At 45.5% G+C, this 103,294-nt stretch overlaps 1 protein-coding gene across 5 annotated transcripts; it reads left to right on the top strand.

Annotated features, from left to right (window-relative positions):
* The first annotated feature begins 7,202 nt into the window (after positions 1-7,202).
* Positions 7,203-77,613, top strand: CUL1 (cullin 1). Of its 5 annotated transcripts, XM_044293289.1 has the most exons (23): positions 7,275-7,296; positions 11,320-11,422; positions 34,216-34,519; positions 38,737-38,911; positions 39,599-39,766; positions 39,885-39,935; positions 48,877-48,967; positions 52,118-52,281; positions 55,531-55,693; positions 58,175-58,305; positions 65,581-65,688; positions 65,782-65,888; positions 65,975-66,023; positions 66,549-66,680; positions 67,700-67,817; positions 69,588-69,664; positions 70,270-70,401; positions 70,473-70,565; positions 72,560-72,607; positions 73,563-73,645; positions 74,235-74,340; positions 74,938-75,051; positions 77,046-77,613. In XM_044293289.1, exons 3-23 carry the CDS (start codon positions 34,380-34,382, stop codon positions 77,124-77,126), a joined length of 2,331 nt encoding a protein of 776 aa, XP_044149224.1. In that variant the 5' UTR covers positions 7,275-7,296; positions 11,320-11,422; positions 34,216-34,379; the 3' UTR covers positions 77,127-77,613. The 5 variants fall into 5 exon arrangements, with proteins under 5 accessions (XP_044149225.1, XP_044149224.1, XP_044149226.1 ...); XM_044293290.1 differs by lacking the exon at positions 11,320-11,422 and having other exon boundaries at positions 7,203-7,296; XM_044293291.1 differs by lacking the exons at positions 7,275-7,296; positions 11,320-11,422 and adding an exon at positions 19,596-19,682.
* Positions 77,614-103,294: the final 25,681 nt, after the last annotated feature.

Consider the following 103,294-nt stretch of genomic DNA (forward strand, 5'->3'; position numbering starts at 1 on the left):
ACTTTTATAGTATCTGTAAGTGATCAAAACTGATCACAGTCAGATCTATAATAGTATTAGTGTCACCTTAGCTCGCCCTCCTCCCAAAACGCAGTGTTTGCCCTATCAGGCCTGATCGGTCGCCCACACGTGCGTTCTCCCACGCCTGCCCCGCCTCAGTGACAAATTTTTATTTATTTTTTGATCACTGCACAATCACTTTCCAAGCGCTGCGGCGATAAAAAAAATCAGTTTTGATATTTTTATCAATCGCAGTGGCCTCCGGTACTTCGCTAGCCTCCCATTTGTAAGACAGGCTTGCTTTTTTTCTTGGGTAGTCTCAGGGAATACCCCCTAAATTTAGTAGTCCAAATGTCAAACAAGGGGTATTCTTCTGAAGAGGCCTACAGGATTCTGACCCAGTCGGATGAGGAATGGGAACCCTCATCTGACGAATCTAGCGGGTCAGAATATGAACCTGTAGAAAGCAGTGGCAGTCTGACCCAAAGTTAGGACGAGGAGGTTGAGGTCCCTGATAGCACCAGGCGTACCTGGACCCGTGTTGCTAGACCACAGGTTGCGCAGGATCCGCTTCAAGGGCAGCAGAATGGGGTTGGCGCTGTCGGATTACGTGGTGATGCATACACCAGCAGCGCAGCCCTCCCTGGACCTAGTACCAGCACTGCCGTACAACATGGTGAAGTGGCGAGCACCAGAAGGGCAGTTGAAGCTGGTACGGTGGCACGTGCAATAGTTACCCCGTCGCAGCCACCGCACAGACAGGCCCGTAGACCCCCTAGAGTCCCTGAGTTGCTGGCAAACCCTGATTGGCAGTCCCCAACTTCAGCCGCACCATTAGTTCCCCCTTTCACCGCCCAGTCTGGAGTTCGGGTTGAGACGGCTCAGATCGGTTCGGCCCTGGGATATTTTGAGCTGTTCTTGACTGCGGAGCTCTTGGACATAGTGGTGGCAGAAACAAATCGGTATGCCACTCAATTTATATCCGCCAACCTGGGGAGCTTTTATGCCCAGCCTTTCCGGGGGAAACGAGTCCAAGTTTCCGAATTAAAACATTTTCTGGGCCTTCTCCTCAACATGGGTCTAACCAAAAAGCATGAATTGCGGTCATATTGGTCCACGAACCCAATTCATCACATGCCCATGTTCTCTACTGCCATGTCCAGGGCACGATTTGAGGCCATCCTGCGTTTCCTGCACTTTAGTGACAATAGCCCCTCTCGTCCCAGAGGCCACCCAGCTTTTGACCGGCTCCACAAAATTCGGCCCCTCATAGACCACTTCAACCAGAAATTTGCAGATTTGTATACCCCTGAGCAAAACATCTGCGTAGACGAGTCCCTTATAATTTTACCGGGCGCCTTGGCTTCAAACAATACATCCCAAGCAAGCGCGCCCGGTATGGGGTCAAATTGTATAAGCTCTGTGAAAGGGCCACAGGCTATACCCACAAATTTCGGATCTATGAGGGCAAAGATCAGACCCTGGAGCCGGTCGGTTGCCCTGACTACCTGGGGAGCAGTGGGAAGACAGTCTGGGACTTGGTGTCACCCTTGTTTGGCAAGGGGTACCATCTTTATGTGGACAATTTCTACACAAGTGTGCCCCTCTTCAGGCATTTGTTCCTAGAACAGATTGGCTGCTGTGGCAACGCGCAAACTAGTCGCGCGGGCTTCCCCCAACGGCTCGTTACCACCCGTCTTGCAAGGGGGGAGAGGGCTGCCTTGTGTAATGAAGAACTGCTCGCGGTGAAATGGAGAGACAAGCGTGACGTTTACATGCTCTCCTCCATTCACGCAGACACGACAATACAAATTGAACGAGCAACCAGTGTCATTGAAAAGCCCCTCTGTGTCCACGACTATAATTTGCTCATGGGAGGGGTGGACTTCAATGACCAGATGTTGGCTCCGTATTTAGTTTCCCGACGCACCAGATGCTGGTATAAGAAGGTGTCTGTATATTTAATTCAATTGGCTGCATATAATAGTTTTGTTCTCTACAGTAAGGCTGGGAGAACAGGATCCTTCCTGAAATTTCAGGAAGAGGTCATCGAGAACCTCCTGTATCCAGGAGGTTCCGTGGCCCCATCCACCAGTGTAGTTAGCCGTCTACACAAGCGACATTTCCCCAGTGTCGTTGCCGATACCTCAACCCAACCGTCACCCCGAAAAAGATGTCGTGTCTGTAGCAGGAGTGGAATAAGGCATGACACCCGCTATTTCTGTCCTGACTGCCCTAACCACCCTGCCCTATGCTTAGGGGAGTGTTTCCGGAAGTACCACACACAGGTACACTTAGCATAGGGATTGCGTCACACAGGACAGGCACACAGGGCTCTTAGGGCCATTTCACTTACAGCTGCTGCAAACCTCTCCTTTCACCTGGGACAAAGTGCATAATGTACTTCGCCATATCTTTGGGCGATTTGCGCTTTGCACATTGTCCCATGGGGAAGGAGAGGTTTGTCCTATAAAGGTAAAAAAATAAATAAAAATCACCAGTAAGCAAAAAAGTTAACGTTATGTTCAAAAAGTTAAAGTTTATATGTTCTGTTAAAAAGTTATTATAAAGTTAATAAATTTATTGCGTTGCGGACTTTTTTTTTTTCTTTTTTGTTTAGTTTTTTTTACCTTCCAGGTGGACGGTTGGATCGACTAGCTGCAGCACTGATGTGCATTCTGACAGAAGCATTGCGCTGCTGTCAGATTACACAAAAGTCGGTGTATGCGGCGCTGCAAGATGAGATTTCTCCTCTGCAGTAAAAGATACGTTTGCCAAGGCATATGAGCTGAGGAGGCGGCGGTGTTCATATGCTTTGGCAAACACTTTGTATATATAAAAAAAATAAAAAATCCCGGCAATGATTTATTCATCCACATCAATTGATGTAAATAGAGAAATCGGGTTTGCCAGGGCATACGAGCTAAGTGGGTATGGATGTAGGGCAGACTCCTATGTCCTGGCAGACGCCTTTCCCCTCCTTTTTTTTTTTTGGGCAGAGATTTTTTCATCCACATTGATCGATGCGAATGAAGAAATCTGTGCCGTTCATTTTTTCTTTCAGCCCAGAGGCTGAACGGAAAAAAAAATATCTCATTACCTGTATGCTCAATATAAGGAGAATAGCAGAAACTCCTAATGCTGGCCATACATGTAATTATTGCGGAGACCCTCAAATGCCAGGGCAGTACAAACACCCCACAAATGAGCCCACTTTGGAAAGAAGACACCCCAAGGTATTCGCTGAGGGGCATACTGAGTCCATGAAAGATAGAAATTTTTGTCTCAAGTTAGCGGAAAAGGATACTTTGTGAGAAAAAACTAAAAAAGATCAATTTCCGTTAACTTGTGCCAAATATTTTTTTTTTCTATGAACTCGGCATGCCTCTCATTGAATACCTTGGGGTGTCTTCTTTCCAAAATGGGGTCACATGTGGGGTATTTATACTGCCCTGGCTTTTTAGGGGCCCTAAAGCGTGAGAAGAAGTCTGGGATCCAAATGTGCAAAAAGGTGTCACAAATGTGGTATCGCCGTACTCAGGAGAAGTTGCGGAATGTGTTTTGGGGTGTCATTTTACATATACCCATGCTGGGTGAGAGAAATATCTCGGCAAAAGACAACTTTTCCCATTTTTTTATACAAAGTTGGCATTTGACCAAGATATTTATCTCACCCAGCATGGGTATATGTAAAATGACACCCCAAAACACATTCCCCAACTTCTCCTGAGTACGGCGATACCACATGTGTGACACTTGTTTTGCAGCCTAGATGGGCAAAGGGGCCCACATTCGAAAGAGCACCTTTTGGATTTCACAGGGCATTTTTTACAGATTTTGATTTCAAACTACTTCTCACGCATCTGGGCCCCTAAAATACCAGGGCAGTATAACTATCCCACAAGTGACCCCATTTTGGAAAGAAGACACCCCAAGGTATTCCGTGAGGGGCATGGCGAGTTCCTAGAATTTTTAATTTTTTGTCACAAGTTAGCGGAAAATGATGATTTATTATTATTTTTTCTTACAAAGTCTCATATTCCACTAACTTGTGACAAAAAATAAAAACTTCCATGAACTCACTATGCCCATCACGAAATACCTTGGGGTGTCTTCTTTCCAAAATGGGGTCACTTGTGGGGTAGTTATACTGCCCCGGCATTTTAGGGGCCCAAATGCGTGCGAAGTAGTTTGAAATCAAAATCTGTAAAAAATGGCCTGTGAAATCAGAAAGGTGCTCTTTGGAATGTGGGCCCCTTTGCCCACCTAGGCTGCAAAAAAGTGTCACACATGTGGTATCGTCGTACTCAGGAGAAGTTGGGGAATGTGTTTTGGGGTGTCATTTTACATATACCCATGCTGGGTGAGAGAAATATCTCGGCAAAAGACAACTTTTCCCATTTTTTTATACAAAGTTGGCATTTGACCAAGATATTTATCTCACCCAGCATGGGTATATGTAAAATGACACCCCAAAACACATTCCCCAACTTTTATTTTTTGTCACAAGTTAGTGGAATATGAGACTTTGTAAGGAAAAAAATAAATTAAAAAAATCATAATTTTTCGCTAACTTGTGACAAAAAATAAATAGTTCTATGAACTCACTATGCCCATCAGCGAATACCTTAGGGTGTCTACTTTCCGAAATGGGGTCATTTGTGGGGTTTTTCTACTGTCTGGGCATTGTAGAACCTCAGGAAACATGACAGGTGCTCAGAAAGTCAAAGCTGCTTCAAAAAGCGGAAATTCAAATTTTTGTACCATAGTTTGTAAACGCTATAACTTTTACCCAAACCATTTTTTTTTACCCCCAATTTTTTTATCAAAGACATGTAGAACAATAAATTTAGTGAAAAATGTATATATGGATGTCGTTTTTTTGAAAAATTTTACAACTGATAGTGAAAAATGTCATTTTTTTGCAAAAATGTCGTTACATTTCGATTAATAACAAAAAAAGTAAAAATGTCAGCAGCAATGAAATACCACCAGATGAAAGCTCTATTAGTGAGAAGAAAAGGAGGTAAAATTCATTTGGGTGGTAAGTTGCATGACCGAGCAATAAACGGTGAAAGTAGTGTAGTGCAGAAGTGTAAAAAGTGGCCTGGTCATTAAGGGTGTTTCAGCTAGGGGGGGGTTGAAGTGGTTAAATTGAATGCTCGAAAAATGTCTCACTCCCATTTCTTGTTGTTGCATGTTGAAGCTCTACTTGGAACCTTGTTAAGATCCAGCCATGCTAAATATGATTTTTTTGCCATTTTTCAAGTGGTCTTATACTTTTGATCAGGACTGTACTTAGCTCCATCAGCAGTGATGCGATGCAGGCCTCTTCCGGCCTGTGTCCCTGCTGTGTGCTGCCCGGCTCAGGCGGCGCCTTGATAATGACGTCATCGCGCTGCCTGCAGCCTATGAGAAGAACAGGGAATGAAAACGCCTCTCCCTCCCCTGCCACAGCACTTCCATCTGTATCGCTGTCCTGAGGACGGCGATACAGATGAATATGGAGATGAGCGCTTCCACAATGGAAGCACTCATCTGCTACTGCCGCCCCACCGCCGCCGGCAACTAGAACCAGGGCGCCGCCTGTGGTGATCGGCGGTGAGGCCCTGAGGAATTTAAATATATATATATATATATATTCGTTAAAGGGAATCTGTCACCTGGTTTGACCATATTAAAGGGAACCTGTCACCAGGATTTTGTGTATAGAGCTGAGGACATGGGTTGCTAGATGGCCGCTAGCACATCCGCAATATCCAGTCCCCATAGCTCTGTGTGCTTTTATTGTGTAAAAAAAACGATTTGATACATATGCAAATTAACCTGAGATGAGTCCTGTATGTGAGAGGAGTCAGGGACAGGACTCATCTCAGGTTCATTTGCATATGTATCAAATCTGGGTTTTTACACAATAAAAGCACACAGAGCTATGGGGCGCACCCAAGCGCGCCTCCTCGCTATGTAGTAACGTCCCACAGTCTACTACATAGCGAGGAGGTGCGCTTGGGCTATAAACTAAGGTGGGCTAGGCACTGCAGGGGGGCGTTACTGGGCTCAGAGGGTGAAGCATAACGCCTCTCTGGGCACCTTCAGGGGTCATTTGCATATCACAAAGATCACTTTTTTAGCAAAATGAAAGCATGAAAATAAGAAAGAAAACCACTGAAGGAGAGAAGGTTATTTTTTTACACATGGCAATGGTGGGAGAGCTTAATATGGTCAAACCAGGTGACAGATTCCCTTTAAAGACGGGCCAGTGGCCGTTTTTAACATGCTTTAGGGCAGCCTGGGGGGCAATTACCTTCCTGCCCCCCGTCCCAGCCCGCCCCTGATGTGGATCACTTGTCATCATTTAAAATGCGGTTGTTGCTTTCAGGGATACTTCCCTTTCCGAGGTGCCATTTAAGAGATTGTTGTATTGCCCTTTTTTTTTTTTACATGTAATAATTAAAGGGGTTAGCCAAACCCTATAATGCCCCCTAAAATGCACGGGCACCTCATACAGGTTGTACTTATCTCGCTCTCCGGCACCCACGTAATTCCTAATGCCCGCACAGCATCTTGTGGGTGATGCTAGAGGCTTGTTCCCATCGTGGCCTGCTATTGGCTGACACCCGCCGCCCTATCGCCAGATGTTTTGATCCGGGGAAATGCAGTGGTGGCCATCAGGAGCAACGTGGGTGCCGGGGAGCAGGATATGCCCCCATTGTGGGACCCGCACCTCTATCGAGAACAGAGCCCCGCAAGTGAAGGAGGGCGCACTGCGCATGCGCAGCCTCCCTCCATTAATTTTCTATGGGGCCGGCGAAAATCTGCCCCATAGAAATGAATAGGAGCAGGGGCCGCGCATGCGCGATACTCTCCCATTCACTTCTATGGGGAGCCTGATTGGTGGTGGCCGGACCGGAGTCCTCCAGCCACCACCTTGCGGGGCTCAGTTCTCGATATAGGTGCGGGTCCCAGCGGTGGGACCTCCACCTATAAGACAATGGGGGCATTTCCTAGTGATATGCCCTCATTGTCCATGATGAGACAACCCCTTTAAGAGAGCATCTCTGTGGCTTACTCAGGAGTCACTGCGCCACCCACATGCCCCTGTACTGCTCAGCCATCTTGCTACACCCACACTGTACACCCGACCTCACTTCCTGAACCTAGCCATGTGCTGGGAAAGTCCCGCCTAGTCCCCTCCCGTCTCACACAGGCCTGTCACATGACAGTGACGTCACACATCGCGTAACAACTCAATCTTAGCGGCGTCATAAAGGCGAATAGAGCGGAGGCAGAATGCTGGTAAGAAGCGGGTGACGTATGTGTCTGTATGTACGCGGGGCAGGCGGTGGCCGTGGTTGGTACATGTCTGACCCTCTGTACTGTGATACGTGACGGCGCGTTCACATGTTGCGGTTTTTTAGATGACTTCATTATTATGTAGAATACTCTATAGTAGTATCAGTGTAAACATACAGTCATGTATACGTCACAATACACAGGTTGATGGGGTTCTGACAGCTGGGACTCCTATTTATCAGGAGGATGGGGGTGGTTGTCCTCATTCCTAGGGTAAATGTGGTTTTGACTGTGGAGAGATAGGAAGCAGACAGTTGTGGCCGCTTCCATGTGAATTGTGTAGTCAGACACCTCTGGCGGGGGTCCCGGCAGTCTGACCCGCTGGCCCCCCACTAATCTCTAGTTGAGAAGTCATGAAAGTGGATTAATAGAGAAATATCATCTGCTGTACAGCACGTTACGGGAAGCGTTACAGTGTAATATATACTGCTGCCATATTGCAATCCCTAACCCGTCACTGTTCAGCTACTACAACTCCCAACTGGCACTTGTAGTTTCACAATAGCTGGAGAGACACCGGTTAGAGATCCCTGTTATACGGACTGTCTGCTGCCCGACGTAAGGGTCCTTTGACTGACTTGGTGCCTTCACATGACTGTATGTTCAGTCCACGTCTGATCAGTTTTTTTTGTTTGTTTTTTGCGGATCGTTCATGGAATCTTTCTTTTTTATTGGGCCACAAAAAAGTGTAGACAGAAAACGGATGTCATCGTGCTGTCCGCGTATGTGCAGCCAGGCCAGAGGGGATAGAACATGTGCTATTCTTGTCCGTTTTATGGACAAGAATAGGTATTTTTTTCATTGGGGCACACTGACCACATCTGTAATTTGCAGACTGCGGACACGGTCGTGTGAATGCCCCCTGCTTGTAACAGTTGCGGATATGTAGGATATAGAAAGCCTATCGTCACATGGAGCAGTCGTTGTGACTGGATGAGAGCAAATGGTCATTAGCGCTGTCCTTTCACACCCGGCCGTGCCCGTATTTGTGGTCCGCAGCACGGGGCTGTATGTATGAGCCCTTATGATGATTTTAATATTCGCGTAAAAGATGCGGTCAGCGATTCTGATAGGGGATAACTAGCTGATAGGTGGGAGTCTGACTGCTGGGACCCCCTCTGATCCTGATGGAGCGGCAGGCCTAGCATGCGCTCTGCCTCTCCATTGATTCACTATGGGACTGATGGATATAGCCAAGTACAGTGCTTGACTATTTCTGGCGGTCCCATAGAGAGGGATTGGAGCTGCAGAGCTCCTGGTTTTAGCTCACGCATACTGAAAATGATGAGCACTACTGCCTGGAGTGGTCCATCTGACTTCTGAACATTACAGGATTTTATCTACCTCTTTTCTAAGGAACCCATGGAAAGAATTCCAAATGGCAAGTAGATAATCTCTGTTAGAGTTAAAGGCTATGGACACCTTCGGGGCATTTGTTTTCCATGGCTTTCTACTCATTTTGGGCTAAAAATAACTTTTTCTTTCTTTCTGCTTTGCAGTGAATCCATCAGCCTGCTGCTCTGAAAGCTCGATGTGTAGCCCTTACCTCTGAACTCCTGACAGGTCATAAACACTTATAAATAGCTGTATTCTCATCAAAATGCTAAGAGTATGTCTTAAAGGGAACCTGTCGTCAACTTTATGCTGTCCATACTAACGGCAGTATAAAGTAGAGACAGGTGAGTTGATTTCACCGGTCTGTCATTTATAAGTTAAAACTTAAAAGTAAGTGGTTGCCGAGAACCAACATCACAATCATTGCAGACTGGGCCTGGAAAAGAGTCCCGGCCACCTGAGAAGAGTCCTGGTTACTCATGAAGTCCTGACCACCTGCTGATGACTGACAGTCTTCTATCTAGTTTTCTGCCAGTCATCAGCAGATGGGTGAGAGAGCAGGAGATTATGTATAACCGTGACTCTTCTCAGGTAGATTTGACTCTTTTCCAGGCCTGGGCTGCAATGATTATGATGCTGGTTCTCGGCAACCACTTATGTTTAGCTCATGAGTGACACAGCGCTGAAATCAGCATTTCTGTCACTATTTTATGCTGCCCTCAGTGAGGTCAGCATGAAGTTGATGACAGATTCCCTTTAAGTGAGTGTTTATGAGCTGTCCAGAGTTCAGAGGTAAGGGCTACACATCTTGCTGTCAGAGCAGCAGGCTGACGGATTCACTGCAAAACGGATAAAGAAGATACACTGAAAGTGAAGGCTGTAAAACGAAAACTGTTGAAAATTTTTAATAAAGACCAATTGAAAAAGTTATTTTTATTTCAGCTGCCTGACTCCTTCAGTGTAGAACTGAAAGCAATTTTTAGCCCAAAATGAGTAAAATTCAATAAAAAAAAATTCCCTCCAAAGGTGTTCATAGCCTTTAAGGTACACTTTAATTGAGGGCTATAGGGGTTGTCCAAGTTATTTTTATTGATGACCTATCCTCTGAATCAGATCGGTGGAGGTCCAATACCCAGGACCCCTGCCGATCAGCTGGTTGAAGAGAAGGCTTGCGCGGTGCCAGCGCAGCCTTCCCGTCACAGTTTACCTGCTCGCCATCGCAACAGCAGCGGTATGCAGTGTAATTACACGGATCCATCCCATTTACTTCTATGGGATGGGATGGCTTCTTCTCTACAACCAGCTGATCGACGAGGGTGCCGGGTGTTGGACACCCATCGATCTGTTATTGGGTGTCCGACACTCATCAATAAAAATTAACTTTGACAACCGCTTTAATTGGACATATATAATGTGACATTGTCCTTAGGGATCTATAAGATCCTGTGACCAGTTAGGACAGTGCGCGCCACTAGGTGGTGCCCCGAGCTGTGGCGCTGTTTTCATCTTCTACAAAGTCTGTAAAATAAAAGATTGGGGGAGGGGGTACTATCCTTTGGGAGAGACTTATAGGCCACTCGTGCTCCTCTGGTATACTGGGAAGAGGGTATGCAAATTAACTCTTAAGCTCTGCCCCTAATGCCAGCAGATGTGAGGCAACTATCCTATAAGTCAATGTTCAGCCCTTTAGGACTTGAGACATGACTTGGATATTAAATAACCCAGATCCTCATCTGCAGACAGCTGTTTCGAGGCGATTGCCCCTCATCAGTGCAGAGAATACTGGCTTAACTGGGTGAGAGGCCTAAGTCACGATTTCGGGGGTAGTATCTCTCCTTGGGGAGAGGGTGGCCTATAAGTCTCCTCACGCCGATTAAGGCACTGTCCCCAAGGAGAGATAATACCCCCCCCCCAAATGCCGACTTAGGCCTCTCACCCAGTTAAGCCAGTACTCTCTGCTCTGCACTGATGAGGGGCAATCACCCCGAAACAGCTCTCTGCAGATGAGGTGCTGGCTTATTTAATATCCGAGTCATGTCTAAAGGCCTATTTAAACTTTGACTTATAGGACCCCGTTAGTCAGCAGGTGAATCACTTTCTATGGAGAGGCTGAGAGCTTTTAATGTATCCTGTACTGCTCTCCAAAGGTAGGAGGCGCTAGAAGATCACCACATGTACTTCACTGACGTGAAGAGGCCCCTGTAAGTTAAAAGTATAGTAACTTGTGGCCGCCGGAACATGAGATTAGATGGACTGATTGATAGAGCCTCCATGTTTTTATGCCACATAGAAGCTGCTACGGCTCAGTTGCTGTATGCTTTCATCTCCCAGCTTGCTATCCTGTTGCATCTTGTTATACTAGGTTGTAATTGCTTTCTTTTATACTACGCACATTCACCAATCCTGGAAGTGTAACGTTCAGTATTTCATATGCTGTGATAATTAGGAGTGACACTAAAAAGCTCTAAAGAATAGTGTGAAATGCTCTTTTATTGGAAAGCACAAGCTGTTTATTTACTTGTAAAATAATGAGAAAAGACTAAAGTAAAATTTATTTCTAAAGTAAAAATAAAATAACTGTAATGTGCCATAGATTTCCTAGCGAGTAAAGCATTGTAATATTCTTTATAGATATCTTGGTATGAAACGACTGGTGACAGCTATGAGTGGTAGGCCTTGTGGTGCCCATAACCCATTCCTCCAGCATCTCCATCTACGACTATCGGGGTGAACGGTACAGTAGGTTTCAACAAGAGGGGATGGGGGTCCTGTTGTGACTGCTTGGGGAAAAGGAGGACATGCAGTGACTGTTGAGGAAAATGAGACTACTAGAAGAAACGTGGACCCTGTTGTGACTACTGATGGGAAATAGAGGAGGTGTTATTGTGACTGAAAGGGGGCAGGAGAGGTCCTGCAAGTAGGGTTGAGCGAACCGGTGGAAGTTTGGGTTCGGCCGAACTTCAGGTCAAAGTTTGGGTTCGGGAACTGGACCCCATTTAAGTCAATGGGGACCCGAACTTCACTTTATTAACGGTAAATAATAGCATTCTTAAAACAGAATGCTAAATAAAATGTCTATCGCACAGCCGGTATCCTCTTTTCTTCAGGACCTGCAAAAGGACCTGCAGTGATGTCATCCCAGGTCCTGCTAAAAGAAGATAGAAGGTCCTTCTATATTTATTTAGCAGGACCTGCAGTGACATCACCGCGTTCACCATGTGGTGAATGCGGTGACATCACTGCAGGTCCTTTTGCGGGTCCTGAAGAAAAGAAGATCAAGTGGATGGGATGAGTTTTTTGTTTTTTTAACCCCTCAATAGACATTTTATTTAGCGTTATGTTATTTCAGAAAATAATAAAATCATCCAAACACCGAACCCGAACTTCAGTGAAAAAGTTCGGGTCTGGGTACCCAAATTCGCAAAGTTCGGTACGAACCTGAACTTTGCAGTTCGGGTTCGCTCAGCTCTACCTGCAAGCAGTTCTGGGGAACAGAAGGCAATGCTTTGTTCACTTGTGAGACATGGATGGCAACACTATGACTGCTGGAAGAAAGGTGATGGTGGAGGGAATGGGGTAGATGGAGGCACTGTTCTAACTATGCAGGGAGGAAAGGTGGGTCACTTCTGTGGATGCTGAAGGAAGATAGGGACACAACTTTAACCGATGGTGTAAGAAGAGTGCTGGAAGAAAGACTACTGGGGTAAAGGGAGGTTACTGCTATGACTGCAAGGGGCAGGGTTGTGCTACCTGAGCGATCATGTCTGTGGGAGAAAGGCCCGTTTCAGACGAGCGAGTTCCACACATCGGACTCAAAGCGTGAGCATGAGACTGCTCCCATCCTGACCACCCAGCACTGACAGGGGTTGCATAGCATTATATCGATTTATGATGCTATGTAACCCTTGGAGGTCTGGAATATATTGGATAAACTGATATAATGCTGTCAGTGTTATCCAATACATTCCAGAACTGTAAGGGTTACTTAGCATCTTAAATTAATATATTGCTGTGCAACCCCCATCAGTGCTGGGAGGTCAGGACGGGAGCTGCTGCGAGTCTGATGCGTGGAACTCGCTCGTCTGAAAGGGGTCAAAGGAGCACTACAAGTTATATAGGCAAGTCACTGCCCCTGAATTCTTGTGTAGTTTGTGCCAAAATTTGGCACATCTAATTTTAGACATATTTATGAGATTTAAAAATAACAGTACATAAGGTTGCTGAAAATGATTCTCTATGACATGAATGTGCAGAAATCTTAATCGGGGTGAAAAACTTTCTTGCTCAAAAACTAAGGCAAGAGGAAACCCACTTATTGCATAAGTAAACGCAAAACTCATCCAGTGTGATTAGGGTTGCACCTAGTATCGAATTATCATTGCCCAATCGATACTTTTGTACCGGTATCGATTCGATACCGGGATTTGCCTTTTACTGATACTAGGCTGCGCTACTGCACAGCCTAGTATTAGAGAAAATGGAGCGTGTTGCTCTCAGCGCATGTCATGTTCTCCTCAGCAGCACAGTGGAGGAGGGAGTCTCTCCCTCCCCACTGTGCCGCTGCTGCCACCAATGACAATTGAGAGGGGAAGAGGAGGAGAGGGGATGTGGCAACTGCACCACCAATGAACATAACTAAACCATTAATACAAATACAGGTGGCAGTGGCGGTGGCAGAATCGTATAGCTGGCACCCGCCTCCTGTATTAAAAACATCGGTGGCGCACTGCACCCCCCCCCAGTATTAAATCATTGGTGGCAGCGGCCACAGGGTCTACTCCTTCTCATTGGTGGCAGTTCCGATCGGAGCCCCAGCAGTGTAATCCTGGGGCTCCGATCGGTTACCATGGCAGCCAGGACGCTACTGAAACCCTGGCTGCCATGGTAAGCCCCCTGCTGCTGTGTGCACAAAGTCCAGGGCAGCAGGGAGAGTGTGAGGTCCTATATTATTTTAATAGTTTGGACGTGGCGATATGTAATATGTTTATTTATTGTTTATATATTTTAAATGTAAAATTGAGAAAGGGGTGATTTTTACATTATATTTTTGGTGTTTTTAGAGCTCTATTAGGGTGAATAGGACAAGGGATTAAAAAAAAACACCAAAATATTACGTAAAAATCACCCCTTTCCCAATTTTACATTTAAAATATATAAACAATAAATAAACATATTACATATCGCCACGTCCAAACTATTAAAATATAAAATAATATCTCATTCAAAGGTAAAACAAAATTAGAGCAGCTCTCACCTGCCTGGAGACTCCAACCATAAGGACACGGACTGCTCTCTCACCCGGACTGGGAGCAATATGTAGACAAGTAAAGAGAGGTTGTCCAGCCTTTTCTTGTGACGCTCCAAAAACACTTTATTTGATATCCAATGATAAAAACATCCAGGTACAGGTTACATCAGTCTACGCGTTTCGGGCTGAGAACAATTACTTGTTCTGATGTAACCTGTACCTGGATGTTTTTATCATTGGATATCAAATAAAGTGTTTTTGGAGCTTCACAAGAAAAGGCTGGACAATCTCTCTTTACTTGTCAATATAATATCTTCTATGCGGTGAATGCCGTAACAGGAAAAAAAAAAAACTGTGCGATTCGCCAGTTATTTTTTTTGTCATCTTGTCCCCCCCAAAAAATAGGATAGGACTGTTCGATTATCGGCCGGACCTGCCATAAAATGCGGAATGCACACGGCTTTTTTTTTTTTCTGTGGTATCGAATATCGCAATATATTTTTATTATATCGAAATCGAATCAAAATTTTGGTATCGTGACAGCCCTAAAGCCTCTTGCACACGACCGTATGGCTGTTTCAGTATTTTGCGGTCCGCAAAAAATACGGATGACTTCCGTGTGCATTTGATTTTTTTTTTTGCGGAAAGGAACAGCTGGCCCCTGATAGAAGAGTACTATCTTTGTCCGTTATGCGGACAATAATAGGACATGTTTGATCTTTGAATGGAAATATGGAGTACCTTCCGTTTTTGTTTTTTTTTTGGCGGATCCATTGAAATGAATGGTTCCATATACAGTCTGTATACGGAATGCAAAAAATCGAACGGAAACTGAAAAAAAAGAAGTTTGTCTGCAAGAGGCTTAAGTGTGATAATGACATGGCGGTATTATAGTGCCGGCTTGTCCCACTATATTACACTGTAAAACATGAAAGTATCACTGTGTAATGGGAAATGTGCTTGACAGAATTATAATAATGTTAAGAACGTAATGCAAGTTCAGCTGTGAGTCTTGACCAGTGGACTTCCCCCACCTTATCTCTGCTGATTGGCAACTCTCTGCCTATGCAAAGTATAGGAGGAAAGCTGTCCGTGCTCTACGGGGAGGCTGCCGACCATGAAGATCTGGTCTCGGCTATGAATATGTGCTGCCACTGATAGAGTGTGACTTGATAAAAACTGCTGAACAAAAATAAAAGTATTCCCCCAGTGCTGTAATCAGGATTTCAGATAGGGCAATGTAAACTTGGGGGCAGATTCCCTTTCCAGCACTGCGTGATCATACTGGAGGTTCTCCACCTCTATTTATCTGCAATGCATTCGGAAAGTCTTCAGAACTCTTAACTTTTTCTGCACTTAACACCCCATTAAAAAATAAAATAAAATTTTGCCTGGACATAAGTATTCAGAACCTTTGCTATGACACTTCAAATTTAGCTCTTGAGGCCTCCCATTTCTCTGGATCATCTTTGAGATGTTTCTACACCTTGATTAGAGTCCACCTATGGTAAATTCAGTTGATTGGACGTGATTTGGAAAGACATAACCCTGTCTATAGTAGGTCTCAGAGCATATCAGAGGAAAACCCAAGCCGTAATGAGAAACTAACTGCCTGTAGAGATCAGAGACAGGACTGGGTGGAGACACAGATCTGGAGAAGGGTACAAAAAAAAATAAAAAATTCTGCACTGAAAGTTCCCAAGAGCACAGTGGCCTCCATAATTCTTAAAGAGGACCTGACCTGCTCCTGCTAGATTGCGCTGATCAGCACTGGGATTAAAGCGATCCCTGACTGTTTATATATGTGCTATCTGCACGGGGTATGTGCAGATAGGATGTATATATCCAGTGGGCAGTCTGGAAGGGGTTAAAGAAAACGTTTCCAAGGTCAGCTGCATTCTGGAACATTTATCCCATCAAAAACTGCACTGTATGAACCCGGCCAAAAATATATATTTAGGACTACCTAAGGCAGCAGTAGTGACGGGTATATTGATATTCTGCAGACACCGTGCCACTTTGCGGCTGATTAATTCAGGCAATCACAGTGGTTTACATAAGCCTGTGCATCTGTTACATACGTCACCCAGTTGTGTCTGATTGTCGTGGGTTCTGATGGGAACTATATTTGGCTTTTATGAGGGGACCTTGTTTCCCTTATACAAAGTGGATTCTTTGACAATTTTCTTTTTATTGAAAATCACAGCAAAAATGCATACCACAACGGTTTACAATGGTGCAGATAGTGGAATACAGCAAATACAGTACAAAAAGTATATCACAGTAATCCAACCGCTTGGAGACATACATCACACAAAGTGGATTCTGTCCATTGAATATTAGACATACATTATGTCATGTGACAATATAAAAGGAACAGTAGAAATCTAGTCCCTTTAAATGCCTGTCATTTGTCACTTTTCAGAGTTTATCAGCAGTTCCCCGTATGACTGTGGTAGCGGTATCCTGGTTGGATGCTATAACTGTCACTCAAAGCAGAGGGGAGGGCTGTGAAGCAGCTCAATGAATAGAGCACTTACCAGTGAAACCTCATCCCCAGAATAAACCTTCATATTCACACTACTCCTGAATGAAAAAGCTTCACAAAAAGTATGTTTATAATGCTTTCCCTGGCGCCTTACCTAGTGCTGTCAGCAGTTTAGCAAGTCAAAACTGCTGACAGACTCCCTTTAGAAAGGTATATTCTATTGTAAAGGTAACCTAATCTGACATGTATTCTGATTACTGTGGAGCAGTGTGTGCATGTAAGATTACTTTATGGTACTTACTAAAATAGCCTTTTGTTCAAAATCTGGGCCATTTGCTATATTTGTCCCCTTGTTGGGCCAATCTTCTGTGCTGTCCACACAGAGGTCCTGTCCATAAGATGGCCGCTGATGGAGCGTCATGTGACCAGGCACATCAGTCTCCTCCATTCACACTGCACCTACACTAAACTCCAGGTAGCAGGTGCAGTGAATTTGAATGGAGGAGGCCGAGTGATTTGCCTGGTCACATGACCCTGCTTCAGCAGCCATTTTATGGACAGAACCTCTGTGTGGACAGCACAAAAGACTTAGCAAACATGGGGGGGGGGGGGGAATACCTTATTGAATATAGAAAATAGTGCAGAATATCAACAAAGGTTATATTATTAAATGTCATATAGTCATCCTATGTATACACTGGTCAATAGTACCACAAAGTGGACAACCCCTTTAAGGCCTCTTTCACACGAGTGATACAGATTGCGTCAGGATTTGCTCAGGGAAAAATTATGGTTTTGCAAGTTCAATCATTTTTTCTGCGTTTGCATTTAGTGTGTGACACCCCCCCCCCCCCCCCCCCCCACCCTCCTCTTGCAGATCGCCTGCTTTTTTCACACTCATTAAAGGGAACCTGTCACCTCCAACAAACATCCCAAGCCGGCAGCAGTACCTGAGAGTAGCCAGCAGCATGTTTGTAACGATCATTTTCTTCCTGAAGGCAGATGAAGCAAAAGCTGTAAAAACGTTCTTTTAGCCGCTGCCGGCGCGCTTCTCTAGTCAGGCTGGAAGTCACAGAGGCAGCGGCCTCCTTGCTTCAAGTCACGGTAACCACGCCCCCTTCCCTGTGACTGACAGCAGGCAGTTCGGCAAAGGCAGCTGAACTGTGGGCATAAGTGCTGTCAGTCACAGGGAAGGGGGCGTGGTTACCGTGACTTGAAGCAAAGAGGCCGCTGCCTCCGTGACTTCCAGCCTGACTAGAGAAGCGCGCCGGCAGCGGCTAAAAGAACGTTTTTACAGCTTTTGCTTCATCTGCCTTCAGGAAGAAAATGATCGTTACAAACACTGCTGCTGGCTACTCTCAGGTACTGCTGCCGATGTTTGTTGGAGGTGACAGGTTCCCTTTAAGAAAAACTGAATAACAACAAGCTACATCTCTTGGCAACTATCGGCAAAAAACACATTGCATCTGGGTGCCTTCCGTTTTCATGCAAGCCCTATTCACTTCTATAGAGTCAGAGCTGCATGAAAAACACTCAGTACAGAAGATGCTGCAATTTTTCCTAAATGCAAACATTATGCGTGAACAAACGACACTCATGTACACCGGCCCATTGAAATGAATGGGTCAGGATTCAGTCCAGATGCTAGGTGTTCTCTACACGCATCACATCGGAAAAAAAAGAAAAATAAGCTTTCGGTATTGCCGAAATGTCAATAGGGATGTTGAAGTCACCCATGATGATAGTGGGGATGTCGGGCAGCACGGTAGCGCTGTGGTCCTAGGTTCGAATCTGACCAAGGGCAACATTTGCATGGAGTTTGTATGTTTCCCCCCCTTGTTTGTGTGGGTTTCCTCTCAAGACATACTGCTAGGGATGCCATACCTGACTGCCTTACGTGACCACTGAAGCCGATGCGTGGTGACCTCATCACTGTAGCGTAGAAAACAAATATTGCTGGGACCACTAGAGGGGTGATCAGGTGGGTAAAGCTTAGGGCTCATTCACACAAAAATGTGAAGCCCGTGCTGTGGACTGCAAAATAGCGGTCCGCAATGCACAGGCACCGTCTGTGAGGCAGCCGCATGGGGATCGTGGAGGCATGGAACCCCAAGTAGCACTCCGTAGTGTTCTGTTCCACGTGTCCAGATTTGCGGACCAATTGAAGTGAATGGGTCTGCATCTGTGCCCGTGTATTGCGGATCCACAAATGCGGTCCGTAATACGGCAACGGGCAGCACATGTTCGTGTGAACAAACCCTTAGTTGTTATTTTAAATCATTGTTCCGTTTAAAGGGAACCTGTCACCATGAAAATGTAGTGCCTGGTCTAGGGCAGAGGGACTAATGTAATCTCTGCTCATTCTGGGTGGTGGTATCAATGATTGATAGCTACAGGGAAGGCTGTCACTGATAGGACCGCCCACATGACTCCTAAATCCAGAATGAGCAGAGATTTCCCATAAAACTAAAGATCAGTTTGCTCCGCTCCTCCTGCTCTATATTTCTACAGATTGCTGGGTTCCCTTTCAATGGACCTGATGGGTCCAAGTTCTGAATGCAGAGAACCTAGAGAAACGTAATAGAAAGTACGGCTCTCTCTTTTTGGCTCCGTTCCTGTAAATGGTTTATAACGGCTCACATCCCGTCTAATCAGTGAGAAGTCTGTCCCATAGGTTCTAGGACTGGGATTCTGCAGCAATGTGGTGCTCGTCTGCGCAGACACCCAGGTTTCATCTTCAGCCCTGCATTGTGTGGCGCATGGTTGTGAATGCGCGTGCAGCCTCATTCTAGCCCTCCCTGCTTTTACAGAGTGGCATGCCCCAGCAGTGGTTGGTCCGAGTGGGTGACGGCTGGGAGTTGTCGCAAAAGCACGCAGTTGGGCACACCGGAATTGCCTCACGCATTGTTCTGGGCGGCAGCTAGTCGCGCATGCTCCGTACACAACAACTGCGTGCTGTTTCCATGGTGTCTAGTTGTCTGGCGCGTCTGATTGGCTTTCGTGTGACTGTTCAGCCACGCCCATGAGCGAACGCAGGCGCCTGCTTTACATAGCCCCACCCCCTGTATTCCGGGTCGTTTACGTCACGGCTCGTCTCTGTTCTCATTGGTTTGCAGCAGAGGAAAGGCGGGCGGTTAGAGCGGAAGTGTAGGATTCTGTCTTGTGGTTCGCGATTGGCTGCTTGTAGAATAGGGAGGGACTTCCGGCTGACAGTCCGGGCTCTCCCCGGGGTTTTCTGCGCCTGCCGCCTGGAGACAGGTGAGGGATGTGGGAACATGGCGACGTCCGGGGGTGAAGGGTCGGGGGCGGGATTTGGTGTCTTGGTGACGGATGTGTGGGGAGGTGGCGGGTGCCGGATTCCTGTTACTGGCCCTGCTGCGCGGTCTGACCGGTGTGTCGCTGTATTGGTAGGACGGTGATGTCACCGGACCATTCATTATAAGGGCTGCTCGTACCGTTCTCCTGATGCCTGCCAGCACTACGTATACGTACGTACATTCCTGACTGTCACTGTGTGCCTGCTGTGCCCATCAGCACTTGTGTGGTGTTCACACAGGGCATGTGCTGACCTCATAGTCACCGGCCACTTATCCACTGAACAGCCCCCCGAAATCCCATTTTGGGGCCTTTGGTCGTGCCTCTCTTAGGTCCCTTGTGTAATCTCAGCAGGCGGTTATTCAGCGGGTCCAGCAGCACCCATCTAATATTGTCTTTAGGGCATCTATTCGATTTTCTTGGTCCGACTGTTTTTACAATTCTCATGAGAGGAGACAGTCTTGTGACAGGTAGAAACAACCCTTGGCTCGTCCTCTAATGCTCCGGCGCCCTGGGTCGGATCCACAGCAGACCAGAAGTGATGACATCAGGTCCATCCTTCACGTGAGTGCTCAACCAGTCACTGGACTGCTGAGCGGTCATGGGAACAATGGACCTGATGTCACTTCTGGTCCGGCGGGTATCAGACCGTCTGCACTGGGGTGGAGGCACCTTTTAGAAGTTGTTAAAAAGAGTTTACAGGGACTTCAATACTGATGACCTGTCCTCAGGATAGAGCATCAGTATCTGGTGGGGGGTCCAACTCCAGGGACCCCTGCCTGATCAGCTGTGGGAAGGCAGCTTTTCCCTAGGCCAGTGATGATGCGTTCATCGGTCTTGTGGCCTAGGAGCAGCTCAGCCCCACTGTAGTGAACGGGTCTGCGCGCGATATCCTGCAATGTACAACGCTGTGCTTGGTGAGCAGTCACAGGAGCACCGCTGCTGATCGACGGGGGTCCTAGGTGTCGGACCCCCACCGATCAGATACTGATCACCTATCCAGAGCATAGGTCATCAGCTAAAAATCTTGGAAAACCCTTTTAAAGAGTATCTAAACTTTTTTTAATTTTAGATGTGTCATAGGGACATAGCAAAAGTGTTGATCGATGGGGGTCCCAGCGCTGAGACCCCTGCCGAGACTCAGAAGTGCTCAGTCCAGCGCTGCTTCACCTTGATGCTGACTGCAAGCCTGTAGACTGTTTCTATAGATAGTCTATAGGCTCCCGCTCAGCTGTGAGGAGAAGCAGCGCTTGGCTGAGTGCTTCTGGGTCTTCGTTCTAGCGCTTGGATTCCCTCCGATCAACACTTTTGCTATGTCCCTATGACACATCTAACATTTCTGTCTACGCCCCTGAGAATTTTACATTCTGTTGGGAAACCCCTAGAAAAAAAAAAGTGTAACTGTAATGTACATGGGAATAAGGGGGTATTGAGACCTTTTCCTTCAATATTTGTGCCACAATGCCCTGCTGTAGGCTGATACCTCAATGCTGTTCGGGCATGCTGGGAGTTGTAGTTTTGCAACAGCTGGAGGGCTGCAATTTGAGGATGCCTGCCCTAAGGCATGATGGGACAACAGTCACATGACAAGTCAGGAAGTATGATTCCAATATGGGGGATAAAGGAAAACTGTAAATTTGGGAGGGGGGAATCAAACAGCAATAGGCGCTAGAGTAGTTGAACAAAATATACTTTTGAGAGAGAAGTAGTTTATGGCACAACCGCTTTATTGAATCTGACACCAGACAGTAAGCGGCTGTACTAGAACACTAGTTGTATGCCCATTTATCGGATCTGACACCAGACAGTAAGCGGCTGTACTAGAACACTAGTTGTATGCCCATTTATCGGATCTGACACCAGACGGTAAGCAGCTATACTGGAGCACTAGTTGACACCAGACAGTAAGCGGCTATACTGGAGCACTAGTTGACACCAGACGGTAAGCAGCTATACTGGAGCACTAGTTGACACCAGACAGTAAGCGGCTGTACTGGAGCACTAGTTGACACCAGACAGTAAGCGGCTGTACTAGAACGCTAGTTGACACCAGACAGTAAGCAGCTGTACTAGAACGCTAGTTGACACCAGACAGTAAGCAGCTGTACTAGAACGCTAGTTGACACCAGACAGTAAGCGGCTGTGGTAGAGCACTAGTTGACACCAGACAGTAAGCGGCTGTGGTAGAGCACTAGTTGACACCAGACAGTAAGCGGCTGTACTAGAGCACTAGTTGACACCAGACAGTAAGCGGCTGTACTGGAGCACTAGTTGACACCAGACAGTAAGCGGCTGTACTGGAGCACTAGTTGACACCAGACAGTAAGCGGCTGTACTGGAGCACTAGTTGACACCAGACAGTAAGCGGCTGTACTGGAGCACTAGTTGACACCAGACAGTAAGCGGCTGTACTGGAGCACTAGTTGACACCAGACAGTAAGCGGCTGTACTGGAGCACTAGTTGACACCAGACAGTAAGCGGCTGTACTGGAGCACTAGTTGACACCAGACAGTAAGCGGCTGTACTGGAGCACTAGTTGACACCAGACAGTAAGCGGCTGTACTGGAGCACTAGTTGACACCAGACAGTAAGCGGCTGTACTGGAGCACTAGTTGACACCAGACAGTAAGCGGCTGTACTGGAGCACTAGTTGACACCAGACAGTAAGCGGCTGTACTGGAGCACTAGTTGACACCAGACAGTAAGCGGCTGTACTGGAGCACTAGTTGACACCAGACAGTAAGCGGCTGTACTGGAGCACTAGTTGACACCAGACAGTAAGCGGCTGTACTGGAGCACTAGTTGACACCAGACAGTAAGCGGCTGTACTGGAGCACTAGTTGACACCAGACAGTAAGCGGCTGTACTGGAGCACTAGTTGACACCAGACAGTAAGCGGCTGTACTGGAGCACTAGTTGACACCAGACAGTAAGCGGCTGTACTGGAGCACTAGTTGACACCAGACAGTAAGCGGCTGTACTGGAGCACTAGTTGACACCAGACAGTAAGCGGCTGTACTGGAGCACTAGTTGACACCAGACAGTAAGCGGCTGTACTGGAGCACTAGTTGACACCAGACAGTAAGCGGCTGTACTGGAGCACTAGTTGACACCAGACAGTAAGCGGCTGTACTGGAGCACTAGTTGACACCAGACAGTAAGCGGCTGTACTGGAGCACTAGTTGACACCAGACAGTAAGCGGCTGTACTGGAGCACTAGTTGACACCAGACAGTAAGCGGCTGTACTGGAGCACTAGTTGACACCAGACAGTAAGCGGCTGTACTGGAGCACTAGTTGACACCAGACAGTAAGCGGCTGTACTGGAGCACTAGTTGACACCAGACAGTAAGCGGCTGTACTGGAGCACTAGTTGACACCAGACAGTAAGCGGCTGTACTGGAGCACTAGTTGACACCAGACAGTAAGCGGCTGTACTGGAGCACTAGTTGACACCAGACAGTAAGCGGCTGTACTGGAGCACTAGTTGACACCAGACAGTAAGCGGCTGTACTGGAGCACTAGTTGACACCAGACAGTAAGCGGCTGTACTGGAGCACTAGTTGACACCAGACAGTAAGCGGCTGTACTGGAGCACTAGTTGACACCAGACAGTAAGCGGCTGTACTGGAGCACTAGTTGACACCAGACAGTAAGCGGCTGTACTGGAGCACTAGTTGACACCAGACAGTAAGCGGCTGTACTGGAGCACTAGTTGACACCAGACAGTAAGCGGCTGTACTAGAGAAGTAGTTGACACCAGACAGTAAGCGGCTGTACTAGAACGCTAGTTGTGGGCCTGTTTATTGGATCTTGGTCTGATGGGTGGCAGAATGACTCAGGTTTGTTCTGGTTTCTACAGACACAGCTTATTAATAGTTTAAGAAAGCTTCATGTAATTTCCAAACGTGATTTGTTTGTCACTTTCTCACAGTAGACAAGATCTTGAATTCATTGAATGCTACTGTGTATGGAGGATGAGATTCTGACCTGGTTGTGTGATGAGACGGTGACATCATCAGAACATACAATATACAGGGTGAGCCAAAAACAGGCCTTGGTTTCCAGCAAATATAGAACAGGAAATATACACATTCTAACATTTCATGTGGTCTCTGCTGGAGATATATATATATATATTAGGGATCGACCGATTATCGGATTTACCGATATTATCGGCCGATATTCAGGATTTTGAACGTTATCGGTATCGGCATTTATTTTGCCGATATTCCGATAACGTCCTGGGAACACAGATCGCGCTGCTGACAGCGCTCTCCGTGTTCCCTCAGCAGCAGCACAGGGAAGAAGGAGCAGTGTCTCCTCCCCCTGGGGACAGGGGACAAGAGGAGGGGAGGAGCTATGGCCATTGCGCCACCAATGAAGCTTAATCTCACATTAATTCATATACAGGAGGCGGGAGCTACAGAATCACATAGCCGGCTCCCGGCCTCTGAGCTGTAGCTGCGATCTGCGGTAGTTAACTCCTCAGGTGCCGCGGATCGCAGCTACAGCTCATAGAGGTCGGGAGCCGGCTATGTGATCCTGCAGCCAGCTCCCGCCTCCTGTATATGAATAAATGTGGGATTAAGCTTCATTGGTGGCGCAGTGCACCCCCCCAAGCCCCCCAGTATCAGACATTGGTGGCGCAGTGCGCCCCCCCCTCCCCCCCCCCAATATTAGGCATTGGTGGCGCAGTGCGCCCCCCCTCCCCCCCAGTATTAAGCAGTGGTGCGCCCCCCCCCCCCCCCCCCCCTCCTACCCCAGTCGCAGTGCGCCCCCCACAGGATTCCCTCTCCCCTGCTCCTCCGATCGGAGCCCCAGCAGTGTAATGCTGGGGCTCCGATCGGTTACCATGGCAGCCAGGACGCTATTGAAGCCCTGGCTGTCATGGTAAGCTCCATGCTGCTGTGTGCACAAAGCACACAGCAGCAGGGACAGTGTGAGCTCCTATTCACCCTGATAGATCTCTATCAGGGTGAATAGGACAAGGGTTCTAGTCCCTAAGGGGGCTAAAAGTTAGTTTAAAAAAAAAAAAAGTAATAAAAATAAAAACACCAAAATATTAAATATAAATGAAAAAGAAAGATTTACAAAAAATAAAAATACCCATTAACAATAAACATTAATTTTCAGCAGATTTGTGGGAATTTTTTATTTTTTTTTTCAAAAATGAAAATTCCCAGAATATCGGTATAAATTATCGGCTATCGGCCTGAATGTTCACAAATTATCGGTATCGGCCCTAAAAAATCAATATCGGTCGATCCCTAATATATATATATATATATATATATATATATATATATATATATATATATATATATATATATATATATATATATATATCTCTCTCTATCACAAACCTTTGACTTTATAACTACACAATATAGAGCAGTACAAAGACACTTCAGTGACATCATACCAGAACCACAGCCTTACACCGCTGAGGAATATATATTCTGTTGTGACATCATCACAACAGAACACAGTATGAATAAAACCATATTATATAAAAAAAAACTAACACATGTAAAATGTCATAAATAATTTATATTTAATAAAGCTAAAATAGAATGGTGTAGCCTTTCAGCCCTGTATCATGGCATTAGTCACTGGCAGAGCTGATTTGGGTCTAAGACCCAGTAGCAGTCAGCCCCCCCCGCGAATCTGATATTCATAACCTGTCCTCAGGATAGGTGATGAATATAAAAAAGTAGACAACCCCTTTAAGTTGGATCTACACTGCCTAAGTTGTGCACCCCTGGCCTAAGGCCTCTTTCACATGACCGTATGGCTTTTTCACGGATCCGTTGTTCTGTTTTTTGTTTCCGTTTTTCCTTATGGCATATACAATATACACTAATTTCATAGAAAAAAAATTGGGCTGGGCATAACCTTTTCAATGGATTGTTCTGCAAAAACGGAACGGATACAGAAGACATGTGGAGTACATTCCGTTTGTGTTCTTCTTCTTTTTTTTTTTTTTTTTTTGCGGACCCATTGACTTGAATGGAGCCATGGAACGTGATTTGCGGGCAATAATAGGACATGTTCTATCTTTCAACGGAAATACAGAAACGGAATGCATAAGGAGTACATTCCATTATTTATATATTTTTTTTTTATTTTTTTTCTCAGAACCATTGAAATGAATGGTTCCGTATATATAGAAAACACAAAAAACGGCCCGCAAACGAAAGAAAAAAAAAGTGAAAGAGGCCTAATTGTCGGGCAGATTATCGGGAATGAATGTTCGTATGAAGTCTTGTTCCCCATAATCTAAGCGTGTGAAGGTGGAGAAGATCACCCCATGAACAAACAAAACACCTGTTCATTGGGTGAACCAGTCTTTCATGCGGACAGCTCAGTCATGGTGTCTGGCAGCAGATCCTACTGTACGATCTGCTGCCCAGGAACCATGAATCTGTATGAGGAAGAGCGGTAGCACTCGTCCCCATACAGTGGAGGTGATTACTTTCCTCCACAGACGAGCAGACCGTTACCAGGAGGGCATGCTTCCTTCCCGACAGTCGCCTACTCCATCATGCATTGGATTTTCTGACCGGATTTCGGACAGCAGAGACAACATAATCCAGTGTTTACAAGAGTAATAGGCAAACTTATAAAAGAAACTGAAGCAAAAATAATTTCCAGAGGGGGTGATAAGCCATGATGCATGAGAGATAAGCATCTGTTGCAACATCTATCATCTGACTGGAGACTGACACTTGTGGGCACTGTACGGTACTGAGACGTCTACGTTGTTCTCCTCATCTCACTTCTCATGGAACATCTACAACTGTTCATTTTTACGTTTTGTGGTGATTTCCTTCTATTTTAATATCCAAAACTGCGAAGTAATATAGCTGATTTATTACATTGTACGGAGAGGTTTACTATATCTTTCACATTGGTCCTTGTCCCACTGGAGCTCACAATCTAGTTTCCTTTACACCCAGAAACTTGGACTAACATTAAGCAGCATGGTGACCGGACGGTAGCTGGGTCTACTGGTGAAGATCAAGCTGTAGTAAATCGGGGACAGATGAAAAGTCTGTGAGTGTAATTTTATTGATCTATCTCCCACAACATACACTGCCCAAAAGAATTAAGGGAACCCATAAAGGGGTACTCGGGGCAACAACTAGACAGCCTCCAAAAAGGGACTGTTTTTTGCAGGTGGTGACCACAGAGAGTTACTTTCTCCATATCCTTCCTGACTGATTCTTCTGTAGTTTCACTTTTGGTTGAAGGCAGTACCAGCAGCCAATCGGGTTGCACAGTCAATCCTATGTCTCTATGTCACAAGGTTTGCTGTTTGCATAGTTTCATGGGTATGGAGGTGATACAGGGCACAGAGCTGGACAGGGCCGTAGAAGGACATGGACACAGTGTCTGCTCCTTTGCATAATGAGGAATCCGCGGGGCACTGCCAGAGCGCTATAAAATGACATTAAGTAGGTTGCATGCTTCTGACCATACTGGTCAGTGGCAGACTCTATGAGGGTGGCACGAAGGCCTGACTTCCTACAATGGGGCCTGTGATCACACAGCCCAGCGCCATGCAGCTTGATTGACATTTGCCATAGAACACCAGAACTGGCACGTTCCCCATTGGCACCTGTACAATAGAGTCAGGAGACACCGTGATGAACATTATTCTGCCTGCAACATCATCCAGCATGACCGTTTTTTTTTTTTTTTTTGTGCGAGTCTGTGATGGTCTGGGGAGGCGCATTCTTGCACAGTTGCCCAAACCTTTACATGATGACTATCGGTACACTTCTTATATGTACTGGATAAAATCCTCAGAGCCATTGGTAGACCTTACGCTGCAGTGGTCCTGGAGTTCTTCCTGATGGAGGACAATGCCTGGCCACATTTGGACAGAGTGCCTATATAAGTGTTCCTCAACTACAGTCCTCAAGGCCCACCTGACGGTCATGTTTTCAGGATTTCCTTAGTATTAAGCTGGTGACCTAATTAGTGTCAGTGCATCCATTATATGGGATATTCTCAAATCATGACCAGTAGATGGGCCCTGAGGACTAGAATTGAGGAACACTGGTCTAGGCAGTTCCTTGACTATCCTATTGACAGGCCCCTACATTCTCCACACCTGAATCCAATTAAGAACCTCTTGTACATTCTGTGTCCGTGCACTGTCCAGGAACGAACTGATCCCCTGATCCAGCTCTGGGAGGAGATCACCCAGGACACTATCTGCCTTCTCGTCGGGAGTACCTACAGGCATGTGTGTACCATAGCCACTACTGATTGATATTGAGTTGCCGATATGATATTGTCTTATAGGTGTGAGTCCCAACGCACCTATATCAAGAACCGGATCCTGCATGTGAAGGAGAGCGCACTGTGCATGCGCAGCCGCCCTCCATTCCTTTCCTATTGAGGCCGGCGAAAATAGCAGAGCGCTGGTACGGCTATTTCCGTGGCCCCATAGAAATGAATGGGAGCAAGGGCTGCGCATTCGCGGTACGCTCCCATTCACTTCTATAGGGAGATGGCTTTTTGGTGGAAACAACACAGGGGACAGAGCTGGTAGCGGAAAGCCGTGCCGCTGCAGCTCAGCCTCTACTCAAGTGACCCCCATCTGATATTGATTACTTTTTTTTGAGGATAAGTGGTCAATATCTAGAAACCAGAAAATCCTGGTGATTGTGCTTCATGATTTGTATCGGTGGCAGCTTTTACTGCTCTCTGGGTGGCTGTCATTTTCTAATGATGAGTTTGGGGATGTGTAGAAATAGTTGGAGAGGGTTGTTTCTCAGATTCTTTATGCTTTGATGGTGGATGTGTTGCCTTTAGGTTATATAGTGCAAACATTTGTAGAAATCCATGCACATGTTGCAGAAACAGCCCTATTCCGAGACGTGAGACAACTCGGCCACGTGTGAATTCTCACAGTTGTGACGAGCTTCATGACGCTGCTCATTCCTGTTTTCATACATTGAATTCCTCTTCGTAGGTGTGTGGAGGGAACACATCTTTCAGGGGAGAGGTTGTACTTCCTTATTTTAAGCCAGATTTTTATGGGAGACTCTTTTTTTACTTTATTTTGGCTCATTTTTAGTTATTACGTTGTGGGTTTTAATATCATCGGATAGCAAGTGTAAGTGGAGATCTAAACTGCTGTTTGGCAATGCCTTTGCAAGGAAATGCTACTTCCCTGTGTCCACTTGCCTGACCTTCACAGCTACATATATCTCCACTTCCCGGACCCCAGTGATTGTTGTTGTTTTGTTTTTGTTGTTTTTCATGGCATAAGCTGGGTGTCATGGTGGCTCAGTGGTTAGTGCTGTTTACTTACAACTCTCGGGTCTTGGATTCATATCCGACCAGGAACACTATGTTTAGGCCTCCTGCACATGACCGTAGGTGTCCCTTTGGCGTATTGCGGACCGCACGTTCCATGTGCATTCCGCACCACTTCAATGGGTCCGTAAATCTGGAGATGCTGAACAGAACTCTACGGAAGCACTACGGAGTGCTTCCGTGGGGTTTCGTTCTGCAAAAAGATAGAACGTGTTCTATCTTTTTGCAGAATGGCTGGATCGCGGACCCATAAAGTGAATGGGTCCGTGATCCGCGGCGGCTGCCCCGCGGTCGGTGCTAGCCACGGGGCGCACATATTCGTATGCAGGAGGCCTTATGGAGATTGTTTTCCTCATGTTTGCTTGGGTTACCTCCTGGTCCTCTGATTTCCTTCTACACTCTGAAAGCATACTGACATACCTGAGATGGGGAAATTAGTACATAAGGACGAAAAAAGTCATCTGTCCATCCAGTTCGGCCTGTTATCCTGCAAGTTGATCCAGAGGAGGGCAAAAAAACAACAACTGTGAGGTAGAACCCAATTTTCCTCACTTTAGGGGAATAAAAAATTCCTTGCCGACTCCAATCAGGCAATCGGACTAACTCCCTGGATCAACGACCCCTCTCTAGTAGCTATAGCCTGTAATATTATTACAGCTCCTAGAAATACATCCAGGCCCCTCTTGAATTCCTTTATTGTACTCACCATCACCACCTCCTCAGGCAGAGAGTTCCATAGTCTCACTGCTCTTACCGTGAAGAATCCTCTTCTATGTTTGTGTACAAACCTTCTTTCCTCCAGACGCAGAGGATGTCCCCTCGTCACAGTCACAGTCCTGGGGATAAATAGATGATGGGATAGATCTCTGTCCTGACCCCTGATATATTTATACATATTAATTAGATCTCCTCTCAGTTGTCTTTTTTTTAACCCTAAGTTTGATAATCTTTCAGGGTACTGTAGTTGCCCCATTCCAGTTATTACTTTAGTTGCCCTCCTCTGGACCTTCTCCAGCTCTGCTATGTCTGCCTTGTTTACAGGAGCCCAGAACTGTACACAGTACTCCATGTGTGGTCTGACTAATGATTTGTAAGGTGGTAGGACTATGTTCTTATCATGGGCATCTATGCCCCTTTTGATGCAACCCATTATCTTATTGGCCTTGGCAGCAGCTGCCTGACACTGTTTTTTTGCAGCTTAGTTTGCTGTTTATTAAAATTTTTAGCTCCTTTTCCATGTCAGTGTTACTGAGTGTTTTACCATTTAGTATGTACGGGTGACTTGCATTATTCCTTTCCATGTGCATAACTTTACAATTGTCAGTGTTAAACCTCATCTGCCACTTATCTGCCCAAGCATCCAGATCCCTCTGTAGCAGTATACTGTCCTCTTCAGTGTTAATTACTTTATACAGTTTAGTGTCAGCTGCGAAAATTGATATTTACTATGCAAGCCTTCTACAAGATCATTAATAAATATATTGAAGAGAATAGGGCCCATAGTTTTCTAAAACTTTGACACAATCCTAATGCAGACAAATTTGTATGCTTGTAATAAAGGTTCCTGTACAAGGGGGGGAGCCCTATTTCAGCTAACCTGTGGAGGGAAGACACTTTAGAGGAGATTTACCATCTCCATTGCATGGGATGCTGGTCATAATTGTGGTTCATCCTCTGATATCAGGACCAGCGCAGAAAGCACCTGTTTTAATAAATCTCCCCCTTTGATCTGTACTTGCTCTTCATCGCTCCACCAACTCTGTGATTATAACTGGCTACGGGCCCTAAGATGTTGTGATTGGATACGCTCCTCTTTCTTCCTGTTCAGCCACATCCTTGTACATTATGCAGCTGAACAGCAAGGAAGAGGAGAACATCCAGTTGTGTCCTCAGAGGAAGAGCCTGCAGCCAGTCGGGTGGTCACGTGATTCTAGCCGGGGTCAAATCAAAGGTCTAATGACTTGAGAAAACACATACCCACTGTGAAAAGGAATCGGGGATGTAATGACATTTTAAAGGTGTCCGGTTGGTACTTTTTTAGAATGGCATAAAAAAAAAATATAGATCCCCCACATTTTGGGATGCCTCCTGGGTTCCTACTGGTCTCTACATCATGGTGCCTCTTGATACTGGGATTGGCTGGAGTGGTCATCTCCTGTATGTCGAGAGGTAGGGATCGAGACCGATTATCGGATTTACCGATATTATCGTCCGATATTCAGGATTTTAACGCTATCGGCATTTATTTTGCCGATATTCCGATAGCATATGGGGAACACAGATCGCGCTGCTGACAGCGCTCTGTGTTCCCTCAGCAGGAGCACAGGGGAGAAGGAGCAGTGTCTCCTCCCCCTGTGCTGCTGCTGCCGCCAATGAAAGTACAGGGGACAAGAGGAGGGGAGGAGCTATGGCCACTGCGCCACCAATGAAGCTTAATCTCCTATTTATTCATATACAGGAGGCGGGAGCTGCAGTATCACATAGCCGGCTCCCGGCCTCTATGACCTGTAGCTGCGATATGCGGTAGTTAACTCCTCAGGTGCCGAGGATCGCAGCTACTGCTCATAGAGGTCGGGAGCCGGCTATGTGATACTGCAGCTCCCGCCTCCTGTATATGAATAAATAAGAGATTAAGCTTCATTGGTGGCGCAGTGCGCCCCCCCAAGCCCCCCAGTATTAGACATTGGTGGCGCAGTGCGCCCCCCCCCCTAAGCCCCCCAGTATTAAGCATTGGTGGCGCAGTGCGCCCCCCCTCCCACCCAAGCCCCCCCTCAGTATTAAGCAGTGGTGGCGCATAGGGCCCAACCCCAGTATTAAAAACATTGGTGGCGCAGTGCGCCCCTCCACAGGATCCCCTCTTCCCTTCTCCTCCGATCGGAGCCCCAGCAGTGTAATGCTGGGGCTCCGATCAGTTACCATGGCAGCCAGGACGCTATTGAAGCCTTGGATGCCATGGTAAGCTCCATGCTGCTCTGTGCACAAAGCACACAGCAGCAGGGACAGTGTGAGCTCCTATTCACCCCGATAGAGATCTCAGGGTGAATAGGACAAGGGTTCTAGTCCCTAAGGGGGGCTAAAAGTTAGTAAAAAAAATAAAAAAAAAGTTACAAAAAAAAAATAAAATAAAAATATTAAGTATAAATGAAAAAGAAAGATTTACAAAAAAAAAATACACATTAACAATAAACATTAATTTTCAGCAGATTTGTGGGAACTTTTATTTTTTTCAAAAATGAAAATTCCCAGAATATCGGTATAAATTATCGGCTATCGGCCTGAAAGTTCACAAATTATCGGTATCGGCCCTAAAAAATCAATATCGGTCGATCCCTATCGAGAGGGACCAGGAAGTAGAGGGTCAGAACAGGTTTAGAGGTTTATTAGGCCATCAGCTGGGTATTCCTTTTTTTTTATGCCTTTCTCATTGTATGAACTATTTCTGGACGTTTCCTGGTCCTCGCATTTGTTGCACCTGATCTGTTTTTCCACTGTGATGTAGAAGGGTTTTCTAGTCCAGTACAGCATCACTGTTGGTAGTCCTGGGATGTGTATTTTGTTAGCTCTCTGAGTCCAGTGTTTTATATTCTAAAGCTCCTTTTGTTTTTCTGGTGTGAATAGAGTTGCCATAAATGAGATAAAATTGACCTTGTGTATAAAATATCAATGAGAACCTGTTGTCTGAATGCCCATTACACTGAGTAATGGATTGGTATCTAGCTCTATGATGTCTATGATCATGAAAGGTCTTGGGCTAAGCTTGATGCGCCTTTGATGTTTAGCATTTTATTGTGAAGCCGATCACTATTTTCATGACTACTGCCCTGCTTTTATGAACCTCTAAAGCTGTTGTCCGGCTGGTTATGTGTTTGTTTGTTTTTTTGTTTGTTTTTTAAACACGGAATAGCTTAAAAGAAGTAAATCTCACCTCATCAGTCTCCTGCTGCTCCCATTCTGATGCCTCCCGGGTCCCCTGCCGGTTTCTGCATCCTGGTCTGCAGTGAGAGCGCTCGGCCTATAGCAACGCTGGCGAACCTTTTCTTAGGGCTCTGTGTGGTGCCATTCCTCTTTTATTCTTCCTGGAAAAGTACTGGGTATTTCCATTCCCCTTAGCAGTGGGGCGTGTTCTACAGAAATTGGGGGAAATTTATCATGAGGGGGATATTTGAAGTCCGTTTTGCTTGAGTCTGCGTTGGAGCACTTTATGCCGCCTTCATCCAATGTCTCATGTTACTTGATAAATTAGTCTTATCTTTAGACCTAACACTTTGGTCTAGAGAAGCTCCTCCAGTTTTCCTACTCCACCCTTCTCCTGGAGTGAGATTGCAAATCTGGAATCAAATTCATTAACATAGCTAACCACACCCACTTTCCCACCCACATTACAAAACTGTGGAGAGAATTATGCGCGAGTGCAAAAAAGTTGCTAAATTTAGCTCTTTTTTTTTAATATAACACAGCATACTTTTTTTAATGGTGTTTTTTTTATGGTTGGTTTTTAAGTGAATGCGTCACGAGTTTTTGAACTGGAAAGTATAGGTGTTGGGTTGCTGGGTCTCGCCGCCTGCACGTGGGCAGCAGTTATGTAAGGACCCACTCAAGACGGGATGAGTGGACCTGTGCAGTTTGATCAAAATGTATATGAAGTGCCTGCCTCATCCAGTTTATAAACTGATGCTGAGAAGCAATAGTTAAATGGCATGTGGATGTGTGATATATTCGGGAAAGTATGTACCAACCTCTGATGTCACTGGCATTGGCATAAAATCATCATAAAATAAACTTTAAAAAAATGCTGTAGTCATAACATGCTGCAATCTAAAAAATAAATAAATGCAATATTCCCCCATTGTCTGCCATGGGATAACCCCCTTTAAAAATGTGCCTCTTTTCAGGGTAGGTCATCAATATAAGATCGGTGGGGGCGGTGGAACGAAAGACATGATGTCACGGGTGGAGAAAAGACCTCATTGCATGCTTGGAGTCCGACCACCACTAATGACCGGTCCAGAGGCTAGGTCAACAGTGTTTAAGTCCCTGAAAATGCTTAAATCAGAATGTCCGAACATACGAATGACAGTATAATTTTGGCTAATATGACTGCAACCCCAGATATCTAATCTTTCCTTTGTGTCGTTTTCAGGTTTTCTGACAGAGAACATTTATTACTCCAAGGGATCTTCTAATACTTTGGAATGTGCCAGCTTGACGTCTTATGGAGGATTAATTAGTTCACTTTAAGAAGTTTTTGCACTAAAGGACTTTAAGCGGAGACAAAACACGCAAAAAATAAAAAAAAGGGGGAAAATGTCGTCCAACAGAAGTCAAAACCCTCATGGACTTAAACAGATTGGCTTGGACCAGATCTGGGATGACCTGCGGGCCGGCATCCAACAAGTTTACACTCGACAGAGCATGGCAAAATCTAGATACATGGAACTCTACACGTATCCTTAACCCTGATCTTAATATTTAATCTGAATTTATTTCTCTGTATTTGAAGTCATCGACTGCCAAATGTTCCAGCTGTGGTGAGGCTTGTGATTTATGCTGTCTACAGGCTGGGTAAATGCATTTTCAAAGAGGATATGAACGGTTAAATCATACGGTAAGGTTAATAGGGGTTAGTATCCATGTTCCTGGTGGTCTAGGTCAGTGTAGGGGTTGTTACTCGTCTCTCCAGGCTCCAGTGTTGGTTTAGCTCCCTTCCCTGATTGTAGAGATGAATGCAGGGAGGGGTAAAAGATGACTTTGCCGCTGTAACTTTACAGCCGTACACATGAATGCTCTGCCCGTTCACAGGGGGACTGAGCAGGAGCCGTTCCCCTCTGAGCGGGGGCGTTCTCAAGTCTCTCTGCAGTGCATCTTACTGGATTCCAGTGTGGGTGAACAGAACCGGTCCGATCGTTGTGTTGGCCATGGTACAGCTGGAGCAGGATGTGGTTTTCATATTGTTTCCAGATGAGATTGTGTGAGCTAAAAGATTGGAAAAGGTGTGCCATGGTGACCTATGTGCAGCTCTAATCACTTACAGACTAGATTGTTCCTTCCAGCAATGTCGCCATTCAAAGCAACTTTTCCAGGTCGTTATTCTTTCTCTGAGCTTGAAAGTTCAAAAAATGGCTGTCACTTCCTATGTGGCACATTTGTCTCGTTGCTTTATTGACCTCCAATAAAACTCTTTTAAAGGGGTTCTCCGGGGCTACTGTAAAAAAAAAAAAAAAAAAAGTCTACCGGATCCTCTACTTCACCGCCAGATCCCCATTGGCCATAATGAGGTCCAGCGGTGATCTGGCCTCTTTCAGGCATAAATGCCGGGTTTTGGCCGGACAAAAGCTGTTGCATGCAACGTTTTTTTGGCCGGCCAACAGCTGCCATTTGTGCCTGATTTCCTTAAAGGAGAGGTGAATGAGACCTAAGTACTAACTAAAGGATCTTTCTCCTACAGGATAGATTTTATAAATACGCCAGAGAAACCCTTTAAGGGTTATTCCCATCTGGGACATTTTTGGCATATTGATGGGATGTGCCATAAATATCAGATGCATATCCTACCTCTGGGACCTCTCCTACCTCCAAAATGGAGCCTGGAAGTGAACGTAGAGCAAGCAGTGCATGCACGGCCACTCTCCATTCAACATGATGGAACTTCCAAAACTAGTCAAGGGTCCTCGCAAGGCTGTTTTTGGAACTCCTATATCAGTGAAGGGACAGCATACCCTCATGTGCAGTGTCCTTGCCGTTCCCTTCAGGGGGCCCTGTTTTGTGCAAAGTTTTCTATTTTTACACCTCTCATTCTAGTTTTGAAAATTGGGTGGGGAAGTGGGCATGGTTAGCCCGTTGAGCTGATTTAAATCGGTTATGCCATGTTTACTGTAAAGAAAGGGAAAAAAATGAATTCAGACACATAATACAAATACAGCTAGACGCAGCCCTGTACCTCACATGAGTCTAGAGATTTCCCCCCCAATTCATTGCTTGCTTGAATTGTTCTGCTGGATTCTCTTCAGCTGGCAGCTATGGGGATGTGTCCTTTTTGTCATAGCTGTTTTATGAGCACTCCTGCTCTACAACTAACAGCTCTGGTTCTTAGATCAGCCATTACATCTAGGATTGGAGGTAGCTCCAGTTCCAGCCATTGACCATTTGATTGCCGCAGTCTGTGACCGCAGCATGATCAAAGGGTATTTCCCCATCTGATTAGGTCCCAGTGATCGGAGGCTTGGGAAGCCCTCTTCGGTCAGCCCTGGAGACCTAGAAAGGACACCAGGACTGTCAGTTCAGTAATCCTGCAGTCAGGGCACACTAATGTTCTCGGAGCATAATGTATTAGCATACAGGAGTACAAAATCATGTAAGACAATTATTCCTTAATGGGATTTTTTTTTTAAATGTAATAAAAAATTAAAAGTAATAAAGGCCAGCAAAAATAATAAATAAGCAATTATTTTGCATAGAATACATTTTATTGTGCATACATTATGTAAAGGCAAAAAACTACACGTATTAGGTATCCACATCAACTCATTTAACAGGTTATTCGGTGTGACCTATGTACAGTGTAAACAAAGTTTAAAAAAAAAACCACTAATGCCAATGTCCATCACTTTCTATGTCTGTGACACAAAAAATTGATATAAATTACAAAGTAATTTAATATGTACTTTTAAACAGCACCAAAAATGCTATTTCTACTGCATAAAAGTAGGCCTTAGGCTACTTTCACACTAGCGTTCGGGCGCATCCGTTCTGAACGGATCCGCTCATAATAATGCAGACGGAGGCTCCGTTCAGAACGGATCCGTCTGCATTAAAATGGCAAAAAAATAGCTAAGTGTGAAAATAGCCTCGGACGGATCCGTCCAGACTTTCAATGTAAAGTCAATGGGGGACGGATCCGCTTGAAGATTGAGCCACATTGTGGCATCTTCAAACGGATCCGTCCCCATTGACTTACATTGTAAGTCTGGACGGATCCGCACGCCTCCGCACGGCCAGGCGGACACCCGACCGCTGCAAGCAGCGTTCAGCTGTCCGCCTGTCCGTGCGGAGGCGAGCGGAGCGGAGGCTGAACGCCGCCAGACTGATGCAGTCTGAGCGGATCCGCTCCATTCAGACTGCATCAGGGCTGGACGGCTGCGTTCGGGTCCGCTCGTGAGCTCCTTCAAACGGAGCTCACGAGCGGACCGACGAACGCTAGTGTGAAAGTAGCCTTATATAGCCATGTGGATGAAAAAATAAAGTTATAGCTGCTTAAACATGGAGGCAAAAACGAAATGATCAATTGGATTCTGATTGAGGCTTGGTCAGTGGCGCTACATGTGCCACAGCAATTTTACCTATGTTCAGAGGGAAATGAAAAGTTCTGTGACTTCCTAATATTGGGGAGATTTACCAGTAGTGGCCAGTCATAGCTTAACTTTCATTCTGTATTCTGCTCTTGAAAAATGAAAGCTGCCCTGTGGTTGGTTGCTGTGACAGACCTTTTCATAAATCTTCCTCTGTGTTTCGGTGGTTTGCTGGCAGTGAATGAGGGCACTGTTTACGTTACGCCGTGCCCTTTAATAGTGTTTCAGTGCGGACATGTCACTTCAGGTGCAGGCACGGCTTCCCGAGGAATGGGCGCAGATGGGTGTGTGAAGGTTTCTACAGTTGTTTGACTTGACATAGACTTAGTTCCACGTCATACGGTTGTTAAAATGTTTACATGCTTATTCTTGTGTTTGAGCATGTTTCTTCACATGTCCTAGACAGGGACACTTACCTCTGTCTTATAATCATCATTTACAGCTGTATTTTTGGATATTCGATTAGGGTACATGGAAGACCTTTCCAGGTAATAGAAAGTTCAGTGTCCTGACCAGAAATATACAATTGCAATAAATCGCTACAGACTGCCACTTGTCACCCTTTATGGGAATAGATTTTTTTATTTTTTTTATGCGAGGGTGAGTCTTTTAAAAAGACCTCCTCCCACCTTTTGCTGCAGGATCTGGCTTCTCTAATCCCTAGTGATCAGTAATTGGCATGGGAATAGGGCTGTAGTAAATGATTATTTTAGTTAAGAGTATTCTACCAATTATTTTTTTTTTTACGATTTAATCGAGTATTCTAATAAGAAAAAATGAATTAATAGACTGTTTTACTTTATAGAAACTCATCAGACCCCCTGCCATCAGTCCCCAACACCCTTCGTCCCCCCCTGTCCGATCAGTCCAAGTGCATCAGCTCTGTTCCCCCAGTGTCATCACCTGGCTTTAGGTATAAAGAAAAAAGTGCAGAATGTCATTAAATGTATCGTAGTAGTGAGTTGTTTAAGGCCTCGTGACTTTAAATCCATATGCAAATGAGCAGTTACGTGCACCGAAGGCAGGCCCAAGCCACTCTGCACCACCCTTGGTCCGTCTTCCTCTGCTAGTTCCTTCCTCTCCTAGTTCCTTCCTCTCCTTGATTGACCGGGCCATGTAAGATGACTATGCAAGATCTTTTAACCCTTTGAAACACTTAGATTAGTTGTAACATAATCATACAATTCATCAGCCAGACAATTGGATATATTGTTTGTGATGATGGGAGAAGGAAATCAATCTGAAAATGGAAGATTGTCTAGAGATGTGGTCTTTATCTAATTTCACATGATCTGTTCCTTAACCCTTGCTGTCAGTCATGTTTATAACTACTGTACTAGTGTACACCAGTCCAACCAGGCACGAGGTGCTGGAGTACCACCATCAAAATCCAAAAAAGGCCAGACCCCTGGAGGGGCCCAGTTTGTGGGACTTGAACTGTACAAAAGGCTAAAAGAGTTTTTGAAAAGTTATTTGACAAACCTTCTGAAGGTAAATTCTTCATCTAACAGTCAAGTAAGTGAGCGTTCACTTGGCCATATTTTCTCTCTGCATCCGATCTGCTTTTTTTTTTTTGCGGATCGGACGTGGACCCATTTATTTCAATGAGGCCGCAAAAGATATCCATTCTGCGGCCCCACCAAAAAATACTAAATGTTCTGTTTAATAAAAATGTGAAACGCACAGGCTTTCGCATTAACACAGGCTGCCGCAATCTGTTTTGTAGATCCGCAATTTGTGGACTGCAAAACAGATACGGTCATCTCAATGCTGAAATATTCTTGTGCTTGAAGGGGTTGTCCAGCTTTTGAGACTTTAACTGTCCCCAGCAGTGTGTTGTACTTTATTGAAGAAAATAAAATCGCACTCTCCTGCTCCCTCCCCGCTCCGTTTAGCGATCTTTGGGACATGTTACCTCTGAGGCCAGTCTTTGGCTGCAGGGGCGTATGTGACCCCTTCCATCTGGAGGATTATAGGCTGGGACAGGAACTTCACTGAATGGGAGTCTAGGAGCCGGAACAAAGTTGCGGGGAGAAGGTGAATGATTTTTCAGTAGGTAGAACATGCTGCTGGAGAAAATGTAAAAAGTCCCAAAAGCGGGACAACCTCTTAAAAAAGGAATAGTTAAAAATCATGTTGGATGTGTGTTTACCATAATTTTTTTATTTTATTTTTTAGGATGGTGAAGATTTAATGGATGAGAGTGTTCTTAAGTTTTACACACAGCAGTGGGAAGATTATCGGTTTTCTAGCAAAGTTTTGAATGGGATCTGTGCATATCTCAACAGACATTGGGTTCGACGTGAATGTGATGAAGGACGTAAAGGAATATATGAAATTTACTCAGTAAGGGTCTCAGTTGTGTGTTTGTTTGTTTTTTTTTTTGTTTTTTTTTAACAATACTTAGAGAAAAGTTACTATTTATTAGTAGATTGTCCTGAAATCACTGCTCTTTTACTTCCAGCTTGCCTTGGTCACCTGGAGGGATTGCCTCTTCCGTCCTTTGAACAAACAGGTAATAACCACAGCCCGGATGATTTTGTATCATCCAGGTTTACGTCTTGATAATTTAGGCTAAGGCTACATGGCGACATGAGTTGTGCAACAAAAATAGTACCGCTACACAACGACATAGCGCTGAAAAGTTGCATAATATCTTTGTAATGATAGGCAATGGTGTTGCAGTGTGACATGCTGCAACTGCGACAGTTGCTCAAAAGTCCAACTTGGATGGATTTTTGCGACTGTCGCGTCACAGCATGTCGGATTGCGACACCATTGACTATCATTACAGAAAAGATGTGACTTTTCAGAGACAAAAAGTCACACGACACATGTCGCCGTGCAGCCGTAGCCTAATGCACCATTAAGAAACATTATTATTGTCGTTGTGTTTTTTTTGTTTGTTTTTTTAACAAAAGGCTATAGACACCTTTGCACCAAGTAAAGTATTTGATTCATAAATAAAAAATTAATCAACATCCAAAATCTTTTTCATAAAAAAAAAAAAAAGTTTGCTTCTGCAGATTGTGTAAGTCCTTCACCTAGCTGCTGGTGTTGCAGGATTTGAGCTAAATCTGTCAGAGCACTGCTCCTGTTTCTGCCTGCTCTTCCTTCTGTGATAGGTCATTCCTATCAGATTGATGAGGGTCTGATTCACGGAACCACCAACAATCTGCTGTTTTCACTAACTGCGGCACTGAAACTACCCAGCTCTGTACACTGGGGAGTGGCTGGTTACAGAAGACTTTTTCCCATTCACTTCAGCAGGAGGTTGTACCCTGTAGATGTGGAGAGGATGGAAGGAATAAAGGGGGCATCTCATATAGGCTATAGATAGCGTGGAACTCGCACACATGCAGTTTGCAGGCAGTAGCATCCTGGATAGAATCTGCATGTGTTATTGGGATGGACACATCGACGCAAGTAGGACCAGATTTTAAACTGGATATCACGACGTCTGTAAATTAAATACGGGAATGAAGATTGCAAGTGGAAACTTAGCACAATTTTTTTTAACTCGAGTAACCATTGACTACGATCGACATCACAGGGCATCATTTTTTTTTTTTTTATTCACAATATAATTAATCCCTTCATAAAAAAAATATTTTTATCTATTTCTAATTACACCTCCCAAAAAAATGAATAAAAAGTGATCAAAAAGTCATACATACTGCAGAATAGAATCACTAAAAATGAGCCCTCTCACATCTTCATAGACTTAAAAAAAACATTTCTCGCCCATTTTCCTTGGGGGACACAGACCTTGGGTATAGCTCAGCTCCCTAGGAGGCGTGACACTAAGTAAAACTGTTAAGCCCCTCCTCCATCAGCTATACCCTCAGCCTGGAGATAGAGGCTACCAGTTTTAGCTTAGTGTCCAAGGAGGCAAGACACTCCCTGCTACTGCAGGGCTGTTTTCTCCTTGTTATTTTTACTTTTTCTTCTAATTTTGTTATTTTATTTTTTCCTAGGGATACCAGAGACGCATTTGACCTCTCTGCTCTCCCGGGGTTGAGCTGCGCCAGTGCCAACTTATCTGCACTGCTGCCTCCCCCACAGAAGCAATAGGAGGATCTGGGCAGCAATGGCTCCCCTACATCCCGCCAGCTAGGGGGTCGCCCGCACGCCAAGCCCCTCTTCCAGCTTCCTGCCACTGCGGTGCCAGTGGCTGAAGGGGCGACCCTGCTGGAAAGGACTGAGGGTGAAGACGTCGCACGGTGAGATGGCTATTCCAGCCCATACCCCGTCCCTATCTGCAGCATCTACCCCTCTGGGTAAGGGGGGCACCCGTGGTCGCTCATTCTGAGCGCTCATCTGCAGGACAATGCAGCACAGCAGCATCCTCAGCACCCCCACGCCGTTCCCCCCCACGCTGCTATCTTTCTCCCCCCCCCTCCCCCTCATTCGGGGCTGACTCCATTTTTCTCTTCTCTCTCTCCCCCTTCCCGCCGAGAACGGGGGGCGGGGCTTAGCGGTCCCGGCAGGGGGCGGGGCTTCCGCGCGTCATTTTGGGGGCGGAGCTACGTTCTCCTTCACAGGAGACATTTCAAGCGCTGGAGGGGGCGGAGCTTGTTCCCCGCGCTTTCTGCTGAGGTTTCCCGCGCTTCCTCACTCCTGACAGGAAGCTGGGACACGGTGGGGGACTCTAACCTCCTGTGTACATCGCTCGGCTTCTGTGGGCGCTCTCTGCTGCTCACTGCTGTTCACTGCTTCTCTGCTGCTGCTGATCTGGGCCATCTCCTGACGTTCTTCTGAGGCACTGGTAGGACAGTTAACCCTCTCCTAACCCTCCTGGTCATAGCTGCTATAACCCTTTGTGGTCTCTATATTAGAGTACAACCACACTTCAGCATGTCAGATCCCACAGGTGCCCCCAAACCCTGGTACCATGCCTGTACCGCCTGTAAGGAACTTTTTCCGCGTGGGCAATCTGAGCCGCATTGCCTTGCATGTCAGGCCCCGGTGCAGGGCCCGCTTCCCGCTGCGCCCCCCGGTGCCTCTGAACCCCCTGACTGGGCTAGGTCTCTGTCTCAGGCGGTGGAAAGCCTTACACACGTAGTGGGCCGTCTCGTGGATAGACCGCCTCTCCCGCAGGCTGCCACAATCCCTGTCGCACCCGCTGGGACTACCGTTTCTGCCGCCCCCACTGGTTCCCTGCCTCCCAGCGAATCTTCCAGGGCCCGGCATACTCAGAAACGTTCAAGGGTTGAGCGCACATCTTCTCCAGATGCTTCGCTCTCTCCGCCATGCGTGCGAGCTCAGTCAAGTCTATCCTCTCAAAGGGATACGCTTTCTGAGGGAGAACTGGCGGATTCGGACGTGGACATGGACTCAGAGCTTCCGTCCAAATTGGCGTCCGCGGTGGGGCATCTTGTCACTAGCATCCGTGATACCTTTCAGCTACACGATGACCCCCCCAGCTCTGAACAGGCCGGCGTGTCCTTTCTCCGCCCCAAACAGGCCTCCAAGGTTTTTCCCATACACGCAGATTTTTCTTCTGTGGTATCCAAGGCTTGGACTCGGCCTAACGTCCGCTTTATTACACCCAAAAAGCTGGACATTTGTTATCCCTTTCCAGCGGATTCTGTGACCACGTGGACATCCCCGCCTAAGGTTGATCCTCCCGTGGCTCGCCTGTCCAAAAGCACTACTATTCCTGTACAGGACGGATCTTCCCTCCAGTCTGTTGAGGACCGTCGTACGGAATCCCTCTCCAAGGCCATATTTACTGCCTCTGGTTCGGCCCTTAGACCGGTCTTTGCCTCCGCCTGGGTTGGCAAAGCGGTCTCTGAATGGGGTTTGCAACTGGAACGGGAGTTAGGGTCGGACGTCCCTGTTCAGGACCTCCGTTCCTTAGCCCAACTAATTATTCAGGCCGGAAAATTCGTCTGTGAGGCCTCCCTTGATGCGGGTGCCCTCATTGCCCGTTCCTCTGCCCTGGCAGTTTCTGTCAGGAGGGAACTCTGGCTGAAGGTTTGGGCGGCGGACGCCGCTTCCAAACGCTCTTTGGCCGGCCTACCATTCACGGGTTCCCGCCTGTTCGGAACCCGTCTGGACGAACTTATATCAGAGGCCACGGGTGGGAAGAGTACTCACCTCCCCCAGTCCAGGCCAATGGGCGCCCCCCGTGGTCGCGCTGGTTCGTCCCGTTTTCGGTCCTTTCGCAAGCCCACCGGGTCTAGACCCGCGGCCAGTTCTTCTTCCTCTGGCCCAGCCCAGGATAGACGCAAGAAGCCGTTTTTTCGGACGCAACCTACCTGGCGCAAGTCCCAGCCTGCACGGGCTCCCACAGGCCAGCAGCCCTCTGCCTGAAGGTGCGCCCCCACCCACCCGGGTGGGGGGCCTCCTTCTCCTATTCAGGAACGTATGGCGGGCCCACATCTCAGACGCATGGGCGCTCGAGATTGTATCTTGCGGATACAAAATCGAATTTGCGTCCATTCCGCCAGACCGTTTCTTCCGATCCCGTCCTCCGCGAGATCCCGTACGAGTGGCCGCCTTCTTCGCGGCCATTCACTCTCTAATGGACAAGGGTGTCGTCGCCCCCGTGCCTCCGACGGAAAGGTTCAGGGGGTTCTACTCGAACCTCTTTGTGGTTCCCAAGAAGGAAGGCTCAGTGCGTCCGATCTTGGACCTAAAACGCCTGAACCGTTTTCTCCGACTGCAGAGATTCCGGATGGAGTCTCTCAGGTCCGCAGTGGCCTCCCTGGAAAGAGGGGATTTCATGGCCTCAATCGACATTCAGGATGCATACCTCCACGTTCCGGTTGCTCCATGTCATCACCGCTTCCTGCGCTTTGCGGTGGGGGACGATCACTTCCAATTCGTCGCCCTTCCCTTTGGTCTGGCGACTGCTCCTCGAGTGTTCACCAAGGTCCTGGCCCCTGTCTTGGCCCTTCTACGTTCAAGAAGTGTTTTTCTTCTCCCATACTTGGACGACATCCTGGTCAAGGCACCCTCCTTCTCTCAGACATCCCGCAGTGTGGAACTCACTCTGGAGACCCTGACGCGGTTCGGTTGGATTATCAACCACCCCAAATCTTCCCTTACCCCCTCCAGACGGCTGATCTTCCTGGGGATGCTCCTGGATACAGAGTTGGCGGAGGTCCGCCTTCCGTCGGACAAGCGTCTGGCCCTTCGCGGGTCGGTTCGCAGTCTCCTCCGTCATCACCGCCCTTCCCTCAGATCCAGCATGCGGTTGTTGGGAAAGATGGTTGCCTGTTTCGAAGCGGTGCCGTTCGCACAATTCCGATCCCGCACCTTTCAGAGGGCAATTCTGTCGGCCTGGGACAAATCACTGAGGAGTCTGGACAAGACCTTTCTTCTGCCTCCCCTGGCTCGAGCTTCCCTCGGCTGGTGGTTGCATATCCCTCTAAGGGGGAAGTCCTTCCTTCCACTGAACTGGCTGGTGATTACCACAGATGCCAGCTTACGGGGGTGGGGGGGGGTTTTCCCTCCCCGGTCCGTCCAGGGCGTTTGGTCTCTATCGGAGTCCAGACTTCCAATCAATATTCTGGAACTGAGGGCGATTCTTCTGTCCCTCAGACACTGGACCCATCTGCTGAGGGCCACCCTGTTCGGATCCAATCGGACAATGCCACGGCTGTGGCATACATAAACCATCAGGGAGGCACTCGCAGCGATGCAAGAGGTGACCCTCATTCTCCTCTGGGCAGAGACGCACGTGCCGGCCTTATCTGCGATTTACATCCCGGGGGTGGACAACTGGGCGGCGGATTTCCTCAGCCGGTCCACCATCGACCCGGGAGAATGGTCCCTGCACCCAGAGGTGTTCGAAGCCCTTTGTCTTCGCTGGGGTCGCCCCGACGTGGACCTCATGGCCTCCAAATTCAACCACAAGGTCCCCCTATACCTGGCCAGGGCACGGGACCCGAAGGCATACGGCGCCGACGCGCTCGTCCTTCCGTGGCGCGAATTCTCCCTTCTGTACGTCTTTCCTCCTTTTCCCCTCCTGCCACGGGTTCTTCGGAGGATCGCGGCAGAGGGCGTCCCCGCGATTCTAATCGCCCCGGATTGGCCCCGCCGGTCTTGGTACGCCGACCTAATGTTGCTGTTGGCAGACTCACCGTGGCCACTGCCCTCCAGGGAAGACCTTCTCTCTCAGGGACCGATCTTCCACGAGCATTTAGGCTCGCTACGTTTGACGGCGTGGCTATTGAGACCGCCGTCTTAACGCGACGGGGTTTCTCCGCGGACGTAGTCCGCACCATGATCCGGGCTCGTAAGCCCGTATCCTCTAGGATCTACTATCGGGTTTGGAGGTCCTATCTGGGGTTCTGTGAGTCCCGGAGCATCCCACCTCTCCGGTTTTCTCTTCCCACAATCCTGTCCTTCCTCCAGTCGGGTCTGGACCTGGACCTGGGGCTGTGCCTCAGTTCTCTGAAGGGTCAGATTTCGGCGCTGTCTATTCTTCTCCAGCGTCCCCTGGCCCCTCTAGGGCCAATTAAGACCTTTTTACAAGGGGTGGCTCACTCTGTTCCGCCGTACCGCCCTCCAGTTCCTTCCTGGGACCTGAATGTGGTGCTCTCGGCGCTCCAATCAGCCCCCTTCGAGCCTTTACGGGAGGTCTCCCTTCGCCTTCTGTCCTGCAAGGTCATCTTTCTTGTGGCCGTCACGTCTCTCCGACGGGTGTCGGAGTTAGCGGCTCTTTCTTGCTCCGAACCTTTCCTGATCTTCCACCAGGATAAGGTTGTGCTTCGGCCTGTCCCGACTTTCCTGCCAAAGGTGGTCTCCGCCTTTCACATCAATGAGGACATCGTCCTTCCGTCGCTCTGTCCCTCTCCTTCCCACCCCAGAGAACGGGAACTGCACCGTCTGGATGTGGTCAGGGCGTTGAGGATTTACTTGGAGGTCACCGGGTCCTTTCGGCGCACGGACTCCCTGTTTGTGGTTCCGGAGGGTTCGCGCAAAGGGTTGGCGGTCTCCAAGGTGGCTATTGCCCGTTTCATTAAACTGGCGGTGTCTGAGGCTTATCGAGCCAAGGGCAGACCTCCGCCTTTTGGCGTCACTGCTCATTCCACCAGAGCAGTCGGAGCTTCCTGGGCGCAGAGGCATCGGGCCTCGGCTGAACAGTTGTGCAAAGCAGCCACTTGGTCCTCTCTGCACACTTTCACAAAGTTCTATAGGGTGCATACGCATGCATCAGCGGATGCTGCGTTGGGCCGCCTGGTTTTGCAGGCAGCGGTTTCCTGATGCTCTGGTGGTGTTCCGCCTTGGGTTTGTGGTCCCTCCCTTCTTGGACTGCTCTTGAACGTCCCAAGGTCTGTGTCCCCCAAGGAAAATGGGCGAGAAAAGGAGATTTTTGTATAACTTACCAGTTAAATCTCTCTCGCTCTTCCTTGGGGGACACAGCACCCACCCTTCTGTGTTTGGTTACAGGGTTATGGTCTGGCGCCCCGTTGGGTTGCTGGCTGGTTGTTTCCGTTATTGGTTGTTATCCTTTCACTACTTGGACACGCAACTGGTAGCCTCTATCTCCAGGCTGAGGGTATAGCTGATGGAGGAGGGGCTTAACAGTTTTACTTAGTGTCACGCCTCCTAGGGAGCTGAGCTATACCCAAGGTCTGTGTCCCCCAAGGAAGAGCGAGAAAGAGATTTAACTGGTAAGTTATACAAAAATCTCCTTTTTTTTACAATTTTGTTTTTGTTTCTATTAGTTATGTTTAGGAAGTTTATTTTGAGCGCTAGTTTCAAGGGTTAGACACACAGGACATGGTATGTGCACTGATGAAATTTAGTAGATTTGATGAAATTTTATCAGGGCTATTTTCAAATCCTGAGTTTCCTCTGTGCCAGCAATAATTGGTGGGGGGGAGTGAAACATGGACATGGTAATTATGTATTGCTGTCTTGCGTGATTCAACTACTTAACAATTAGGTAATCACATTGGTCCGTTCCCTTCAGTGTGTAACCAGGATACCAATACATGAATCGCGGGTGGGGAATCTGCTCATACAGCGAGGAACAGAAGTATTTAAACAGCCTGCGATTTTGCAAGTTCCCCCAATTAGAAATCATGGAGGAGTCTGAAATTCACGTTGTAGGTGCATTCCCACTTTGAGAGACAGAATAAAATAAAAAAAATTCAGGAAATCACATTGTATGATTTTTAAAGAATGTATTTGTCTTGCACTACTGAACATAAGTATTTGAACACCTGAGAAACGGCACGAATTCTGGCTCAAAAAGACCTGTTACTGTGCCTTTTAAAAAGTCCACCTCAACTCCACTCATTAATCTAACTTAGTAGCACCTGTCTGAGCTCTTTAAAGACACCTGTCCACCCCACAGTCAGTCAGACGCCAACTACTACTATGGGCAAGACCAAAGAGCTGTCAAAAGACACCAGAGACAAAATTGTGGACCTCCACAAGGCTGGAAAGAACTACGGGGCAATTGCCAAGCAGCTGTTGGAGCAATTGTTAGAAAATGTAAGAGGCTAAAGACGTCAGTCTCCCTCGGACTGGTGCTCCATGCAAGATTTCACCTCGTTGGGTATCACTGATAAGAAAGGTGAGGAATCAGCCCAGAACTACAAGGGAGGAGCTGGTCAATGACATGAAGAGAGCTGGGACCACAGTTTCAAAGGTCACTGTCGGTAGAACACTACGCCGTCATGGTTTCAAATCATGCATTGCACGGAAGGTTCCCCCTGCTCAAGTCATCACATGTCCAGGCCCATCTGAAGTTTGCCAATGACCATCTGGATGATCCAGAGGAGGCATGGGAGAAAGTCATGTGGTCAGATGAGACCAAAGTAGAACTTTTTGGTCTAAACTTCACTCGTCGTCTTTGGCGGAAAAAGAAGAATGAGTTGCATCCCAAAAACACCATCCCTACTGTGAAGCATGGGGGTGGTAACATCATGCTTTGGGGGTGCTTTTCTGCGAAGGGGACAAGACGACTGCACTGTATTAAGGAGAGGATGAATTTATTGTGAGAGATTGAGCAACAACCTCCTTCCCTCAGTCAGAGCATTGAAGATGGGTCGTGGCTGGGTCTTCCAACATAACAACAACCCGAAGCACACAGCCAGGATAACCAAGGAGTGGCTCTGTAAGAAGCATATCAAGGTTCTGCAGTGGCCTAGCCAGTCTCCAGACCTAAATCCAATAGAACGTCTTTGGAGAGAGCTGAAACTCTGTGTTGCTCAGTGACAGCCCAGAAACCTGACAGATCTAGACGAGATCTGTGTGGAGGAGTGGGCCAAAATCCCTATTCCAGTGTGTGCAAACCTGGTCAAGAACTACAGGAAACGTTTGACCTCTGTAATTGCGAAACAAAGGCTTCTGTACCAAATATTAACACTGATTTTCTCAGGTGTCAAATACTTGAATGGACAGATCTGCTTTATTTCATTTTTCTGCCTTCTTATTCTAATGAACGGTCGGCTCGGTGTCTTGATGATGAAATTATGTTGTCTGACTAGGTCACAAACGCAGTGCTGAAACTAATTGAAAAGGAGCGGAATGGAGAAACGATCAACACTAGGCTCATCAGCGGAGTTGTACAATCTTACGGTAAGCACGTCTGTGCTGTTGGAGGACATTCACTTGCAGCAGATTTGTTGCAGAAAGTCCGTTCTGCTTTGGTGGCACACCTGGATTTCTGCAAGCCCCATTCAGACTACTGGGGCAAATCTGCGCCATATGAATCCAGCCTTATTTCACATGTTCTTCTGTAAATTGCATTTCCACTGCATCTTGAAAAACCGGAACGGATGGGGAAAAGAAATTTTTTATCATAAAGTTAAAGGCGTTGTGCAGACTGTATTGATGACCTATCCTCATCACAACCGCAGCGGCGAGCAGTGTAGGGCTAGTTTCACACTCGCGTTTTGGGCAGATCCGTCATGGATTTGCAAAAACTGATCCATTACACTAATACAACCGACGGATCAGTCATGAACTCCATTGAAAGTCAATGGGAGGCTGATTTGTTTTCTATTGTGTCAGAGAAAACTGATCCTTCCCTATTGACTTACATTGTGTGTCAGGACGGATCCGTTTGGCTCAGTTTCGTCAAGCTGACGGCAAAACGCTGCAGGCAGCGTTTTGGTGTCCGCCTCCAGAGCGGAATGGAGACTGATCGGAGGCAATCTGATGCATTCTGAGCGGATCCTTTTCTATTCAGAATGCATTAGGGCAAAACTGATCCGTTTTAGACCGCTTGTGAGAGCCCTGAATGGATCTCGCAAACGGAAAGCCAAAATGCGAGTGTAAAGTAGCCTAATTACAACTAAGCCGACCCATTCACTTCTATGGGATAACTCGAACAGGAGGGAGAAGTCGCATTCAAGTGAATGGGATGGCTTAGTTGTAATTACACCTGCTCACTGCTGCGGTTGTGACGACGAGCAGGTAAGGCTGAAAAGAAGGCAGAGCTTGTTCGACTACTGCTTTCTCTTCAAAACAGTTGATCGGCTGGGTGTTGGCCTCCACTGATCTGATATTAATGATCTTTCCTGAGGACAACCCCTTTATCACCGATTATGACAATGTGAACTAAGAATACAGACATGGAGAGCGGCGCCCAGGGATCTCACTGCACTTACTAGTACCCCTGGGCGCCGCGCCGTTCTCCTGCTATGCCCTCTGGTATCTCCGGTCACTAAGTTATAGTAGGCGGAGTCTGCCCTCGTTCTGCTGTAGCGCTGGCCAATCGCAGCGCAGAGCTCACAGCCTGGGAGGTTATTTTCTCCCAGGCTGTGAGCTCTGCAATGCAATTGGCCAGCGCTACAGAAGAACACGGGCAGACTCCGCCTACCATAACTTAGTGAGTGAAGATACTGGAGGGCATTGCGGGAGAACGGAGCGGCGCCCAGGGATAATAGTAAGTGCAGTGAGATCCCCGGGCGCCCCTCTCCATGTCTGTATACTTAGTTCACAATGTCCGGATCGGTAAAAGGTCCTGTTTAAGTGCTAACTGAACATGACTGATGCTTTTTATGTGTATTTTCCTTTTTCTTCTGATGGATAAGGGTCCATTCACGCATCCATATGTGTTTTGCGGACCGCACATCGCCGGCACTCATAGAAAATGCCTTTTCTTGTCCACAATTGCGGACAAAAATAGGACATGTTCTATTTTTTTGTGGAACGGAAGTGCAGATCTGCGGATGCGGACAGCACATTTCGGACCCATTGAAAATGAGTGGGTCCACAGCTGTTCCGCAAAATTGCCTTGGGCGGGGCTATCAACTTGCCTTGGGCAGGACTAAGCTCCATTCAAGTGAACAGAGCTTAGCCCTGCCCAGGCAAGTTGATACTAATCGTGACGTCACTGGGCCAGCAGTAAACAGTGAGAAGGCCGCGGCGCTGCTATAGCGCAGCTGCCTTCTCAAACAGCTGATCGGCGGGGGTCCAAAGTGTCGGATCCCCGCTGATGATTTATCCAGGGGATAGATCATTAGTTTAAACAAGGTGCAGAACCCCTTTAAATTTCTAATTATATGAAATTACAAAAGTATTCAGATCCAGGTGCTGGTTTGAAAAATCGAGAATGTCTTGTGACACAATCCCTTTAATGCCCCCATGACCTTTTAACGCTTCCACTCCAAGACTACCAGGGACGTTTTAGCCTCCTGAAGGATAGATGTGTCTGATTGGGGACAATAGCTGACACAGCTGTTTTTAATAGCACTAGTTTTTGAAATGCTTAGATTTTCCTTATAAAAACCATACTAACTAATCAGCGTGAGCCAAACACTATTTGGCTGTCTCTCTATAGACTGTGATTGGAGCAGTAGGGCACACGCTGGACCACAGCCCCAGTCATACTTCTGGATTCCACTTGTAGTGTTCATGAGGGCTCCAACACATTAGTCACCAATCCTGTCAATACTTTTTTAAAGGGTCCCTTGCATCAAAAATGTATCATCTCTTTACCAACCTATAGTGAATATATTTTATGTAAACATTTCTTATAAAAATGATGGTTTTCTGGATAACATTTTTAAAGATACTCAATGTATTCGACTTCCTGTCCTGTTTGTAAAATTTCTTTGCTGTGCTAAGTGCTCAATCAAACAATCTGTCAAGTTTGTCGGACCATGGGTGCGACCAGAGCCCCTCTGTAGTGACAGGATTAGGGCAGCACACATTACACTTATCAATGCTTTTTTCTCTCGGCATCTTTATCTAGACCTTTTTAAGATATTTGTCATCCCAATTCTACACCTACCATTGCAATGAGGATTACTCTGCAGATAGCACCTTCCCCTCACAGAAGAAGTAAACTGCCATTGGATCACTTATCAATATAGGAGGTTTTATTATATATGTTAAATGCTACCAAAGGGCAACATTTTGTAATTTTCAGTGGTATAATACTGCTGAAATGAAACCGACAAACTTCTAGAAAAAAGTGTTTTCTTTAAATATTAAGTTTAAAAAATAACTTTCTGGTGAAAATATTCCTTTAAGTAAGTCTAGAAATATCCATTTTTTATTAGTCATGAAGAAATATTTTGGTTGAAACCCATTGAAATTTAGTCGTAAGGAACACTAGTGCTCGTTGGACTTCCAAATTTGAAAGTGATATGTGCACATAACAGGTTGATTTCTGTAGGTAGAAAGCTTATCCGAGCTTAGAAGTGCTGGCTGAATGCAGACATTGTGGCGGAGGCTCCCTCAGAACCATGGGCTGACACTGTCCTTTTGTATCTGCAGTTGAGCTGGGCTTGAATGAAGATGATGCCTTTGCCAAAGGCCCAACGTTGACTGTGTACAAAGAGTCTTTTGAGTCTCAGTTTTTGGCCGACACGGAGAGGTTCTACACAAGAGAGAGCACAGAATTTTTACAGCAGAACCCAGTGACAGAATACATGAAGAAGGTAAGTTCAGGGCTGGCAGGGTTTGGATGGCTGCCTTGCTCATCTGTTCAGTGTAGAGCACTCTCAAGTAGACCACTTGCGTTTGCATCCTTTGAAGACCTCAGAATTTGTCAGTGATATTGCCTACTTTACCCTTCTTTTTTGATAGTGGTGCTCCTGAAAATGAAGCCTCATTAATGTATGTAGATAACCACATACCTCACTATTGCAATTACTGGCTCTAATTTAAGGGGTCCTCTTTTTAGTATTGATGACTTCTCCTCAGGATAGGTCATCAATATCAGATCGGTGGGAGTCTGACTCCCAGCACTCCGCTGATCAGCTGTTTGAAGAGAACACAGCGCTCATACGAGCACTGCCTTTTCTGCTTTGTTTACCTGCTAGAGGCAACAATTGCAGTGGTGAGCAGGTGTTATCACAAGTATGGCATCCCCATTCACTTCTATGGGACGGCTCTGTATGTTCAAGTGCATAGGAAGGAATGGGAACACCATACTTTAAAATTACACCTGCTCACCACTGCAATTGTTGCAGCAAGTAAACAGAGCAGAGAATGCAGTGCTTATATGAGCGCTGTGTTCTCTTTAAACAGCTGATCGGCTGGAGTCGGACCCCACGCTGTTCTGATATTGATGACATATCCTGATTATAGTTCAATAGTAAAAACCGGACAACCCCTTTTAAATGATTTGTCTCTTCATGGACAATGGGGGCATATCGCTAGGATATGCCCCCATTGTCTTATAGGGACCCGCACCTATATTGAGAACGGAGCCCCGCAAGTGAAGGAGGGCGCACTGCGCATGCGCAGCTGCCCTCCATTCATTTTCCTTGGGGCCGGCGAAAGTAGCCAAGCACTTGACTATTTCCGTCAGGCCCATAGAAATGAATAGGAGCGCGCGTGCGCTGTATGTTCCCATTCACTTCTATGGGGAGCCGGCTTGGTGGTGGCCGGACTGGAGTCCTCCAGCCACCACCTTGCGGGGCTCCGTTCTCTATATAGGTGCGTGTTCCAACGGTGGGACCCGCACTTATAAGACAACAGGGGCATATACTAGCGATATTCCCCCATTGTCCATGATGAGACAACCCCATTTAAGTATGGCTAAGCTCACAAAAAATGCTTTTAGGAGAATATGTTGACTCTCCTGATTTTCAAATAACATCTCTGGAATACCTTTTTTATTATTCTGTATTGTGCTGTCCCTCTGTTTCTACTAGAAATGTATTGACTACATTGACAATTTGGGTGTTGTCAGTTGGGTGGGTGTCCCTGTGGTGTCTGTCACTGACCAGTCAGTGCTGACAGTATCAGTGTGTAGGGACACTTTACACCGGAGGAATAACTGAGGGGCTTCACAATGCATAGGTCTAAGAAAAGATTTTCCAGGATTGTTATATCATGGTGAATGCAGGTATTTACTGAAATAGTCTTGTCAGGAGATGTGACAGGTCCTCTTTTAAGAGCTTACATATATTGGTGACTTATCCTCTGAATAGTTCTGACACTAATCGGCTGTTTCGGACTGCTGCATAGCTGGAAACTATACAGACGGCTCTAGTCACTGTGTAGTGGTACTACAGCCCAGCTTCCATTCAATTGAATAGGATCTGAGTTTAAATGGGTTTTTCAAGAGTTTTTTATTTTATTTTATTTTTTTATTGATGATCTAGCCTCTGGATAGGTGATTAGTATCTCATCAGTGGGGGTCTGACACCTAGGACCCCCACCGATCAGCTGTTTGGGAAGGCATCGGCCCTCGCCTTCTCACAACTTTGCCTAGGCCTTGTGACGTCACGTTCATCGGTCGCATGGCCAAGGCGCAGCTCAGCCATGTTGAAATGATTGGGGCTGAGCTGCAATACCAAACAAAGCCACTATACAATGGATGGCACTGTGCTTGTTGAAGTGAGAGAAGGCCGTGGTGCTACTGTGAGTGCCGGTGCCTCATCGAACAGCTGATCGGTGGGGCTCCTGGATGACAGACCCCCAGATCATATACTGATTACCTATCCAGGATAGGTCATCAGTTAAAATATCCTGAAAAACCCCTTTCAGTGCCAGAAACCGTGCATGGAGTCTTCTGCTTGCACTTTGTCTGCTGTTAGACTCCAATGCTACGGCAGCCCAAAACAACTGATTGGATGGGGTGTCAGATGTTGGACCCCCAACTGATCTGATATTGATAACCTGTCCTAAAGGATAGATCATCAATATCTGTAGCCCGGAGAGTGCCTTTCACTTACATCTCATTTGCATCTAAATGTAAAATTGATTTGGATTTAACTTGTCAAGTACTCAAGGATTTACCCGTACTTATCTGTGTCATTTTGGCTTCTTATCAACCTGTCAACAACATGAGATCAGTTTTGCCCTAATGCATTCTGAATGGAAAAGGATCCGCTCAGAATTAGGGTTGTTGCGATACCCAATCGATACTTTTGTCCCAGTCGATACGATACTGGGATTTGACATTTATCGATACTAGGCTGCCCTACTGCGCAGCCTAGCATCAGAGAACATGGAGCGCACTGCTGTCAGCGCGCTCATGTTCCCTCAGCAGCACAGGGGAGAAGGATTCCCCCTCTCCTCTCCCCCCTGTGCCGCGCTGCCAATGAGGAGGGACGGGTGCACTGCGCCACCAAAGATAGTAGTGGACCTTTCATGAGTCCAAAAATTGTAAACTAACTATCGGGGCTATGTAGAGCGGCGCCCAGGGATCTCACTGCACTTACTATTATTCCTGGGCGCCGCTTCGTTCGCCCACTGTGGCCCCTTGCAGTGTTTTGGCGCCCGTCTGATGAAACTGAGCCAAACTGATCCGTTTTCACAGACAGTCTGGCACAATAGAAAACGGATCCGCCCTCCATTGACTTTCAATGGTGTTCAGGCCTAAGGCCTACATGCACACAACCGTATGTGTTTTGTGGTCCTCAAATTGCGGATCCGCCCAAAAAGGGATGACATCTGTATGCCACCCTTTTTTTTTTTTTTTTTTTTTTTTTTTTTTTTTTGCAGATCCATTGTAACAATTCCTAAAACGGACAATAATAGGACATGTTCTATTTGTTTTGCTGGGTTACGGAACGGACATATTGATGTGGACAGCACACGGCTGTCCATTTTTCGCGGATCCATTGAAATGATTAGGTCTGCATCCTATCCGCAAAAGAAAACTGAATGGACATGGAAACAAACAACATTTGTGTGCATATAGCCTAAATCTCTACTTTTTCACTGACCCCTAGGCAGAAGCCCGGCTTCTAGAGGAGCAGCGACGTGTACAGGTTTACCTACACGAGAGCACACAGGATGAGCTAGCACGGAAATGTGAACAGGTTCTGATTGAAAAACACCTGGAGATCTTTCACACGGAGTTCCAGAATTTGCTAGATGCAGATAAAAATGAAGGTAATCTGCTGCTTAATGGATGATGAGGTTATTCTATGCGTGTGCAGCCTGAAGCAATTACCTTTTAAAGGGAACCTGTCACCAGGATTTTGTGTATAGAGCTGAGGATATGGGTTGCTAGATGGCCGCTAGCACATCCACAATACCCAGTCCCCATAGCTCTGTGTGCTTTTATTGTGTAAAAAAACAATTTGATACATATGCAAATTAACTTTAGATGAGTCCTGTCCCTGAGATGAGTCAGGGACAGGACTCATCTCAGGTTAATTTGCATATGTATCAAATCGTTTTTTTTACACAATAAAAGCACACAGAGCTATGGGGACTGGGTATTGTGGATGTGCTAGCGGCCATCTAGCAACCCATATCCTCAGTTCTATACACAAAATTCCGGTGACAGGTTCCCTTTAATGATCTAACTGCGTACATACTATTCAGTTTCCTTCTTTGCAAGCTGTTCTTTTTGGCGAGCTAAGATGTATATTAGACTATTTATGAGCACAAGGTTTCATTCTTAAGGCAGTATTACACTGGCCGATAATGGCTAACGAGCATTCACATGAACGCTCATTAGCGATCATCTTGCAGTGTAATACTGCCGCCGATTGGCTGAAAGTATAAACTGAAAAGGTAACTGTCTATTCGGTTTAAAGAGTCTTATGTCAAAGCTGTAACTGAGCCTTAAAGTATAACTGTCGTATTTTATATATTTTTTGGAGTATTGGATTGTGGTGATTAATATCTCCTTGGTGGCCCTATTTCAACTTTTCACTGTGTATTTAATTACCCCTTAATTCCACATTTTTGCTCCCTGTACTGCCTGCTTTTACCTGTGCTTAAAATCAGGTTGCTATGCAGGGTCTGTCTATCTGTTGGAGGACGCAAAAGCAGGCTGCGTGCAAGGTCAGATTACTGACAGCCAGGGACTGTAAGTAAATGATTAAAGCCAGGTCCTCCCCGGCAGCTGATAACAGTGCCTGGGCTGTGTGCACGTCTCCCTGTCCCTGCGCTTGGCAGACACTCCCTCACTCAGCAGAGCTGGAGAAGGCAGAGTTGAAGCAGCGCAGACCAGGGAAGGGAGATCTGCCATCTGCTCAGTGTATAAATGAAAGCAACATGTGGTAAGAGGACCCCTTTGTGCTGCAAGAGATTAACCCTTTAGGGGGGAGGGCTCTGGTTACTGACACTTTTGGGGGGCTATTGTTATTGGCTAGTGAGGGCAGGCAGGATTAGCCTCAGGGTGAGGGCAGTGGCGGCCATCTTAACTGAATAGTGAAATTGCAGTTTTATGCAGACTGGTTGCTAAGGGCTGCATAAATATGGGGTAATTCAGGCTAATAGTAACTGATTCTGGAATATCATGTTATTAGTAACTACATATATGAAAATTTAAATTAGGGTCTAAGTGTGACAGTTATCCTTTAAGCCTTATTCACACGTCAGTGATTTCCATAAGTGATTGTGCGCCAAAACCCCCCCCCCCCTTGCCCCTTCAGGTACACTTACCACAGATTGAGAACCTGGATTGTAGACTATTAACTTCTGAAGAGTAATCGTTTCTGAATAATTTATATCAGGAAACGCTGAAACATTGCTGGACTCAGCATTGAAAGTCAGTGAAATGTTCTTACTGTAAATGTTCTACAGAACAGACGGGTAATGACTGTGATTTCACATGTAGATTTTCATTCACAGCTCATTGTTAAAGGGAGTCTGTCACCTATTCTGAGCCTTTTAGACCACTGAGATCAGGTTATAGACTCCTGTGCGCTCATTACAATGGTACCTTTATTTGTTCTGTCCCTTGCCGAGATCTTAAAAAAAAGACTCTTTAAACTTATGCTAATTAGGGTCGGCAAGTGCCCAGGGGCGGCGTTAGTGCAGCAAGTGGCCTGGGCCCTCACCGATGTGCCCAGAAAACCACACCTCTTTCACTCCTCTGGCCTTCCCTTCTTTCCTATTACCTCCTCCTCTGCGGCGCCGGCTCATGCGCAGTCCAACTACCTGTTCCTCTGCCCATAATGGGCACAGCAGTGCGCACATGCGGGGCAAGTGTGGAGCGGCACAGGTGTGAGATCTGGGAGGGAGAGGAGGAGGTAATAATAGGAAACAAGGGCGGGCCAGAGGGGTGAAAGAGGTGTGGTTTTCTGGGCACATCGCGAGGAGTCTGGGCACTTGCTACACTAACGCCACCCCTGGGCACTTGCCAAACCTAATTAGCATACGTTTAAAGTCTTTTTTTGAAGATCTCGGCGAGGGACAGCACAAATAAAGGTACCATTGTAATGAGGGCACAGGAGTCTATAACCTGATCTGAGCGGTCTAAAAGGCTCAGATTAGGTGACAGACTCCCTTTTAACCACCTTTTTACTGGATTCCCAATATGTCCTCATTTGTCACATCTAAATCCCCTCCCCTAATACAGACTTACACCCTGTTCTGTTTCTGGGAAGTATTGCTTATGACGCCTTTCTATTTCAGATTTGGGGAGAATGTACAATCTTGTATCAAGAATTCAGGACGGCCTGGGAGAACTGAAAAAGCTTTTAGAAACGCATATCCACAATCAGGGACTTGCTGCCATAGAGAAATGTGGGGAAGCAGCACAAAATGCAAGTATTCCTCTGTCAATAAAATCGTGCTGTGGGGCCAACACTTACTCCTATTGCATTTAAAGTGCCTTCTAGGCAAATGGGTCTCATTGCCCATGTATGCAGTGGGGGGCAAATTGAAATGCCTGGGGAGGCCGGTGACCCCTATTAGGGGCTGATGTATGGGGCAACTGAATACAAGTTTGGATATCCACAGTGCAAGATGTGCGTCTTGTGTGTACAGTGGTCCCTCAGTATTTATTGGTTCCAGGTCGACCATTGTAACTTGAATAATCGGTTCCAAAGCCTCAAAATGTCATCCAACATAAGAGAAAATTAAGATTTAATAAAAAATATGCAGATAAATAAGACAGATAAAACAGGAATAGCTAAAAACTAGCAACTAATACATCTATTTTACCAGAGAAGTGGCCTTGATTAGTTGGATCGGAGTTTCAAGTAACGATTGGTCAGAAAAGGGCTATTGCACAGTTAGGACCATATATATTCGGACACTGACAATTTTTTTTTCCTGTTTGCTAAAACATTTAAGTTATAGTTATATATCAGACATGGACATAAAGTCCAGACTTTTAGCTTTCATTTGAGGGTATCCACATTTAAATTGGAGGAAGGGTTTAGGAGTTTCAGCCCCTTTACATGTGGCACCCTGTTTTTAAAGGGACCAAAGGTAATTGGACAATTGACTCAAAGGCTGGTTCATGGACAGGTGTGGGCAATTCCTTCATTTATTTTATTTTCAATTAAGCACATAAAAGGCCTGGAGTTGATTTGAGGTGTGGTGCTTGCATTTTGAAGATTTTGCTGAGAAGTAAACATGCGGTCAAAGTAGCTCTCCATGCAGGTGAAACAAGCCATCCGTCATCTGCGAAAACAGAAAAAAAAACATCCGAGAAATTGCTACACTATTAGGAGTGTCAAAATCTACAGTTTGGTACATCCTGAGAAAGAAAGCAAGCACTGGTGACTAGAGATGAGCGAACTTCTGTTTTAAGTTCGGCGTCTAAAGTTCGGGTTTGGATTAGCGGAGAATCCCGATCTGGAACCGGATATGGATTCCGACTTCCGTTGTGGTCCGTGGTAGCGGAATCAATAATCGTCCATTATTGATTCCGCTACCACGGACCACAACGGAAGTCGGAATCCATATCCGGTTCCAGATCGGGATTCTCCGCTAATCCAAACCCGAACTTTAGACGCCGAACTTAAAACAGAAGTTCGCTCATCTCTACTGGTGACCTCAACAATGCAAAAAAACATGAACGCCCATGGAAGACAACAGTGGTGGATAATCACAGAATAATTGTGTACCATGGTGAAGAGAAACCCCTTCACAACAAGTGAACAACACTTTCCAGGATATAGGCGTATCAATAATCAAATCTGCCATAAAGAAAAGACTGCATGAAAGTAAATACAGAGAGTTCAATGCTGAGTGCAGGCCACTCATAAGCCTCAAGAATAAGAAAGCTAGATTGGACTTTGCTAAAAAATAAATATATATATATATATATATATATATATATATATATATATATATATATATATATATATATATATATATAAGCACACTTCTGGAAGAACATTCTTTGGACAGATGAAACCAAGATCAACCTCTACCAGAATGATGGAAAGAAATAAGTATGACGACGGCATGGTACAGCTCATGATCCAAAGCATACCACATCTTCTGTAAAACACGGCGGAGGCAGTGTGATGGCTTGGGCATACATGGCTGCCAGTGGCACTGGGTCCCTAGTGTTTATTGATGATGTGACACAGGACAGAAGCAGCCGGGTGAATTCTGGGTTTTTCAGAGACATACTGTGTGCTCAAATCCAGCCAAACTGGTCGGCGTTTCAAAATACAGATGGACAATGGCCCAAAACATAAAGCCAAAGCAACCCAGGAGTTTATTAAAGAAGTGGAATATTCTTGAATGGCCGAATCAGTCACAGGATCTGAACCCAATAGAGCATTTCACTTGTTAAAGACTAAACTTCAGACAGAAAGGCCTACAAACAAACAGCAACTGAAAACCGCTGCAGTGAAGGCCGGCAGAGCATTAAAAAGGAGGAAACACAGCGTCTGGTGATGTCCATGAGTTCAGGACTTCAGGCGGTCATTGCCAACAAAGGGTTTTCAACCAAGTATTAGAAATTACATTTTATTAACCACCTCCCGACCGCCTAACGCAGATATGCGTCCGGGAGGTGGTTGCTTTACTCCTCCTGGACGCATATACGCGTCATCTCGCGAGACGCGAGATTTCCTGTGAACGCGCGCGCTCACAGGAACGGAAGGTAAGCGAGTGGATCTCCAGCCTGCCAGCGGCGATCGCTCGCTGGCAGGCTGGAGATCCGAAATTTTGAACCCCTAACAGGTATATTAGACGCTGTTTTCATAACAGCGTCTAATATACCTCCTACCTGGTCCTCTGGTGGTCCCTTTTGTTAGGATCGACCACCAGAGGACACAGGTAGGTCAGTAAAGTCGCACCAAACACTACACTACACTACACACCCCCCCCCCCCCCGTCACTTATTAACCCTTTATGAACCCATGATCACCCCATATAAACTCCCTGATCACCCCCCTGTCATTGATCACCCCCCTGTCAGGCTCCGTTCAGACGTCCGTATGATTTTTACGTATCCACGGATTCATGAATCGGATCCGCAAAACGCATACGGACGTCTGAATGGAGCCTTACAGGGGGGTGATCAATGACAGGCGGGTGATCACCCATATACACTCCCTGATCACCCCCTGTCATTGATCACCCCCCTGTAAGGCTCCATTCAGACGTCCGCATGATTTTTACGGATCCATGGATACATGGATCGGATCCGCAAAACACATGCGGACGTCTGAATGGAGCCTTACAGGGGGGTGATCAATGACAGGCGGGTGATCACCCATATACACTCCCTGATCACCCCCCTGTCATTGATCACCCCCCTGTAAGGCTCCATTCAGACGTCCGCATGTGTTTTGTGGATCCGATCCATGTATCCATGGATCCGTAAAAATCATGCGGACGTCTGAATGGAGCCTTACAGGGGGGGTGATCAGTGACAGGGGGGTGATCACCCTGATCACCCCCTGTCATTGATCACCCCCCTGTAAGGCTCCATTCAGACGTCTGCATGTGTTTTGTGGATCCGATCCATGTATCCATGGATCCGTAAAAATCATGCAGACGTCTGAATGGAGCCTTACAGGGGGGGTGATCAGTGACGGGGGTGATCAGGGAGTCTATATGGGTGATCACCCCCCTGTCATTGATCACCCCCCTGTCATTGATCACCCCCCCTGTAAGGCTCCATTCAGACATTTTTTGGCCCAAGTTAGCGGAAATTTTTTGTTTGTTTTTGTTTTTTATTACCAAGTCTCATATTCCACTAACTTGTGTCAAAAAATAAAATCTCACATGAACTCGCCATACCCCTCACGGAATCCAAATGCGTAAACATTTTTAGACATTTATATTCCAGACTTCTTCTCACGCTTTAGGGCCCCTAAAAAGCCAGGGCATTATAAATACCCCACATGTGACCCCATTTCGGAAAGAAGACACATGTGGTATCGCCGTACTCAGGAGAAGTTGGGGAATGTGTTTTGCGGTGTCATTTTACATATACCCATGCTGGGTGAGAAAAATATCTTGGTCAAATGCCAACTTTGTATAAAAAAATGGGAAAAGTTATCTTTTGCCAAGATATTTCTCTCACCCAGCATGGTTATATGTAAAATGACACCCCAAAACACATTCCCCAACTTCTCCTGAGTACGGCGATACCACATGTGTGACACTTTTTTGCAGCCAAGGTGGGCAAAGGGGCACATATTCCAAAGTGCACCTTTCGGATTTCACAGGCCATTTTTTACAGATTTTGATTGCAAGGTACTTCTTACACATTTGGGCCCCTAAATTGCCAGGGCAGTATAACTACCCCACAAGTGACCCCATTTTGGAAAGAAGACACCCCAAGGTATTCCGTGAGGGGCACTGCGAGTTCCTAGAATTTTTTATTTTTTGTCACAAGTTAGCGGAAAATGATGATTTTTCTTTTTTTTTTTTCTTTTTTCCTTACAAAGTCTCATATTCCACTAACTTGCGACAAAAAATTAAAAAAATTCTAGGAACTCGCCGTGCCCCTCACGGAATACCTTGGGGTGTCTTCTTTCCAAAATGGGGTCACTTGTGGGGTAGTTATACTGCCCTGGCAATTTAGGGGCCCAAATGTGTGAGAAGAACTTTGCAATCGAAATGTGTAAAAAATGACCGGTGAAATCCGAAAGGTGCACTTTGGAATATGTGCCCCTTTGCCCACCTTGGCTGCAAAAAAGTGTCACACATCTGGTATCGCGGTACTCAGGAGAGGTTGGGGAATGTGTTTTGGGGTGTCATTTTACATATACCCATGCTGGGTGAGAAAAATATCTTGGTCAAATGCCAACTTTGTATAAAAAAATTGGAAAAGTTGTCTTTTGCCAAGATATTTCTCTCACCCAGCATGGGTATATGTAAAATGACACCCCAAAACACATTCCCCAACCTCTCCTGAGTACCGCGATACCAGATGTGTGACACTTTTTTGCAGCCAAGGTGGGCAAAGGGGCACATATTCCAAAGTGCACCTTTCGGATTTCACCGGTCATTTTTTACACCTTTTGATTGCAAAGTTCTTCTCACACATTTGGGCCCCTAAATTGCCAGGGCAGTATAACTACCCCACAAGTGACCCCATTTTGGAAAGAAGACACCCCAAGGTATTCCGTGAGGGGCATGGCGAGTTCCTAGAATTTTTTATTTTTTGTCGCAAGTTAGTGGAATATGAGACTTTGTAAGAAAAAAATAAAAAATCATCATCATTTTCCGCTAACTTCTGACAAAAAATAAAAAGTTCTATGAACTCACTATGCCCATCAGCGAATACCTTAGGGTGTCTACTTTCCGAAATGGGGTCATTTGTGGGGTTTTTCTACTGTCTGGGCATTGTAGAACCTCAGGAATCATGACAGGTGCTCAGAAAGTCAGAGCTGCTTCAAAAAGCGGAAATTCACATTTTTGTACCATAGTTTGTAAACGCTATAACTTTTACCCAAACAATTTTTTTTTTGCCCAAACATTTTTTTTTAATCAAAGACATGTAGAACTATAAAGTTAGCGAAAAATTTATATATGGATGTCGGGTTTTTTTGCAAAATTTTACAACTGAAAGTGAAAAATGTCATTTTTTTGCAAAAAAATCGTTACATTTCGATTAATAACAAAAAAAGTAAAAATGTCAGCAGCAATAAAATACCACCCAATGAAAGCTCCATTAGTGAGAAGAAAAGGAGGTAAAATTCATTTGGGTGTTAAGTTGCATGACCGAGCAATAAACGGTGAAAGGAGTGTAGTGCCGAAGTGTAAAAAGTGCTCTGGTCATGAAGGGGGTTTCAGCTAGCGGGGCTGAAGTGGTTAACAATTATTTAATTTGTCCAATTACTTTTGAGCCCCTGAAATGAGTTTAAAAAATGCTTTAGTTCCTCACATTTTTATGCAATCAGTTTGTTTAACCCACTGAATTAAAGCTGAAAGTCTGAACTTCAACTGCATCTGAATTGTTTTGTTCAAAATCCATTGTAGTAATGTACAGAACAAAAATGAGAAAAATGTTGTCTCTGTCCAAATATATATGGACCTAACTGTTGAAAATATTGTATCCTGAGGGATGACTATATAGACATCTACTCCCAGTGGTGGTCAAGATTCCACAGGAAATAGAATGAAGCAGAGTTGATCACCTTTATTGCATTTAATGTAAAATCTAGTACATTGACAATACTCTGAAGACCCCGTGTTTATGCTTACTACCGGAGCAGCACACAGTTCTGCAGGTATACTGTACTAGTAGTATTACAATATTGTCCCCATCATTATTCCTGTCATTTATGCCAGAGGTGCACAACATTTTGAGTGTGTAACAGGTTGTAGTTCCACTTTTGAGATTTCCTACTAGAAGGAGAACAAGGTCACGGATAAACTACAATGGAGAGCAGCAGGCATGCATGGCCGCCTCACATCTTCCTTCTTTGCGTACCATAAATGTTTAATACGGCATCCTCTTGAAAATATCTCTTTAGGTAACACTAATACGCTGTGTTAAGCCTAGTGCAGGACTTAAAGGGGTTGTATACATCCCAGAGATTCAAAGGACTCCAAAGAGAGTATACAGTGCTGCCCCATAAGGCCTTCACTGTGCATAACACAGTACAAGTTTTACCTGGATTGCTCCTTTAAAGGGGTTGTGCCACGAAACACGAAAAATATTCTTTAGTTTTCAACCCAACACCTGGATCTGAATACTTTTGTAATTGCGTGTAATTAAAAATTTAGTGTAGTCACTGAACTATTCAATAAAATGTACCTGTATAGCGCCACCTGCTGTTTCTTTGTCTCCTTATTCTCCTGTCCAGAGTACAGTTGGTTACACGTGCTCAGTTTAAATCTTCAACTGCCACCAGTGGTATCTTCTGTTTAGAAGTTGTGGCAGTTACAGGGAAAGAGCAGTGGCATCTAGAAACAAAATGGGGAAAAAGCGAAAGTGCAGAACGTCCGCAGGTTCAGGGCCACTCATTTGTGTAGAGGGCACAACAGCCTTTCACGCTTGTACGCGGTCCTTCCGGTGTCCAATCCGGAAGCTAAACTGTAGGTAAAAGAGAAGAAGACTGGGACTGTATGCGGTGCTGCAGAGCAGCCACAACTCTGGGAAAACTTTATTGGTGCTAGAAGGCAGCGCATTTTGGCATCGAACAGATCCCTTCATCCAGCAGGCTACACCACAATTGCCTGATGAAGGGATCCGTTCAATCCCGAAATGTGTTGGCTTCTAGCGCCAGTAAAGTTTTCAAACTTAACTCTCCCAGAGTCTCGCCTTCTCTGCAGCGCCACGTACAGTCCTGGTCTTCTCTTCTATTTCTAGTTACAGGGAAAGAGCTACAGCAGAAAGGACACACCCTCTGAGCTGCCGGCTAAAATAAATGTAGCAGAACAATTAGAGCAATGATTTCTGGTTCCATGTGAGGTACAGGGCTGGTTATTTGTTAGAGATTGTTATGTACCATATTATGTCTGATTTTCATTTTACATCAATTATGGAAATACCCCCTTAAGTTGCTTAACATAGAACTGGTGATTGGGGGACGCACACGGGAACATCACGTGTGCGCCACTGGTTTATACTATTTATGTGTTACGTGTTTTATCTTTTCCTTTCTATTCAGGATCCCAAAATGTATGTACAGACTGTTTTGGATGTCCATAAGAAATATAATGCACTAGTTATGTCTGCTTTTAACAATGATGCTGGATTTGTGGCGGCACTAGATAAGGTGAGTGTAACTGCACCAGATAAATCTGGACAGATATGGTGGCATGGCGTTTGGATTTCTTCTCATGTCCCTTTTCTTAATATTTCATGGCAGGCTTGTGGCCGATTTATAAATAACAATGCAGTGACAAAAATGGCCCAATCTTCCAGCAAATCTCCAGAGCTGCTTGCCCGTTATTGTGATTCACTACTGAAGAAGAGGTGAGTGTATATGCTGTAATGTCATGTGCTGATATCAGTGTTCTCTTCCCGGTGTATTCATACAATATTCCTTCCATCTACCCTAGTTCTAAGAACCCAGAAGAGGCAGAATTGGAAGACACACTCAATCAAGTTGTAAGTGTCTCTAATTCATCTCTACACTGCAGTTACATATCTTAGATATATATGTTAAGGTCCCTTTACACTGCCCAAACATCGGGCAGATCATCGCTAACCAGAGTTCGTAAGAACGCTCATTAGTGATGATCTGCCGCCAATTAGCCGTTGAGCGAAGCGCTCTCTCATCTGGTAATGGTATCGTTAATGCAGTCGCCTAAAACATTGATTGCCAGAAGCAGATTGTGCCATCTAAACAGCACTGTGCTGCTGGCAAATAATGATTCTGTGTGAGGGTGAGCAGTGGCGTTAGTGATCGCGCCTCCCCTCTTCATTTTCTGGTCATTGACCCATGTAAAAGGGCCCTTAGTCTGTTGCATATCAGCTCGATATAGGTCTGATTAGTGGGAGATGTGAGGACGCACATGAACTGGTGTTCTTTGGCCCGGCAGACTCCCATTTTTACAAGTTGTCTTCTTTTTTCGGAACCATGTCATTTTTTATGGGAGTTGCATGTAAACAGAAAGCTCTTAATTTTTACAGATGGTCGTCTTTAAATACATTGAAGATAAAGACGTGTTCCAGAAATTCTATGCAAAGATGCTTGCAAAACGACTTGTTCATCAGAACAGTGCGAGCGACGATGCAGAAGCGAGCATGATATCCAAACTTAAGGTAAGCAGAGAAGTGAAGCTGACGGCTGAGTGGTGGCTTCATGGCGCTGTTAGTGAGGTTGTGGAAGAAATTGCATTGACTTGTATATCATACGCTGAAATGGAAAGCGTAACATCCAGGGGTACATTATTCATGGTACTTGTCATAGTGGAAGATTTCTAAAACCTAAAATTTTGGCACACCCTTTTTTTTTTTTTTTTTTTTTTTAAATACAGCCCCATACATTTCTCCCTTTATGGGATGAACTACCTCTGGCGCCCCATCTCTTCTGAAACTATATTTCCCAGCATGCAAACTTGTTGGACTGTTCTCAGAACTGCCATAAAAATGAATGGAACATGCCGGGGTTTGTAGTTTCAGAACAGCTGGAGTGTTGAAGGTTGCTGACCCCTGACATAGTATCTAATAGGCTTACTATAGCAGTCACATGATCACAAGCCACCACTTGGTGTCTACTTGGTTACTGTTGTCACTCATCACATAGTAATAGGGTCCGTCTTGCTACGAATTCCATATTGCTATTTACCCTTTGGTAACATGGGGACATTGCACTGCATGCTGACAGCCAGAGTTTTCAATGGCATGCATCAGATCTCATGGAAACTCTGAGCATCATCGTAAGGTACAGTTTTGGATGCTTTTTTGGCCAAAGCTAGGAGTTGGACATATTAGCAGCTCATGGCTGCCTTAAGTATGGCAGTACATTTATGCCAAAAGGTGGCACCTGGTGCATGTCTCAACTACCCCAAGTTGCACCTTTTTCAAAACTGTCAAGGTGCAAGTCGCAGTCAGACACACTGGATTTTTTAGGAGGACAATTTATAAATGAATTCTGTGCAGGTTGCTTAGTAAATCTCCCCAATGTTTGTATTTCTGAGAGATACCACTTAGGTTTTAAGTCTTTCTCTCATTTGCCTGTAGGAGCTGACTTGCCAAATGAATCTTTCATGGTTTCTATTCAGTTTCACTATCGATCTTGTAGCTTTGTGTTCACGTCCCTTTATGTTCTTTTTCTGCAGCAAGCGTGTGGTTTTGAATATACCTCGAAGCTGCAGAGAATGTTTCAAGACATCGGCGTCAGCAAAGACCTAAATGAGCAGTTTAAAAAGCACCTGACAAATTCAGAGCCGCTCGACTGTAAGTGCACCCACCATGTATTCAGTTACAAGTACTGGAGGTTGCTATTCGCCCCCCACCCCAGTTACATGCCGGCTGTGTCTGACTTATAACCTCATTGTATATAATTGTTTCTAGCAGCTCTTTAAAGAGGACCTTTCACGGGTCCGAACATTGTCAAATAACTAGCGGGATGTGTAGGACATCGTGAAGTGATGTTACAGCGCTTACTAGTTTCTCTATGTTCTGTTTGCCCGCTGTGTCCCCGTACTTGTTTCCCACCTGGTATGTAAATTCATACCATCGGTACAGAGAGGAGGAGACGGCCCTGTTTCTCAATGGGCGTCTCCAATCACAGCGGAGAGCAGCACAGCCAGGGAGGAAAAAAAAAAGCCTAACCTACACAACCCGCTAGTTATTTGATAATGTCCGGACTTGTGAAAGGTCCTCTTTAATTTAGCACCTTTTGGGCAATTGCGATCAGTAGAAACTTGGCCCACTGCTGTTTGTAAGACACCTCACATACATCACACTACACATGTCTGCCAAAACCACTGTAGTGGTTGGGCTGTGTCAGCTGAGAATCTAAGGAGTATGAGGAGCTCCAGACTGTCCCTCAACAGATGTCAGGAGAAAGAAGGATTGGGTGCATTCAATCATATATTCTCTTGGGAGATAAGCATGCATGTATCCAGCATGGGGAGAAGGCTGCTGCTAAACACCTGCCAGTGGTTTATGTCCCTGAGAAAACGAGGTTCAGGCATGTTAAAATCCAGTTGCCTGATCCTTATGTCCCTCGACACCTGCTTTAAAGATTCGAGGCTCCCACACACATTAGATGGTTAGCTGCTCCAACCAACCTCTGTGAATTCTGCAATCCTTTATCTTATATGTATGGGCGGCTTAATAGCTCTCCCTTTTATGTCTAAGTATTGGGGGTAGAAACTGCCACAAAACATCTACAAAGCAACGTACAGAACTGACTGTAAAGTGCCCATTAACTAAGGGGTACGTGGATCTCCATGCATGTCTTTGGACTCTGCTTTTTCTCAGACTCCAGTGGCACTTTACCATGTAGTGCTGCCATTGCGGGTTAGGCTACTTTCACACACGCATTTGGTGCGGAGCCGTCATGGATCTACACAGACGGATCCGCGCTGATAATACAACCGCATGCATCTGTTCAGAACGGATCTGTTTGTATTATCTTTTACATTGCCAAAACAGATCCATCTCGAACACCATTGAAAATCAATGGGGGCGGATCCGTTTTGTATTGCGTCAATGAAAACGGATCCGTCCCCATTGACTTGCATTGTGTGTCAGGACGGATCAGTTTGCCTCTGCATCGTCAGGCGGACACCAAAATGCTGCTTGGATGAGCGGAATGGAGGCGGAACAGAAGCAAACTGATGCATTCTGAACGGATCCTTATCCATTCAGAATGCATTAGGTCAAAACTGATCCGTTTTTGGACTGCTTGCGAGAGCCCATGATGGATCTCACAAACGGACCCAGAAACGCCAGTGTGAAAGTAGCCTTAGGCCAAGCACCTCCAGTTGGCTGAAGTGCCTTTTTCCTTTTAGATTTCCTAGGCTCCTGGAAGTTCTGTGAGATGCGGCTGAGCCCACCACCACTGTGCACTTTCCGACATACATGCCTTATAGTAGAAGGGGCTTTTGAGAACTAGTAGATGTTTTGCTCATTAAGACATCTGCCTATGCCCGAGTACTCCTGTATAATTTGCCATCCAGCATATTGTAAGACGTGTTGATTTCTCTTCCTTCACAGTGGATTTCAGCATACAGGTTCTCAGCTCTGGATCGTGGCCTTTTCAGCAATTCTGCACATTTGCTTTACCTTCTGAGGTAGGTTACGGTGTGACGTGACTGGTATTATGATTTCTACCTGGGTTGTTCAGGTTATGATGATAATTTTAACAGGAAGGAAGCTATGAACATGTGGTTGTAGTAATATGCAGTCATTTCAGGACAAAATTTGGCACAAAATATCCATAACGCTGCATAATTTACAAGGTGCTGTGCCTCAGTGTAAGCTAAAAGCCGCACTGAATATTTTGACATTTTGTCAGCCTTGTCAAACTGTTTAACCTCTATTCCCATTTTGAATCTACATTCAATGGGAAGATTTCCCTTACCTTTAATATCTGTTGTTTTGGGAATGAAGAGTTTCACGCTATCCATGGTAATGCATGGGCTCCCCCCTTGTGGTGGTTGTCCATACTGGCCTATGTAGTCTAACCTGTTCCATCTGAAGTGTAAGGCTAAGTTTCATACATGCGGTAGAGTTATCCTTTCCCGGAACATCGTGCCAGGGTCCTCAGGACTATAATGGGAACTGGGCAGTCCTCGGATTCAGCCGGACATGAGCTGTTGTGTTCAGCTGCCATATTTCTATGTTGCATATGTTTTTTTTATTTTACTTAAGTAATGCTTTTTTCCCACCCTTACAGTTGGAAAGAAGTTATCAGCGGTTTACAGCTTTTTATGCCAGTCGGCATAGTGGGAGAAAACTGACTTGGTTATATCAGTTGTCTAAAGGAGAGTTGGTTACCAACTGTTTTAAGAATAGATATACCTTACAGGTGGGTATACACATCATGACCACGTCTGCTCATGTTGTGGCACTTTGACATTGCCTCTATTTGGATTTTAGGCCTCCACGTTCCAGATGGCGATCCTCCTTCAGTATAATACAGAAGATGCCTACACAGTACAGCAGCTGACAGACAGCACGCAGATAAAAATGGTAGAATTGACTTTTATTCCCTTACATTTGTTAGAAGGTCCATGTAAACTCCTCTGTTCTATGGCAAACCTGTATAGTACAGCCCCAGGGTGCGTGCAGCCTTCCTTAAATGAGAATGCACGTTTATTTGCTATCATTTATATAGATATGTGGTGCTTCATATCGAATATATCAGGTCACTCCCTATCCTACCTTCAGAAGTTCTGCTGTACTTACATGTCATATTAGACAATCTGCTGAACAAGTAAACCACAAAGATAACTGTCACTGTAACCTGCGTGTCTTATGGAATATTTTGGGGCTTCTGTCATAGTAACATAGTTTATAAGGCTGAAAAAAAACATCTGTCCATCCAGTTCGGCCTGTTATCCTGCAAGTTGATCCAGAGGAAGGCAAAAAAAAAAAACGACCCCTCTGTAGTAGCTATAGCCTGTAATATTATTACACTCCAGAAATACATCCAGGCCCCTCTTGAATTCCTTTATTGTACTCGCCATCACCACCTCCTCAGGTAGAGAGTTCCATAGTCTCACTGCTCTTACCTTAAAGAATCCTCTTCTATGTTTGTGTACAAACCTTCTTTCCTCCAGACGCAGAGGATGTCCCCTTGTCACAGTCCTGGGGATAATCAGATGATGGGATAGATCTCTACTGACCCTTGATATATTTATACATAGTAATTAGATCTCCCCTCAGTCGTCTTTTTTCTAACTTGAATAACCCTAATTTTGATCTTTCAGGGTACTGTAGTTGCCCCATTCCAGTTATTACTTTAGTTTCCCTCCTCTAAACCCTCTCTAGCTCTGCTATGTCTGCCTTGTTCACAGGAGCCCAGAACTGTGTATACAGTACTCAATGTGTGGTCTGATTAGTGTATTATAAAGTGGTAGGACTATGTTCTCATCACGGGCATCTATGCCCCTTTTGATGCAACCCATTATCTTATTGGCCTTGGCAGCAGCTGCCTGACACTGTTTTTTGCAGCTTATTTTGCTGTTTATTAAAATTCCTAGATCATTCTCCATGTCAGTGTTACCGAGTGTTTTACCATTTAGTATGTACGGGTGACTTGCATTATTCCTTCCCATGTGCATAACTTTACATTTGTCAGTGTTGAACCTCATCTGCCACCTGTCCGTCCAAGCCTCCAATGTATCCAGATCCCTCTGTAGTAATATACTGTCCTCTTCAGTGTAAATTACTTTACACAGTTTAGTGTCATCTGCGAAAATTGATATTTTACTATGCAAGCCTTCTACAAGATCATTAATAAATATATTGAAGAGAATAGGGCCCAATACTGACCCCTGAGGTACCCCACTAGTGACAGTGACCCAATCTGAGTGTGTACTGTTAATAACCACCCTCTGTTTACTATCATTGAGCCAGTTACTTACCCACATACAGACATTTTCTCCCAGTCCGAGCATTCTCATTTTATATACTAACCTTTTGTGTGGTACAGTGTCACCCCCCCCCCCCCCCCCCCCCCCCCAAGATAGGAAGTGCATTAAAATAAATATTAAAAACTCTTTAATCATCCCGCAACTCAATAGTCCCCATGAGTCTCTGCATACTCCTGTGTAGCTGGTCATGTGCCGTCTACCTACATCACAGCTGCAGCAGATCCCAAGCTTCAGCGCCCTAAATGCAGGCGAGTCCACTTAGGCCAATGATTGGCTGCAGCAGTCATGTGCATAGACTGCATGGTAATCTAGGAAGTATACCCAGACTGGTGGGAACTGCTGGAGCAGTGAAGGATTAAACAGGCAAGTGAGGATGAAAGTATGTATTTATTTTTAACTATTTCCTACCTTAAGAAATAAAAGGATATTCTGTTTCCTGGACAACCCCTTTAAGCTGTTGGTAGACCATAAAAAGGCTCTTTGACACCCAGAGTAATACCAGTGACAGTTTTCTGTTTGTTCAGTTTGATTGACACATTGATAATGATTTCATGTATATAAAGCACTTAATGAATATCACTTTTTCAGGACATCTTGGTGCAGGTTCTGCAGATATTATTAAAATCCAAGTTACTGGTGAGTCATTGACTTTGTGTTCACATTATATAGTATGAAATATGGTTTTAACAGGGTTCTGTGAAAATGTCAGTTGAGAATAATCACGGTATTGTAGAGTTAAGAAAATACATACATGGCTGCCAATGGACCTGGGCCATTGGTGTTTATCGATGATGTGACTACAGATAGAAGTAGCAGGATAAATCCTGAAGATCATAGAGCTATACATGCTGCTCCGATCACTCAGATGCTGCAAAGCTCTCTCTTCTACAAATGGAGAATGACCAAAATCTACACCAACCGCACTCAACTGGAGTATTAAATGGCTGACTCTGCCATCTGACCTCAAGATGATTAATCCTGCTTTTCACATACTGAAGATAGTAGTAGTCCTTATGGAGACGACCAGGTTGGCATATGGAGTTTTATAGGCCAGCCAATTCTCCCTGTAAAAGGCGTATAAATCTTGGGGGCGGCAAACAAGCTCTCTTAGTGCCATCTATTAAATGGCTACCACTTGCATCAATTTCCGGCCTTTGAACATCACTTGGGCTATAAGCCAAAACCAGATGGTCCTCTCTGCCCAGTCAAGGACATTTAGAATAGTTTCCATGTAGCATACGAGGGGTATACATTTATGCACTACGCAGATTAAAAAACATGGGAATACATGGTTAATTATCAAATGTTATACAAACATATGAATTCTAACCTTATATAAAAAAAAACTATAAAAACTATTGATTTGAAAAAAAAAAGAATACATGGGAAAATAAGGAACAGGTTAATGAAGACTAGACTTTACATTTCCAACTATATCGGCAGTGTTTCCGTCTTTGTGCCATGTTTGAATCTGCCCCCTTTCAGGCTTGCGTATACTTTATGTAGCGACAGCATGTGTGTTGTGCATACAACTCAGTATATGCAGGGTACATTTGTACTTTGAAGATGTGTTTTTTCTATTAAACTGCAGGTGTTAGAAGACGAGAACGCAAATGTAGACGAAATGGAACTGAGGCCAGACATATTAATAAAGCTGTACCTGGGCTATAAGAAGTATGTTCATATAACTTACAACTATTACACATTTTGGCAGGTTCCTGAATTTTTTTATAGGTGTAGATGATGTATCAATTTGTATTTACCGTAATGTTTTAGTTAAATGGGTTGTTAACCCTCTTGGTCAGAGCCCTCTGGCCCTTCCCCCTCCATCGTGGTCAGACCTGTGGAGACGATCGCACTTACCTGTTCCTCGCTTCTGGATTCCGGCTCCTTGTCTCCTCCCTGACCGCTGCAACTCGCGGTTCTTCCCAATGTCAACATCCAGGTTTAGGCTAACCGGATTAGAGAGCTGCGGCAACCAAGGGGGAGCAAAGGAGCTGGAACACAGGATCAGGTGAGTAAGAGAAATCATCTTCTGAGAGGCCCCGCCGGGGATGAACAAGCCCTTTAAAGATGAGGTCACGTATTGCTGTTCTGCTGCATTATTATCACACTTTTTAGAAAATCGGGATCATGTTGTCTAGGTCTCTTCTGCATTTTCTCTGTAGAGTAGAATATTGCTGCCGTACTACTACCATCACGATTCTGGAATTTGCATCTCTTTTTAGAGTTAATGATTTGTTTCTTTTCTGTGTTTCTGCAGTAAAAAGCTTAGAGTGAACATTAATGTCCCCATGAAGACTGAGCAGAAGCAGGAGCAGGAAACAACGCACAAAAACATTGAGGAAGATCGCAAACTGCTTATTCAGGTACATGTCCTTTTCTCTCCAGAGTCTGGTAAAGTCCAGCCTGGGTATTGATCTGGTTTCTCTAACCTTCATTTATGGGACATCTAGAACAGACAAACAGGGCAGGGAAGGTTTTTTATTTTATTTTTATTGCATTTAACATCTACATTCAATTTGTATCTCTTTATGTAGTTTAGATTTATATTTATATCTCTACACAAAGTTCCATGTCTTAGGGGTGTCTTTCAGGATTTTATTACGTGCCTGTGCATCTAGTCCAACGTTGTTCTGTATGTCTTATTTGCTGTAAGAGGAAGATACTCTTAAACGCCTTCACTATCAGCATTGAGTGCAAGTGCGACTAAAATAAAATAGAAATGTAAAGTGGTAAATCTGTGAAGGGAGGTCTGCTAATTGACAAAAAGCCAGAGATGTACTTTGCAGAGGTTGTCCAGTGTTGGGTATTGTATAATGAAGAGTATCCAGCTGAATACACTGTAACGTGCCATCAACATATGGGTTGTGACAGAGACTCAGCCTATGACAGCAACCATCAATAGTAGTAAAGCCTATATTTATTTAGAAAGTTACACAATTTTCAATCTGCCCTGTCTATAGGCTGCCATTGTAAGAATCATGAAGATGAGGAAGGTCCTAAAACACCAGCAGCTCCTTGGAGAAGTTTTGACCCAGCTGTCTTCAAGATTCAAACCACGTGTTCCAGTTATCAAAGTGAGTATGGTTCAATGAACATCTTATTCAGCTAGGAAAAGCTTTGATGACATACCAGGGGGCTGTCAGCATGATTTTGAGGAAGCAAAAATCATAATTCTGTCCAAGTCACCGTCAGCATTCGTCAGGCATCTGGCAGAACAGGTTTCAGAAGTTCCTGGTGCTGTATTATTACTGCAGTCTGTGCACGTGTAAAGAAGCCTCCATTATATAGATCCATGTGCCGGGTAACTCCTAAACAACAACCCACTCTGCTTTTATTTTTATAACTGTTAAAATGCTCTAGAATAACACATCATAAGCCTACTTATGGTTATGTGACATTATCCCATATCTACAGAATAGGGAATAACTTAGATCATTGGGGGTCCTACCACTGGGACTCCCACCAATTATGAGAACTGGGAGCTCCCCCAACACGATCAGAGCGGTCTGTCAGCCGTGGGCATAGCTGCTCATTTCTGTGGGAGTTCCAGGGGTAGCAGAGTGCAGTGCTTGGTTATCCCCGGAAGTCCTCTAGAAAAGAATGGAGCTATTGCACACATCCCTGACCGGCCACTCCGATCATTTCAGGGGCTCTACAGTGTATGTGGTCCCTGTTAAGAAAGGAATACAAATCCCCTATCCTAGTCAAATAACTGTAATATCCCTTTGTGGCTAAAAATACCTTTTATGTAAAAAATATAAAAAATCTTCCCGATAAAAAGTTTTTAAAAATATAGCCGTTTAAGTGGCATATAGCAAATGGCTATAGTCAAAATGTGTGGTAATAAGGGATTCCCTGGAATTTTTATTTTTTATTTTTTGTGTGCGTTTGTTTTTTTTTTAAATAAAATTATTATTCATGTTATACATACCTCACTGCTCCAGTTTTGCGGTTCCCTGGCGGTCTCTGCTTTCAGCTCGCCTCTCAACACACAGGAAATGACTGCTCAGCCAGTCACATTGAGTATATAGATTGAATTAGTGGGGGTTCATGACATAGCAATTCCTACTGGCTTAGTTCAAAAGTATTTATAGCCCAGACCCGTGGGTGTTAGAGGACTGGTTACCTTCTGACATGCTTGTTTTAGTCAATATTCTTCATGAAATAAGAATTCTGAAGCATCTACTGTATACTTAGAATGCAATGCCTTGTTGTTCCTCTGTTATTCCTCTAGTTGGGCGTCTGTCCTTGCACACTCCGACACTGTCTAGTCAGTGCTTATAATGTCAGTGTGTAGGGACCTACCCCTTTGATAAGGAAGAATGGTAACACCCAGTTGTGAATTTATTATTAAATGTCTACCAGTCAAACGGCAGGGTGCAGAATTCTCAGAAGAGATGATCCAGAATTCTAGTTTAGGGTAAATGAAAGTAATTTCTGGTCCTCTTTATTGATGCTGATTAATAGTAAAATGTGACCTGTGACAGTTCTGTGGTTAATACCAACCTGTGGTTTTTGGAAGTTCCCCATTTATTTCCATGTTCCCATTTATTATCTAGTACTTGTCACCTGTTTAACCCCTTAAGGACCCATGACGTACATGTGCGTCATCTCTGGCCATGACTTAAGGACCAGAGAAGTACATGTATGTCATGGTGTTCGGGCGGGTGCAGGAGCTGCGCCTGCCCAATCAGCTGCAGGGGTCCAGCAGTCACTGATAGCCAGAGCCCTGCTGTATGCGCCGACATCGGCACTGGCCAGTCATGAAGTACAATATGTGACGAAAAAACATTCTCCGAATGGCTTAGATAAGTAAAAGCATTTTAAATTTATCAGCACATAAAGTGACACCTGTCAGATTTGCAAAAAATTGTCTGGTCCTTAAGGTGAAAAATAGCAGGGTCCTGAAGGAGTTAAATGCCCATAATCAGTGCTACCTTGTGGTGATTCAGCTTTACTGCATAGTATTCTTGAGGTTTCTAAGATTCAGAGGAATCTACAGGACAATGTATTTTTCATCTGTTATTTTTAGCTTCTCACGTTTTTCTTTTCTTTATATTCTCTCTAGAAATGTATTGATATCCTAATAGAAAAAGAGTATCTAGAGCGCGTGGATGGCGAAAAGGACACATACAGTTATCTGGCTTGAATGAAAAGAAAATTTTATACGTATATTTAGAAATTGCCTGATTGGTTAAATGTCATTGTGTGACACTGCAGATAGTTGTGTGATGGAAAGAATGGCGACACAGGAACTTCAGAGGAGCTGCTATGCTGCCACCTGGTCCAACACTTTTTAATCACACAGGAAAAGAAAATGGATGCCCAAATGCCAGCTTCGGGACTGCCACAGTTTCAAGCATGTAAATATGAATATATGGACACCAGTGCGCTTTAATTTAAGAACTGAGGGTAGCCTGTACCCAAACAGAACAGATGTTTGCATGCTACCACCTCTTTCCTTTTAAATCAGTACATTTTGGCTGTACGGGCAACAGGTGTCAATGGAGCTAGTCCCTAGTTATATTGGCAGCACAATGAGTATGAATGGACCTAATGTAATCTGCTATGAAATACCATTTGTATAGTGTGTTTAATTTTTTTTATGTGTGTATGAATAAAACAGATAAAATACACAAAACCTGTGTGTTCTTTCCTTTTAAAAAACAAAACAAAATTAAAGGGTGTTGTCCTACAAAAAATATTCTGCAGTTTTCAAACCACCAGCATTTTGGATATGAATACTTTTGTAATTGCCTGTAAATAAAAATTTAGTCAGAGTTATTCATTGAAAATTGTCTCTAGCGCCACCTGCTGTTTACTCTTTTTCTAATTTCTCTGTCCTGCTCACTGAGATGGAAACACATGCTCAGTTCCATCCTTCAACTGCCACTGCCTGCAGCTGAAAGGACATACCCCTGAGCTGACAGTTTGAAATCAATCTACCAGAACAATTGGAGCAATGAATGGGGAGATCTCCGGATCCCTGTGAGGTACAGGGCTGGTTCTGGCTGTGTTAAAGCAAGATTATGTGTGATTTTCATTTTTACATTATTGGGATAACCCCATCAATAAATGTATTGACATCCTCTTCAGGACTTGGGGAGGGTCACATTTTTGATCATGGATGTCAAACATTTTTCAGAATGCTGCATTTTAGTGTCATTTCTAAAAGTGCCCTAGATAAGTCAGCCAGTTGGTTACCTGAGATGTGGGAGATATCCTTTCTATTCCACTACAGCAAATGTCAGACGGGAGAAAGCATCAGACATTCAGTTTTTTAATATGCCCAATCTTTCGTTCCCTCTGAAAATAAGCCCAGTGAACATTCTGCCTTTGGGAGGAATGGCAGATGCCATCTAAGATATAAGGTTTAGGCCGAATGTGAGCGGTCCGTGGTATCCCGGCCTGGCATCCTGCTGACAGCAGGCGTGCACGACGTCATTGGTTTCTATGATGATGTGCACTTCATGCCGCCACTGTACTACAGTATACATGATCTATACCAGTGTATTACTGTAGTGCAGCGGTGGCATGAAGCACACGGCGTCATAGCAATGAGCATTCGGCCTTACTCTCTCCAAATAGGCTTTCTGGTTCATAAAGTTGGAGCTATGATAATCTGAATAACAGAGTACTTGTTTGCACAGGTTTATCTGTGTGACTAGAAGACAGCCACCATAGGGTCATGTATTACACACCTGGTGGGATTGTCCCAAAGTGAAGAGGCTTTGGCTAGGAATCCACAACCTTATTTATTGTGTGGCCAGATATATTAGGACAGACCCCTGGAAAGCATTACTTAAAGGGGCTCTGTAGTTCTTTCTTACTGATGACCTATCTTCTGGATAGATCATCAGCATCTGATCGGTGGGGGACCCACTCTGATCAGCTGTTTGAGAAGGCAGTGACTGTCCAGGAGTGCCACGTCCTTCACGCTGTTTACAGCAGGCCCAGTGACGTCACGACTAGTATCCCTAGACTCGGAGCGGCTAAGCTCCATTCGGGTGAACTGGGCTTAGCCGGCGCCCAGACCAACTGCAGAACCCCTTTGATAAACAGATCATGAGAATTCCCCGACATCCGCACAATTGAGAAGTTTTTTTTCTTTCTAGCCACTAAGCAGATTATAGCGGCAGCTTAGAAAAAAACATCCCTGAAGTTTTCTGCAGTCAAGCTCCGACTGGATTTTTACATGATAAACCCCTTCCCAACATATGACATACTAGTACGTCATGATGATCAGCCGGGCATTGGAGCTGTGCGCACCCGATCGATGCAGGGGCCCGGTTGCAACTGACAGCAGGGCCCCTGTACTTTCCTCTGGCTTTGCTGTAAATGCCAGAAGATTAACCCCTTATATGCCGCAATCAATGCTGACCGCAAATGGCTGCCATGGTAACCCAAGGCCTCAGGGTCTGCCATGTACAGAATAGCCTGAGAGACACAGGCCGGGTCTCACAGGCACACAGCCAGTGTATTACACTGACAGGCAATGTAGTACAATACAGCACCAATAAAAACGTCCACTCTTTCCCCCCAAAAAATAAACGAGCCCCTACGCAAGACTATCGGCAGAAAAAAAATATGGCTTTCAGAAAATGGAGATAAATATTTTTCCCCAGTCGTCTCCATGACACCAAGGGGGAGATTGACTTCCTTCTGATTGGACAGGAAAAACAGAGAGGTTAAAAACCCCACCCCCTCCCTTCACCGCCAGTGTTTTTCCTGTCCCATCAGGATAGGAAGCAGGAGAGGTGCATGGAGCTCGTTTGGGCTCACCTGGATTTATTCATCTGCAGGCCGAGGTCGGATCTGCAGTGCAGCTCTCCCTCCTCTGTCCAGGCCTGGGCTCGGGCGCGTTTTGTAGTGGCGCCTGCGAAGATTCCCTCTCCGGCGGTCCCGGAGGGCTTAATGCAGGGGGAAGAAGGAGCGCGGCGGATCGGCACAGGCTGATGGCGTCAGACGCCGGGGGCCGAGCAAAGGCGCGCTGACGTCATCCACATGCGCCACAGGTCCTGAAGTCAAAGGAGGACTCCATAAAAACTCACAGGACCTGTGTAATGGCGCCCTGCATAGCGCGGCTCACGTGGACAGCGGAGCATTTCTGGAGCGGTCGGGAGTCAGAATGAGTGCCCCCCTCACGCCGGGCTCTGGAACCGAGCCTGCAGCAAACCCTGGGACCGTGAGTAACCTGTTCTCAGGCACATGCTTAATAGGTATGGTTCAGTATGCTCATCCTTTCCTCCCTTACCATTTCAGGGAGAAATGGATTCGGCTTCCACAGCTAAAAAAAACCTAGAAAATGTGGTATCTGCTGTAAAAGATTGTCTAACACTGGATCCAAGCCCCTGTGTAAAGAGTGCACCTCCAGTGTCGTCAAATCCGAATCTTCTAGTTTAATTGAAGACATTAGGAAAGTAGTTAAGGAAGAAGTTCAGCTTTCCTTAACTGCCAAGGAACCTACTCCCCCCAAACTTACCCCCCTCAGGACTCCCGTAGCAGTAAATCGCTTATTCTGGATTCCGACTCTGAGGGGCTGGCGGTCTCAGACTCCGAATCAGTGCAAAAACACCTGGCTTCTTCAGATGAAGAGGGTGAATACAAGCGTTTCCTGTTTAATCCCGAAGATATTGATGAGCTTATCAGGGCCACCATTCAGATGGAGATGCCAAAAGCTCCTAAATCTACCCAACATGAAATTTTTGGAGGTCTAGGAGAGAGGAAGAAGGCGGTTTTCCCAGTTCCAGACAGTGTCCAGAAATTGATTCGGTCAGAGTGGGAAAAACCGGATAAGGGATCCTTTATCCCAAGGGGAATTAAGAGGCGCTACCCCTTTAGCCAGGAGGACTGTACTGACTGGGAGACCATACCAAAAGTAGACGCGCCAGTCGCCAAGGTAGCAAAACATACGGCCTTACCTTTCGAGGACTCAGCACAGTTAAAAGATCCTCTAGACAGGAAAGCAGAGAGTCTTTTAAGAAAGACTTGGGAAACTACGGCGGCCCTTCTCAAACCGGGCGTTGCCTCTACGTGTGTGGCCAGAACTCTAAACCTTTGGCTAGAACAGCTGGAGATACATCTGGTCAACAAAACACCGCGCGACCAAATTTTAGAGAGCTTGCCTTTATTAAAAATGGCAACCTCTGGTTTGGCAGACGCAGCAGCCGAGTCAGTTAAATTGTCCGCCCGTACAGCTGTTCTCTCTAATACAGCGAGACGGGCACTATGGCTTAAAGCGTGGTCCGGAGATATCACGTCTAAGAATAAATTAATTGCACTCCCTTTCCATGGACAGTATGTGTTTGGAGAAGATTTAGACAAAATCTTAGAGAATGCAACAAATAAAAAAAGGGGTTTTCCAGAGGAGAGACCTAAACAAAAAAGGCAGCCCTTTCGTGACCGATTTTTTTCTGAATAAAAAAGATAAAGGGAAGACTGGGAGGTGGAGCTATGCGAAGGGAGGCAGGGGGAGAAATTTCCTCTTCAACCCAAATCGTGCTGAGGCCTCCACATCCATCAGTAAGCAATGACGCCATACCAGTGGGGGGAAGACTCAGCTCCTTTCTAGGATCTTGGGAGCACGTAACAAGCAGCTCGTGGATCTTAAATATTATAGAAGAGGGTTATTTAATAGATCTACTCTCTCCCCCTCCACAGAAGTATGTGATCACTACCCTTCCCCCATCCCAAATTATTACCTTAAAAACGACATAAAGAACTTGTTAACCTTGGCCGCGATAGAGCCCGTCCCAAAAAATCAGACAGGACTGGGATTCTATTCCCGTCTCTTCATCATAAGGAAACCAAACGGGAAATCCAGAGTGATCATAAATTTGAAATATCTAAACAAATATGTGAGATACCAAAAATTCAAAATGGAGACTCTAAGGTCGGCAGTGAAACTCTTAAAGAGGAATGCGGTGATGGCCACAATAGATTTAAGCGATGCCTATTATCATGTACCGATTCACAGGTCATCAAGGAAGTTCCTAAGGTTCGCGATAGAGTTGGAGGGAAAGGTTCAACATGTTCAGTTCAGGTGTCTCCCCTTCGGGATCTCTTCTGCCCCAAGGGTTTTCACGAAAATAATGGCGGAAGCCTTGACAACTTTGAGAGAAAAGGCAGTCTGTGTGATCCCCTATCTGGACGACCTACTGGTAGTGGCAGACAACATAGAGACACTGGAAATCCATCTCGGGTTAGTCCTGGATCATCTACAGAGCCTAGGTTGGATCATCAATTGGGAAAAATCGGATTTAATCCCGACCAAACGGAAGGTATTTTTGGGCATAACACTAGACACAATTTCCCACAGATCCTTTCTTCCACCCCAAAAGATAGTAAAACTTCAGACAACTTTAAGGAAGTTCAAGAAGGAAAAATTCTGTTCTATAAGACAGGCCATGCAGGTGTTAGGGAGCCTTTCAGCCTGTATCCCAGCAGTGGCCTGGGCACAATTCCATCTAAGGCCACTCCAGAAGTTCATTTTAGACAATTGGAACAGATCACAACTAACTCTAGAAAGACAAGTATTCCTAGATTCAAAGACCAAAAAATCACTAAATTGGTGGCTCATCAAATCCAACCTAGATAATGGGATATTCTGGGCACAAGATCTCCCTCTAGTCATTACAACAGATGCCAGCCTTCACGGTTGGGGAGCGGTTGTCCAGGGTAACTCCTACCAGGGAACATGGAAGAGTTACGTGAAACAACAATCCTCAAATTTCAAGGAACTGAGGGCAGTGTGGGAAGCACTGAAACACGTGAGTCAATTGGCAGGGGGTCGTCATGTCCTAGTCTACTCGGACAACGCTACAGCGGTGGCCTTCATCCAACACCAGGGAGGCACGAGGCATCGCCTACTGCAGAGCCTGGCAAACAAAATCTTTTCCTGGGCAGAAGAGAACATACAATCTCTGTCAGCGGTCCATCTGAAGGGAGCCTTAAATGTTCAGGCCGACTACCTAAGCCGGCACAGACTAGACCCAGGAGAATGGATGTTAGCACCGGAAACCTTCCACCTGATCGCAAAGAAATGGGGCAGACCGACGGTAGACCTATTTGCATCCAGGAGAAATCATCAACTAGACCAGTTCTTCTCCCTCAACCCCAGGGATCATCCTCGGGCAGTAGACGCCTTCAACCAGAATTGGACAACAGACCTGGTCTACGCGTTTCCCCCCATCCCCAGAGTGTTACAGAAGTTCTTAAAAGAAAGTTGTACCCTGATTCTGATAACCCCCTTCTGGCCCAAGAGAAGTTGGTTCTCTCTCTTGAAAGCCCTCAGCATAGAAGCCTCTCTTCTTCTACCTCGGAGGCCGGACCTTCTAAGTCAAGGACCCATTTCTCACCCAGACCTAAAAATACTAAAACTAACAGCCTGTATTCTGAAGAATCCAACTTATTAAAGTTGGGTCTATCTAAAAAAGTAGTAAATACCTTACTCCTTAGCAGGAAACAAAGTACCAACGACAAATATCTAAAAAATATGGGAAAAATTTGCTGATTGGTCTGGAACCTCCTTTAACCAGTTCAGAGCCAACATCCCACTTATTCTTGATTTTCTTCAGGAAGGGCTAGATGTAGGTCTATCCCCCAGTACCCTTAGGGTTCAGGTATCAGCTCTAGGGGCACTTTATAATACCAAGCTAACGGAACATCCCTGGATATCCAGATTCCTTAAGGCAGCAGATAGGATCAGACCTACCATTAGATACATGGTGGCACCATGGAACCTCAATACGGTACTAGGGGGTCTAACCTCTGATCCGTTTGAACCTCTGGACTCTACCCATATCAAATGGCTTACCATTAAAACAATTTTTTTGGTGGCAATAACTTCAGCCAGAAGGGTCTGTGAGCTACAGGCCTTGTCCATCCAAGAACCAATCCTTTCTATATTTCAGGACAAGTTAATTTTCAGACTAGATCCGGCTTTCCTCCCCAAGGTAGTTTCGACCTTCCATAGGTCTCAAGACATTATTCTTCCTTCATTCTGTGACGATCCGAAAAATTATCAGGAAATCACTTACCATACACTAGACGTTCGGAGAGCGGTCTTAAAGTACCTGGAAGCTACCAGTCATTGGAGAATAGACAAAAATTTGTTTGTCCAATTTTCAGGTCCTAACAAGGGGAAGAAAGCGGCAAAAAGTTCCATCTCCAGATGGATTAAGATGGCCATCTCCGAAGCATATAAAGCTCAGGGAAAAGATGTCCCTGCTTCCCTTAAGGCACATTCCACGAGAGGCATGGCCGCCTCCTGGGCGGAGAAAGCTTCAGCCTCCTGGGCGGAGAAAGCTTCAGCCTCCTTACAACAGATTTGCAGGGCCGCAACCTGGAAAAGAGTTCATACTTTCACTAAACACTACAGACTAGATTTAGCTGCTAACGATGACCTAAGATTTGGACGTAAGGTCCTTTCTGCAGTCCCCCCCAATAGTATCTTTGATATTTTCTCAGGACTTGGTGTCATGGAGACGACTGGGGAAAAGAGTATTACACTCACCGGTAATCCGGTTTCCTGGAAGTCTCCATGACACCACATATATCCCACCCTTGGTTTTTTTCTGCTAATATCTATGATCCTTTTATCCTGGGGTTTTCGCTATAATACACTGGCGATGAAGGGAGGGGGTGGGGTTTTTAACCTCTCTCTGTGTTTTTCCTGTCCCATCAGAAGGAAGTCAATCTCAGGACTTGGTGTCATGGAGACTTCCAGGAAACCAGATTACCGGTGAGTGTAATACTCTTTTTATAAAATACATTTTCTTGTGTAAAATTGAAATAAATAAATTAACATATCAGGTATCCCTGTGTCTGTAACAACCTGCTCTTTAAAAATAACACATGATCTATACTGTCCAGGTGAACCCCGTAAAAAAAAAAAAAAAAAAAAAAAAAAACTGTGCCAGAACAGCCATTTTTTTTGTTACCTTGCATCACAAAAGGTGTAATATCAAGCGATTTAAAAATCATATTTACCCCAAAATAGTACCAATAAAAAGTCACCTTATCCTGTATTTTCCAAAATGGGTCACTTTTTGAGAGTTTCTACTGTAGTGGTGCATCAGGGGTTTTTCTAATGCAACGTGGCAACTTAAACTTATCCCAGTGAAATCTGCCCTCCAAAAATTATATGTTGCCCCCCCCTGCCGTGTACCCATACAGCAGTTTACAACCACATGTGGGGTATTTCTATAAACTGCAGAATCGGGGTGATTAAATATCGAGTTTTTCTTTTGCTGTTAACCCTTGCTGCTTCAAATGGATTAGAATGGAAAATCTGCAAGTTACATTTTAAAATGTCTCCATTTTCCTTTAATTTTTGTGGAACACAAAGGGTTAACAAGGTTTGTAAACTAATATTTAAATAAATTGCGGGGTGTAGTTTCTAAAATGTTTTGGAGATTTTCTTAAAAATTGCATCTAAAATTGTACTACATCTAAAAAAAACAAAACAAAAAAAAAAACATTTATGGTACAAAATGATGCCAACATAAAGTAGGCCTGGGAAATGTAATTATTTTATCTGTCTTAGGCCTCATGCACATGACCGTTCTGGTCCGCATCAAAAACTGCGGCTCGGATGCGGACCCATTCACTTCAATGGGGCCGCAAAAGATGCGGACAGCAATCCGTGTGCTGTCCGCATCCGTTGCTCCATTCCGTGGCCCCGCAAAAAAAAATAGAACATGTCCTATTCTTGTCCGTTTTGCGGACAAGAATAGGCATTTCTACAATGGGCAAATTGCGGAAGGCACACGGGCGGTGTCTGTGTTTTGCGGATCTGCAATTTGCTGACCACAAAAAACGGAACGGTCGTGTGCATGAGGCCTTAAAGGCAGAGGATTTTTGAAAATTGTGCATTTTTCAAAATTGTTGGTAATTTTTTTTATTTTTTACAAATCAAGGTTACACATATTGACTCAAATTTTCCACTTTCATGAAGTACAATGTGTCACGAGAAAATCTCAGACTGGTTTGGGTGAGTAAAAGCTTTCCAAAATTATCACGTAAAGCGACACGTCAGATTTGCAAAAAAATAAGTAGTAAACTGTCCCGGGGTAGAAGAGGTTAAAGCGGACCTTTCATCACGTTTGTAAATGTCAAATTAGGTTTTTACCTTATGGGGTGGCCCACACTGATGCCTCCCCATTCGTCCCCAGTGCCCTCCTCTGTTTTTGGCGCCTTTCATGTAAATGAGCAGTATCGGTACAGGGAAGAGGAGACGGATTCTTCCTCAGCGGGCATCTCCTTCTCCCTGGCTGTGAACGGGATCCAATCAGAGCGGACCGCTCACAGCCAGGGATAAGGAGCTCAAGTACTTGTACTTCGGGAGCTGTCTTGGAAGACCGGCCGGGGAGCATCGGAGGATTGCGAACAGGAACGTTGGAATAGGCAGGAGCAGCATCAGCGTGTAGGTAAGTATAATATCTCATGATTCAGGAGGTGGGTAATCTAAAATATAACATTTATTGATAATGCAGATAAAATATAGAGTAATTCCTAGATAAAGTGTGCAGTAACAAACCTTGGGATAGAACAAGTTGGTATACACTGGAAATAGCCTAAGTGTCTATCCCAAATGAAAAATACATATAAACACTTAAATAGTGCACGGCGGCACCAGTAACCAGTTGTCCTACCGGTACCGCGAGACAGGATACGGATCGTTCACCCCCGACAATTCTCCTATGACAGCTTCTTCATAAATGTTGACAAATGAAAAAAGTGATGTCAGGCAGTGATGCACAGGAGTGCAGGGTCCCTGTATAGGCCCTATGGCTGACTGACAATAATTTCCCTAATTCTAGATATAGGTAGCAGCCTCACCACAGGGCACTCGTCCTTACAAGGACGACCCCGTCCGGAACCTGTCCCTGAAAGATAATGCTAAATGTCCCTAAAGGATCTAGAAAAAAAGCTCCCTACACGCATGTTTCACTGCCTGCAAAAAAATAACAAGCAGTTCATCAGCGGAGATGAAGGAAAGAGCACTAGGGATAAATATAAAATAAGTAATCCCTAGAGACCAGCCTGACAAGGTTCGTCGGCCAGTAATGGAGGTTTGACCAGATAGTGGACATCTCCTGAGGCGGTCTCTATAGATGGAGAGACTAAGGTATCTGCAGCTATGTGATGCACAGAAAACTGCACCTGGGCGTAAGTATAATATCTCCCCTAGAAAACTAGCAAGTTGGGCAATATACAGGAATACTCCCCCTAGATAACGAACATGCTGGGGGTTATGATAGTTAGCACCACAACCCCCTCAGACAATGAGCATGCTGGGAGTTATGATAGTTAGCACCACAACCCCCTCAGAGAATGAGCATGCTGGGGGTTATGATAGCACCACAACCCCCTCAGACAACGATCATGCTGGGGGTTATGAAAGCACCACAACCCCCTCAGACAACAAGCATGATGGGGGTTATAGTTTGCACCACAATCCCCACAGACAACAAGCATGATGGGGGTGATTATACATGCACCACAACCCCCTCAGATAACGAGCATGATGGGGGTGATTATACCATGCACCACAACCCTCTCAGACAATGAGCATGATGGGGGTGATTTTACCATGCACCACAACCCCCTCAGGCAACGAGCATGATGGGGGATATATTTTGCACCACAACCCCCTCAGACAATGAGAATGCTGGGGGTTATGATAGCACCACAGCCCCCTCAGATGAGCATGATGGGGTTATTATAGTTTGCACCATAATCCCCACAGACAATCAGCATATTGAGGGTTATTATACTTTGCACCACAACCCCCCCCAGACAACGAGCATGATGGGGGTGATTATACATGCACCACAACCCCCTCATACAACGAGCATGATGGGGGTGATTATACCATGCACCACAACCCCCTCAGACAACGCACATGATGGGGGTTATTATACCATGCACCATAACCCCCTCAGACAATGAGTATGCTGGGGGTTATGATAGCACCACAACCCCATCAGACAACAAGCATGATGGGGGTTATTATACAGTCCTGATCAAAAGTTTAAGACCAGGGTCTTCTTTTGGGTGGATCAACACCGCTGGCTGACAGTCATGGTAGCGTCTGTTAGATTTAGAGGCCTCCATTACTACTATTGCAAGTAATTGTACCAAATAAAATAAAAACTTTTGGGGAACAAAAAACTTTATTGAAATCAACGCTCCACAACAACAGCCCTCTCTTACAAATGTGTTTAATCCACCCCACGCAACTCTCATTTCTTTGCGAATTTGTTGTGCTACACTACAAGTTATGTGGGAAAATACACAGATATCAACATGTACATTACAATAATAAAACCCTTGCACGAGACAGGTTGTCCATTTTTTAGGGAGGATTGGTCCAACCTTCCTGTTCATTTAGTCTCATATAATACTTGTCCTAACACACTTGCAAACAACCGACTGGGCTGATACTATTTCTGCCATCCTACTAGGATTCTACTGCTTTTAGCCATACCGCTTGCCACACCCATGCCCGCAGCTTCCCTTTGTCATAGTATGTAATATTTAAAAAAAAAAAATTCCAGGTTTAAAGATGGATTTTTCCAGGTTTAAAGATGATTTCTTGCACCTTAGAAATAATATTTATTTTATGGCACTAGTGCTAGCCATACATGGAATATAATGATTGATCCATTCACAATTTTTTTTATTTAATACATTTTTAGGTTAATCCATTATTAACAATTTATATTTGTCTTCACTGTCTAGATAGTTGCAATAGCTGAACACTGCAAATAAAATATGGAAGCCAGGTTGATTCCGAACCCTGTTTTCCAGAAAATCCCACTCGATCACCAAACAATGAAGATAACATTGGGACCGAAGAGTCAGGCAACAGAATTGGCAATAACGTATGGTAGAATTGGCAATAACGTATGGTGTAATTGTGCAAATTGTGAACCGATGCCGACTAAAGTGGAATCAAACTGTTGCAAAGAAGTGGCAAATATTGATCCATATTTAGAAGACATAGGATGTATAATTGTACGGTCGTGGCCAAAAGTTTTGAGAATTACATTAATATTGGAAAAGTTGCTGCTTAAGTTTTTATAATAGCAATTTGCATATACTCCAGAATGTTATGAAGAGTGATCAGATGAATTGCATAGTCCTTCTTTGCCATAAAAATTAACTTAATCCCCAAAAAACCTTTCGACTGCATTTCATTGCTGTCATTAAAGGACCTGCTGAGATCATTTCAGTAATCATTGCGTTGCATAAAAATGGCTTCACAGGCAAGGATATTGTGGCTACTAAGATTCACCTCAATCAACAATTTATAGGATCATCAATAACTTCAAGAAAAGAGGTTCAATTCTTGTTAAGAAGGCTTCAGGGCGTCCAAGAAAGTCCAGCAAGCGCCAGGATCGTCTCCTAAAGAGGATTCAGCTGTGGGATCGGAGTGCCACCAGTGCAGAGCTTGCTCAGGAATGGCAGCAGGCAGGTGTGAGCGCATCTGCACGCACAATGAGGCGAAGACTTTTGGAAGATGGCCTGGTGTCAAGAAGCGCAGCAAAGAAGCCACTTCTCTCCAAAAAAAACATCAGGGACAGATTGATCTTCTGCAAAAAATATGGTGAATGGACTGCTGAGGACCGGGGCAAAGTCATATTCTCCGATGAAGCCTCTTTCCGATTGTTTGGGGCATCAGGAAAAAGGCTTGTCCGGAGAAGAAAAGGTGAGCGCTACCATCAGTCCTGTGTCTGCCAACAGTAAAGCATCCTGAGACCATTCATGTGTGGGGTTGCTTCTCATCCAAGGGAGTGGGCTCACTCACAATTTTGCCCCAAAACACAGCCATGAATAAAGAATGGTACCAAAACACCCTCCAACAGCAACTTCTTCCAACAATCCAACAACAGTTTGGTGAAGAACAATGCATTTTCCAGCAAGATGGAGCACCATGCCATAGGGCAAAAGTGATAACTAAGTGGCTCGGGGACCAAAACGTTGACATTTTGGGTCCATGGCCTGGAAACTCCCCAGATCTTAATCCCATTGAGAACTTGTGGTCAATCCTCAAGAGGCGGGTGGACAAACAAAAACCCACTAATTCTGACAAACTCCAAGAAGTGATTATGAAAGAATGGGCTGCTATCAGTCAGGAATTGGCCCAGAAGTTGATTGAGAGCATGCCCAGTCAAATTGCAGAGGTCCTGAAAAAAAAAGGGCCAAAACTGCAAATACTGACTCTTTGCATAAATGTCATGTAATTGTCGATAAAAGCCTTTGAAACTTATGAAGTGTGTGTAATTATATTTCACTACATCACAGAAACAACTGAAACAAAGATCTAAAAGCAGTTTAGCAGCAAACTTTGTGAAAACTAATATTTGTGTCATTCTCAGAACTTTTGGCCACGACTGTACATGATTACTTTCATCAATTTTGTCAAGATCGAGGAAGGGTGGAGGTCTCAATGCGGGCAATTGGTCAAGTCATGCATCCTCCCCCGGATAAAGACTTGAACAGGTTTGCAAATTTGTGTTGCGTACGGTTCACTATATAATCGTATTGATGCAAAACCATGGTGCAGGCAGTTTGGGTTTTGATACAGTAATGCTTGTCAAATTTATGAAAATATGTATTATTTTATTGTTCATAACTAAAAATATTCATATTTTTAATATATGTTACAGGCTACTTAGAAAAACTGCATATCGTGGATTCACAGCCTGGATACACGGCTATCTTGGCGTTGGAAAAAGAAGACCAATTCCTTCTTGTGCTGTCTCTGTAATAAGAAAAGTTTTTCCTTACCCGGACCAAGATTTCTCTATTTCTATATTATACATTTTTATTGTTCTTGTTGGCCAAATAAATCTCAAACATTTGAAAAACATTTTGTTTTTCATTTTTGTTATAAAAAGAATCTATCTTAGATAGGAAAAATGTTCTACAAAATGACACTTGTGTGGGATACATCAAATGTTTTACGCTTATTTATTTATCAAATTCGCACTTTTGTTGTGTTGTGCTGCATCCAACCAAAGTCCACATAGTTGTGGTATTGGCACATAGTAGTAGGACTAGTATGCACAGGTAGAACTGACCTGCTAAATGATTCAGCCATGATTGTATAAAAAAAATTTAAACAATTCAACCAAAAATGTGTTATTCTTACATAAGATGACAGAAGGGCACTTTCTAATACGACCATGTTGGCACAAGCAAATAGAGTTATGCAGAACAAGGTGTAACAGTCAAGTGAAACATGTAATGCTCTGCGTAAAGATTAATACGTTCTTAATTGTCAAGATACGGCAAAAGATTAGACCCATTTGATCTTTTGCGCTGCACAGTAATGGAGATGAAAGCCCTACGACAGTGATATGTGTGCTCCCATGTCGGACATCCACTAATTCTAAAATAGGAATTTAACTATCTTGTACTGTTTATTCACGATCAAGTACCCATTATAGTAAATTGTTCACGACCCCAAAAAAATATATAGTTAGAGGTTACAGTCCTTGAGATCTACAACGTGTGCTTTAGGGAGCATTCACACGACCATGTGAATCCCGTGCCCGTATTGCGGTCCGCTAAGCATCCGTGTGGCAGCCGTATAGGGATCGCGGCCCCATTCACTTGAATAGGTCCGCGATTCCTCCGTTCCGCAAAAAGATAGAGCAAGCTCTATCTTTTTGCGGTGCAGAAGCACGGAATGGAACCTTATAAAGCACTCCGTAGTGCTTCCGTAAGGTTTCGTTCCGTGCTTCTGTTCTGCATCTCCGGATTTGCGGACCCATTGAAATTAATGGGTTCGCATCCGTGATGCAGAATGCACAGGGAACGGTGCCCGTGTATTGCAGATCCGCATATGCTCCCTTAGAGAAAGGACTATTTATTGGCTTTGCCAATATTGCGCTACAGATAACCTATCCTCGGTTCAGGTTTTCTGTAGCTGTTGCGATGCATCCTTCCCTCAGCTCAGCAAGCATACGTTGTATAGCAGCTGCGCTTTGTTTCTCACTGGGCCTCATTCACTTCAATGTGGTACAAGCAACATCTAGGCCATATGTGAGATGAACGTGTGGTCACCGCCCTTTGAAAAACTCACAAGGCACTGGTGTTACAACGAAGCGTTGATGCCTTTTCAATCTGCAGATTGACTTGGGTCAAACTACCAACATTCATATTCTGATGACCTATGCAGAGGATTTGTCACTAACAATGTAGTAACTGGAAACCACTTATGTAACCATAGTGCGCAATGAAGGAATAAAAAATCGTAGATTACAATATAAATTGAATATATTTTTATTCAATAATAAAAATGTGTGTGTGTATATATTGAAAAAGGTTCTGTGAGAGAACCGAAACGTTGTCTTATTTGACATGTGTGAATAAAACTACACATTTTTTCTACACTTCAAGGAGTGCTGCGGATTTTCTTCATTGTTTTACGTCTCGAATCGAGGGACCACCGCCGGCACCACACAGCTACGGCTGAGCAAACGACAGGAGTGCTGCCTGAAACTTCTTTTATGGAGATATATATATATATATATATATTTATTTAAAAGCCTCCTCCATATCCCCTCATAGCTTTAACCAATCCTCACATGATGATTTTGGACATCCATTACATATATTTCAGAAAATGTCATAGATTATGGATTTACAAACTCTCAGAGAAAACTCCACATTATATGCAATTTAGCCTTTTTTTAGGTGTGGGAGGGAGGGAGGGAGTGAAGAATTAGTTCATCTGCAAAACTTCAATGGACGGACCATGTTATTCCCATCACAGACAATGGGGGCATATCGCTAGGCTATGTCCCCATTGTCTGATAGGTGCAGTTCCCACCTCTAGGACACGCACCTACAACGAGAATGGAGTGGGGAGAGCAGTTGCAAGAGGACCCCAGGGTCCGTCCACCACCAAGCTCTGCTCCCATAGAAGTGAATAGGAGCGCGGCCCCTGCTCCCATTCATTTCTATGGGGCAGACGGAAATAACCGAGCCAGTGCACATGCACAGTGCGCACTCCATTCCTTTACCCACTCCGTTCTCATTATAGGTGCGGATCCCATAGGTGGGACCCGCACCTTACAGACAATGGGGGATATCCTAGCGATATGACCCCATTGTTTGAGATGGGAATACCCCTTTAAACTACATCCCTGACTATTGTGCAGTTATTGGTGTTCACAACCAAAAAAATTCTATTGAATGGATCACCAATTTGTGACCAGTTCAACTTTTTATTTTATTTATTTGTAAAGAATCCAAATAATGGCACATGTCATTTTGGTTGACTAACTAATCCCCCACCACCCAAAAAAAAAAAAAACATAAAAGGCTGTAATTCCTCGGACAGTTTTCAAATCCATTTTTTTCCCGATGGATTTCATGGATGCCGAAAAATAAAAATGTATTATATATATATATATATATAGAGAGAGAGAGAGAGATCATACTATCATACATTAGGGTACTTTCACACTTGCGGCAGGACGGATCCGACAGACTGTTCACCATGTCGGATCCGTCCTGCGGCTATTTCGCCGGACTGCCGCTCCATCCCCATTGACTATAATGGGGACGGGGGCGGTGCACGGCGAAAGCCTCCGGACTAAAAATTACTGCAGAGACAAGGTACGGCTGAAAGAAGTCACCATGGTGGTCTGGTCTTACAGGATAAGGAGAGGAAAGAGAATATTTACATCAGAGAAGAGAAGACACTAGATATAAGAGGTATGTGGCGCTGTATGACCCTGTATGTTCTGTAGCGCTGTATGTAATGTTTTTCAAGTATGTCTTTAACCCCTTAGGGACGCATGACGTACTGGTACGGCATGTTTCCCGAGTCCTTAAGGACCCATGATGTACCAGTACGTCATGAGTTTAAAATAAGATTGCGGCGCCCCGGGGGTTAATCCGAACGGGATGCCGGCTGAAATCATTCAGCCGGCATCCTGTCACAACGCCGGGGGGGGGGGGGGAGTCATGTGACCCCCCCGTATCGGCGATCGCAGCAAACCGCAGGTCAATTCAGACCTGCGGTTTGCTGCGCTTTTAGCCGATTCTGATCCCCGCGGTCTCTAACTTTAAAATGCCCGAAATAAAAGTTTTATTAACCCCCCCTGCACCCCTGAATGATATTATGTGGGCGGGTGGTGCGGCAGGCGGGATCGCGATCCCCCGCCCGCCTCCCCTTGAATAATCGTTGGCGTCTAGCTCACGAGCGGACCCGAACGCAGCCGTCCAGCCCTGATGCAGTCTGAATGGAGCGGATCCGCTCAGACTGCATCAGTCTGGCGGCGTTCAGCCTCCGCTCCGCTCGGACAGGCGGACAGCTGAACGCTGCTTGCAGCGTTCGGGTGTCCGCCGAGGCGTGCGGATCCGTCCAGACTTACAATGTAAGTCAATGGGGACGGATCCGTTTGAAGATGCCACAATATGGCTCAATCTTCAGGCGGATCCGTCCCCCATTGACTTTAGGCTACTTTCACACTAGCGTTCGATCGGATCCGTTCTGAACGGATCCGATCATAATAATGCAGACGGAGGCTCCGTTCAGAACGGATCCGTCTGCATTATTTTTAGCATATAACAGCTAAGTGTGAAAATAGCCTCGTACGGATCCGTCCAGACTTTCAATGTAAAGTCAATGGGGGACGGATCCGCCTGAAGATTGAGCCATATTGTGGCATCTTCAAACGGATCCGTCCCCATTGACTTACATTGTAAGTCTGGACGGATCTGCACGGATCCGCACGGCCAGGCGGACACCCGAACGCTGCAAGCAGCGTTCAGCTGTCCGCCTGTCCGTGCGGAGCGGAGGCTGAACGCCGCCAGACTGATGCAGTCTGAGCGGATCCGCTCCATTCAGACTGCATCAGGGCTGGACGGCTGCGTTCGGGTCCGCTCGTGAGCTCCTTCAAACGGAGCTCACGAGCGGACCGACGAACGCTAGTGTGAAAGTAGCCTTACATTGAAAGTCTGGACGGATCCGTACGAGGCTATTTTCACACTTAGCTGTTATATGCTAAAAATAATGCAGACGGATCCGTTCTGAACGGAGCCTCCGTCTGCATTATTATGATCGGATCCGTTCAGAACGGATCCGATCGAACACTAGTGTGAAAGTAGCCTTACCTGCTCATCACTGCAAATGCTACAGCGATGAACAGAGACAGCACTTCTTATATGAGCGCTTCCCTCTCTTCAAACAGCTGGGGGCAAAGAGGGCATTACTACTATGGAGGCGGCACAGAGGGCATTACTAATGTGAAGGGGGCACAATGGGCATTTCTACTATGGAGGGGGCACAGAGCCAGAGGGCATTACTACAATGAAGGGGGCACAGTGGGCATTATTACTGTGAAGGGGGGCACAATGGGGATTTCTACTATGGAGCGGGCACAGTGGGCATTACTACTATTAAGGGGGCACAATGGGCATTATTACTGTGAAGGGTTAAAATGGGCATTATTACTATGAAGGGGGCACAATGGGGATTATTACTATGAAGGGGATACAATGGGGATTATTACTATGAAGGGGATACAATGGGGATTATTACTGTGAGGGGGCACAATGTGGGCATAATTACTGTGAGAGGGCACAATGGGCATTTCTACTATGGAGGGGGCACAGAGCCAGAGGGCATTACTACAATGAAGGGAGCACAGTGGGCATTATTACTGTGAAGGGGGGCACAATGGGGATTTCTACTATGGAGCGGGCACAGTGGGCATTACTACTATTAAGGGGGCACAATGGGCATTATTACTGTGAAGGGGTAAAATGGGCATTATTACTGTGAAGGGGTAAAATGGGCATTATTACTGTGAAGGGGTAAAATGGGCATTATTACTATGAAGGGGACACAATGGGGATTATTACTGTGAGAGGGCACAATGTGGGCATAATTACTGTGAGAGGGCACAATGTGGGCATAATTACTGTGAGAGGGCACAATGTGGGCATAATTACTGAGAGAGGGCACAATGTGGGCATAACTACTGTGAGGGGGCACACATCTGTACAAAACTATTGTGAAGGTTGTACAATGAGGGCAATACTACTGATGGGGTACAATTTTTTAAAGTATTGGGGTGGAGGGGTGCCAGAGAAAGGAACCGCCCCGGGTGCCAAACACCCTAGGCACGCCACTGGCTGTGGTTGTGGACCGTTGATTTTAATAAAGTTTTTTTTTCCAAATGTTATTTTTTGTGTTTGGTACAATTTCTTGCAGTGGTAGTGATGGAGGCATCTAGATCTAACAGACGCTACCATGACTAACACTTGTCAGCCAGCGGTGTTGATCCACTCGAAAGCCGAAATAAACCCTACCTCCATTACCCCAGTGTCCAAACCATCCGGGTTTGCAGGGAAAAAGCTGGGTTTGCATCAGTTGGATAATCCATGACTGGTTATGATGAATTGGGGGATCCCAGTCCTTCATTTCCACCAAAATTTGAAAAACAAAGCAACGTGGGGTCCCTTTTTTCCCAACCAGCCAAGGTTTAACCAACAGCTGTGGGCTGTTATTATCATTGTGAGAAGGTCCATGGTTTTTGGCCCCTTAGCCTAGAAATAACAGCCCGCAGCCACCCCAAGACCAGAACCATAAAATAGTTTCACCCTTGACGACAACCCAGATCTTCCAGGCACCCCTTGGGCTTTGAGTACCGGGGTAATTGAGGGTGGTTTACTGTCAGCACTGGGCGGAAAAAAACGCTGGCTGACAATAAGACCCAGTCATAGTTATGGGAGCGTCTGTAAAGAGACACCCATTACTACCACTGCAAGAAATGAAGTGCACAAAATAAAAACCATGTTAGAAATACCTTTATTGAAATAAATACTCCCCAACTACTGCCCTTGTTAACCATTTTAATCTGTAAATTCCACATGACTCTTCAGCGATTCTGATGTAGTCCAAGATACAACCTAAGAAAAAATAAACAGATATGAAAGAAACTGGGTATGACTACACGAAATGTAGAAACCAGCTGCGAATGACATACAGAAGGCTCCCCGGAGGAGAAAGCACCTGACAGGCGCAGACAATAGCAAGATCCAAGGGAACTGCCCTCTATCATATAGTACAACTAAGCAGAGAATATAAGAGAACACCCGGACCCAGAAGGAACTACGGGACCCTGTCCGATGCCAGAGCAATCAGCAGGAAATTCACCTACGAGGCAGGTGTGTGGCACACAGAGGTTCTGTCCCTGACTCATCAGGAAGGACGTCCAGCGAGGAAAATGTCGCTGACCCCAGAAGGATTCCGTGTGGCGGAGGACATCCAGTGATGGCCGAAAACTGCTGCAGCGGCCGGTGCTCACCAAGCTACGTACCCCAATCAGAACAGATCAGCCATATACTGGGTACACCAGAAGTAGCACTAGACCGACAAGGTGAAGGTGGTGGTTGGGCTGGCCCACCCCTGACAGATATGGTTACCATGTACATGCTGAAATAGGATGGCCTGTTGTGGACAGTGCCTTGAGAGAAAGTACAAGGAGACCATAGAGCACGACAGCAACAGAGTGGCAGATGTATGGAAGAACCAAAAAGCGGAGTAACCAACATCCGCAGCACAGATCAGAGCCCGGGGGGGGGGAAACACCCAGTAATACAGAAAACGTATGGGCCACGGATTGCACCATAGGGTCCAGCACGTGGAATACTAAAATTACTCGCCTAAACCGAGGTAAAGTGGCTGCATGTTGCACTCTAAGGAGAGTGGAAACAAAGCCACAGCATCCGGGAATGCGACCGCATTTGGAGGGTATAGGTCCTCAACCTGAAAGGTAGAAATACGGCTGTGTAGTGCAGAGATACGACCAGACAGGTGCCGTGGGTACAGCATCTGGAGATGGTAGAGGTACTAGATTTAAGATTAGAGCGATGTGGCCGCATGGTGCACCCTAGGACCGGAGAAGTGCAACAGCTACCGCGTTAGCAATGATACCTATATTCCGCTCGGGAAGGGGAAAATAGGGCCGCACGGTACCACAAAGAACGACAGGTGCACACCACAATCAGGTAGGTGCAATGGCAACTGAAGGAGGCCCCTATTTCACCTGAGGGAAACAGGGCCGCATCAACAGATCTGGAGATGGTGCAGGAACTTCAGCTATGAAGGAAAAAGATGGCTGTTTGGTGCACCTATGATGAGGTAGGTGCAGTGGCCACGGCAATACAAGGTGGCCTCATTATCTCGTTCGGTAAGGGAGAAATAGTGCCGCAAGGTACACCATAAGGCCAGATAGGAGCAACGGCTACAGCCTCTGGAGATAGTGTAGGTACTCTACCTATGAAGGGAGCAAGGTGGCAGCTTGGTGCACAGTAGAACCAAACAAAGGCAATTGCTACAGCAATTGAGAGTGGCCTCTATATCTCGCCTGGAAGGGAGAAATAGTGCCGCACGGAACACAATAGAGCCTGCCAGGGATATTGGATACAGCATCAGGAGATGGTGTAGGTACTCTACCTATGAAGGGAGCAAGGTGGCTGGGAACAGACAGATGCAATTGCTAAGGCAATTAAAGGCGGCCTGTATATCTCGCCCGGTAAGGGGGGAAATAGTGCCGCATGGAACACCCTAGAGCCAGCCAGGAGTAATGGCTACAGGAGTAGGTGCAGGAACGCTACCCATGAAAGTACAAGGCAGCTAGAAACAGACAGATGTAATCGCCACGGCAATAAAAGTTGGCCTGTATATCTCTGGTACAGGCACTACAAAATTAACTTTAGAGGCTGAGAAGGGTTACCAACCCTACAAGAGGCGTTTGCCTGTATCAGCTTACTTAGAACATAGCCCCTGGTATAGGGGAACCAGGAAGGTCCGCCGTGTACAGCCTACGAGGGCGTACATACCAGAGACACCAAGTAGGAGTCCCAGTTGCTAAGCACGGTGATGGCTGCCTTACCTGTGCAGTAATTACCTGTACAGGCAGGAGAGCGCCACCAAACCTGGGTAGGGTAGGTTCCTCTGTGCATGTTTGTCGACCTCACAGAGGGATTCTGCCTGGTGGAAGACCGCCTGATGCTCTGTTCCGAGGGAATCGGTGCAGAGGTGTCCCCAGAGGCAACAGACAGAGAAGGCTTCGTCACCAGCCTAAGGCCTGTCCTGGGGCGACCCGAGGAGGGGTGGAGCTAATTGATACCACCCGAGGTTGGTCTGTGGGCTACTGCTTGCGTGACCCTGCATCTGAGCATGCCCCATCAGCCGGGAGGACCCTTGGGGGAAGTAGCCTGCATAAGCAAATCAGCCAGAGGCTGCCTACCAGACCCCAGGAGCTGCACAGCGCGTCCCATGCAGGAGAGCAGCAAGATGGCGACCCGGTGAGAGAAGGAGCCAGCAGCCGGAGGAAGAACCGCCCCTCTGAGACAGAGCAGGGAACCCACGCAGGAGCTGGATTCGACAGGCAGGAGAAGGCCCCTCCCACAGAGGGGAGGAGACAGAGCAAGCCCGGGAAGCTCAGGAGTGGGCGGGGAGTTGCGGCCTAGTAGGCCCGAAAAGCCGGGGCCTTAATTAGTAGAGCGCGATCATGGAAGTGCTCCAGAGCCTGCGCGACGAACGGGGGCCAGATGGAGGAGAGAACTGGAGAAGCAGCCCCCAGAGAGAGAAAAAAAACGGAAGGCCAGGGGGCTTCTGGGCCCAGGATACAGCAAGAGATGCAGGTATCCAGGAAGAGAAGGGGGTTAACGTGCCCAGGCCCGGGGAGGAGGGTGGGAGACCCTAATCTAAAGGAACATACTCCCCCTCAGAAGCCTTCAGGCGCAGCAATAACCACCCCCTTGGCGGACTCAACACCGGAACCGTGGGACTGCCGGAATTCCACTGCGGAAGCAGAGCTGGGGACTGGGTGGCTGCCAGGTACCTGAGTACGCGCCCGCAGCGGGGCAACTAAAGTGGAACACGATGGAGCCACCCCTGCAGCAGGCCGGAACCTGCAGAGAAGAAAAAGAAAAAATGATTGAAGAAAAAAAGAAAGTAAAAAAGTAGCAGGATGACCTGTGCACAGAGGGCAGGTCAGGTCTGCCTCCTACGGACACTAGAACAAGACTGGTTAGCCTAGTGCCTGTGGAGAGGGTATAGCCCAACGGGGAGGAGCCAACACTTTTTATGTCTAGTGTCTCCTCCTAGTGGTAGTTGGACATATACCCATGGTGCTGTGTCCCCCAATGCCATGCACGAGAAATACACTGTGTGTCAGGTATTTCCTGTCCTGAATGCAGATAATGATTTATAATGCTGTGAGGTCAGGCAAAAACACACAGCTTTATAAATCATTGTCAAAGGAGCAGCATTCAGGACAGGAAATACCTCAGACACACAGAGACTATTTGGTCTAAGGTCTCTTTCACACGAGTGGATCCCGTGCAGGTAATCCGCTGCGTTAAAGAGAGCCAAGCCCTGTTCCGGACAGCAGAGACACGGAGCATTAACATGATTGATAACGCTCTGTGCCTAGCCTAATGGCTCTGCCTGCTCAAGTCCCCAGTGACCATTTTACACATTGCATTAGTTATCTGCCAACTTATTTTGTAACAGCAGTTTTCCTTCTGTGGTTTATATCAAAGCCTAAGGCTACATGCACACAAACGTGGTTTGGTTCCGCATCCGAGCTGCATTTTTTGCGGCTCGGGTGCGGACCCATTCACTTAAATGGGGACGCAATGGATCCGCAAAAAAATTTAAAAAAATATACGGACGTCATCCTTTTTTGGGCGGATCCACAAAACACATACGGTCTTGTGCATCTAGCCTTAGAATGTAAGGGAAGGAGAATCCATTATCACATATATGCATTAAAGGGGTTCCAGAATTTCCACACATCTGTGCTCAACTCCGTGAGCAGGTGGTCAGTGATGCATCCATGAAGCTGTCCGTGAAGGATCTGTGTTGGGTCCATGTGCCATCCGTGTTTCACTGACACTGCACAGCTGAAAAATAATCTTCAAAGCATCTGTTCCTAATGATCCTTGAAACACGGATGGCATCCGTGTTTTTCACTGACCCATAGACTATAATGGGCATGATGGATCCGTGAATACGAACAAAATAGAGCACTTATCCGTGCTAAAAACACAGACCGTGCTAAAATACTGATGCGTGAATACACACATTAAAATGAATGAGGAGGTGTGCTGTCCGTGGAGAACACATACAGCACACGTTCGTGAAACACGGACGTGTGAATGAGGCTTAACTCTGGTGCCGGAATTACACAGCTCCATCCTCTGTAGTGGACGGAGGTGGTAATCAATAAACCAGTAACCAGCTCCATTCACCACACAGTGAATGAAGCCGTGTAATTCCGGCAACAGAGCTTGGACTCCTGATAATCCTGAAAGGCCATCAATATCAAAATAGTGAACTCTTGCATAACTGAAACCGGACGGATCCATTATGCTAGCCACAGACTATTAAGACGGAATGCCTCTAAAGGCATTCAGTCATTGAATTGCCTTATGGTCTGCGGTAAGAATCCATAGCACAATTCACCATATACCCAAACTTCACAACTTGAGGTTCGCTCATCTCTACTGATTACCTATCCTCTGCATAGGTCATCGGTATTTCATCAGTTGGGGGTCCAACACCAGGGACCCCTGCCGATCAGCTCCTCACCAAGCACAGCGCTATAGATTGTATAGCTTGGTATTGCAGCTCAGCCCTATTCACTTGAATGAACATAGAAACATAGAATGTGTCGGCAGATAAGAACCATTTGGCCCATCTAGTCTGCCCTATATATCTGAATCCTATGAATAGCCCCGGCCCTATCTTATATGAAGGATGGCCTTATGCCTATCCCATGCATGCTTAAACTCCTTCACTGTATTTGCAGCTACCACTTCTGCAGGAAGGCTATTCCATGCATCCACTACCCTCTCAGTAAAGTAATACTTCCTTATATTACTTTTAAACCTTTGCCCCTCTAATTTAAAACTGTGTCCTCTTGTGGTAGTTTTTCTTCTTTTAAATATGCTCTCCTCCTTTACCGAGTTGATTCCCTTTATGTATTTAAAAGTTTCTATCATATCCCCTCGGTCTCTTCTTTCTTCCAAGCTATACATATTAAGGTCTTTTAACCTTTCCTGGTAAGTTTTATCCTGCAATCCATGTACTAGTTTAGTAGCTCTTCTCTGAACTCTCTCTAGAGTATCTATATCCTTCTGGAGATATGGCCTCCAGTACTGCGCACAATACTCCAAGTGAGGTCTCACTAGTGATCTGTACAGCGGCATAAGCACTTCACTCTTTCTACTGCTTATACCTCTCCCTATACATCCAAGCATTCTGCTTGCATTTCGTGCTGCTTTATTACATTGTCTTCCCACCTTTAAGTCTTCTGAAATAATTACTCCTAAATCCCTTTCCTCAGATACTGAGGTCAGGACTGTGTCGAATATTCTATATTCTGCCCTTGGGTTTTTACGCCCCAGGTGCATTATCTTGCACTTATCCACATTAAATTTCAGTTGCCAGAGTTCTGACCATTCTTCTAGTTTTCCTAAGTCCTTTTCCATTTGGCGTTTCCCTCCAGGAACATCAACCCTGTTACATATGATGTCACTGGCCTAGGAAGAGCAGAGAGAAGGCCGTGGCACTCACAGGAGCTCTGCCTCCTTGAACAGCTGATCAGCAGGGGTCCTGGGTGTCAGCCCCCCACCCACCTATACTGATGACCTATCCTGAGGATAGTAAAGAATATTTGAAGACAGCACCAATGTAACAATTTTTAGCAAGATGCATGGTGACCAGCGGCCAGGCTTATCTCTGCTCCAAAGTGTACAGAATAAAAAGGATCGTGACCAGCATCTTCTCTTTCTGCAAGTTTATTCGAGTTCACACATAAAATAAGGCAACATTTCGGCTTATACCAAGCCTTTGTCAAACCATGGCTTGGCTTGAGAAAGGATTGGTATAAGCCGAAATGTTGCCTTATTTTATGTGTAAACTGGAATAAACTTGCATAAAGAGAAGACGCTGGTCACAATCCTTTTTATTCTCGTAAAATCCCTTTAAACGACTTTGGGTCACTAAAGTCGTTTAAGATTCAGAGCCTGCTAACTACAGAATCTCAAGGCTGCACAAAGACAGGGGTTTAATTTTTTTAAATAAAATTATAAAGACCAATTGAAAAAAAAATTACTTTAGCTAAAAATAAGTGCAATGCAATAATAAATAAAAAAAAATTGCCCCAAAGGTGTACATAGCCATTAAAGCAGTCCTCATCCTGCTGCCTGAGCTCTGCTTAGGCTGAACTGTAATTTACTTTCTTTTCTCAAAGCCTGAGCAGAGCT

Source organism: Bufo gargarizans, chromosome 5 (assembly GCF_014858855.1).
Source record: "Bufo gargarizans isolate SCDJY-AF-19 chromosome 5, ASM1485885v1, whole genome shotgun sequence".
Classification (NCBI taxonomy): domain Eukaryota; kingdom Metazoa; phylum Chordata; class Amphibia; order Anura; family Bufonidae; genus Bufo; species Bufo gargarizans.

Bases quoted from the DNA above. Each gene is read 5' to 3' on its own strand.
- CUL1 (XM_044293290.1), top strand. From the start codon at position 34,380: ATGTCGTCCAACAGAAGTCAAAACCCTCATGGACTTAAACAGATTGGC. The intron at 38,912-39,598 runs GTAAATTCTTCA...TTTATTTTTTAG, and splicing joins ATTTGACAAACCTTCTGAAG to GATGGTGAAGATTTAATGGA. The intron at 75,052-77,045 runs GTGAGTATGGTT...TATTCTCTCTAG, and splicing joins CACGTGTTCCAGTTATCAAA to AAATGTATTGATATCCTAAT.